At 42.0% G+C, this 127,228-nt stretch overlaps 6 protein-coding genes and 1 long non-coding RNA gene across 13 annotated transcripts in view; 3 read left to right on the top strand and 4 right to left on the bottom strand.

The window, feature by feature from the left end:
- Positions 1–5,106: 5,106 nt before the first annotated feature.
- Positions 5,107–29,354, top strand: PODN (podocan). Of its 2 annotated transcripts, none has more exons than XM_041421624.1 (11): positions 5,107–5,437; positions 8,806–9,050; positions 10,572–10,665; positions 12,327–12,391; positions 16,473–16,582; positions 18,731–18,887; positions 20,340–20,455; positions 22,304–22,961; positions 25,260–25,408; positions 27,024–27,231; positions 28,313–29,354. In XM_041421624.1, the coding sequence occupies exons 2-10, from the start codon at positions 8,811–8,813 to the stop codon at positions 27,196–27,198; spliced, it is 1,764 nt and encodes a 587-aa protein (XP_041277558.1). In that variant the 5' UTR covers positions 5,107–5,437; positions 8,806–8,810; the 3' UTR covers positions 27,199–27,231; positions 28,313–29,354. The 2 variants fall into 2 exon arrangements, with proteins under 2 accessions (XP_041277558.1, XP_041277557.1); XM_041421623.1 differs by lacking the exon at positions 5,107–5,437 and adding an exon at positions 5,463–6,417.
- Positions 29,355–32,057: 2,703 nt separating this feature from the next.
- LOC121345022 lies at positions 32,058–88,379 on the top strand. Its single transcript, XR_005953916.1, has 3 exons — positions 32,058–32,899; positions 34,637–34,697; positions 88,333–88,379. It is a non-coding gene; the product is annotated as an uncharacterized LOC121345022 (long non-coding RNA).
- SLC1A7 (solute carrier family 1 member 7) lies at positions 40,866–89,443 on the bottom strand. Of its 2 annotated transcripts, XM_041421528.1 has the most exons (11): positions 88,357–89,443; positions 87,113–87,192; positions 73,320–73,535; positions 62,275–62,317; positions 61,280–61,499; positions 58,880–58,979; positions 57,352–57,585; positions 50,491–50,685; positions 47,249–47,383; positions 43,185–43,284; positions 40,866–41,102 (listed from the first exon to the last, which is right to left on the bottom strand). In XM_041421528.1, exons 1-11 carry the CDS (start codon positions 88,495–88,497, stop codon positions 40,866–40,868), a joined length of 1,701 nt encoding a protein of 566 aa, XP_041277462.1. In that variant the 5' UTR covers positions 88,498–89,443. The 2 variants fall into 2 exon arrangements, with proteins under 2 accessions (XP_041277462.1, XP_041277463.1); XM_041421529.1 differs by lacking the exon at positions 73,320–73,535.
- A 475-nt stretch (positions 89,444–89,918) lies between these two features.
- CPT2 (carnitine palmitoyltransferase 2) lies at positions 89,919–95,287 on the top strand. The gene is made up of 5 exons (XM_041421323.1): positions 89,919–90,085; positions 90,841–90,921; positions 91,029–91,135; positions 92,723–94,027; positions 94,326–95,287. The coding sequence occupies exons 1-5, from the start codon at positions 89,964–89,966 to the stop codon at positions 94,655–94,657; spliced, it is 1,947 nt and encodes a 648-aa protein (XP_041277257.1). The 5' UTR covers positions 89,919–89,963; the 3' UTR covers positions 94,658–95,287.
- A 1,218-nt stretch (positions 95,288–96,505) lies between these two features.
- CZIB (CXXC motif containing zinc binding protein) lies at positions 96,506–102,931 on the bottom strand. 4 transcript variants are annotated; one of them, XM_041421325.1, is made up of 8 exons: positions 102,697–102,931; positions 102,363–102,436; positions 102,214–102,270; positions 101,430–101,511; positions 100,920–100,951; positions 100,414–100,491; positions 97,570–97,635; positions 96,506–96,817 (listed from the first exon to the last, which is right to left on the bottom strand). In XM_041421325.1, exons 1-8 carry the CDS (start codon positions 102,914–102,916, stop codon positions 96,740–96,742), a joined length of 687 nt encoding a protein of 228 aa, XP_041277259.1. In that variant the 5' UTR covers positions 102,917–102,931; the 3' UTR covers positions 96,506–96,739. The 4 variants fall into 4 exon arrangements, with proteins under 4 accessions (XP_041277259.1, XP_041277258.1, XP_041277261.1 ...); XM_041421324.1 differs by having other exon boundaries at positions 102,353–102,436; positions 102,701–102,931; XM_041421327.1 differs by having other exon boundaries at positions 102,701–102,754.
- A 561-nt stretch (positions 102,932–103,492) lies between these two features.
- MAGOH (mago homolog, exon junction complex subunit) lies at positions 103,493–105,329 on the bottom strand. Its single transcript, XM_041421329.1, has 5 exons — positions 105,183–105,329; positions 105,019–105,077; positions 104,778–104,888; positions 104,393–104,475; positions 103,493–103,779 (listed from the first exon to the last, which is right to left on the bottom strand). The coding sequence occupies exons 1-5, from the start codon at positions 105,268–105,270 to the stop codon at positions 103,680–103,682; spliced, it is 441 nt and encodes a 146-aa protein (XP_041277263.1). The 5' UTR covers positions 105,271–105,329; the 3' UTR covers positions 103,493–103,679.
- Positions 105,330–120,746: 15,417 nt separating this feature from the next.
- The window catches only part of LRP8 (LDL receptor related protein 8), a 169,637-nt gene continuing 163,155 nt past the window's right edge, over positions 120,747–127,228 (bottom strand). For both annotated transcript variants that reach the window (XM_041421447.1, XM_041421448.1), the window contains 6 exons: positions 126,037–126,178; positions 125,436–125,588; positions 124,418–124,648; positions 122,532–122,600; positions 122,116–122,288; positions 120,747–121,232 (listed from right to left, as the gene is read on the bottom strand). In XM_041421447.1, coding sequence (XP_041277381.1) covers positions 121,194–121,232; positions 122,116–122,288; positions 122,532–122,600; positions 124,418–124,648; positions 125,436–125,588; positions 126,037–126,178 — 807 coding nt within the window. In that variant the 3' untranslated portion in view covers positions 120,747–121,193. The remainder of the gene's footprint in view (positions 121,233–122,115; positions 122,289–122,531; positions 122,601–124,417; positions 124,649–125,435; positions 125,589–126,036; positions 126,179–127,228) is intronic.

Here is a 127,228-nt window from a genome sequence, read left to right as displayed (position 1 = left end):
TCACTAATTGAGCCAGAAGTGAATATGTCTGGATTATCTTTCATGAGTTGGTCCAGTCCCTTTTGGAATCCTTGGACAACTTTTTTAGCATGGATCATGAGTTTCTGCACCTGCACATCATATAGAATTAAACTCACTCCTTTTCTGTCCTATACATTGCAGTTTTATACCTCTTAATTTTGGGGGGCTTTTTTGAGGGGCTTTGTGTTTTACTGGAAGAACAGTGAACAGCTTCAGAGCACTTGTGTTTGTATTCTCATCCTGTCACCTTCAGGCTTTGCAGCTTACAGAGAGGTCATTCTGTTTAACTGTGTCACATGGAGAGACCCTGTAGCCTTCTGTCCATCCAGGTATCCTTCCTGTATGCAGCATTCCAATTGTCCTGTTAAAAAGTTTTCAAGATACAAGAGCATTTTCTGCCTATATTTTTCTTTTCCCAGTTGCTTTTCTGACCACTCCTTGTTTTGAGGTGGTGTTTTCTTAGTTCTCTTAAAACTGGGGGTTCATTCCTTTCATACTAACTCAGTGCTTATTTCTGCACTATGAAACTGAAATATTTTAAATTATTGTTCTATATGCATCAGTACATTTGTACTGAATTTCAGCTGTCTTTTACTGCCCAGGAGCTCAGTGTTCAGGCCTGGATTTTAATATCAGGATGAATCAACATTTGTGACCCCACTGTTCATCATCATTTCCAAGGCATTAGTTTTCTTTTAATTAGGACAAATATGGCATTGCTCCACTGTAAACTTTTAAAAGTTCAATCTGGTCATACAAATGGTTTCCTCCTGTGCATTGTTTATTGACTTATCTAAAGGATTGGAACAGATAGGAGTCATATCTCTCAAATGAAAGCAGTGTTTAACTCCCTGTAAAATAACATTTGCTATTGTACTCACTCCTTTTTCCTAAGTTCTTGCCATTTGGCTTGTGGGTTAAAACAAAAGGGACTTACAGGATTGCAGCAGTAATTCTGTCCAGAAAACAATTCGTTCCTCCTCTTGAATTACCGATACTACCAAAGGAACTCTGAGATGTCTGTTATGCAAGCTAAGAACATGTCTATTTCAAGAATTTTGAGCACACACATAACATACTTTTGGCCACTGTTGGCTAAATTAATTTTGAAATGTAAACAAGATAACATAGATAATAGTAGTCTATCCCAATAACAGTTCAAGTAAGATTGCTCAGTTGCAGAATGAAGTTAAGTTCTTTACGGGGGGGAAAGTTGCACAGAAATATGAAGGGGGAAAAAAGGTGACAAAATAACTTTGGAGTTTGTTTGCTACCAAGAAGAATAATGTCCAAGGCTAAAGCCTTGATTTCTCCCTCAGAGAAATATGGGTTTGCACAGGCCTGAGGCTTTCAAGCCTGGAGCTTGAGCATCTGCAGCTGTGATGTCATTTAAACAGAACATTCCCAGATTAAACCTTCCATTCCCATCAGCAGTAGGTAGAGGGAGTAGTGCAAAGGTTAGCACAGCCTGCAGCTGAGAGGACTGGTCAGGCTGGTGTTTCTCCTGCAGGATTTAAGGAGATGGAGTAAAGGACAAAGTCACGTATTCACCCCATTTACCTGCTAATGTCTTATTCTGACATCTATCCTGTATTGCTGACTCACTTTCAGCACCTTCTTTGTGTTGTAACTTGCTGAGTAATTTCTTAATATAATACTTCCTCTGATTTTTCTGAGGGGGAAGGGTGTCTTTTCCTAGAAATCCCAAATCCTCCATGGACATCCTGCAGTCTTAGAATATGACAACTTTGAATAAATAAACATTAAAGTGGATAGAAATAATTTCATTTCATAAGGAAAATCTCTGTGGTACAAAGCAGCTTTTGACATTATGAAGTTCTGTTACTCATTTTTTTGCATAACTCAAAGCATTACCTAAGTCTGTACCATTTTAGAAATCTTGCTACAAAGTTTTTATATCTCACTCCCTAATGTACTCTGTTGACCAAGCAGCATTAAGTTCTTCTCCAGCTAAAATCCCCTGTAGCTTTAGATCAGGCTTTTAAATGAAGTTTGTGTTACTGCAATGGTGTTATGTTAACTGGATTCCTTGGGGGACAGAATTAGAAAGGAAGCTAGAGGTACCAAAAGGTGGCCAGTTACAACATAGCAGTGTTTTAATTTTGGTTTCAAAGGCCTTATGTAAAGGAAAAAAAAATGTAATGTTCTAGGCAGAGGTTTGGTGTTCTCAGAGTCCCAGCTCACATGAGGAGCCATCTCAGCTTTAGACATTAAAATACTTGGGAGGGTTGTTCTTCCTTCATGGACTCTGGTGAGCACCCCTTGCCAGCACTTGGTTTGGTTTTTTTCCCAGCTATAATAAGTGGGACAGCCAAAGGTGTTGTCAAGTTGGCAGGTATATCTTACCTTTATTTCTTTTGCAAAATACATGTAATTCTTGCTTACTGGAATCTTCACTATAATGAGAAAAAGAAGAGAAGCCTGACATGATTTGTCAGAGCTGGAGCCACTGAGCAGAGTTGATACCTGATTCAGCAGATCTGGCTTGCAAAAATTTGGGTGAATGCTTTGGTTTTGGAGCACAGATTTTATTTTTAAACTTTTACTTGAGTTTTGTGTTTCCAGCCCTGCTGCTTTGCCTAATAAGAAATAGGTTCAGTGCAGAAGAATACACTTACTTTTGAAGATGTATGTGTGTGACACAGTCTGGCAGGTGGCATTGTGGAGGCTCTGCCTGTGTGCAGCACACCCTGGTACAATGTGGGACCCCTCTGGAAAGCAGCAGAGTCAGAAGCTGTGAACAGCTGAGCACAGTTTGTGGCAGCTGGGTCAAAGAGCTCGATTTTTGGGTAATAGATCATTTCAGGATGCAGGAGGATGGGATAAAGGGCCTTGACTACATCTTCCCTCTTAGGATAGAAAAAAACTGCAGATAGTCACAAGGTTTTGTCCATTTCCCCTATGTCCAATTCATCTGAGGTCAGATTCAACTCTTACCTCCTTGGAACAGGAAATCCATGGCTTCCTGCTCTGCAGAGCACCGAGAGCACTGCCTGTCAGCTCTCGTTAAGCAGAAAAGGGTAAGAATGCAATTAGCCTGGTGGATAAAAGGCAGGGAAAAGTCTCTTAACTATGAAAAATCAACACTTGAGGAAGCAAACCACATGTGGAGAACAAATGCTGGAAAAAGCCCCAACTGTTTGGAACAAATGCCTTTATTACTTAAATAAACAGCAGCGTAATGTGTTGGAGTGACAGTGTGAGCTGTTCTGTAGCCTGTATCTCTAAGAAGAATTTGTTGCTGACTTGAAAGCAGATGGCTTTGTATGGCCCTGGGTGGGTTTTCTGGGAAATGTTAGTTATATGCTGTGATACAGGAACAGAAACATCCTAATAATGCTGCAGCAGGCTAAAAGGAACGTGGATAATATAAAACAAGTACAAAATATGCTGTGTCTGTATCCCATATTTCAGGTAGATTAAAAGCAGTCATGGATTTTTAAGGTTTTTTTTTTTAACTGTATGTGTCCTCTGGGAGAACAGACATCTCAGAGTTCATTTGGATCAAGACACAGATGCCAATAGGCTCATGGTTAGGCAATGTTGTGAATTCTTAAGTTTGAAAAATACTTCCTGCTTTGGAGACAAAGCTCCCTTTTATTCCTTGTGTTTTGATTATTCATTTTTTGAAGCAAAATGACTGCAAGTCACTTAGAAGAATTTTAATGTTTTTTTTTTTCTCTCCTTTCATATAAAGGCACAATTCCAGCACATAGCAGTGAGCACTTCAGGAATGTCAGTATTTCTGTAGAGTCTTAATCAAATAAATAAAGGTGAGAGTGAAGAACATTTTGTTACCTTTTAAGATACAATACAACCTCCAGAATGACTCGTGGCTCACTCCAGGCAGATCACAAGTTAGCTGATGCCTGGAGAACCACTGTTCTTGGAGCTCCTGTTTCAGTATATCTGCTTATACCTTTTGTTCTTCCATGTTGCTGATTGGAGTGTCTGTTATTTGAGTTTATCCTGTTAGGATTTAAATTTAGTATAGGACAGTGACAGTAGTTGCAGAGCTGAGCAGGTCTCACATGGAATATACTGCACAGTGCAGCTTGGCCCTGGACAATACTAAAGCCTGCAGGAGTTTCTTTGAAATCTGAGCTCAAGGCTGCCAAGCCTGTCCTTGACCAGCACAGGGGCTTTTCACTGCTGGGCAGTGCAGGAGGTTGTGTCCTGCACAGGGTGCTCTGTGCCAGCCCCATGGCAAAGCACTGGTGTGGCACACACTGTCTGTCACAGCTGCTGTTTGCCCAAGGACCTGGTTCTCTGCCATCTGTGTGATCTGAAGAAATAATCACACCAAAGTTTAAACTGCGTCTTCAGCTTCAGTTTTTAAAGCTGGAAATGTTTCTTCACACAGGCTGCGGCCACCACTCAGGTCTGGCAGCGGGGAATGTGCAAGAGCACAAAGACTCAAGTTTGACTGGAAATGTCTCCCTCAACACATTCTGTGCTGTGAATGTTGCAGTGGAAATTCTTTGCTCTGAAAGCTCCAGAAAGCTGCAGTGAACAAAACCAGTGGCTCCTGAGTCCATGTACCATGGCAGGGTAAGCTTTTGGCTTAGTGGTGTATCAGAACAGTTTTAAGACAGATTTGACTCCAGCTCTGGTTTTCCTGAGAATTTGTGTGGATGATGGAAATGCAGCACTGGCCCTTGAGAAGGGAGATTGTGAGTCTGGGGTATGTTGATGTAGGAGAGTAAGATGTGGAAGAAGTGAAAACTTGGAGAAAAAAAAGCCTGTACAAATAATTTGTAGTGCAGTGTGAGGGTGCATTACCTTTGCACATGGCATATCTGGTGTCTGATTCTTGTGTGCCTCTGTTTCCCCACTAAAGGAGGCACAATGCCCCTCTTTTTATAATGCCCTGTACTTCCTCTAGATGCTACCTGACAACAAATTACTATACTTCTATAGCAAAAACACAGATAAAAATGCACTTTTGGGGAAAGTTGAATGCTGGTCACTTCCTCTCCCTTGTGGGCTGCTCTGGCCTCCATAGTGAGTGAGGTAATCCCCCTACTCCTCCTCCCTGAAAAAAAAGTGCACATTTTGTTGTATGGACTCAGGGTATGGTAATACAGAAAGGGTAGCAGGCAAATGTGTCCTGGATCTCTGAGTCACCAGGAAAAAGCAGCCAGCTTTGTTTTGTTTTTATTTTGGTTTCAGTAAAAACACACTTCCCACTCTAACTTTTCAAACTTCCACGTGGCACACAGGGGGATCAGTTCCAGTTGATATAAGCCTGGATGAAGAGAGGGAGGAAGTAACTTAATTGCTTTAGACTTTAGTTCAGCTGGAGTGGAGAGGAAAGAATCAGTGTTCCTTCTTTGGAATTCAGCAAGAAGGTCGTGTTGTTGGTGAGGACAGATCTTCTGCAGGTTTTGTGGAGGTACTGTATGAAGCACTGCAGAGTACTCACAAAACAGGTGGCTTTATATTTAATATAGTATCTGCTGTCAGGGAAAAAAAGCTGTGTTGTTTTCTTGGGAATATTGCTGCACTTGGAGCATACTGTTATCAACTGTGTGTTCCTGCTCTTTCACCAAGAATGGGGAAATAAGAAATGTGAGGCTTCTGGGCTGAGTGTCTGTGTCTGTGTGTGTGTGTAAGTGGTGAAAAGTTCTGATGTAAGTGCTGCAGTGCAGGGCATAGAAGGTAAAGAAGAGATTGAGTGGATGGAGTGTCACAGCAAATTTGGGGACTTTACCTGTAAGACATTTGTAGTTTCAGCCTATTGATCCCTGGTCCCTGAAGATCAGTTAATGTGTTGAAAAGGAGGGAGAGTTAAAGGGGAAGGAGATAAAATGCAGAAAAACTGCTGATCTATCTGTTCCTAGCTAATTTAAACCAGACCCCCAGGGAATGGGAGGACATTCCCACCTGGAATTCAGATTTGGTTGAATGCAGCTAAACTCAAAGATGTAGTAACAGTGCAGCTCCAGTGTCCTGCAGTGAAATGCAGAAGCACACAAACTGTCTCTGCCTCTCTTCTGCCAATTCCTGCATGCTGGCTTTTGGCTTCACTCACAGATCTTGCAAACTGTGTTGACAAAAGTAATGGGAGATTGTTTATTTCCCAAGTCTTTATATTGAGGCCATAGCTGCTTCCTCTTTCCTACTCACATTTTCCTATATGGTGACTTTGGAAAATTCCTCTCCGATTTCGCTGGGAAGTGCAGGAAGCTCTCACTGGTAGAGGGTTGCCTGTTACTCTCTCCAGTTCTGCTGCTCACATCTGGAAAGGATCTGGCTTGGAAAGGAGAGACTCACTCTGAGCTCAGTGCATGTTACTGACATGGCATGAGCTGAGAGAGCCTGTGGGGGCAAGAGAAATGTTCTTCTCCATTCATCTCATTTCTGACAGCAAAGGTGAGTTTTTCTATTTTTTTAAAAGCTGGCTTGTCAGACAACCTGCAGCAGCAGCCTGCCTTTCAGCTGCAGCTTTTAGCAAGGATACTCAGTGTAACAAATTCAGTTAACCTGTTGATTTTGAAGGAGAATCCCCTCCTTCAGTGGATGTTTTTCCATCTGTGTGTGTGTGTCCTGTGAGAATGTGTGTGGGGAATAATAGGTAACAGAGATAAGATATTTTGAAAGTGATTCTTTTGTTTCTTGGGGGCACTGTAATCACTGAGAAGCATTCAGTAACTCCTGAAACTTCAGTTTACCTCTTGAGACTGTGCCTTTTGTAGCACTCTCGTGCTGTGAGGCACTGAAGTGCAGGTATCAGCTGGACAGAAAGATGCAGCCACAGAAACCCCTGAGTTGGTTTCAGTGTCACTTCAGTCTTTGGGTGGCAGGACCTGCTCCAAAGCCCACCTACAGCAAGGGAAGGGGACTGACTCTTTCTAGTGGGTTTTGAGCTACTCCTTTAAAAGCTTTCTTAACAGGGCTTTGAATCAGGCCCATGGGAATGAGTTGAAGTGGAGTGAGTTATTTCAGCCTTTCTTTGAACTAAAAGAAAATCACCATCATGCCTGGTTTTACTGCCTGCACTCCAGATGTGCACAGATGTTCCTCTATCCAAAGTGTCTCCCTGTGCTAGAGCAGCATTCCCTCCAAAGGCATTTCAGCAGACACTTGCGTATCGATAAGGGGGTGAGATTGCCCCAAAATCCTAGTGTGCAATAGATAGAATATTTCATGTTAATTTTCTAGCATCTTTTCAGCAACAGATGTGGGAAAGCTGGCATGTTGCCAACATAGAGAGGCCAAGAAAAACCACAATGTAATTCTGCTATGGGAACAGTGTTGCTACTGTTACAGCAGAGCTGATTGATACCTATACATGCAAGGTTTTCTGTCTATAGTTTCTTTGGCAAGTATCTGTAAGGGTGAGCTGTTATATAGGAAAAATACTTTCTTGGCGATCTGAAATACTTTCTGAGATGATTTTCTCTAAGATTTCTGAAATATTTCCTGAGATTAGGTCACAAATACTAAGGATTTTACTAATCTACTGTTATACTGGCATACTCATATGGCCAGTTTTGGTCTCAGTGTTAATATCTGCCATGCAAGGAAAGTTCTGTAAAAGAGATGAATTTAATTATATTCAGCTATTACAGATATGGAAGCTGTAAAATAGTGGAGTAGGGGAAAGAGAGATCAAGCACACAATGATAAATGCTTAAAATCATCTACCCAGCATGTTTGTAGCAAAGACAGGACTAAAGCAAAACCAGCATCCATGTTTTGGGATGCTCTGCCCTGTAGTCCCACTTGCTCTCATTTCTTCAAGTACAAGTCAGTGTTTAAAAAATTATTTAAGACTTTAATGGCTGTGACTGAGAGCAGGGTGTCTCCAATGCTTCCCAAGCATCCCAGCTCTCTGTGAGAGCTCCTGGTGCAAAGCTGCAAAGACTTGTGAGTGGATGTGAATGGAGACACACAGTTCTGACAGCTGCCAGTCTCGTTCTGTGGGGTTCTTGTTTCTGATGCAAACAAGGAATCTGGGTTAGCAGAGGTGAAGAGAGTATTTATTTGATAAGGTCATTAATGCATTGTGCCTTTTCACCTCAAAAGATCAGCCTAAGTCTTTCTCGTTGCTGTCAAATTCTTCCGTGAAAATAATAGCTGAGAGGGTAAATGACAAGCCATAACCAGCCCTGACTGCAAACCTTTATGTGTGAAATCTGAGAAGGGCAGCAAGTGGGACCGAGGGGGCTGGGTTAGGGCCAGCTGGCTGCTCCTGTAGATACTCAACTTCTGTTCGGATTATTTTAACCTGCTGCCAGAAAGATAAAAGCTGAACATTGGCCAAGTGTCTTAGGTTCAGATCAGCACTGTCCAAAATCCATAGGAAGCCCGTTCTGTTTTCAGCAGCTGAAGGTTTTGTTACTGTTCGATGCACGCGTAGCAGCCCCTCTGAGAGTCACTCCTGACCAGCCTCTATGTTTAAATAACGAGAAGAGTTTCTTCCTGTGCAAAACTGTGAGGAACGGTACGACAGACAACCACATTGAACTAACATTGCACAACCTCTTCCCTACATCTGTGGGATCGTCTGGCGTTTCTCAATATGAAAAAAGCAATAAATAACTCGGGGAGTCGGGGCCGGTGCGGGGGATGCTGCCGGGCCGCCGGCTGCACCCGGGACCCACTGGCTGGGCAGCGCAGTCCCCAGAGGGGCCGCGAAAGCGCCCCGGGAGAGCGGGAAGGCGGCGGTGGGGCTGGCCCCGGCCGGGCCGGGGTTGGGGGCTCGGCCGGGCCGCACCAGCGCTGCCCCGCGGGGCTGACCCGCTGTCCGGCCCGCAGGGGCGATGCCCGCCGGCGGCCGGGCGCTGCTGGCGCTGCTGGGGCTCCCGGCGCTGCTGGCCCTGGGCTGCGCCGCCGACAGCGACTTCGCCGAGGGCGGCCCGGAGCGGCGGCGGCCCGGGCCCGGCCCCGGCTGCCCCCGCGACTGCGGCTGCACCCAGGAGGGCGTCGTGGACTGCGGGGGCATCGACCTCAAGGAGTTCCCGCTGCTGCTGCCCGAGCTGACCAACCACCTCTCCCTGCAGGTAAGGGCGCGATCCATCTCCCCCCCGTGCCCTCATTCCGCCCCTGAACCCCGGCTCCTTCCCTCAGCCCCTCCTCGGCTCCCGGCGGGAGCAGCAGGTGCAGCAGGCCCGGCTCCCGAGCTCGACGAGTGCACCTGGTTATCGGCATGCTCTCCCCTCACATCCAGGGAGGGGAAAAAGAGCTCCACAGTCTCTCACAGCTCCATGAGAAGAATTTTTGTCCAAACTAACAATTTCTTGTTTCTCCTTTGGCCAACCCAAACTTCTGGTGGAGCCCTTCCATTTGAGGTGTCTTTGAAGAAGGTGGGCTAAATGACAGAGAATTCTTTGGGCAGCACGGTGTGTTAGTTCAGACACAGTGAGCCAGTCCAGAGGCAGGGCCAGCCCGTGTCCCCCACTGTCCCACCTCTCCCTGCAGCACATAGACTCAGCAAGGAGCAGGTGTGACATGGCTAGCAATCACCCTGAGTGGCATGCCTACAGCAAGTGGTCCTGCTTCAGACACCTCATGTCTTGTCATGAAAAGGACATATAAGATGTGAGATTCCAGCTTCAGGAAGAAGAATCAGCATGCTAGACTGTCAGCAGGTTTCTATGCTCTGCTCTTGTTGATTGATCCCTGTGACCTGCATTTGGGCAGGTGTCCTTTCCCTGCCAGTGCTCTGACACCTGAAAGGCCAGAGCATGGCAGCCCTGTGGCTGTGCCTCCTCGGAGCAATGGCAGTGGCTGAGGTTTTCAATGCCTGGCCCTTCACCAGCTGCTTTTGGTTTATTGTTCCCATCTGTCAGTTCTGCCCAATGGATGAAATGCAGATTTTTTTTTAGAGCTTTTCAGTTAAAAAAACTGTAATGTAAGCTGACACTGTCCTCAGCAGATCTGTCCCAGGCGTGTGTTAGCCATGACTCCTGCCTCTGCTACCAAAATAAAAGAAGCTTTTTGGAGCTGCAGCTGTCACTTTCTGTGCACTGGCCTGGCTTCCAGGGCAGTGGGTCCTTGACTGGTCCCCTGGATGCTAAAGCTAGAACTTTACTGGCTGGAATGTTAGTCAGCATGTTAATGAAAATCTGATGGCAGTCACCCCTGACAGCACAACCAGTGCAAGTGAGCCTGGTTTGACACTCCCTGCCCGTGACCAGTGGCTTTTAAAACAACCCATGAATAACAGAAGCCATGAGCTTGGAAATCCACCGTGCCAACCTTGTAACTAATGCTTTGCTGCAGCTACAAGGTTTGGCTGTGGCAGATGGACTGTGGGCCTTGCCAGGCATAATCACACTCTTTGTGTGCTACTGCTGCATAAGCTGGATATTCCTGGAGATGAGCAGAAGTTGGGCTTTCAAATGCTCCTGGGTTTGGATGTTTTGGGTTTGAAATCTGAGTTTGGCTCATTATGAGAGAAGTCTTGACAAGGATTTGACATGGTGGGTTCACTTCCAGATTTTATTGAAGTTCACAGTCTGGGTTTACTGGGATCCTTTTTGAATTACTTTGTTGATGATTAATACTCTCCATTTTCTTAGAATAACCAAATAGAAGAAATCTTTCCAGAAGAGCTTGCTCGTCTTTATAGACTGGAAACTCTCAATTTGCAAAACAACAGGCTGACTTCAAAAGGTGAGCCATGGGGTGGACAGAGCCTGTGCCTCCAGAGCACCAGCTTATGCAATGAGGACAGTGACAGCTGATAAGGAAAGCCAGGGTGATGGATTGCTTGGTTGGAGTGGTTTGCTGTGAGCCTCACTCCTCTGGCCATCACACAGAGCATGGAGACACTTTATCATCTGAAACACAATACTCAGTGTGGAGGAATGCAGCCCTGCTGAACCAGTGGAGGAGACCTGGCAGCAGCTCGTGTACTGTGGCGTGAGATCTCCTCATCCAGGAAACTCCCTCTGGTCCCACAGGCACTTCCATGCAATGCACTTGAGAACCAGAAACGTCCACATGCTGAATGATTTCCTCCTGAATGACCTTGTTTAGTTCAGTCTAGTCAGTCAGGGCAGTTTGGTCCAGTTTTGTCCGTGTCAAATTTGGTATGAATTTATAGGTATATTGCAAATAAGGACATTTCTACCCTTCTCAAACCATTTTGATTTTCATAGGCAGGTTTTGCTTGTTCAGTCTCATGCTTATTAGAGAAACTTAACAAGGGGTTTAGTGAGGAAAGTAAAAGAAACAGAGGAATTGGAGTAAACAGTAAGAGAGGAGGATATGGGATACAAAAGATGTAATTGTTATTAATTTATGTGTTATCCACTTGATCTGAATGCTCTTTTTATCTTAACTGAAATGATAGAAAACAAAATTTACTGAGAATGTGGGCATATTATACATAGGCCCTAAGGCACAGCAATCTTACATAGCACAGGGAAAGCTGTGCTTATTATATCCAGCCTTTGACATTATTACCTTTGGGCCTTCATGTTTTCTTTCACAAGCTTCAGTGCAGCCCTGAGTTACCAACGTGTTTGGACATGGAAAATAGCTTTGTCTTTGACAATTGCCAGGTGAAAGTGTTTCTTGCAGGCTTTCCCTTGTGTGCTTGTGTGATCAGCTGGATTCAGCTGGACGTGGAGTGACTCAGCTGAAAATTAATAATTATTGGGGGAGGATAAGCCCTGAGTTGGACCAGCTCTCTGAGCTGGTTACTGTTTGGATACCTGAGTTGTGGAGGAGCAGAGCAAGAGAAGGGTTGTAACATGCAGGTTATTTTAGCAATATAGTCATACATCAGGTTGATCTGATCAAGCAACCTCAGATTATACCCTTGCAAGAAAAAAGACTTGCAGAATCTTATGCAAATTACAGGAGAAGGTTCTCAGATAGTGTGTTTGCTCCAAGCACTGACAGTCAGCCATAGAGCAGATCTGCACAGCCCTGTACCTGACACCTGCCAGTGGGCTTGGCCACAAGCCTTGTGTGATCAGGATTTTAAATGGTTCTCCATTGCTCTTAACAAGTGTGTATTGTTTGATTTGGTTTGTGGATTTGTTTTTTCTTTTTCCAATAAAAAAATACGTATATCAATAGGTCTGAATGAGATTGTTTCATTCCTCTTAACAAGTGTGTATTGTTTGATTTGGTTTGTGGATTTGTTTTTTTTTCCAATTAAAAAATACATATATCAATAGGTCTGAATCAGATTGTTTAAGTGGCTATAAAAAGTGTCTCAATCTCACATGGAAGATACTGAGAGGGAAAGCTGCCCTCTGGTATGTTCACCCAGAAAGACAGTAAGGTGCTGATGTCACTGATTAGTTATTCCTGTTTTTAAGGGTTGCCAGAGGAAGCATTTGAGCATCTGGAGAACCTGAATTACCTGTACCTGGCAAACAATAAGGTAAGAGGCTCTAAAGCCTTTCAGAGCTCTTTTCTAATTGGGTTCTGAAAATTAATTGAGCAAGTTGTCAATTCTTTTAATACATACATACATACATAAGTAAAACTGTCCTAAAGTGATATTCTAATGCAGGTTCATCTAAGGTCAAAACAGTATGTGAAGTTTAGAGGCTACACTTGCAGGTATATTTTGAACACTTGTTTATTTGTGCACCTGGTGAAAAGATTCCCTTGTGTGGGGAGGTACAGAAAGCCCCTGCATGCATAAATTACCATTGTCTTCAGTAGGCTTTGGATCAGCTGCATGCAGATTTGTTTCCTGCCTGTATGTGGGGAAATTATGTGAAATGCTGCCTTATCAGATGAGGCAGGTTGAAAAATTTGTGAACAAACACATCCTACTGCCTGTGTTTGAATCATCAAGATCTGTAAAAAACTATCCAGTTTTCCCTGACTCTCACTCTTTTTAGGTTGAATATGGGGAGGATACCCCACACAGTGAAACTGTGCCAGTCATTAATTTATTCTTTTAGCTGCAGTGGTAGGAGCTGTATTTCTTCTTTTGATGGAGAAGATCCCAGGTGCTTTCCTATTGTGACCCACGTTGGATGTATTGACAGAAGCACATCTTTCCTGCCAAAGCTAGCAAGGAAATTAAATAGCTTCTAATATACCCTTGCATCTGGGTGGTTCCTGTTATGGCTTCCTTTATTCCCAGTGGTTGTCCACAAGTATTTGCTACAGAAGAAATTAGGACCCACAGAATAATATAAGTTAAAACATCAGGCAGAGCTTCTTTGTCTACAAAAATCCTGCACTTCCATCCCACCCTCTCTCTCTCTGCATGTCTGTATATATATTTTATTATCCTCTTAAAATCTGGGACTATTTGATGTTCTGATTAAATACATGTGGGCACATTCAGGTTTCAGTCAGGCCAAGACACATCCAGAATCACTCCATACATTTCTGTATGGAGTGATTGAGAATAGAACCATTCCTAAGTACAGTAACATTGTGTTCTTTTCTCTCTTTCAAGCACCATTTCCATGTAACAATCTTGGCAGTTAATAACTCCATAAAAAGGAACAAGCCAGACTGTGACTAATATTCCAGAACCTAGCACTCTGATTTTCCCTGTGTAACACAACAAAGTGCTTGGTTTTTCTGGCTTTGCTGCAGAGAGAAAAGAATCCCAAAAGAAATTGCAAACATCAGCGAATGCCACAAGTAGTTACAGTGAGAAGTTGTGGACCCGCAAAAATAACACATTTCTTTATAAATCACAAGCCAGGACAAACCAGATTGGCTTCAAACTGCATCTCCTCTGCAGCAGGAAACACTGGGGATCAAGTTACTGTGGTGTCTGGAGGAGAGCAGGGATTTGCTGGTAGTTTGCTTCTTGTTTTATGGATTATCTTAATGCTGCTTTATCTTCCATTGTGATCCCGTCAGATGTAGCTAAGTCATCTTTCATTAAAGTGGCACAATTGGTCAGAGAAAAGAAAAGTAAGAGACTAAAAGCCTTCTGTGGCCTGTGAGTAACAAGTATTTCAAGTAAAGAGTGGCTGCAGTAGTTTCCAATTTTTCTCTCCACTCTCATGTTTTGTATCTCTCAAATAGAGTGCACAGTAAACCTTGTTAATGAGAGAAATTGTTCCACCAAATGATAGACCTGATCCTGAGCTGTCATTTTTGGCTATAAGCAGGTGGTTTTGATGACAGAAGGTTTATATTTCCCCATATCCTCAAAGTGATATGGGATTCACCTCAATCTAGCACTTCTGTTTTTATCAAAGCTTCATCCAAGCAAGAAAAATCCAAACAATTTAAATCTGGTAATGACTTTTTTATTAACCTTTTGAATTAATTAGTTAACAGTGGAGAAACACTCTGTCATATGGAAAGGAAGGTGCAGCAGGAAAGTTGAAAGAAAATTGCAGATTGCTTCTTGTTAGGCAATAAATTAGACAAAGCTATTCAAGTCAACTTTATTTTTGCTAACACTTAAAACAATCCAGCATGAATCCTTCAAGAAGGTAATCAGTGAAAATCAGTCTCATGACCAAGTGCTGAAATGCCAAAGCAAAATTCTGAGCAAGTGAAAACTCTTTTTGGATTAAACTTCTTTTTCTCTTTCCTCTTTCTTGTGGTTCTGATGTGTCTCATTTCACATGTCTGAGCCATGCCCTTTGCTTTGTACAAAAGTTATGACCTAATTGACTGGAGAAAAGCTTTAATGTACCACTGTGTATGAAAATGATTAAGTCTTGTTTCCTGTGTCTGAATTGTCAGTGTTACATCATGGCAGAGACTTATTTCTTTCTGAGGCACTGTCAGACCTTCTCGGTCAGAGATGAGTGCTTTTATCCAGCCCCCTGAAATCATATCTCCCAGATCAGGAGGTGAGAGATTACCACCAAAGCCAAGAGCAACTGCAGAAATATGCAGAATGGCTCACTCCAGTGCTCACAAACCATCTGGAAATGCTGATAGAAGTGTGATTTGTGGGAAAGATCTTTTTGTGTGTTTGTGACACACAAATCTTTAAGACAGGCTAAGGATGGAGGTTTTGGGACAGCTGAAAATGAAAACATAAATAATGTATTCATTAAAAAAAAAAAGACCATTTTATGAGTCCAGTAAATTGGAAGTTCATGGATGGAGTTCATCAATGCACTCTCAACATACCAGCAGAGAGGGGTGTAGGCAGCCTTTAGACATAGTTTAAGGCTTGGGTTAGGCAGTTCTCCAATAAAGTGTCTCTTCTTTCATAAAGTGTTCATATCTTAGATATTTTTGGTTTTACACTATTATTCGTAACCCACTGCAGTTTTATGGTAATAAAAGTTAGAAAAATATGGTTTCTCATTATGTAAGTCTTGCTGTGCTTTGTAGGCTGAAAGAACCAGGTTCTGTTTCACACAACAGAGCTGTGAGGAAGATTACAGATTCCATGAACTTCAGGCTAGAAGGCAGATCCTTTCCATTGCCCCAGTTTCCCCTCCTGATCTCAAAGAATTCAGTATCTCCCTTTGGAGTGGACATAAAACAGAGTGGTCTCATTAGTACTGCAGTGATCACCTGTAACCAGGGTGGCTGCACCTGCTGGCTGCAATTCAGTGTCTTCTCTACTCAAGGGTCATCTGCTACAGCATTGTCTTAATTTTTTTTTTTTTTTTTTCCCCCAAGGGCTTTATCTTAGTGCATAAAGCTTCTGGGAGGACAGAAAACTGTCCTCCATCCAGCCTGGATTGTAACCTGTCTTCGTGGTTTGTGGGTGAATGACTTTGTTATTAACAGCCACTCAGTGAACCTGGCTATTGTATCACCTGGATGCTTTCTAAAACAGAGCTTTTTTTGATCATTGCTTTTCACTCCACCGATTTGTTCAGATGCAGGCGTTTCTAGGGTTAGCTTTTAAAATCACCAATAAAACAGCAACAAGAGCAACACATTCAATCCTACACCTGTTTTCAGCTCTGAAGTTTTGAGGACAGGGCCTTTCTGTTCTTCCTGATGCATCACTGGTTTATTGAACAAGGTATTACTGTACCCTTTGCTTTGAAGTACCATTCAATATTCCATCATTTGGCTCAGAAGTGTCCTTGTTCTTTGGGAGCCTGAATTCCCACTTCAGAGATCATCATAAATGGCTGCAGTGGAGCAGATGTGTGAAGTGACACCTCCCCTCCACAACACACTTTTGTAAGAGAATGAGCAGTAGGTCACAGTGAGGGGGGTTGGAGTTTTTTTGGCACAGCGGGCTGAGGAATTAGGAACAATAATAAGCAAAGTGTTTGCTCTCTGAATAACAATTTCTTGATTTCTTTCACCAAAAAGAGACAGGACCCTTCCAACCAAAACAAACATTTTCATATCTTAGGGCAAAAGTCCGTCTCCTTCCTGGAGAGATTAGTGAGTGAGGACAATTTGTTTTTGTTCATGAAATCTACATTCAGTTTAATTTATCTTTGCCTGTTTAGGGAAGATAAATTTGAAAGTGTTTTGCTGCTGCTCTAATACTTGGTTAAAACATTTGCTACATTTCATTGGACCTCCCATGTATGTTTCTTTTACAGCTAACAGTGGCTCCAAAATTCCTACCAAATACCTTGATCAGTGCAGATTTTGCAGCCAATTATCTCACTAAGATATATGGGCTCACATTTGGACAGAAACCAAACTTGAGGTAAGGAACTGGGAAGTAAAACAATACTGGTGTTCTGCCACTGCTTGCATGCAGTTGGTGGTTGATAAGAAAATATCTGGCTAAACTATATTATTACCTACTCGTGTTTTTGGAAAGAAGCTGTTTGTTATTCTCAGCATGAAAGATCAAACAAACACATTCCAAGGTCTTTTGCTTGCTGCCAGACACTTCTGCAAATGTCAAGTGAAGTTGTCCCCATTTTATTTGTGTATTTGAGTTGAAAAGAGCAATTAAGTTTCTCAAAATGGAGATTAGCTGTCTAGAAATCTCTAGTTTTATTATAGAATGTTCATTTTTAAAAGTAAAATCAGGTGGACAGGACAATACTCAGTGCAGTGTAACTCAGTTCTATTCAAGGTAAGCACTTCAGCACCTTCAGAAGGGGTTCATACTCCAGATCTGCTGACAAAGGTCTCTGCTAGGTTCAGGCTGTGATTTTCTCATCTGGATTGATAGCAGCACATCCATGTCAAACTCAGAGGCACACAGACCCCCTCCTGTGAGGTGTGGGCTTTTCTGAATGGGTCTTGAGTGATCTGCAGCATCCATACACTGCACCATCCACATCCTGCAAAGACATCCCAAACTGTTGGGAGCAATTTGTGCAGCCAGGTTTGGAAGCAGTTAATTACAGCTGACCCAGCTGCAGCCCAGCCTTGTGATGAACTGAAGAACTCTCCATTCCCACTGAATTCACTGAGAGCTGGAGCTGCTCTGCACTTCCTGGGCCTTTAGTCTCTCAGGCTCTTGGAAGCTGAAAGGGCTGAGTCACTCACAGATTTCTGGCAGTATCTCATGATGAAAGAAGATAGATTAATTGTTGTTTTCTTCCTTAATCTCAGGTGGAGATGCTGCTGTGTTTTGATCCCATATTAAAATTATTGACTCTTCTGAAACGATTTTCACACTCTTCTATACAACCACAAATTTTAATCAGAATAAGAGCTAATTGATTTCCAAGGTTACTCATATAAAATCCCAACACAGTTGTTTCAGTTGTTTTTTTTGCCCCCAGCAGAGTTCACGATCTCAGACTGATTATTTGGAGAGTAAATTTTTCAGAAAGGCAAATATTTGTGAGTTAAAAGTACAGCTGACCATGCAGGGTAAACAATACTTCCAGTGTAGCTCTGAACTCCCTGGAGTGTGTGATCACACAATTGTATTTCCATACTCAGCCTTTCCTTCCTTCCAGAAGGATGTTGCCAAGTTCTCTGCTACTGGTAGAGAATCCAAGAACAAGTTAAAAAAGCTCACTTTGACACTTTTGCAGTTTTAACCTCTCTCTACAAATTTATCTGGGGGTAAACATAGAAAAGGAAGAGGTAATCAAAGTCACTAAATGCCTATAATTTATTTTGTTAAAAAGAAGTAAAATGAATTTATTTAGCAGTTAAGCCAGTGAAAAGGAGGAATAACTTCATAGAAGTACATTGCTTTGTACAGAATTGAAACCTGTGTAAGGAAAAGGAAAAGTAAGAAACTCTGTCTCTCAATCCCAATGGCTCATTAAAAACCAAAGCACAGAAAAGAGAAAAGTCTGCCAGACTGAGTAAATCTGTTGTCTTTCTGTCAGTATCCTATTCTGAGTTCTAGGAGTAGGAGAGAAACGGTTTCCTGGGGTGTTTCCAGCCTTCATGGGAGCAGAAAGAATGGAAGGTTAAGAGATGATCCTTTCTTATGAGACCTCCAGGCTGATTTTGTAAGCCTAAGCAGTCCAGACTCAGTTCCAAATAGAAGTTAAAATTGGGGCCATATCTGTTAAAAACAGATGAATTCTAACCCTCTGAGTAGGGCCCCCACACTGACATTCTGTGTTTCTAAGTGCTGCACAGTCCCAGACTTGCACTCAGTTTCTTGTAAAGAAGTTAAGGCCACTTGTGAAATTTGTATTCATGTGCAGGTTTGGATTTTGAATAGTCCTAATTTGAGAGAGTATTGGGCTGACCATTTGGTTTTACATCTGTATCCCTTGCTAAATTAAAAGGCACATTTTAAAAACAATCTAATTATCTCAAGGAAAGAAGAAAAGATTGAAATTACGTTTTAAACTAAGCTTTCTCTCAGTAAACAAAAACTCCAGATCTGCTTATCTGTTGAACTTCATCTTTTGCTTCCTTCCAACAGATCTGTGTATCTTCATAACAACAAACTTTCAGATGCTGGGTTACCTGATAATATGTTCAATGGCTCTAATAATGTGGAGATACTCATCATGTCCAGCAATTTCTTGAAGTATGTTCCAAAGAATCTCCCTCCAGCACTATATAAACTACACTTACAGGTAATGGCAACAACATTTTGTAATCTTTTAGGATTGTGACAAAATACTGTATTTGTGTGGGTTTCACACCACACAGCCAAGACATCCCAGTGCCCCTGGAAACATCCCCAGGCCCACTTTAAGCCTTGCCTGCTGTATTCTTAACAATAGCTGTCCCATCTCCTTCCTTTTTTGTCCATGAGCAATAGTGTGTTTTTGCAAATCACCAGATTGCTCACAGGCAGCAGAAATGCCTTTGTTTGCAGAATCAAACACAATATTGTATTGCAAATCCCTGTGTGGTTGCATTGTTGGTCTCCTCCCTGCACAGAACGATATTAATGCATATTAGAGCAGGAAGTGCATCATTCCATGGACATGCCTCCATGACCTCCCAGTTAAGTTTGCCACTAATGCCACTTGTCCTGACAGCTGCTTACCCACTCTGTACTGGCTTTTCTCACTGACTCATTTCACACAGACCACTGCTTCCCACCATCAGTGGCTGCTGCTTGCTACTGAGCTGGCAATTCAGTTTGGTTCAGGCATTCTCTGTTACTACAACTCTTCCAGCCATAGTGCAATAGCAGAGCTGTGCTGTTAACTACTCTCCAGCATTTTTAATTCCATGTCATCTGATTCTGATAAAAACGCTTCATCATGTCTGAGCTGGAGATCTGAGCCTCAGCAATGGGAGAGCCACAGCGGTGGGGAGTCCTGGGTCTGCTTGCTCTGAGTGTTGACAGCTCCTTGGACGTGCAGAGACCGGAGTCTGTTATCAGCCCTGGACTGAGGCAGCTCTGTGCTGCCTCCCAGCTCTCTTTTCCCTTGAAGGTTTCACCAGAATTCCTGTTAAAGTCTTTTAGAGACCAGGCTTCTCTAGCTTGAATAAAAGTAAATGCAACCAGTCCAGTCCTTTAAATTGCTGGTATTTCTCTCCAAGGTATGAACTTATTTGTCCCCTGCATTTTTTCAACACTTACAGATAATCATTATCTCCCAAAGGGTTCTCTCTCACACTGTGAGGATTACACTTTGAACTTGTCTCCTTCCCTGCTGTTCCCAGCTGTGCTAAGGACAGAGGAGATGAGCAGAGAAATGAGTGTTTTATTTGCAAGTGCACAATCTGTCAGTAGTAACATTTAACTTGATATTTTGACTGGGAAAAACCAGGACAATGAGAAATGAGAGGCAGCTAAAAGTGGACCAAAAATATCTGACAGGTGTACTTTAGATGTGATTTTTTTTCTTTTACTATTTATTGAGACACTCAGCCAAATTTGTCTGTGTTGGTTTCTACTTTATATTGGTTGACAAATGAATTTGGCCAGTCTGTCCATCACAGACATTATAATGCCCCCTAAATATTTTATGTCTAGCCCTTCTGAAGTTTAATTGCCTATGCTAGTTGAACAGAACCCAAATGTGTTGATTCATGCCAAATACTGTGCTTTGTGCTTCTGGTGACTCTAGAGCAACAAGCTGGAGAAGATTCCCAAAGGAGCCTTCAGTGAGCTTGCTGGTCTGCGGGAGCTGTATTTGCAGAATAACTACTTGTCTAATGAGGGAATGGACAATGAAACTTTCTGGTGAGACTGACATGTGCACTGTGTACCTCTGTGTCTGTCTGCCCCCTCTGGGACAGTCCTGCATCTACTGAACAAAGAACACAGTAGAAAGTAAAGTTATTGAAAGCTGGATAGTGTTATGCATTTCACTGCTGAGATGCAGATGCTGCCATTCAAGAGCAAAGGTCTGGGTGAGTGGTTGTAGAATTGTTTTATACAAAAGACAGAACATTGAACATTAGACTGCACCACTCCCTGCCTGTCACAGACCCACTCACACCAGGTACTAAGTCCCTTCTGGGAACAGCCACGTAGAACAACATTGAAAGCTACTCTCTGTTCTCCCAAAACAGTCAAAAGTGAGGTTACCTGGGACTTTCCAGTTTCTAGGGCACTTCACTGGGCATTAAAGCCAGACCTTCATCTTCCCTGGAGCCACTTGTGGGTTTCTGTGGAAGTGGCTTGAAAGCAGCCCCAGGTACACAGCTGTGAATTCCCCATGCCCAGCTGTACCCCAGTGCAGGTGGGTGCTGGAGCAGGCAGGGCTGCAGTGGTGCTGCTCAAGAGCCAGATGGCTGCAAAAGCTTTCCTACCAACTGGTGCAACAGAAATAGCCTTTGGCTGTCCTAGATTTAGCCTGGGACTTAGCACTACAAAAGTTTAACAATTTTTTGCTCTGCTTGCACTGAATGCTGTCTTTGTTCTACATGAAAATCCAGACCACACAATTGGTCCTGCCCATAATTTAGTTCTGTAAACTCTCCTGATCTCTAGACACAAAAATGTACCAAACTGTGCTTTTCTTTTCCATTTCCCATTCCCAGAAACCTCCCTTAGTCAGTTACTATATCTGTGTGAGTCCACCTCCAGGTCATGTTGGACATATAATTTCTGTTAAGATATTCCCATCCTGGGGAAACCTTTCAAATGGCAGCAGTGGAGCATTTTACCTAAAGATTATATTTGTTTATTCAGAGCATGCTTGGATAGCTGGAGCAGCAGTGTAGTAACCAGTAAGTAATGTCTGTAACACATTAGCCTTCCTGTTTCCTGAAAACTCTCTGGTCATCTGCAGTGGGTTATGTCATGTCAAGCAGATTAAAACTCTAATTTGAACAGAGAAACTGCCTTGAAATACAAGGGAATACAGGGTTCCTCAGTCCTGGCTGTGGAACAACCATTGATCCACATCCAGTTGGTTATAAGTGGCTGGTCTGAGGATTTAATTTAGCTTCAACTGAGACCATGGAATCCAGATTCAGTAGCTTACACAAAGCAGCTCTAGCCCTGACTCACTTCCATAATACTGGAGGGTCACGAGAAGTTCACTACCTTAGCCTAGGACACTAAGTTAGCATTTCTGCTTTTCATAAAAGTAACATTTCATCATCTAGAAAGCAGACCTGCCTTTCACTTTCAGCAAATACTTTAAGAGAAACAGAAATTACTCATGCTCAGGCTTTGTTTCTGTGAAACTGAGAGCTAAACTCTGTGTTCTGGTGGTGCTCCCATGGCATCTTCCTTGTGGTATTTGTTCACTGCAATTGCTCATACGTTGCTATCTGGGATTGCACAACTGATCTCAGGCCTCAGCTCAGTGACAGTTTGGGTGTCTGTGGACACTGGCATGTTCTCTTGCTGGTGTGACTGGGGGGCAGTGGCAGTGCCAAGTCCTAATCCCTGATGGCAATATGGGAGCTCCCTGTTCTGGTGTCCACATCACTCATATGACAATTCAGAAAAGGGCAGTCAGTAGTGGGAGCTGTGCTGGGTAAAAAGGCTCTAAAGCAAAGATTGCAAAATCTTTGAGCAAGCTGGTTATTGTTTCACCTTGCAGAATCAAAGTGTTTTCTTTCCTGCTTTCCCAAGGAAATTGTCTAGTCTTGAATATCTGGATTTGTCCAGCAATAACCTCTCACAAATACCAAGTGGTTTACCTCGAAACATCGTCCTCCTCCACCTGGAGAAGAATGCAATTAAGGTGATTGACAGAGATGTCTTGACCCAAATTAAGAACCTGGAGTACCTTCTGCTCCACAATAACAAATTAAAAGCCCGAGGTATTCACCCCTTAGCCTTCCAGGGCTTAAAGAAGCTGCACACTGTCCACCTGTACAACAACATGCTGGAAAGGATCCCCAGCGGGCTGCCCCGGCGAGTGAAGACACTGATGATCCTTCACAACCAGATCTCAGAGATTAACAGGAATGACTTTGCTACCACTTACTTCCTTGAAGAGCTGAACCTGAGCTACAACAAGCTCACAAGTTCCCAGATCCATCGGGAGGCCTTCCGTAAACTGCGGCAACTGAAGTCCCTGGATCTTTCTGGAAACAATCTCCACACGGTGCCTTATGGCTTTCCAAAGAACTTGCAGGTTCTGAAGCTGAAGGAGAATGAGATAAGCATCATCCCAAAAGGGACTTTGTCTGGGATGACAAAACTGAGGGAACTGTATTTGAGCAACAATAAACTGAAAGTAAATTCAATTTATTCAAGAGCATGGAGAGAACTCAGCAGTCTTCAGGTAGAAACACCACCTTCTCTAACTGTTTTAGTGATGTTGATATCCTCATCTGTCTGCCTAAATCAAATTATGTAGCAGCAATACTAAATGTGCTTGGTCCTCATGTTTTGGGGTTGCATTTTAAGTGCTACACACTCTGTTTCTAGAGTAGAAATGATGTGCTGTTGTGCCAGAGGTGGGTACCTTCCACTGCTGGCCAGTCCAGCTTTGTTTCTGAATCCTGACAGTGTCCTATATTTTCAGAAAAACATCAGCAAATGTTGTCATTAAAACTGAAATCAGGCCTTTCAAATAGCTCGTCTCCCAAAAGATTTAAAATCAGCTCTGAATAGAGACAGCAGGAGGAAGGAATGCATAAACAAAAACACTCTTAATTCTCAAAGCCCCCACATCAGCTTATAGTCAGACAAGCCAAGCTGTAGGATTTAGCAGCTCAGCTGGCTAAGGCACCTGGGGAGCAGCTCGGAGTCTGGATTCAATCAGCAGTCTTCTCATTTGCTTAATTGTTGGAGAAAGTTAAACACAAACCATAAGGCAGGCAGGAACAATCACATTTGTGCTGAGCAAAATGACCTTTCAGAATTGTTACGCCGGCTGAAGGATTTGTCTGCATTTCCTTTTAGGCAACGGCCCCTTTCCTGCAGTGAAAGGTATTGCCTGTGTCATTCAGCAGCCATGGAGGGGGCATATGGTCAGGTCACTGCACAGGCAAAGTGTGCACAACTCAGAGCAGATCAGGGATAAGGACACGCAGCATATGTCACACTGGCCCCCAGTGTGTTTTCAGACAATCCTGACATTAATCTATAGGAACGTTTCCCTTTCGTTATGTCTGCAAATAACCAATAGCTTGTTTCTCAGTTCATGTCAGTCAGCAATGCAGCAACAGTGTCTGCAGAGCTGTTTGCATCAGCTGCAGATTTGGTCCCTGGCTTTAATAATACCTTTTGTATTTGTTTGGTGCCTCACTGATATGTGTGTGAGCAAATATATTTAACATGCAGAGCAGTCTGGAAGGAAAATGCTGCTGAAAAATTACAGACGGCTGGGATTGGATTTTTGCAGTACCTTAATAAAATGTAGGTTGTTTTATTTTCAAACAAAAATGGGTCATGATCCCTGCTGGGCAGCTGGAGTTGCTGGTTGGAATGACAAGCTTTCCTTCTCAAAGGTTCTGATTCACAATTATGTGGAGCTTTTGTTCTGCTCTCCCTCCCTTGCAGTCGGTGTAAAGCCAGAGGTGTTGCTGACTCCACCATTGGCCATCCCCAGAGCAAACCCCACTCCCACTAAACAGGGTTCAGATAATAGCACAGATTTAAAGTTCTGCTGGAGTAATGGGGCATTTATGGCTGTTGCTTTTCTTTGGAACAGAGTTACTTCTTGTTGGTTGTTTCCAGCTGAATCTTTTTTATCCTTAAGTGCTTAACTGCACAGTTGGTTTCTGAGTTGTTGCACTGGAGTGAATTTGGCAAATAACCCTCCATAAAGATCCTGATTATGCATATACTTAGTAAATGCTTCAGTCCACACTGTTTCCATGGAAATCACTGGAGACTCTGCAACTGCAAAGCAAGACATTTACATAATGGACTTGGCAGTACTGGGTTAACAGTTGGAGTCAATGATCTTAAAGCTTTTTTCCAACCTAAACAATTCAATGGTTCTAGGATAGTTGTTTTCCAGACTGGCATTATGTGAGGAATAAAAACACTGCAATGAGGACAATTGTTTGCAGAAGTGTGGCTTTGAGTAGTGGATAAATAGTGTCAGGTTGATGCTATGAAAATACTACAATACAGGATTACAAAACATTTCCATTTATCAATATTCTTGCATAAAATTAATCTGAGAAACGACCATGACCTTTAGTCCTGCTGTCTTCATACATTCTCCATGTTAGAATATTTCCAGATGGTTTTATGTATAACTGTACCTATCACCATCCTTAGCCAGCAAAGTGTTTGCAGTAGCAGATGCCAAGGAATTCTCCTGCATATCTGAAACCCAGCCTGTTTTTAATTTACTTAAACAGACATGGGCTAATGCCTGGAGACAGAGATAAAGAAATGGTGGAACTCTGAAACAAACCAGCATGACATATCATGTGAAATCAGGATGCTCCATAGGAGTGTAAGAGACTAGAATTGTCTTGGCCACACTTACCTTGCTGCAAATTAGAGGTAGATTAAAGTAATTTATTCTATAATAAATATAACTTCAAACTTAAATCTCTTTCTGGGGTGTTTCTAATATTTAAATTCAGTTATTTGACCACTTGTTGTTTATTCCTTGCAGTCACTAGACATGGCTGGCAACCAACTGACATCTATTCCATTAGGCCTGCCAGAATCTCTGGAATATCTGTATCTCCAGAACAACAAGATCACAACGGTTTCAGAGAATGCTTTTGAATCCACACCCAAAATAAAGGGGATTTACCTCAGGTAAGGTCAAGCTTCCACTTCAACATTTAAGATTTTTTTCCTTCTTCATCTACTTTATAATTACTTACTTTTTAGAAAGTATTTAAAATCCTTGCTTTCTGAACAAGCATATTTAGTTTACACTAATGTGTGACAAAACTATATTTATCTGCTCAGAAACTACATGGATACACATAATAAGCTCTTTTTAGAGAGCTTGACTTTTCTATGCTTGTTAGAATGGACTGGGCATGCCAGTAATTCTGGGCAATTAATGTTTAACCTGATGTCATATTCCAATATTCAGCTGTGAGCCAAAAGTTTACAGTCCCCTTGTAGAAGTGCAGCTTTGCCTGTGTCTGTTGGCCCTGGATTTTGACAAAATCCCCTTCCAGTGAGGTGTGTGTGACTAATCTTGGAGTTGTGTGCATTCCCTTGACAGCTTTGTCAGAAACAAGTGACAAGTTACAGCTGTGACAGTTATGTAACCCAGTTTAGGGGCTTTGCTGGGTTCTTTCCCACTGTCAGTTGGATGAGGACTTTGTTTTTGTAGATGACAGATATTGACCTTTTTTACATGTAATGTAAACTCACCGTAACAACTGACTGAAGCAGAGGTTTATAGCACAAGAAGGAAATCTGTCCCTGTAATATATTCAGTTTTAATCTGAAGGAATATTATTGAAAGTATTAATTAGAAATAATTTATTAATTCCTTAATATATTATTAATCTGATCAAATGGCTGTGTTCAGAAAGTCTAGATTGCAGAAGACTAAATATGGTCTTATTTTGACTATATGCAGCTAAACTGCCCTGTAGTTCTGAATAGTTCTGGAGCATACCTTTATGGATGAATGATTCCATACCAAGCAAATAAAATTACAAAGTCTGGTGTAAATTAGAGCAGTCTGTCTATTCAGCTGCTCACATTTATGAGATTTTAGTGAATGCTTGGATGTGAACCAGAAACCACATACCACATTCTATATTTCTATATAAAGAAAAAAGGAATTTGCAAAACAGTTTTGCTAACATATTCAGGAGGCAACTCCACCCAAGCTCAGTCGTATTTTTAATGGGAGGTCATTAATCACTGCAGTGCTGTGAAACAATAATATACATATGGAAGTGTACACAGAATACAATTCTAAGCATGTTCAAAAGTAACAGACCAGTATATGTGACAGGTTCATAAACTGCAGATTAGTTTACTTGTATTCCTGGAAATGCAAATAACAGCTGAAAAATGACTGCTTTGTCTTTAAAGGGTTACTTTGTTTTGAGTTTAGTAGGTGAAGAATTAAACTGTCAAGGAATGACACAGAATTTTATGAAAAATCAGTTATACTTTAAAATATGGGCTGTGAAGCAGATGCTTTTCCTCTCTGGGAAGGAAAAAGGAGAATAGCAAGAGAAAGAATTTGTGGGGGAGGAATTCCAATATTCTGATTTTTTTTCTTCCCCCATCCAGAGGAGTCAGCACTTCTAGAGTGCTGTTTTGAGTCAGTGTAAACTTAGAGTAACTTGGGTCAGTGTAGAGTAGCTGCAGAATGGTTTCCTCTTAGTCCCCTAATTTCAGTGTTGTATATAAAAATGGGTTTATTTTAACAGGGGTGCCTTTTTGTTTGTTTAAGGTTTAATAAGATTGCAGTTGGAGCACTGAAAGAAAGTACCTTCCAAAACCTGAAGCATTTACAGGTACTGGATATTGAAGGGAACCTTGAATTCAGCAACAGTTCAAAGAATAAGGATGGCTCAGAAGAGGAAATGGAAGATGAGGAAGAGGAAGAAGAAGAAGAACTGAGATAAAATGTGAACTCACACAATCCCATCATGTGGGAGGTAACAGCTGTAGTTGAGTTAAATCAAGGCCCCAGTTTTCAGACTCTTGTGTAAATAATTCCAATTTACACACGTGATTGAAGCATAACAAATGAGTATCTGAACCCTGAACTTAAAGACTTCCACTAAAGCTTGACGGGGAATCACAAATCAAAAAGGGTTGAAAATACAATATTTTGTAAAATGAAACATGATATATCTGTTTTATCAGACTTCTTGATGGACTGTTCTTATTGGCTTTTTTTTTTATAGCCAGAGCAGACACAGTAGTTAAAGATTCAGCTCCTTGTTCACTAATTCTGACAACAAAAAATGCAAAGGTATTTCATAATACTTTTAAGCAATTACTTCAAAAGGAAAACAAAGAACAAACTGTGAAGCTTGCTGATTCAGAAGATGTGAGATGAAAATAGATTAAAAATTAGACAAATTAAAGTAAGATTAGACCCATTGGTGTCTGTTAAATGTGTCATTAGATTACAAACTCTGTCTCAAGCAGTGTTTAAATCACTGACCACTCGGAGGGGAAAAATAATGCTATACTTCATGTATTTCTTATGGAAAGAATAGCATCTCTACTTGAATCTCTTTTCAACTGCAGAAAAAAAGATACAGGGACAATGATACTTGAAGAATATGCATTCTTTTCATAAGAATAGTGATCTATTTACTACATCTCTTAAGCATCTTATGTTCAAAGATTATGAGGTTCAGGATTGCTCTTTGCTTCTGGAGACCTAAGAGTGGGGAAAAAATAGTTTTGTCCCTAATCAACATATTGTTACTGAGAATGACACAAGGAATTGCTAGGAATAGTGCTAATAAGCTTAAAAGATGATGGGGCTTGAAAAGGGCAGAAGGTAATTGGGAAGTCAAACATTAGCCCTCCTGGCTGGGTTATATGAAAACTGTGTTAAACAAGAAATAATTTATATCTACAGACTTAGGGTACTTTCAAAATCAACGCCTCTCCGGTTTAGTTTTGGGGCACATGTGCCATGTCAACAGGTACTATGTTTGTCTTATTCTGAATTCTGTATTCCATTATGTAACTTATTTTATTTTATTTTCTGTTTTACAGGAAAACATATGGAAAAATACATATGTGTCTATGTGTATACATCTATATAGATATACAGAGAACACTTAGCAAAACGTGCAATGAATTATGCAGAAACTGTCGTGGCACTGGGCCAGGCTCATGGAAGACAGTGTGTTTCAGTGCCTTATTCAGGGAGAGACCCTGAATGCCTTTCCAAAGCTTCCAAATCATCTTATACAAGACCCAGGATCATAAGGGATTGCTCTGGAACTCACAAAAGCTGGCTTTTGTTTCTTCTGTTTCTCTTCCCTCACTGTTTCCATCTGTAATAACAATATGGGACTGTTTTGAACACAGGCCTTCAAATGCCATTTTTGTCACTGCATTTTAAGTGAACCATGTTTATGCCTCTTTTATTTTCCTCCACCCAAAAGAAGCTGTTCTTGGCCAGATGAATATCTGCAGTAGTTTCATGTGCAGAGCAGTGTATGAGGCATTTGGTCATCAAGCAGCAGTAATAATTCTGGATGCAATTATTTCTCTGTTATAACAATGTGTATATTTGGATGAGAAAAACAAAATAAGGCTGGATCCCGTAATATTTTATCTCTACTGCCAAAACCTGCAGTATATTCTGGTTTAGAAAGGTTTTAAGATAAAACAATTGCTCTTGTGAATATATATATATATATATAAATGCATATATAAAATCTCTATGTCTGCCTTCCAGAGCTTTGGTAAAGTTTCTGTCTTGCTGTTTGCCCATGGGGCAGTTAGGTGAATGTCTCCAAAGGTGTGATCAGAGGATGGAGTGACAGGATGAAGTTTAATGGATGTGGTAGAATTTTCTGCAGTTTCTTTTTCCCACCAAGAGGCAGGAGTGAGACTAATGGTGTAGAAGAGATTAGTGAGTGTGGGCTGTCTTAGGAGAAAACCATTAAGTATCAAAAGAAATTTGTTTCGTTCAAGACTGGAGACAGTACCTGCTGTCATACTCCCTTAAAGCTTCCCCTATTTTATGATGCTGAGTGCTCTCAGCTCCTGTTGGAATCACAGAAAATAAGGAAATCAAGGAAAAGAAGACCTACAGAGGTACAAGTTTCTCAGTTGATTATAACGTCCTTCATCTGAGGCAGCTAATCTGCTTGAGGAAATTGTCTTTTCTTTTGAGGATTTCTGATTGAACACATGTTGTTTTGCATACTGCATTCCAGGATTGACTTGGAAACACAGTTGGCTTAATTTTTTACCAGCTGTTTTCCTGCTGGAGATCTAGTTCCACACTCTCCCTTTTGTTTCCCATAGCTCATGACAGTAATTTCAAGCTGTTGTTTCCTACCTTAGACAATTCAACACACTCATTAATCATAGAAGGAAATATTGCTTCCTGAAAAAGTAAAAGCTTGGCCCCAGAAATTGCAAAACCCACACATTTTTGAATATCAGCTATACAGCTGAGCAATAAAATATCCTTCCAACTGACTGCTGGGATAGATTTCTGTGTAAAATGTCTACAGAATGTAGCTCAGGTCAATTAGCCATCTCCAGCAAACTTCCAGTGGAAGTTCTGCCAGTCTTCTGTGAAAAAGACCAATTTATTAAACTCCTGAACAAGCTGAGAATATGCAGAATTGTATACTTTTAAGGAGAACTGTTCTATTGTCTTCAAACTTCTGTCCCTTGGATTAAGATTCTATGAAAAGTCAGGTGCCTCAGACTTCTTTGAATCCCTTGAGAGTCTGACGCAGTGAGTGCAGGAGTGAAGGTTAATTTTAGCACCTGTAGAATCAGGCCCAAAATGTCAGGATGACACATGCACTGTTAAGCTTCTTGAGCAAGCAGCAGCCTTTGCCAAAGGAGACTCACCTACAGTTTAAGGTGCACATAGCATAAAGGTGAAGTTAGAAAACACTTATCCAAGTTTGTTTCAAGTAGTTGCGCTGAATTTGTCCTTTAAATGGGGCATTGTTTTCCAGCAGCAAACTCCCCCTAAAAAACACCACCACTCTTACCCAGTAAAAGCCTCAAATGCTCCAAGATTATTTGATTGTTCTGGAAGAGATTGGTGAGGGAGAACCACAGGCCTTATTCCTCACTTACCTGCTATTGTCAGCCCCTATGACATTGGACATAAATGTTGTCAGGCCAAAATAGCAGTTTATGCCTTTCTCTTAAAAGAAGAAGAGATGCCATGAGGGATGTTGAGGTATCATCAGAAGTCCACAGGACTAAGCCTACATATTTTTGACTGTGGGTGGTACCCATCATCCAAAAGTCCAATCCAGACCTTGTATGGAGCAGGACCCAGGAACAGGCTCTCATTTTATTATTTCCTTTAGTGAAAATGGGAGTTGGGAAGTTGGCCTTTTCTTAGGCCACAAAGAGGCAACACAAATATTGCTTTCATGTAACTTCCTGTAATTTGCCTGGATTTAGGAAAGAGAAGAATAGAAGAGTTTTAAGGCTGAGATAGATGTATAAATAGTGAAAACTTGAAGTCTAAAACATTCAGTTGGCAACTTTATCCCTAAATATGCATTTGTGCATGCTTGGTATTCCTGTGTGGTCTGTATGCAGATGGAGGTCTGGGTTTATTTGCTGTTTTTCTTTTAAAAGCCATGTTTCCTCATTACAGAGAATACTGCAAAAAAATGGGGGAAAATGGGATTTTTCCGAGCTCATTACAGAGAATACTGCAAAAAAAAAAAAAAAGGGAGAAAATGGGATTTTTCCGAGCAATGATTTTTCACAGCGACGGGAGTACAAATGCAGCTTGAGAGCTATAAAGAATTAATCAGGTGCCAAAAATAGCTCGTGGATAATGAGCTTTTATTTCAGGCGGTGGGCACGCAGCCCATCTGTGCCTGCCATGTGGACGGGCCGTTCCGCAGCCGTTCTCCCTCACCCCGTTCCTCCAGGATCCTCGCCCCATGGCCATCCCCTCAGAGGGTACCAGCCCCTGCTCCTGCCCACTGCCCCTCCTGCCCACACCGCCGCCTCCACATAACCCCATGGCTTCTTCCTTGGGCATTCCTGAGGGAAAAAGGCCCTATTGCTGCATCTTCCCCAGGGCTTTTACCTCCCCACATGGAGTTACCCCCTTTGCCTCCCCGACGTGCTGTGAGGGGCCGCATGCGGGGAACCCGTTCCCCTCTGCTCCCCACACTCCCACAGCCGCAGGCTCCTCCTGACCCAAAGGGCACAAAGGCGCTCCCACAGCGGAGCGGGCGCCATCCCGCCGGCTGTGAGGGGAGGAGCGGCCGTGGCCGTGGCGGCCCCTCTGTGGGGAGGGAGGCGGCACAGGGCCGAGGCTCTCCCCATGCAACATGGTACCCTGTGATTCCCTCTGCAAGGAGCACCATGATCCCGATGTCCCCAGCCTCAGCTGGCAGGAGGGGTGAGCTCCAGGGGGCCCTTGTGGGGCGGAGGGAGGGAGGATGAAGGACGGAGCCAGGGCCTCTGTGGGGTGGTGAGGAGCGTCCTGCCCTGCCTCGAGCGCCTCGAGCGCCGTGCTGTGGTGTCCGGGGTCTAAGTGTTCTGTTTAATGAAAAAGAAGTGCTTTATGCAGTATATAGATACTCTTCTCAGGAAAAAATATTTAAAAACTATTTTTTGTAAAAGTAAAGGTGGGACAAGACTATTAACAAGAGCATGCAGTGACAGGACAAGGTGGAATGTGTTCTAATTGAGAGTAGGTTTATATAAGTTATTAGGGAAAAAATTCTTTATTGTGAGGGTGGTGAGGCCCAGGCACAGGTTGCTCAGAGCTGTGGCTGCCCCATCCTTGGAGGTGTTCAAGGTGAATTGGATGGGGCTTGGAGCTGGTGGAACGTGTCCCTGCCCATGGCAGGAGATTGGAACTAGATGGTCTTCAAGGTCCCCTTACAATCCAAAGACTCTGTGATTCTATGAAAAAAAGAAAAATCCCCAAATCAAAACTCTGGATGAAATTTGAAGGGGGATGTGGTGGGGGCAGAGGGAGGCTGCCAATGCCTCCCTTGAGGGAGCAGTGACAGCTCCTTGAGGAACTGACTGAAGATCTGGCAGCAGGACAGTGTCCCCAGCAGTGGGACAGGATACCTGGCAGTGGGACAGTGCCCCCAGCAGTGGGACAGGGTCCTCGTGGCGCTGCTCCCTGGAGCTGGCAGCTGCTCCCCTCACTGGGCAGGCAGCCTGGGCCAGGCAGCCCTGCTGGGGCGAAGAGCTGCTGCATCTGCTCAACAGAAGAATTGCTGCTTTTGGGACTTGGAGATTATTTATCTTAGCTGTCATAAATCCTTCAGGACTACATTGAAAGGGAAACTGGGGAAAGGATCCTCCAGCTCCTGCAGGTGCTGAAGAGCTGGGCTGGCAGGGTTGCTCCCGAGGCGTCTGTGGCCACACGCCCTCCTCCTCTCCTGCTGCTGTGCAAGACAGACACGGGACTTTTCCTGAGCAGCCGTTCGGCGCACGCAGGAGTGAGGCTGGGGACCTGCATGAGCAAAGTGCGTGAGGATGGGAAGGATCCTCCTTCCTGGGACCCCACTGCCATTTCTTCTGCTCCCTAGTGGTCCATGCAGAGCAGGGAGGTGGGAGGGGTGTGATCAAAACTTCTTGATTGTTCTCTCTTGAAAGTGTTTCCTGGTGGTAAATAAGAGTTTAGTTTATGATGCCCCTTCTCACCATATTGACTGAGCCCACTAACATTTTTGCAAATTTTTCTTAAAAAAACCCAAGCAAATTTATTCTTATTTAACAAGAATAAAGACATATTTTACAAATATAATTTTTGATGGGAAGCAGTCTCTTGGGAAGCTTCTATGATACAGTCCAATATCCTGTTAATTGATTTCATTCTACAGTGTAATGTTGATGAGTCTTAATTCCTGGGCTTGGGTGTAGGTATCCTAAAAACTTAAACATATATAGAGTCTTACATAATATAAGCTTAGTTGTTGTTTTTTTTTTTGTTTTTTTTTTTTTTAATATTTCCTTCTTTAATGGATCCATTTATGGAGGTCATTGTAATTGGTTTATCATTCTGATACAAGAACAGTGAGTAAATTCCCTAAGGAACTCCATTGCCTTTAGTGAGGAAAATATTGGTGTGCCCTGTGGCTGTGATTCATGCTGCTATTGTGAAGTCAGCCAGCTGTGAGATATATGTGCAGGCAATGGATGATAAATGTGTTCTAATAATCCAGTATACAAAGTATTTCCATAAAAATTCTTCAGTAGTATCCAAGGACATTAAAAAGTCCATCAAGAAAGTCCTTCATTAAATGGTTTTGAATCAGGCAAAGAGTGTTTTAATGCACAGTTGTACAGGCTACTCAAATTTTCCCCATGATTGTTCCAGAATCTCTTTTTAGCATATGATTATGATACTGCTGAGAATGTTGCTTCTGATAAAAAATTGTATTGATTTTCAGTATTTTCAATTCCAGTTGCATACAAGAAATTAATGAGACTCATTTTGTTGCTTGGGATAGAATTGTGTGTTTGTTGACAGTCATCACAGGAATTAGCTTTAAAAAGATCTTAAGATCATCTTTTATGCAGGATTAAAATTCACTTTGATTACTTACATAACACTCTAGATGTCCCCTTCTTTCTGGTGGAGCTCTGTTTTGGGTCTGTTTATTGCAAATGCAGCAGTGGAATACAACTCAAAGCATTTCCCTGATGTGCTGAAGAGTTGAGGCTGTGTACCCTGAGGCACCCCCACCATCCACAGCTTGAATGATTTGATGCTGGAAGACTCACTTTGGTTGTTCCTGCTCTCTCTGCAAAGCAGCTAGGAGGAACCAAAAGGAATCTCCCAGTGCCAAACCAGGCAGAAACAACCAAAGTGAATCTTTCCAGGTTGTTCCCACCTGTGGAAGATGAACAAAATGGGATGCAGATCACCTCTTAATACCTATTGTGAAATTTACTCTGGAGTGCTTGTGCAGAAAGCGAGGTGTGGAGCTGTACATCAGTCCTGTGCTCAGCACCAGTGTGGAGACCACAGCTGAGAAGGAGTTGGGAGAAAATTCTCCCAATTGCAGAGCTTTTAAACTTCCTTTCAGAACTTCCTGCTAGAGCTAGATCCAACCACTGCTGGACTGACACCTCCTGTCCATCCTGATTCCTCCCTCCCCACATATGAGGTTAGGAAGGATTAATGTCAGAGAAATTATTTATTTTATTGAAAAAAGTGGATGATTTATTCTAAAACAAAGATTATACTGATTAACTATCAATATAGACTACCCAAATCTCCGGACTTTGTTTTCTGGAAAACTCATTAAAGAAATATGAAAGTATTTAAATGGAAAAGAAGAAGAGTTGAAAATGCTCAGTTTGACTTAGTTCTGTATACTTTCCACATGTTTTTAATAGCCTAGTGGTAAAACCCAACACAACCACGAGAAGCCATGAAATCATAATGAAACATCTCAAGGTCAGTCTCATTTTTCTTTGGTTTTGCCATTTAGCCCATGCAGTTTTTGTAGCAGATGTAACATGAGATATCTGTGAACATAAAACACTTCTTGTTTTGCTTCCCCTGGTTTTTCCATCTTATTAAAATTCTTCTTTTTTCGGGGGAGGGGAGGCAGGGGGAAGGCAAGTGGTGGGCTGGAGATATCAGATCCTTTTAGGAAAGTTCAAAAGCAATGATTAACTATGGTGAGTTTCATGTGGTGGGTCAAAGCCTGGCTTTCAGCTGGTGTGGCATGCAGAAACACAGAAGCATACATTTAATTCCTAAATGAAATGCAGATATCTCTTTGTGATGAAAGAGGGCTGATTTTAAAGCAACAGATGTAGAACTCTTCGTACCTTGCAGAACAAAACTTCCAGAGATGGAACCTGAAAAGCACATCTGTGACCTACCTGAGCACATCCCAGTGGAATTCCCAGTGGAAGGGAAATCTAGAGTTTTATAATGATTTAGTTGCAAACTCTTCAGGAACAACATTTGCAGGTTCTTGTGCTGGACTGAGTGCTGTGTGGTGGTTTGGAGGGAAGGAGAGCTGTGAAGGGAGTCACAGATGCCTGTGGGTACCTGCAGACCTCAGTGGCCATGTGGGGACAGGAGCTTTGTGAGGAGGAAGGATGCTTTGCTCCCTCCCTACATCTCCAGCTCTTGGGACCATCTCATTGAGGAGCCAGCTGGGAAAGAAGGTTTGATTCTATTGCAGGAGAAGTGATTGAACATTTTCCCTCTTCACCCACCATACTCCCCATCTTGTCTTTCTGAAGCCTTCTGTACTCGTTCCCCAAAATACCACTCTGTCAGTAACAGGCTGCTACGATTTTACTTTTGACAGCCTGCAAAATTTCTAAAATACCTTGTGACACAAATCTGCCAAAAGTCTCTGCTGTGCCAAATCTATTCCCATATATCATCTTCTAGGCAACAGTGATACAACTGTTGCTGCTTTGTAAATGATGGCATCTGAGGTTCTGTCACTTAAAATGGAAGCCTGGCAATTCTTGTCACTATTGTGAGTAGTGCTTCCAGAGAGACAGAAGTGGCTGATCCAAGGTAATCATGAGTCCCCTGTACTGTGTTATGTAACTGTCTCAGTCTTCAGCTCATTTATCCTTACCATGCATCACCCTGTTGATTTAGAAAGGACCTTTTCTCTGTTTACAGAGGGGAAGCAAACCCTGCATTCTTGTGGTCACTTGGGAAGTCTGAGTGAATAACGAACCTGACCTTAAGTAATGACCACCCTTCCTGTTCTATTGATCTAATCCATTTGGGGTTTTGTGGGACAAACCCTCTTACAAATTCCAGGAATATCAATCAGTATGCTCCAGAGTAGTTAGTAAGGAATGTAATTTTGAGTGTCTCTCATCTCAGTTGTAGGTGAAATCACAGGCTAAATTGAGAATTTTAATGCATGTGTTTAATTTTCAGCTCAGCCCTTAGTGAATGGGTTCATTAAATTTGTCTATTCTGGAGCCTCTTTTCCAAATGCAGCAGAGCCAGAGTTATTACTGCGAAAAGCTGCTGTGCTCTCCCACTGCAAGGTGGGCAATAGAAGCATTCTGGTAGAAAAACCTTCATTACTTTGTCTCCTCCCTGTACTTAGTCCTCAGATGGGGGGCTGTGATCCCAGTCAGCTTTAATGCCTGCAGGGGAAAGCCAGCAATTGCTCATTGACAGAGCTGCTCTTGCTGGAAAAACACACCTGGGTGCTCAGCAGAGGCACAGACGGGGGGGGCTTAGCGCTGGGCAAGATCAAAGGCAGCCTGAGCTTTCCACATTCACTTATCTCCCAGGTTACACATTTTGCTCGCACACATCAACCGCCGTCTGCTAATAGTTACCTCATTTTTATGGAAAGCACAGAAAGGACTGAGGTCATTTCCAAAACTATCCATCTGGCTTGAAGATGAAGCTTTCTGTCTGCTTTGAAAGTATTATAAATCAGTTTGCTGTTGTTAAAAAGGGACTAAAATTGATGTTTGTTGTAGAACTGAAAGCGAGACCTCATCAAATGGGGGTGTTGCAGAGTTCCTGTCTTTTCTAAATGCTATAGAATTGCTAGAATAGCAGGGTGGGCAACTCAATTTAAACTCCAGTTTTGACTATTTAGATAATCTTATTTGTATGTTAGGATTTGTATTCAGCTAGCACAAATAAACTTAGGTGCAATTAAATAATTTAAGTAGAATCAATTAAGACTAGCAGAGCTTATGAGTAACTGTATTAGTTCTATAAACTTCTGTATTAGGGTCGGCAGCCAAAAGCTCTTGGGAATTAGTGGGATGTGTAAGTGTTCTGGTTGTATCTCTTTCTCTCAGTTCTAATTGTTGCACAAGGATATATTACAGCAATTCAACACTGCAGAACTTCCTTGGCATTGGCAAAGTCCTCAAGAACCTGTTTTAATGTGTCTTTAATGGTGTTCTATGCCACAGTAATCTGCAGTGGCTTTCTTCTCAGCAGTATCATCAGAGCAAAGGAGTTGCAAATTAACAAGCATAAAACTGCCTCTGATAAATATGTGCTGATTTGGGTTACTTCCCAAATTCTTTCTTCTATAGCTGTATGCAGTGCACTACCCTTCTTAATTATCTTCTCTCCCTCCTCAAGAGTCTTCCCCAGTGTGCCTTTAGAAGACTTTAATTGGCCACATTCCCTTTCTGTTTAGCAGGGGGAGGCAACTTCAAAATAGGATTGAATGTTGCCAGTTAAGAAATATGTTCTTTCCACATATGCTTGAAATTATACCATGCAAACTGTTGTAATAAATGATTGACTGGTCGATTGATTGGTTTTTTAGTATAAATTTTTTGACACTGTAAAGGTCACATGTTTGTTTTTATCCTCTGAAAGTAGGAGAAACATATTTACCAACACAAAGCTTGCACTCTAACTTGATAATCAACAGCTTTGTTATTTTTGTTGGAAGGAAGTGTGATTATAACTGGAAAATGTGAACAGACCCATGCATACAAATATCTTATGGAACCTACTGCTAGTCTAATTGCACTGTGCATCAAGCTGCTTGACAACACACACCACGAGACACAGAAAATAGCTAAATGGAGGAAAACTTACCATAGAAATGATCAGAAAGTGTCATAACATCAGTGTCACCTCTCCCAGCTAGCAGTGGTGTCTTGTGTTCAGTACAGAACGACTGCAGTAGCAGCCAGGTGCTCCAGTCAAGGACACGATACACTAAGCAACACACGTTCACCAGAACCAAGGCCCAAAGTGCCTGAGGCCTCTAGCTAGAGCATTTCATACCACAAATGGAAAAGGCCAGGTGAGAAACAGGACCATTGCCTTCCTCCCAGCTGAATGGGAGGCAAATTTTAAAAATCCAAACAGTAAAATGTTAAAAACATAATGCATTTCCAATTTGCAGAGCAGAACTGGACACTCTTTGAGTGGGGTTTGAATGCAGAGAGCCGATTTTAAACCAGCCTGTTGATTCCATAAAAATATGCATTCACACATGAGGTTCCCATATTTCCTACATGTGAGAACATCATGGGCAAAATTTTTGAAAACCCATAATGAGTTTTCTTTGTTGTGCAGGACTTGAGCAGCACAACTGACTGCTGATGTTTGGTGCTTCATCTCATTTGGAGTTCTCCTTCTAGGAGCTGCTTAAGCACCAGAGCTGACTTAGACCTCTTGAGCCATGATTGCACCGAAAAGTGTCACACCAAGTAAGCTGTCTCAGGCAAGGGGCAAAAGGATTTGCACTTGTAGTTAGCCAAAGGTTGTAGGTGGCTGGGCTGGAAGGAGGTGGAAGGCTGGGAGCACTTTCTGCTTGGCACAGTGGCATGGTGTGTGGGCAGACTCTCCAAAACCGCTTAGTCCAGAACTACTTGTTCCAAGTCTTGGATCCACTTGGCCTCTTTCTTTGTAATTTTTATCTAGGCAAGGTGCTTGTAAACTGATAGATGACTGGCAGGATCATACTAGCACTTCATGTAGCTGTAATTGACTGGGTGGAGCTGAAACTTTCTGTTGTGTTTTCTTTGTGGGCACGGTTGGCACGCAGAGACCCTGCCCAGAGCATCCCCGGCTGCTTGAGCTTGTCCCTGCATCACCCCTTCACTTGTGTTGATACAACTGTCTGTTAGGACTATGCTAAAAACATATGTGAACTGGTTTGAATTAAAAATACTTCTCATCTGGTTCTTTGTCTGGCCTCATAAATAACTGGGTCTGTACAGCTGGGAGAGGAGGGGAGGCAGTGCAGGCAGGAATGGAAAGCTGGGAGGGATGAGGGGGACCTCCAGGAGCTGCCAGTGCTGCTGAGATGAAAAGTATCAGATGTTGTGTCTGTCAGTCAGTGCTTCTGCCCATTCAGAGGGGCACAGACCAGCCTCAGCTCTCCCCAGTCACTCATTCTTATGACACTCTGCAGAACAGGTTCTTTACTGGCTTGTACTGGAGCAAACTGCTCTGAATAATTTCAGTTCTTTCCTATTCGTTGTGTTCTTTGTTGTTTTCACTCTAGAGTCAAATCGAAAAAACAGTTACCAACTGTATATATTTTCAAAATAATGCATGATTTCTGAGGAAAGGAAGACCTATGTGTGTTCTTTCTGGCTTTACTGCTTGGTAATTAAACTACCTATACTACAGTGCTCTGAGGGAGCTATTCAGTGCATGATGTAAGAAACAGTCTGAACAGGAGCCCTTGAAGAGGTGAACATGTACATCCCAGGAAAACCTCTAATCATGAATGAATGATACACTGAATCTGCAATGAGCTAATGCATTAAACACTTCTGCTACTGGTTAATGCAGAAATTGTCCTTTTGGACTCGGTTATTTTTCCCCTACAGATGAGAAGAGCATATTAGAATACCAGGCACATGGTATCTCAAGCTGCTATGCCACAAGTAGCTAAATATAATATGTCAAGTGTATTGGTATGAGCTGGTGTGTAATCTCTAGATCAAATCCCAACTTTTCAAAAGGTCTCCTCACTTCAACTCTCTATTTTAGCAGACATAAGAAGACACTAATAGTAGAAGTGCACAGACAGCCTGTTTTTAAATGGCAGGTTTATTAAAAATGTTCTCTATCACAAACATTGGAAACATATGTGGCAGACTTTGCTGTAAGTGCAAGATTCAGTAGACAGTGGAAAGGGAGTAACTGTCAACTGAATTATGAGAAATAATGGGGCAGTTTCCACAGCAAACTCCTCATAAAACCCCATTTTAACTCAGCATCCTCGGGTCCCAGTTTGTGTTCAGTCTGCCCTTTGGACGCAGCACATAGTGAGCTTGAGCTTTGAGTTTATACATATTTACAGTAGAACAACCTATATGGTACAGGAGAGGACACATTAGCACCAGTGCTTATGGATTAGAGCTCACATCACCTCTGCCACTGCAAGTGAATGGAACTGACCTTACTGAAGAGTTAGGTTAAAAAAAGGTTAATAAATCTGGCACTTGGAAGGCAAACTGTGCTCTGCAGTGATCTAGGAAATCTTTGTGTTGGGTATCACACTTGACTGCCTGTCTCTGAAGGCTGCCCATCACAATTACCTTAATGTCCTTCCTTGCATAAATGCACACTTCACTTCCCCTGTGCTTGCACTATTTAGGAATAGATGTAACCCCTTGAGATCAGGAAATCAGTGTGATTTTCTTACTGCTGTTCTAAAACTAAGCACAAACTCTATATTTAGCGAATATTAGACAAAATTAGTATCTTTAGCAATTTTGGTGAAACATTTTCACATCGCAAAAGTTCTACAGTGTTGGTAATTACTGAGATTCACAAAAAAAGGCTTTGGTTAGAAAATCAAAAAGGGTCAAATAAAAAAAAGCTTTTTAAAAAAAGGAAGCCAAGGGAGTGTCAAATACTATATTGAAGTCAATGAGTGCAGAATAAAACTGTAGCAGTCCATTAGTTAATTTTCCATAGTAAAATCTTCCACCTAAAGAAGCCCGTGTCTCTTGCAAGCTGTGTGCCTCTCTTGACGTTCACAGCTGGTCTCCTAGCTCCAGTGCAAGCAGGGTGGTCATAAGTCCACGCTTTCCTGTTCAAGGCAAAGAGTCCTTCTTCCAGCTGTGAGGTAGAGATTGGGTATCAGGTCACTGGGGTGTGAGATACCTCGGAGTGTAGCAGTCACACATTTGTTTCTAGTTCATTTATTTCAATAGTGCAGTGGTCTTTACTGTTGGATTTCTTAGTGTGATTCTCCACTGGAGTTTCTTCTTGCTCCACTTGTATGGGTATATGGTGCTGCAACCCTTTCACTGTTTCTGGTCCACGAGATTCATTCATGGTCTTCACACAGCCATTTCTCTGGTAAGCCACAATCTGATGGATGTTAATAGGCTTAGTTTCACAGATCAATGGCACCTATGTGAAAAGCATTAAGATCTGGAATACTGCCACTGATTGCTGTATACAACAGGAAGGGAATTTTTACTTGGAAAGCCTGTGGGCTGCTTTACATTCACCAGGATTATCTAGAGCCCCCATGGACTTCCAGAAGCTGTTTCTCATATACACTAAGGCATCTTTGCACCATCTGCATGAAGCGAACGAGTCTGTGTAAAAATGCAAATTCTGTCACAACTCGAATTGAACTTACAGTCATGGTAACAGGTGCTTGCCATTGGTAAATTGATACAACTAGGGTAAATAGAGACCAGAATTCCAGGGCTCACTTCAAAAAGTACAGACTCTCAATGGCCACTGTGCTGAGCTCTGGGCAGTGCTTGTTCTTGGGTGCAATTAAATAGACCAACAAACCATTTGTTGTTGCCTTATGCCTTTCTTCTAACCCAATAAAATAACACCTGTCTCTTCAGTTGTGTCTGTTTTGAAAGAAATGAAGGGGATTTTATTAACTGATTCATAAGTTAAATATTGAAGTGTTCTTTAAATCAAACCAGATTCTGATGGGGAAAGTAAGACGTAAATACTGGCAAAGAAAGGAGGTGGGCTTGCAGCTGAGAAAATATGGCCTTTGGGTATATATTACTAACTGCACAAATTATGCAGCCAAAACGTATGGCAGACTAGCAGTATATTTTAATACCATTACAGAGCATGATTCAAAGAAAAATCTCATCACAGATGACTAAATAATCCCTCAGGAGGGATTTCATATTACTGCAACGTCTATTCTTAAGTTCTGACTGAGTTCTAAATACAGCAGTGAAATGTCAGGAGGCCTGTGTTATGCAGGAGCTCAGCCTACACTTCTGGCTTTGTAATGGGTGACCTACCTTGCCCATAGGTTGTATTTTAGGGGGTTTGTAGGTAGCTGCATGTGTAGCCCCTGTAGTCAGGCATAATCCTGTCATCAGTAATTACTGCAGGTGCTAATTACCTCAGAGGACACTGCCTGTCTTTCTACATACTACTTGAAAGAGCAGGAATTTTAAATGAATGTTGCAGGAAGGCATGGGAATGGGATTGACCACAAAATTCTAAAATGAGAGAAATAATGATAGAAGCAAAACTTTGCTATTTGTGTGGAAACCTACAGATGATGCACAGAAATGAAACTTGTCTTGTGAAGATTAGTCCCAATGAAGAAGTGTTCCTGCATTACTGTTCTGTCTTAGTTGAAGAAAGGTAATGAGATTCTGCCATGAGCTAAAATGGTTGGAGATTAGCACCTCCAAATCTGATGGGCTCATGGAATTAGGAATCTCCTTTGTCAAGGATTGAAGGAAGGACATGAGGAGTTCCTGTTACAAGGAAAGATTGAATCATGCATGCCAAGGAGGAAGGAGAAAATGCATAGGAGTGGAAGGAGGCAGGGGCAGAATACAGATGTATGTGTGCTGTATGAAAAAAGATACAGAGGAGGAAAAAACAAAGCTGTAAGGAAGGACTTGTATTAAATGTAGAAATCATGAAGATGTCTGAGAATGAAGTCTAGGATGAGTCGTGCTTGTGCTAGTCTGGAAACAAAATTCTTGCAAAGGTGGCTTCAGATTATGCTGACTCAGGGGCTAGCAGTGCCAGGGTAGTTGCTTTTGATGTGAGCTCATTGATTACACACATACACACTCATGCATACCTTTACTTCTCCCTCCACACAGGTGGTCAAGGACATCTGTCACCCTGCCCTGATGCTGGTCACACTTCTAGCAGGACAAATTACTGGCCAGTCAGGACCTGGGTGCTGAGTGTGGGACTCACAGTCCCAGCATCTCATGCATTTGCAGGACAGCGCAGCTGCTTCTGCTGCTCCCATCCCCAGTGTGCCAGACACAGCTGCCTTGCAAGCTCTGACTCCAGTGGCTTTTCACATGACATAATGGGAAAAGATCCCTCCATCCCATGTGCTAAGCTGCCCATTGCCCAATTCTGTCCTTTCTCTGAAGCATCCTTTATAAACTGGAGGAATCAAATGGGGGGGCTCACAGGTTCTTTGCCACAGTACAGCACACCCTGGCACACCATGGCTCACAGTGTGGTTACCTCATTGCCATCCTTGATGAACTCCTTCCGGCAGATGTGGGCCATGATCCCAGCAGCCAGCGCGTCCCCCAGGACATTGATCATTGTTCTAAACCTGTCTCTGGAAAATGAAACAATAATGGTAAGGTGTTGGCTCTTTGGGTAAATTCCTGTGCTTCCATCAGCTGTAATTATGCCTGAAGGCCAGTTTTGCTGGGTTTATGAGCTAAAATGTTTAGAAATGTTAAGAAGTTTGGTATCAGGCATCCTGTATTATTGAACAGGTAATTTGGGTTTTCCAGCCTTTTCTGAGCTTGGTGTGCTGTGCTGCCACACACTTGATTGTGTAACTGAGCTAAGTGGAGTAGCTGTGTCCCCCTAGAGATGCAAGCTGATTCAGCACTAAAAAGGTGGAACTGCACATCACACCTGCATTTCTGTCCCAGTTTATACGTTAAGGTCCAGCAACATGGCCTGATTTGGAGACTGGTGCTGCAAATGTCAGAATTCAATAAAAGCAGAGATCAGCCAACACAACCAGTCCCTTATATTAGTGATCATGGTACCAATCTTAGCAACCAAAGTGCTACTTAATAAGATTATTGTGTTGGTAGAATGGGCAGGATACAATCAAAATAATTCAGAAGATTGCTATGTAGCTACACTCACAAACCAAGCAGCCACTGACCATATTTAAGTAATGTTCATTTCTGTAAAACCTGTGGTGACTTTGACTCTTACACAACCTAGGCAGTAGCTCCTAAAGACTCTTCATTTTCAGTTACCTTTTCCAATTTAAATTTGTATGCTTGACAGTATTTGGTATACATAGTTAAACTATTTTTCATTTATTCACTTACGGGATTTCTTCCCTGTTTACACCTTTTACCCACTGTCTAAAAAAATAAATCTGTTAAAATACAGATTGCAAATAGACAAAAGTAACTGTCTGCCATATAGAAGCATTACACTTGAATCATCCTGGAACCTATTAGTTAAAATTGATGAGATTTCAGATAGATTATATAGCTTCTAGGTCTGAAATACATAATGTCTTTTCCAAGAAAAACATATACATCTGAAAACTCTGTCATGTTAGTAACTTAATTTATAAATGTACGTTATAAAATGGAGGTTCAGAAATCTCCAGATGTTTGGCTTATTAAAGTCAGTGACAGTCCAATATCAACACTGCCCAGATTTCTGATCCTGTATCTTAATATAGAAAAGAATTGAAACTCTGTGCTGATATTTTTTTTCAGATACTTTGGGTTGGTACTCAGTGCATGTAAATGTTTATGCATTTGTTTGCTTAGTTATCATGAAAATTCCTGCATGAAAGCTTATTTGTGTGTGGAGTTACCACATTGTGTGTGCAACTGTGAGTAACTTCAGCAATAATACTCCACAGCCTACACCTAGACACAGTTGTTGACTCCAGGACCCAGTCCTACACTTGTTTGCTCAATCCATTTTTTTAATTCCTGCTGTTCTGATTTTGGATTTTGTCTTTTTGGGTTCGGAAATTTCCACAAGAACATGTTAAACAGGGAAAAAAAGGCAGTTACAGCACACACTGTTAAAAGTTCCTGTTACACACTGACTTCTTTCCTTCTTGATTATCAAATAGTGATTCTTGGAAAGATATTCAGTGTTGTGAATTTTGGATTGTGCAACAAGTCAGCTGTGGTAGAGAAGAAGTTGTATGAACAGAGCTCAAGAGTTTGAGCTCCCTTTTGAGCTCTAATTAACATCCCTTCAAGACAGGGTTTTTCCAAAGAAACAGTGCTCCACACTGAAACTCAAGAAAAGGGACTGCCTGGCACGTTGTTTGACCAGTTTGTTCCACATTCTGAGTGTATGGAGCAGTCTGCACTATGCATGAGGAGAATCACAACACACCACTGGCATTTCTCCACTGAGAGGCCAACCTGCTGCTGGTGGCATTTCTCTCAGTGCAAACGTGTGTCTCATAGGTATTTGAGCTGTAATTGATATTATTAAAGATGCAAAACTTTTACCTTGTGTTTGATAAATGAGCTAGGAAACATTTTGGTTTTCTTCTTTATGTCTCTAAGCACTAGCTAAAGGTATGAAGGTCACATACACGTTATGGCTACCTAAGAGAGGTGTAATACCTGCAGTGCATTGTAATGGGTATTTCAGTCTCCTGAGATCATCTAACCAGCCTTCTTTAAGCATTCTTCATACTCCAGTACTTCCAAAACTAATACTGAAAATATTCATCGTGTCAACCATGTTGACACTTTGCATCTGCAGGCTCTTGAAACCACCAAGTGCCGAAATACATAAATATGCTTTTTGTTTTAAAGGTCATCTGCAAAAGACAGAAAATTTGGTCTATTCCTTACTCACTTTTTAGTACCATCTGGAGCTATAGCCTGAAAAGTCTTTGCTTGGTTGTTTTGAATAGTTGTGTAAGACAAAAAGAAGAATAATTCCCATGTACACTGGAAGGCTTACTGGAAAAACAATGAAATGTTGATGTTGCAAGAGCTGGGCAAAAACTGAGCCATATAGAGGGAAAAGGCTTTTGTAATACAGTCTTAAAATATTCATACAACACAAGATTCATTACTCCTGTTAATGCTTATAATAATAATAATATTCTATTACACTGGACAGAAAATATTTTTTTCTCACAATTCTTCATTAAAAAAAAAGTGGCTAAAAGTTGAATAAAATAGGATATATAACAGAATGGACTTGTAACACAATTTATCCAGAACCCTGATGTAATGAAACGCCCTATACTAAAGGAGATATATTTTAAATAGCTTAAATAAAAATAATTTGGAAATTACCTTGTGTATGCATATGCTAGTTACACAGTTAATTGACATGCTAATGAGCTAGGGACCAGTATTTTATGATCTATCTTCCTAGACTATTCCAAATTGATTGTTCATCAGCATATACATGAAAGTTGAGAGTTCAGATAAACCACTCCATATGAATTTTTAAAGTGACTCTTCTCATGGGTGACACAAATCCCTTTCATCCTGACTGTGTTAAGTTTCAGCCCCTGGTTGTGCTGTTAAATGCCCCCTGATTGGGGATGCAGCAAAGTGCCCTCTCTGCAGAATGGCTGCAGTTGCAAAACTGGGGGCTGCAAGCAGGTGCTGCCTGTTTCGCACTGAAATCAGAGAGCATAGAATTGCATCAGGATCTGTGGTGAAAGGAAGACATTATTGGTGCCAGCACTCAGGCTGACTGTACTGGGGTTGCAGCAGCAGTAGCCATGCACAGCCCACACCATCACCATGCTGTCATGGCTCTTGTGGGCACGGGGGTGCCAGGGGTGCCAGTGGTGGCAGTGGTACTTGCTGGCTTTAGCAGTGGCTCAGGCCTCTTGCAGAGTGCTTCCCTGCTCTGAGATGATGGCCTTGAAATGTCAGTGGGCTGAAGCAGAGTGCAGGCAAACCATGTTTCCTAGGAATGTTGGCCCCTTATCCTTGCCCAAGGAAAGGTGCCAGAGTTGCCCCTTAAGCACATTTGTCTGGCTCAGCCTTCAAACTTGTCTTGAAGCTCATCATCCAACCTGGCTAGGTGCAGCCACTTCCACTGCCTGACTATCCTTCTACATAAAAGTAGTCCTTAAGTTATTTTGGGATCTGAATTGAGGTAGGTGCTTTGCTCTACTTCTTCATCCTCCCTCCCTGTGAAGGTGAAGATTGATCAATATGTCCTCTTCTGGACAATCTTGTCTATGTAATAAACTGCTGTAGTGACCTTTTCAGCTCTGGTTTTAGACTAAATGGACTCCATTTCTTCAGCCTTTCCATGCAAGACGTATTTCCAAGACTCATCTAGACTCCCTCATTTATCAGTCTTTTTCAATATAATGTCCACATCAGCAGAGTTTTTAATCTAAGGCTATATCAATACTATTTCAAATGACATAATCACTGCCTATCTAGACTCCCTCATTTATCTGTCTTTTTCAATATAATGTCCACATCAGAGTTTTTAATCTAAGGCTATATTAATCCTATTTCAAATGACATAATCACTTCCTTTGCCTTTATATCTATATCTATATCTATATCTATAGTGTTACTTACAGTGCCCAGTCGACAGCAATAATCAACGTGATGTCGTCTGTTGGTAACCCCACCGAGGTGAGAACAATGACCATTGTCACCAGGCCAGCCTGTGGGATGCCTGCAGCACCTATGCTGGCAGCTGTTGCTGTGATACTTTAACAAGGAAAGAAAGGAATAATCTTTACTTTCTGGAAGAAACCACACATGTTTCTAAACCATGCTCTTACACAAGCCACTGCATGGAAGTGCCAATGTTTTGTGGACAGAATCCAGGTGAGACAGCAAGGATAGGCCAAACTATCTGCCCAGGGCTAAATTCTCACCCTCAGCCTTTGCAGCCTTGGCACTGGTGGGGCAGTTCTGTTCTCTCCCAGTATCAAAGGTGCAGAGCAGAGGGGCCAGCCAGGCTGTGGGCTGAGTTCTGCCAGCTTGTCCTGGGTGATGACACCACCCAGAGCTGTGTGCCAGGAGTCTGCCAGCCCCCCTCATGGCTGTTGTCCTTGGCAGCCAAGCTCCCAGCAGACACCTCTGGGTCACCATGGGCAAATCCGTGGCTGGCCCTGCCTGGGGCCTTTACTGTCAATCTGTCTCAAGGGTTAGACCAAGGGTGAAGAGGCTGGGCCAGGGTGAAACCCTTGCACAGCGCATGGCTTTGCATACTTGGATCTAAATATGCAGCAAGCCTGAATGTGACTGTACATGTTCAGTTTCTGGAAAGTATTTTTACTTGACCTTCATACCATTTTTTCAGCCAGGCAAGTAGAAATGAGTGGGAGACCAGGGCAAGAGTAGACCTGGCAGGTTTAACATTCTTTTCATAATGTTATTTTTAAGGGAGGGATTTAATTCCTTTTTCCAGGAGCAAAAGTGACTGGATGTATTCATTTCCACCAAACTAGTGACTTCCAAGAGCTAGGCCATCCAGTAGAGAGACAAAGAACAAATGTTGACAGTTGTAAAAGGATGACAGAAAGCATTTACACTGATAATCCTCTGCATTCATCAGTCAAGAATGTCAGAGCTTTTGGCAAGCAGTTAAGTCTCATTAACCTACTATGGAAAATGAGGATAAGTGTATTCTCCCATATGGAAACTGAAACACAGGGATATCCAGTCCCCTGCTTACAGCTGTACAGTGTACCAGTACAGCAGCAGCAGTATTTCTACTTAGAGCCCTTTTTGTTTAAAAAACCCCAAAACATTAGTATGTGGGTGAGATAGGGAAGGGGAAAGACCTAAAATTAAATTTTGCAAAAGTTAACTTGTGTAGCATCCTAATAACATTGTAATGGAGCATAGATAGGGACAGAAGCTCAGTAGCTGAGTAAGAGATAACTATAACTAACATTTAAAGGCTTTCCAGTTAGTGCTATGAAATGGCTGTCTCATCAGGACTGCTTCTGCCTCTTACATCAGGCCACAAAGTCTCAGGACTTAATAGGGAGTAAAACCAGGAATATTTAACTTAAGATTTTACAAACAAGCTCATCTGCTATTCCATTCCATCTTTACCTTAATATAGAATTTTCTTTCTGTAAGATGATCAGTTGATGGAATCTTTACTTTCTTTCTCTGCTATGTCAATGTTTGCATTGATAGAAACTGTTAACCTGGATTTTACAAACTATGAGCAAAGTAGACTGATTATTTGTCTAATTTTTTTCCCCTCTGGCAAAAATATTCTGGCATTCAGAATTATTTGAATTTTAAATCTCTGGGTCCTAAAGTATCAAGATCTAGGGTAGGTTTGGTCTATAGAATACTGTTAGAATTTGGATTACATCGTTGATGGTACTGAGTCCACCATGATTTCCTGTTTAGCTTCCTCATTTGTGCATCTTTTTATTTTTCTTCTCTTCTTGGATTTTCCCCAATCTTTACTTGTATTTTCACTCTACTGTTTTATTTCTGTCTTGTCCTTGTGTACTAGCACTTAATGTGGGGGGTAAAGGAGATAAAAGGAGGTTCTGCTAAGAAAAAAGTTAGAGCTTACATTCTTTCCATTTACTGTCACCCTTCTTCTCCTTCATTTTTAAAATTACTGTTCTTTACTTCAAAGTGTGTGTAATATCTGTTCATGCTCTCCTATATTTTAGCATCACATGCTAAAAAAATATCTCAAAATTCCAAATCACAAAAGACTAAATTTTAGAACAAGCTCATTCCAGCAGTTTTCAAAGAGTGCAAGCCTGAAGCAAGAGCTCATATGGGCACAATTTATTTCTTCTTTTTGTAGTCCGACCAGGTCTTGCCAAAAGCCCATTAGCAAACCTCAGCTGTCATCTGGGGTTGGCTTCAGCACACTCCTCTTCTTGTCATGAAAGTTTTCAGGTCCAGCAGAAGATGGGCAAGGCCCAGCAGTGTACATGGGGCAGTGATGAGGTCAGTGGGTGGTAGTTAAGCAGATCTCAAATATATTGCACAAAGCTCTGACTATGAGGAATGTTTTTATAATCATTTGTTCCCTGCTGGAAACCTGCAGGTTTCAGTCCCTGAGGAATTCTTTGGCAGTCACTGGAGTTATTCTGGCAGTAATTGTTCAGCTGGATCTTCCAATCTTTTGGATCCATTACAGACCTTTCAAGGATGGAGTACGCAGCTATAACACTCTCTACCAACTGAGAGTGTGGTTGTTTAGGAAGCTTTCTGCTTTAACAAGCAGCAGAGAAGACAATTAAAAAGACATCTTAGTGACCTGACATCTTCATGAAAACCTGCCCTGATGGTAGCATCTGTCCTCCTTCCCTCTTCCCCTGATCCTGCCAGGGCTTCCCAGAACACACTATTCCTTGTTACTTGATATAAGACTTCCAGTTTTGCAACTTTTAACCTTTTCCTTTCACTTGAAGACAAAAGTCAGACTTCAAGTTGAAAACAGTTGTGAAGTTTAAAATAGTGTTCTAAACACCAATAATAATAAAATGTTCCAATGCTAGAAGTGATCAATGGGTTGCCTAAAAGCAAAAATTAGACAGTTACCCTCAAACAGAAGCACATTTCCCGGTGTCCTCAAGCATCCATTGAACAGGACCACTACAATTCCTCTTTGAGAGTCCCCAATCTCTGTGTTACTCGGAAACAACCCTTCGATGAGTGATGCATCTTTGATAACAGCAAAGATGAGTTTTGTTCTTGCTACATCCAAGAGTAGTGCCTCAGACTCAACAAAATGATGGGCCTGATGGGTCCCTTCCAACTCAACTGGTTCCATGATCCTATGCAAACCAGCAAACCCCAGGATGTGGAATTTGGGTTTGTACCTTATGGTGATGATCTGCCCAAAGTCCAGCTCGTAGTTGTTGACTTGGGCGATGAAGATGGCGGCCACGGCCTCGTACAGCGCCGTCCCGTCCATGTTGATGGTGGCTCCCACGGGCAGCACGAAGCGCGCGATCCTCCTGTCCACGTGGTTGTTCTCCAGCAAGCACTTGAAAGTGATAGGCAGAGTGGCTGAGCTGCAGGACAGCAAAGAAACACACACTGGGTTATTTTTGTTTCTGGGGAATTGTGGTAAACCTTGTCCTGGCAGGGGAGGTTTCACACAACCATCCGAGCTTCTGGCTCCTTGCTGTGCCTGGGACTCACTTGCCAGGTAACTCACTCCTTTGCTTGATGGAGGATAAGGACAGTTACATGTGTAAATGTTGGAGTTAGTGCTAATTTTGCCTCCTAAATTTAGAAATATTTTTCTCTCTTTCACTGTTTCAGAAGCAAATGGACAGAATTCCCACAGAAGCACTCAAATGTTGTACACTCAAATGCAAAACAAAGGAACAACATTCTGTGCAGCTTATTACTAAAATCTCTGAAAACTGTTTTACACTTACGGTTTCTAAAAACGTTTCCTTCCAAGCCTACCTCATATGTAAACAATTTTTTATTTCTGCAAAGGGTTAGACAAAGATCTTATCAACAGCAGCCTGAAAATAAAAGTTGCAGACAAAACGTCTGTATTTAAAAATATAAAATCCAATTTTCTCCCTGGGACAAATCTGCCCCCATCCCTTGTCTGATCATGTAACAACACATAACTGCAGGTCATAGAATAATGTGTACATATGTAAATGAGATGTGTATGGAATAGAATGGAAGGGTATAAGAACATTTGACAGGTATTCATTTTAAATTGAGCTTGATACCCTAACAAATATTTCTGATTTTTGTTTCCATTAACTGAGACAATTAACAAAACACTATATGGTCATATATTTTCTCTTTATTAATAAGAGGTACACATTTTTAAATACTAATACACTGAAATATATTTATTTGTATATTTTATCAACCTTTTGGTAACATTCTGCATTTTACGATGTGGTGTCTCATTGACTGATGTCATGATAATGAGGCTGCATTCAAGTGAGTGAATATTTTTTCATTTTTTTAATGAAAAAAAATTTTTATGGCATATTAGTTTGTATGGAAAATAAGTAACAGCACTGAAAAAATACACAAATCACAAAATATTTCCAAATCTAATACACTGCTTACTATCTGAGACTATTTAAATAGATGTAATATAGCAAACTTCTTCAAAATTGCTCCAAAGTTGCCTCTTAAAAAAGATGGCAATAAGGGAAATACAGTATGGTGACACTGTGATCTTCAGTGTCCTGTTGTCCTGTGATTTACATGCCAGGAAATCCAGGTGTCTTCCCCCTGGTTTGGCAGTTCACATTGCTCTGTCACTGTGTGTAGTGACCCTCACATCCCAATGTGACTCCAACACCTAAATCTTATAGTGACCATGAACTGTTCTCAATTGAAGATAACACATTGCATCTGCAAATTCTTTCTCAGTTGTTGCAAATGTCCTATAAAAGCACAGAGGGATTCCAGAAACTCTGAAATCACAACCCCAAGTTTGCAGGAATGCCTAAGCAAAATGTTTCCATGAGTAGGAGTTGTCATTTCATATTTGTGCAAGCTGTTGTTCAAGGAAAGTAACCGTGTTTGGAAAGGAAAAGTAACTTCCTGCCATGGAAACACAAAAGAAAAAAGACAAGGCTATGTTTTCAGTATGATAGTTCTGTTTTCTATAACTTCATGAAGTCTGACTGCTGAATTATTTACTACAAACTGGCAGTCACTGCCTGAAAATCCAGACCAAAGTCTTTCTCTAAGTATGTAAATATGCTGGAAAGGCAAGAAAGCAATGGAAATCTGATTACCTCCTGTAATTGGGGTATATTAAATTTTTTAATTCAGGCAGTCCTAGTGTTTAATCAATATTTGCTTTGAAAAACAAACACAGCAAAGCATAACCCCCTAATCCCCAAAGCTGCTCATGAGATGTTTCTCTCTTGAGTAGCGTGCCTGTCATTTTTCACACGGTCATTTGTGAGTGACTGAAATTCTCTGCCTCTTGTTTACCATAAAATGTTCATAAAAAAGGAGGCTGTGGCTCACAAATAGTGTAGAACTGAAAGCCCTGGGAGTAGCTGCAACCAGGAGCAGACTCAGTAGCATTGCAAGATGTTCTGACTAGAGGCTTCGCCAAGAAAAAGTTATTTAACTCATTGTCTCCCTTTCCTGCAGCTACTCAGTTTTGGAGAGTTACTTGTTTCTAAAAACAGCCTTCCCTCAGACATTTGACTTTTCTGTAACAAAACCCTGTCTAATTTCTCTGGGTGGAAATAAGGACAAAAAGGTAATCTTACAAGTCCTTGCCACCTTGCCCACAGTCTGACATACAGAATATTAAACCTGTCTGCCTGTTCTGAGGGCAGAGAGCTGAGCTGTGAAATGTGCAAATTTTAGCTGATTAACATGTTACAGTTTGGTTGAGATGTGAAAAATATTGTGCAATACAATCTCCAATACCAATGGCACAACCAGCAAAATCTGTATCTGTTTCCGTTGTTGTAAACAGATTTTATGACACTGTTTTTGCAAGAATTCAACTTTTAAACTTGTTCACTGTCTCACAGTTAGTTGTGTCTTTCATTTGAATTTTATGCTGCCTGAAGTAAAATTTCTAAGGCCCATAAGAACGTTGGATTTGTTGTTTGTTAAATATTACAATAATAAAGAAAATGGTCAGAATGTAAATGCAGTGATGGTGAAAAACATGCAAGATAATGAAAGAAAACACATTTCCAGATTCTTTTACTTTCTTAGATGGGCAACTACTACATTGTCTCACTCAAATTTATGACCCTGCCTCTTAGAGTTAGTGGGATGTGTGTCCTACATACTCCTGCTGAAAGACTTTCAGAACTCTCTGCTCAGATGAGAAATTTAATTTATGATATAGAGGTAGTCTTCTCAATTTGCACTAAATTTGCTTATATGTGCTTTCTGTATTTCTCCTTGCACAATCAGCTGCTGAAACACAAGATGTTAAAAATCAGCTTTGTCCTCTCTCAGCCTGGATTGTCTTTTTAACCTCTCACTTAGAAGATTGCTACTTTACATCCCTGGTTACCCTTTCAGCACCTGTTTCATAGAAATGAACTTTTCCTGAATACAGCTGACAAAAGTTGTGTGGAACATCCTAGAAGGGGTTGTCCAATGATGTTCCATTTTTACTCATATTGTATCATCTGGCACACACCAGAAAAATATGTCTTATTTAAGGCTTTGGATTTGGTGGCTCTCAGGAGGAAAAGGGACACAATAAAAAGGTCCTACTGTAGTTTTGGAGTAATATTAATGTATAATTTCAATATTATAAAAGACATTATCAAATAATTTGTCTAGTTTGTCTTTCTAGTTAAACTCAGTGATGTTTGCTTTCTTGAAAGCTACTTTTATCCACTGTTAAACAGTGGGGAAGTAACATTAAAGCCTGACATTTAATATTTACTAAGAGAAAAAATAATACTCTGAAGCACTGATCTTAATCTGTTAAGGCTTTTAAAAACTGATCTAAAGCTTTCAGCTGAGAGGAATCTTCTGCCAGCATTAACTCTAACAATTAAAAATACATTTTGAGAGTCTTATCTCAATTTTGGGACAAAATGCTGCAGCTGCAGAGACCGAGCATAAGCTAATGCTGGCCCAGGCCAAGCTCTTCCTAGCGAGAGCCACAAAGACAGCCAGTCACTGTGGAAGAGCAGCTGTTCAGCCTGCTCTGTTTATCTTATCATTCAAATGCATTTTGATATTTGCTCCAAAAAATCAGCAAACTGATCTCATCTCCCCTTTCTAAATCTGCCTTTAATTTACACGGTGCAATAGCCAAGATCTTAGTGTTTCGTAAGCAGAAAAACCCTTGAAAAACTCATGGTTTATAATTTGTCTTCAGAGAAGATGAAAATTGCTTCTTTTGATGGGATGTACCACTGAAAAGATGCTGCTTTAATTCATTAATGATATGGAAAGATGACCTAGAAAAACAAATTCCCTCTTGCCATTGGAATTAGGAAAGCTAAAATCAAGAAGAATTTTGCCTGCTGGCCAAATTGTGCTTTTTCAGCGTAGTAAAAGGTGACAAGATCAGGGGCAGTGTGAGGGGAAGAAAGCAGAGTCAGAAATGCCCACACGTGCAGCCTGGACACCCCAGAGCAGGGTGGGCAGGGGCAGCACGTGCTGTGCAGGAAAGAGGAGCTGTGTGCATTCATTTGTGTCCTAAATGATGCACCAAAGGAAAAAGATCTGCTTTTCTGCCCCTGCCTCTGCACTGGTACTGGTGCAGACCAATTGCTGTGGTTGGGGTTTCTGGAGAAGCATAAGGGGGTGAGAGTGGGGTGCAGAACCTTTCACTGAAGGGAAATAAGCAGAAATAATGTTAAGATGCAGTAAAATCCTTGCCAGCAGATGGCTGCTCAGTGGCTTTCAGGTTCTCCTGTGTTACATTCTTGGGCTTTGTAAATGGTATTGTTTTTGCTTCTTGTAGTTTGATCTTTAGCTTTAAAAACAAGCTTTCCCCAGGTGCAGAGTATCTCCAGTGAGTATCAGCACACTGTCTCGTGGTTTTCTTTCTATCTTTAGATGTAGACCTGAACCAACACAGAAACATCTCCAAGAAACACATCAGTATTCTTAAAATCAACTCTTTGTTCTCCTCTAGGATGATCTGAAAATCCAATACCCACATGACAAGTGTTATATAATGCCCCTGTGGCAAGCCTTATTTAACCAAATACAGATGTGTTGACTGTCAGGAGAGGCAGCTCTCCTGTCCAGCCCCAGTTATTTGTGCATGTTCTTTTGGCAACAGCTCAGTTATGTGCAGTATCCATTCCTTTCAGTGTAATGAAGGTGAAAAGTTCAGCTATCTCTAGAAAAGACACTGTGATTTGAGCAGAAAAAACGTGGAAACCATGTTGGGCCTGTGTTGGATTTGCAAAATACACACACTCTTAAGGAGGGACAAACGGCTAAATCCAAAAATGTCCAAGGCCCAAATCCATATGTTAGAGCCTTCCCTCAGGACTCCCCTTAAATTTGGTGGTACTTTAGCTCCTGCCAGTAAAGATACTAAATCTGGTACGAGTCCTGCTGGTGGTTCTGGTGCAGACTGAGCTGCCAGCTGGTGCCAGAGCTCTGTTCCCAAATACACCCTTTCTGGGCCTGTAAGTAATTATTCCTTGCACAGCTGAAGGGAGCATGTGCTGTCAGAGGGCATTCTCACATCAGCTTGTAATGGGTAAGGAAATGGGGCTGAAAAAAACATCAAGTAAGAATTGGTTTCCCTTACAGAGGCTCAGCAGAGACAGAAACCTCTCTCATCAGTTTTCAGATCAGTAAAGGACTCCTAAATTGGTGATAAAACCAAAATGCAATGCTGATGCATAATATGGAAAATCAAGAAAAGTAATGATTTTGAAATGGTGGAACACATGCTGATCTTGTAAGTCTTTATTAAACCTCCCTTGTTAAAGGCATCTATACTCATAAAAAAACTTGTTTGTTTTTTTTCTAAAAGGAGAAATACTCAGATTTTTAGTAAAAGCTGTTTCCTTCTAGAAAAAAATAGAATGAAAAGAATGGCACAGATTAAAAATCTGAATTGTCAGCAATAGAGTTTTCAGAAAGAGAATTCCTAGAGAAGCAGGGAAGGTAGTCAAGTATGTCAAATGTGAGCCTGATGAGCCTTTTCCAGCATTAACATCTTTGAGTGCAAAATTCTCATCTTACTTGAATCTGGGGATGTGGTGACATCTCAAGCTACAAACTTTGTACATTCTAATAAAAAATCTTTCCTTAATTATTTAAGTGTAGTTAGAGTTTAAGCACCACCCACCATGTAATTTTTTTGACTGTGTGTTTCTCAGTATGCTGCTCTTTATAGGTCATTTTGGAGCAAACTATTATATATTGATGCACCTTGTAAAATGTCACAGTGGAAATTCAGTACCTTCTGTACTGAAATAATAATTCCCTCTTCCCCTGTCTTTTAATCTTCTACATTACTTTAGCCACAGATGCCATGAAACTGTGTTGTCATATTGGCTACACAGAAATGTTATTTTAATTGTCATTTCTGTATCTGCTCCATGCAAGGCAATTCCAGCCCTTTCAAGCACATCTCATGCACCATTTTATCCACGTTGGGAGTCATTTTCATAGCCTGTTCACAAGCTGGTTTCCATTTTCACTGTACCTTTGTTCAGCTATGGTTAAAACTCATTGTACATCTTCTCTGAGAAGGGTGTAAAAGATACTATTCCTCGAGCACAACAGTTAAATACTTTCCCAGTGCTGGACAATAGCTTGCAACCACAGTCTTTTGTATAATGTACCAAGAAACAAAGACTAACATGAGTGGAAAGGATAAAATGTTTCCACATGACTGAAATAGGAGGTTCCCCACTAATACCAAAGATGAAGTCTGAACAAACTGTATGTCCCTCGTATACATTAACTTTGTAGAAGCACAGTATTTTTATATGGAAAAATAACTTATTTCCGTTCTAGTCCTCGATGAAAAAAATGGTTTTATCCAATATTTTTTAAACTAAGGGAAAACAATATTATTGTGCAGTGGTTCCCACATAACTTCCAAATGTTAAGACACACATTTTTTAAATTTATACCAGTGAATTGGGCAGAGACCATTGTTCAGATACAGATATATCTGCTCCACTGTAGCAATAGTGTGCTCTTCCCAAGAGGTAGCTGCAGTAAGGATCTAGCAAGTATTTTATTGGATCTGTCTAAAAACTCTGTAATACCTGGAGGATGTGGCCAGAGCAATGAGCAAGGCTTGAAGGATCCCTCTGATGAAGACAATGGGATTCTTCTTGGTGATGAAGAAGTACATCATTGGCAGGATGAAGAGCCCGTGCACCACCAGGCCACACACCACAGTAATGGCATAGAAACCCAGCTTCTTCCCAATGGCCGAGGGATCATCCATTTCTAAGATTTTGCCAGCTATTAGGAACACAATTCCAAATGGAAAATACCTGAGCAAAAAGAAAGACAGTCATTATTAGGAGACAGCTCCTTTCCATCACACAGTAAGAGCTGCAGCTCCTTCCAGTGGCAGTGCAGCACCTGCCCTGGCTGGGTTTGGCTGTTCTGCCTCCACACCAGAGCAGGATGCCCAGAGCACTGGGCTGGACAGTTTTGTCTGTGGGGTCCCCATCAGCACAGCTGGGATTATGGCACTGGCAAGGAACAACTTTAAAATGTTTTGGTTCCAAAGGCAGCTCTGACTTTTTAGCTTCAAGCAGGTAAATTAATGGGAAGAGGGGGAATGAATCCTGAGCTCCTCTCGTGTGTTTATGTTCCTGTAGCTGTTCATGGATTTTCGTTGGAAGCTCTTAAGTAAACGTTTATATTGCCTTTGGAAGACAGAGGAGAAACACCAACATGTATTAGACATGCTCTTGGACTGCCTGGGGGTTTGATTTGGGGCAGATAAATAGGCAGAAGAATTGTTACTTTCTGAATCCACTCTGGAAAGGTGCTTTATAAAAAATGTTGTGCTTCTGTGTGCAGCTGCATACAAAGTCATGGATGCCAAAAAACTTTTAAATTAAAGAAAAAATCTGGGAGCATCCAGCCATCTTCCACTTGCAGCTGTGTCATCTCCAGAGACTTGACACTACTTCCTCGTTTTCCCAGAAATAAACTACCTTCTTTGTCATATCCACCCAAGCAATCATTCCCTGACCCAGGTCAGTCAGATTGGACCACGTAGCCGGAAAGAGAGGGTGTGGGCTGAGTGTTGGTTCCCTGTCCCACATCAGGCTGACCCACACTGGGGGACATCCTGAGGTGGGGAGAAGGTGCTAAGCTGATAGCTCTTGTTGTTGGCAGCCACCTGCTGTTCCTCTGATCTTTGGGGCAGGCGTGTTGGCAGGTCTGGCTGGGCCTGCAGCAGTGCTGGAAGGGATGGAGGTACCAGCTAGAACATCCCATCATACCTGTCCCTTGTGTGGCCTGGGTGGCTATGACCCTCTTGGCATGCCCAGGGGTTGGCAGTGCCCTCAGGGCATACAGCACACCCCACCCAGCTGTACCATGTTCTGCTATGTGGGAGTAACTCAGAGGGTGTCCTGTCAAAAGGATGGTACAGACCAGGGACAGATATATGTGCATCCTCAAATGCGATGCCCTGCAAAACTAAGGATTATTCATCCTCATTTATTTCCCTGGAAATAAATGTGTGACATTTCTGTGCATTTTCTTCTGTTGAAATATTCTTACTCTTTTTAAAAAATACTGATTTTCTTAGCAAAAACAGTTACTTACCAAACAGCAACTGCCACTATCTTCATGACAGATTCGTTCAAACACTGGCAAAAGCTGACCAAAGGGACACCGCTGTTCCCCATTCTTCCCAACATTATACCTGCAATCAGAGCATTTGGGTTCAGTTTCTCAGGTGTCTTCACACACAACCCCAGTGCTTTCCCTCCCTCCTGAAACTCAAAGCTCCCTGGTCACAAGGCTGTGTCCTGAACCATCAGTCGTAGAGCCCTGCGTGGGATTTACCTGCTCTGAGTGATCCGTGGAACACAAACTGAGAAACATTTTCTAGTGAAGAAATCTGTCTCTGCCTACAACCAGGCAGCACGAACGAGGACTTGGGAGGCAAAGCCAGGTTTTGAGGTTTGCTCTGGTAATGGGGAATTAGTAATGGAGTCTCTGTCATATTTTTAGTAGTTTTCTGTCTACGTGATAATGATTAACCTTTATAGTCAGTCAGGCTTTGCAGTTTTGGGGGAGGTAAGGAAATGAAGATTCATGGAGAGAAAGGCCAAATTGCTGTGAAGACTAACCAGTAAAGAAGAAGGCAAATAAAACCCATGTATGTGCCCCCATTGCTCAGAAAGCAACTGGATACAGCTCTGGGATGTGTCATCTAACCATATAGCTCCAGACAGTGTTATTTCCATTAATGCATATAAATAGACAACATTTTCCTATAGTTAATTATCCTCCTTGAAAGAATTATAAGGAATCGAGTCAATTGCTCAAGGAAACACTTCAAAAACTGGCTGCACCAAGGGAGTTTGCCTTTGAGGGGAGCTGCCTGGGGAGGCAGGGGCTGGCAGTGGGGTTTGTGCTGCCGCTTGCTCTGGGTGTGCAGTGTCCTTGCTTTGAGCAGGAGCCCAGATCTGTCCCTTGGAGCCCAGAGCTCGGAGCCACGTCTCAGGCAGCACTGCTTCCAGGGCCATTCCCTGCTGAGGCAGGCGGGGAGGCTTTCAGCTGCCTTATCCAGGGATTTCACAACAGCAGTGCTCTCAAGATGGGAGTTTGTAAGCCTGTTAGATCATCTAAGCCATAACTTTTAGGTCAGAAGACAACGCTCTTTCATTAAGCTGTTTCAATGCTTCCATTTTGAAGGGTGGGGGGATGATGCGATAGGCTGAAGACAGCCTTGGCCACATCCTTTGTTCAAAACAAAAGCCTGAAGTAGTCCTTGGTGATGGTAATTATTGAGGGTTTGCTGTCTCAGGTTTGTTGGTGGCTGGTACAGCTGGAGTGACCCAACAGCCATGCTGTGGGTGACAGTCCTTTGTGTCCATCAGCCAGGAAGAAGCCAGGTCTCAGCTTCTGCCTGCTGAACCCTGGGCTAGCAGGACTGAGGGGCTCGGTAAAAGTCATACATTCAGTTCAGGGCAGACAATGAATGATCTTCTGTTCTCAGAAGCAGAAAATTGCCCTTGGTCCTAATAAGTAGATGTAATTAATTCATTCATATCCAGTAGGTTTTGACTGGAATAGTGTTTGTGGTGATGTTGTACTTTGGAAATGGACTATAAAATACTACAAACTGGGAGACAGCCAGTTTCCAGCAGGGTTGTACAGGGAATACCACCCACTGGAGAAGCTAAAAAAACAGAGACAAATCCACTAATTCCAGGTTTGAATCTTGACCCCTTGTGCTAGTATGAACCATAATATAAATACAGTCAAAGATGTTTTATGGAACTACCTTTGCTGACCAGATTAACTTCCAAGAATAAATTTACATAAGGAAAATTTGATCAGCATTTTCCTATAAAAGTCATCAGAACTTTATGGTTAACTTGGAAATGTTTGTTTAAACTTCTTCTTTGAAATCCACAAACATAATATAACACACATGGCACCAATTAGTTCCTTCAGTAAGTTAAACTAAATAAATAAGCCAGACAGAAGTTCTTACTCTTACAATCTGGTAGGTGGTATAGAACTATCTTCATTGCAGGATACCAAAAATAAAATCAAGAGGTTTCAATCAAAAAAGAAATATCCACAGATGAAAAACTCATAAAACAATATGGGTTGGCATACTGGTAGAGGGCCCATGGGTCTGATCTGGTGGTAGTTCCTACCTCCTCTGAGCACACTGTACAAGGCTGTCTTACAGTCAGCAAAGGATGGGTCATAAATAAAAGCTCAAAATAGTTGAGAAAAAAATAAAAGATTGTAAGTGAATGCACAGAACACCCAACTCCGTGGAACAAAAGTCATCAAGGATTTTGAAAATTTGCCTTTGAAAGGGTGGGGGTACAGCTCTGTAACAATCTTGCCTTTTCCCCAAAAAAGTTTAGATAGAAACAGTTAAAAGAGCTGAGTCAAGAAACCAAGCAACCCAACTCCAATCCTTTCATCTTGAATGGACACTTGGATTATTCCAAACCAAACACGTCTGAAACCTACCCATTGTGGCAGAGAATATCACAATCCCAAGCACATTCATGCCATCACTAGCTCCTGGCTCTGATTTGTAGATCACTTCAGGAGGGGGGGTGATATCCAAGGCAAAGTTCTGGACGTTGGAGCCATTCTCGTCCTGGACTCCGTAGATGATGATGCGACGAGTGGTGCTCTCGGACGGCGCTTTGTTCGATTTAATGATGGGAATACTCCTGGTGCGATACTGAAAGAAAGCAAAGAGGTTTTTATTACAATACCCCAACAGGAATGAATAGTTTAATGAGACCTCCTAAGTGCTCTGTTTCAACAATGCTGCATGTTGAAGGGACTGGCATGAAAAGGAGAATGAACACTCCTGTCTTAATCTGATAAAATTTGTAAAAACAGTGTGAATTTTTGGAAAAGCATAACAAAACCAGAGTTTCCTATAATCAGACCCTGGTGCAGCAAACACTTCGCTTCCTGACAGAGCAACTTTCCTGTAAGATATAATTAGGAATGACTTTCTGAGTGCCCTTCTCTTTGTGAGGTTCCCATGAAATGTTCCCCCAGGTGAAATAAATACATCCATGCCTCTTGCTCCTTTAGAACTTTTAGACAAGCTTTTCTTGCCCAATTCCAACCTGAGTAATTAGATTCTTCCCCAATACATTATTTTGTTGCTTTAATTGAACATGGTATTCTATTCTTCCTTTGTGTGGTGTTGCAGGGTGCTCTTAAATAAATTCCAGCTCTTCTCAGATGGACACGGAGCTGACACGGGAGTGCATATCTATTCTCTAGTCACACTAGAGAGCACTTTATCCCTGTTTTGCCTTCAGATACCATGGCTGCTGAGGCTAAGGGAATAGAACTCATTAATTCCTAAATGCTGAAGGTACTAACAGTGTCTGCAGTCCTATGCCATGTGTATATCTGGGTTGTGTTTTACAAAGGTACATGTTTCATAACAATGCTGGCTCATGTCTTTCATCAGTAAAAGGAATATAGCCACTTACCTGCTTGAATGTGGCCTCAACAAGATTGGCTGGAAACATGTTCCTAAAAATGAACAAATAGAAGAATAATTTCTATGGAACTGAAACCAACTTCTTTTTACTGTGTGTTGGGTCTGCCATGATAAATCAGTTCTTTACCCTCCTGGAGAGCAAGGGCTGGGCAGGTGCAGAGGATGCCACTCTCTCCCACTGAGCCATACAGCTGTGCCTGGCTGAGCACAGCTCAGCAGAGACAGCTCTTCAGAACTGAAGTTTTGGGACTTGCTTCCAAACACCTGGGGTGAGACCCAGGAGCTCTGGCTACAAATTCTGGCTCTGCCACAGTCTCCGTGTTGTAACTGGGGTGACAGAATTGCTATGATTCCCTTCCCCATCTGCTGAATGGTGGGAAGAATATTCTTTTATTTATATTCTTTATTTTATGTACTATTCTTTTATTTATATTTTGTCTTTCCTACTTAGATAATGAGCTGTTCTGGACAGTCAGGGATGTATTCCTGAGACCCCTGTGTGCTGTAATCTGCTGTGGGACTTCTAAGTACTCCTGTGCTAATTCATAAACTCTAGTACCCCAATATATTTTCATCACTAAAATTGCAAGTGATGTATACTTTGCAGTGGTTTGGTCAAGAACAGTTTGCTTTTCAAAAAGAGGATCTCTTTCCTGAGATTGAGATTGAGCTAAAAGAGATTGAGCTGAAAGAGTTGAGATTAGAGCTGTATACTGCTAAATTTTATTTAGATACAGTTCTGAGGCTTCAGAATAAGAACCTGAATGAGGTCAACAGCTTCATCTTTGCTCACAGCTGAGCTACAGAGGAAGGCAATGACCCAACACTGAGATTGCAGGGAGACCAATAGATTTTTAATTCCAAAAGAGATTATTTTTGTCACCTTTTCTGACTTTCTGTGTATCTCACTCTGTAACATTTCACATAATTATATATGGAGCTAATTTATAATTTCAGTTTGAGCTGGAAAGACAGAAAGACATTCAATCCTTATTTGAAATGGAGAGTACACCCTCTGCAGGCTTCAAAGAGGAATCATAGTATAATTAGGAAAAAACAGCTAAAAAATCATACATTTCCATGCAGCATTTGGGAACCAATATTTGTGTGATGATTCTAATAGGATCATTTTCAGGACTGATTTATTTCCAACCCTAAGCCTCTGAACCTTGGGGCAGAAGAAAGTGAGAGTCTAAGCACTGGCTTAGAAAACATGATTTTTTTTCTAAGTGATCATAACATGATGTTATGGTCACACTTAAAAGTATGAGGTAGATTCTGCATCAGTAGCATCAATCACTGAGAGCAATTGCTACAAAAAGGTAATTGATTATCGTTTTTAGGGAGAACTGTGGGAGAAAATTTTTAATTAAGTGATAGTAGTACTGCCTAATGATTGAAAGAGAAGACTGAACATGAGAGGAAGTTGTTGGCCTGCTGCTCGAGGGCAGATGAGTCTCATAAAGGCATTGGATTGTCTCTGCAGACTGTCCATGAAGCTGCTGATTGTCTGGTTCAAATGTCAAGTGTGCAGCCAAAGCAAGACACAGGCAAGAGGCAGCTGTGCATCCTTTCCCTGTCAGGTGCAGGCACAACCTTGTGCCTGAGCCCTGGGGCTTGGCTGACACAGGGAACCAGCTGAGGAGCAGCTGGATGGAGCTGGGCCTGGCAAAGTGGAGAGGATGTTCATAGGAGGGGGAGCACTGGACAGTACAGGTGGTTACTGCTTTATTATGCCTCATAAGGGAATTCTGCTTGCACATTGTTAAAGGCTTCATTAATATTAACTTGCCTTTATTTTGCTGGGCTGAAAGGTGCTGCAGGAGTGCTCAGTGTGGTGGTTGTGCTCTGACCTGCTGTGTGAATGTGAAATATCCTGAAAGCAGAGATCCACACAGAGATTCCGGCACAGCTCTGAATATGCACCTCACGTACAAGCTGTGGCTTTGCACAGAAACATGAATTTAATTGCTGATGACTTCCACTTTCTCCCTCATAGTCCTAATTAGTAGAATTAAGAACAATTAAGACTGCTTGAGAAGGGAAATATCATATGGTTAGTAGCTAGATTAAATGTTAGACAAATTTGTAGAGGATTAAAGCATTTTGTTTCTTTATCATTCTTTATCCTGCAGGAATTACAACTACCCACTTAATACTAGATGCTGGAATTCTCCCAATATTTTTTAATAAATTATGCACTGTGATCCAGTCTTTGAGACTAGCCTTACCAAAGTTACACAATTTATCTGGTGAAAGGATGACCTAAATATGCTTGCCAGAGCCTCAGCTTATTTTTATTTTAAGCTGGTTTACTTGGATTGAGAAAATCCAGTATTAGCCAAAATTAAGTTTTGTCAGTCGAAAACATTTAAGAGAGCAATTGGTGAATGAGAACTTTAATGGACTAAAAACAAAAAATGAGAAGAAAGAATTGAACTGCCAGCTAGAGATGGAAGGTAATTGGGAGGGTTTCTTGGTTCTGTCAGGCCTCTTCAGAAACACTTGTTGCTTGAGGGGTATGTTTTGCTGCACACTGATATTGCCAGCCATGAGCTGGCTGTTTAGCAAGGATCTCCTGAGAGTGGTTCAGAACAAGGGACTGAAGGGAGAGTGATAAGGAGGATTTGACTTTTTAGTACAGAACTGGGATGGGGAGGCTGGCTGGATCCTCACAAGGTCCTGGGATAGCCCTCCTGTGGGTTCCTGCCCACCAAACCTGAGTCCTGGGGAATGCTGCAGAGTGGGAGCTTCAGTCTGGCTCAGAATCCAGACACGTGCATTTGCCCCAGCATGCAGCAAAATGAATGGCAGAGTGTTGTACCTGTCCATCTCTGCCCACCTCTGTTCCAAGCACCCAGCCTGCCACCAGATTGTCCCCTGCAGACCTCTATGAGCTTTACTGCAGCTCTGGATGAGATCCAGATGTACTCACATGGATCAGGTCCCCAGATCCTAAAGTGAGGCTGTGTCTCTACTCAGGCACTGTGTTTATCACTGATATAAATTAAAGTAAATTTATCACTGATGTAATTAAAGTCACTGCCAGCACCTAGGAAGGAGTGATTCAAACTGAGCTCATCATTACTGTCAGCACCTATAAATACTCTTGTCTTTGTTCAATTAAGAAAGCCAAGCAGATAAAATACTTTTGAAGCTGCAGCATTGCTTGCAGATTGCTTACAAGACACAGGTCACAAAATAACAGTGCAGGAAACTTAACGTGATCTGGGATTTATTTCCCTAGCACAAGCAATATTGTCTAACCTCAGTGGCTCAGTTCAGCATTGCTAGCAGAAATAATTTCACGTAAGAGTAGGGAATTAAACCTACTGCATAACAGTGACTGAGTCTGGTTTAAAACATAGATAAATTTAGGTCTGAGACAAGGATATTGTTGTAAAACAGAAACTGAAGACATAGGCTTTCTGGTTACATAAAAAAATTACAGCTAAATACTGCCTGCCCTGAGGAATAACATTTCCCAGAGCATCTTCTGCCTCAGGAACTCTGCCAGATAGAGCAGGAGTATTCAGCTGGGCCTAAAAGGATGAATGTGCATGAAACTTGAATTCAGCTCAGTGAACCTTCTACAGAGCTGAGCTACTGAGCCCAGCTGGCACGGCAGGCCTGGCCTGCCTTTGCTGTGACAGCAGCACATACGCACAAGTGACCCACTAATCACCATCTTTGACTGCAGCTGCTGTGATGCACAGGCACATTCTACGAGCACATTTTGGAGCCTTTCCCTAATTCTGCATGGGCTAAGAGGATTCAGATGTAGATGTATTGAATTAGTATCGTGTATGTACATATAATACGAGACAACTATGGCAGCGTATGTTCTGCACTTCGGCAGTCGTGGATTTTGAGGAAATCCTAAAGACTTGTATAAAGTGCAGGCAGCACCTGGTCTGAGCAGCAGGTCTGAGGGTGCAGCTTCCCATTAACACAGGATGAATTAGCATCTTGCCAAAAGTGGAAGGTCCTCTTCCCTTCCCCATTGTCTCCCATCAGCTGACCTATGAATTAACAGAGTTGATTGATTTTGCTCCCCTAATTTCAGCAGCTTTAGGAAGCTGAATTGTGTTAGGAAGCCATTCTTCAGCACTGTCCCCAGGATGTGGGAGCCCTCTTGTCTCTTTGGAAGGTGGTTGGCTCAGAACCACAGTAGTGGCACAAAGAGCAGCACAGTTAAACTGTGTCACTGTGACGCTGTTAACCGAACTGTCCAGAGAACATGAGCCTGCAGCCACTGGGACAGCTCCTTCACATCTCCTGGATAACTTCTGTTAGAAATAACAGGCCAGATTCTGCTTTCAGTAATGCTACTGAATGTCTGAAATATTCATTCTGAGTCCTTACCACAGTGCCATTAACTCAAAGCATTCAGCTTTTGCAGATCCTTTCAGTCAGAAATGAGGCCAGCGGCTCTAGCGCGGGGCTGCCGCAGGTACAGCAGATGTTTCCTTGACTCAGAGCACCCCTTCCCTCTGGCACTCTGTGCTCTGCAGCCCCAATCTGGTTTTGCTCTCAGACTTCGATGTTATCAGCACCTAATCCCTGCCACACCAGACAGTCTGGCTGCAGTCTCCCATGTTGTGGAATTAAAGCCACCAGACTGGGGGTTTTGCTGCATATGTGTCCTCATAATATTTATTGGCCTATATTTGCCCTAGGCATAAAGCAGCTTTGGATGCTCTGCTCTCAAATTTGAGCAAGCGTAGCTGAGCTTGCAAGAACATTGTTTTAAGGCTGGGAATTTGACAGTATTCTAATGTTTGCATGTTTGAGACCTTACCCTGTCACTACATACAGCAAGGGTACAGAGAGCAATACTGGATCTTGAATGGCTTGACATGAGAACTGTAAAGTTTCCAAGTTTTTCAAGAATGAACAGCACTGTAGCTTCCATTTACTATAGGCTGAGGTCATTCTCAGTGACATTACCTTAATCTCAAGAATTTGTTTACTTTTTATGTCCTCTGCATGAATTCATCATCAGCTGTGTAGACTCCTCCCTACTGTTACACATGAGCTGCAAATCCTGTCCCTAGTCATACATGTGATACCTTCCTGCTGGTGTCAGGGGCTCCAGCAGGGTTTGCACTGCTGAAAGCAAGGGCAAAATTTAATCCAGAAAGACAAAAAAACCCAACCTATGGCAGGGGCCATGTGAGAAACCATCTTGCACATCAGTAGTCACCTCTGGTACCTCATCTAATTTCTCAGTATCAGTCATACTACCTCCTGCTGAAAGGACCAAAGAAGGCTGTTGCAGAATTAATGAGGCACTAAAATCCTCATTATTGGGATAAAAAGTACTTACAGAAGGCAAAAATCACTAATTGGGTCTAAGTTACTTTGTCTTGCTTTGTTTTTTTTCAAAGATCAGAGCAGAACTCATATTGTGGAATCGTTTTGTCAAATTTGGACTTTTTATCTGTCGTGAGGGCTGCAAGGCATTTCAGTTCCAGGAAAGGATCTGAACTTTCTTATCCTGCTTCCTCTGAAAGAAAAGGTCCTGACAAAGCCCCAGAAGGGCTGTGGCTCTCTGAAAGTGGAAGCACAAGTACATCACAGCTTTAGGCATCTCAAAAAGGCCGAATTATATCAAAGGTAACACGACAGGCCCAACATATTTCCACTGTGGTTCTAACAAGGCAAGTTATTCCATAAAAAGTGTGTGTTGACACTGGGAGAGGTCCAGACCAATTGTCAGGAGGATGGACAACAAATTCCCCTGCAAGGTCAAAGCTTTCCTAGTGCACTTTTAATTCCTGGTCCCTGTGCACCTCCCCCTCTGTGACTAAAGCCTCCTGACCAGAGAGCAGGATTTGCTTCATAGCCCATCTCCTCAGGGTCGTTTTCATCGTGGAATTATCTTTATTCCATGTTGGATTAATTTTGAGCCAAATAAAGACCCCACAGTTAGAGGGTTGAGATTTCTTTGTAAATACTTAAGGTTGGGGTTCCTGTGGAAATCAAACTCTTAAAAATTAACCAGAAGCAAAGACCTGGTCCCAGGGCAGAACATTTCTGGCATAAGGCTGGTTTTGTGAGATGAAAACAACCTGGCAATCTGAAAAGAGTAAAAAATGGTGCTTTGCCATAGGAGACAGATAAATATTTCTATCACAGTACACAGTAGCTTTTGGCAAAAGATACGTTAATGTACAGCATACTTATTTTCAAAACTTCTTTCATAGTTTAAAGCTGGATCATTTAATGCACTCTATATTACTGTGTCTACATACAATTCAGTCTTCACTTGTAAACTTCTAAAGGTGTGATTCCTGATTTTGCACAGCTTGGACTTTTTCCACACTACAATAGATCCTGAGGTTTTTCTGCCCTATTTTCAAGAAACACAATCTCAATAATATAGAATATAGCCCTTAGCTTGAAAAAAGGGAAAGGAAGTGATTTTAAAGAGTGCTCAGGATTCCCCATGAAAATGTAAATCCTCTACAGTGTTTTATCCTCTTCTAACTCTTACTGGTATAAAAATAGAGCCTCTCTTGGTTAAGCCAAATTCATTTTCTGGGTACCTGCTATTAAATTGGATGCAATCATGAATTTTCAGTGGTAAAATGCTCTGATTTCTCCCTCCAATAAACTTCAGAAATGCACAAATGTATTTGTCTTGGGTCGAGGTGTGATTTGATCCTGTCTTCCTTCACTGAATCGGTTTATTTGGGGCTTTTGAGCTGAATAAGTTTACAATGCCACTCTGTCTTGTTAGACTTGAGAAAAACCAATAACGTATGTGAGCCCTGCACCTGCTGGTGCCCAAATCTGCAGTCAGCCTGATCTAAAACAGGAGGGGAAACCCAGTTTGGCTGGGACTTTGCTTGTTTGTTTTATTTCATAAGCCGAATTTTATTTCCCTTGGTGGGAAGTGCAGGTGGCATGGTTTCAGTCACAGCAGAATCTCCCCTTCCAAATCAAAGGTAACAGATGTCGTGGAAATATTAACTGCTAATGTCAACAGTGTCCTCCTGGCTCACAGAAGGAGCTTTGCAAATGTTTGTCCTCAAATTATAGGCCTTTTCTATTTTCTTAGTTAGGTGATTATGCTACAAAAGTAAACCTAATATTTTAAATGGAACACTGTTCCTGTAAGTATGTCCCTTTTTGTCCTTTTGACAACAAAACACTCAAAAGCTGAATTACTTTTAAAGAATTGTGTCTTGCCTTCCTTAGTTTCTTAACTCATAAAAGGCTGTTAAAATGTCACTCTTATTTTTGCAGAGAAAGTATAAAGTTAATTCCAGTAATTTCCACAGGAAGAAGAAGGCAGAGGTGTTTGTTGATTCACTGCTATTGAGATGCCCCAAAGCCACATTCCTACAAGAACCCTACCAGCTCTTGTATGAGCTGGGAATATTTCTTCTGGCCCAACAGAATTTTCTGAACAATCCTCAGTGAAGTAATTTCTTTTCCATGTGTTTTGGTTCTCTGGTTGTAAGAATGGAAAATGGTCCTTGCCTACCTCACAGGGGTATTGCACATCATGAGAATGAATCCATAAAAACATAAAGCACCAGGTGCTTAAAGACAACATGATCCTTAGCCTGAGGATTATATAGAGCTTTAAATGGAAGAAAATGTACTTTCATAGGCCTTGCAGTGCTTACAGCAGAAACCTTGAATAAAATGAGGGCACATTTATACATCTGTCTCAGTGGAGCAATAAAGTGGTGGCTAAAGAGAGAAGCATCTTGAGAACAGCATCTCCTGCACAGCTTCAGAGTCACAGCTGCCTCTGAGCTTGTCCTTATCCAGATCCAATAGAGAGGAGGTTCTGCAAGGGGAGGTTCCTGCACAGGAACCACCTGGTGGAATGGGCATCTTCCACAGGCAGCAGAACGTTCTTGTTCCAAATCCCTGGGGTTCTCTTTAGAAAGGAAATCTTTCAAGTACAGCTGTTCAGAGTGGCAAAAAAAAAAAAATGTTTGAACCATGGATGCAATTTTTGAGGCATGAAATTCAGGATGTTGATGAGATTATGTATCTCCTGGCTGATGTGAGGTTTAGAACCATTTCAGAATTATTCAGAATTATTATCTCCTCACCAAATCATTGTTGTTTTGGGGTTGTGTTTGTTTGTTTGACTTTTTTTTTACATAATGGACAAATATTTTGGGGTTGTTGTTTGTTTGTTTGGCTTTTTTGTTTACATAATGGACAAATACACATGGGAAACACCGTCTACAAAATAATTCAAAATAATAATAATGTAGTTATTGATTAGTGTTGCAAGTGTTTAGGATAACCACGAGGGTCTGCTCTAGTTTTTGGTTTAATTTTTGCTGATTCAGTATATTCTTTAATTTCTAATTAAAACCACTACTAAAAGCAAAAATCTCACACAAAAATTCAAGACATTCAGTTTCTAGCAACATCTTTCCTGCCAAAAGTTCTAGACTTGACAATGTCATCTGTAACATCACAAGAAATAAAAATGTTTTTCATCATTTCAAAGTGGCTTCAAATCTGAAATCAATGAGGTTGAATACATGCATCCCCATGCCAAGATTCATGCTTTTAAAATAAACCCCACAATAATGTCACATATATCATCTCTTCACTTGTACATTTAGCATTCTTCATTTGCAGAATACCAGATGTTTCCTGTGTAAACTTCTGGGCACATATGCAATTGATAAATGGAGAGGAAATTAATGAATTGAGAAGATAAGCCAATCTGGGCTGGAAAAGATGGTTTCCAGCTGTGAATGGAAGTGATTTATCATTGAGCTAAAGGATCAGCTTTTCTAGCTCAAACCAGCAGATACATCATTACATTTAATCCAGACTTCCACACAGATATTTAAGAGTCTTGCAACCGACTGCAGCAGAGCCAGAGTTTCACCCATAGTGTTTGCCTAGGCTGAAAGCCCATTCCCCACAGTTCTGTTGTTATTATTTATTTATTTACTTAGTGTGGTTATTTCTGTAGCAGAGGAATAAAAACCATCCATTTGTGCTCTCAGGATAGAAAGAGTGCAGCTGTGGCTGCTGCTGAGCGCAGCAAAAGGAGACTGAGCTCCATTTAAGCTCCTGGAACTGGATTCTCTCTCTTTAACCTTTGGTAATGTGAGGGGCATGTTGAGCTTGCCACTGTTGACACCTGCCCAAACCAGTGAAGAATTTAAGGTTTTGCAGACTAGAAACACATGGCTGCTTGGAAACTTCAATACCTGAAATGTGCACACATGCTATTATGATTTGCTTGGGTAAATGTTTGTAGAAAAGTGAAATTATAGAAGATACTTGCAAATATCTAGATCAGGACATGTTTTTGACCTGCAGTGAGGCTCAGAGGAATAAAGTGTTCCCAAACCTCACCACAACACCCCTGGTGTACAGGGAGTAGCCAGGCAGAGGTGAAGAGATGAGGTGGTAACTCAGGTCTTGGACTTTTTTTGCAGACACAATAGTACAGAAAATTTTGATTTTGAAAACCCAGATTACTTTCCATCTAACTCATCTCCATGACAAGCCTACTCTGAGCCTCTAAAGGTGACTGGGCTGGTGTGAGAAAGGGAATGAGAACCTGAGGTGAGGGAGACCCTTCCCAGACAGAGCTGTAAGCTCCATTTGGATGTATCTTTGCACTGTGTGTCCCACTGTGCCTTCCAGCGTCTCTGACCGAGGCCTTAGAAACAGCTCAGCAGGAATGGTCCCCTGACACTGCCACTGTGAACACAGTCACTAAGGTCACATTTTTTTCTTAGATTCTCTTTTACTTCTTATGCTACTCTGTCATACTAGGGAATTCAAAGCTCCTGTAACTTGCTCTTGGTGTAGGAATTCCAGTCCTTTGTGCAGCAGAAGCAGAAGAATGTGACTTAACCCCATGTCACAAAGAGACGTGGCAATTCCACTGCACATCCATCCCTCGTGGCAAAGTCACTGGAGAGATACAGATGGGTACCTTCCAGTGCAGATAAAGGTGGTGGTTTTGTGAGAAGCTACAAAAGAGATTGTTCTCTGCTGCTGCTCCATGACTAAAATAATTTGGCCCATTCTCACCAAGACATTGATAAAATACAGGTGGCTTGGGTAAATGCAACTTGGAGGAGAAAAGAAGGATCTTTTGTAAGCTTCTCTTCCCAGATCCTTCTGATTTGAAGTCCAAGTAAGTCTAATTAAAGTACTTTGTGTGCTGACGTGCTGTTAGGGTCAGGAATTTGGGTTTTTGAAAGGCAAACTGTGAACCATTTTTAATTTCAGTAAGTTGAACTCCAAAGAGAATTCTCTGTGGCACGGATACACACTTGGCCTGAAGTCCCTTGACTGATGAGAACAGCAACTTGAGGAACTACCAAGCAAAGGCAAAACTTGGTCTTTCTGCATGAGCAAAATAAATCCAAGGCACAGAATATGTTCAGTCAACAAACTAATCCCACTAGCACCTGAAATATTAGGACAAAAAGGGATTTCAGGCAAGGCCATCAAATTCCAGCAGTGCCCTAATGCTGCTCTAAAAGGACAACTGTGTCTTTTGCCAAACAAAATAAAACAAATAAGAAAAAGCCCCAAAGCAGAATAAAAAATACACAACAGTGGTCTTTCTAAGTGTGTCCTTTATCTGCAAATTGGCATGAACAGCTATAACTGCACTTTTAAGAATTATTTTCTGAAAAATGTGTGTTTCACCCCTCTATTTAAGGTTTTGCCTATTGCAGCTGTCTACTCTTATTTAAATTAACATTCAGTTTTAATACTCCCTTGACCCTAATAATGGATTTGATGGTAAGGTCCACAGGCTGTACATATGGAGCCCTGTGGGGTATAAAAAACCTGCTCCATTGTTGTTGGTTGGTGGCCATTCATTTAAATTTTACAAGAAACAGCCAGTATAAACATCTGATAACTTAAAAACTATCTTCTGAAACTTACTTTTTTCTCAGTCTCAACAAAATATTTATCCTTAGATTCAGAACTGAGGCTCAGGCCACAGTTCCTCCTGCAGTTCTGTACAAAATGCTGCCTTCAGAAAGCACAAAGAATGGATGTCATTACCTGATTAAGTCCAGCAGTGCATCTGCAGAGCTCATGATGGGCTTTCCACCCTCCTCAGTGCTCTCCTTCTGGGCTGCTCCACCAGGGTGGATAATGGACACCATAATTATTCCCACAACCACAGCCACAAAGGTTGTCCACAGGTAGTAAGTGACAGTTATGATTCCCAAGCGACTGGAAGTCTTGGCATCCAGGGCTGCCAGCCCAGACATCAAGCTGTGGGAAGAAAACAGCACAAATTGTATTTAAATGAACATTATTTTCCATTACATTAATGCAGCTGAAAGCCTAATTTCTGAATTATTCCACCCTGCCTGCTTCTCTGACAGCTGATTACGTGTGTCAGTGTTTCAATAAGCTTGCCAGTAACGCTGCAGCTGTAGTCTCTGTGTCTGAAGGGGCATTTTCCAAGTGCCAGGTGAGATCCTGGTTACTGGAAGGAACTTGCAAGCTCAGGCTGCACATGTGGGGACTGAATCCCACTGACTCTTCCCTGAAATTCCAGGGACAGTTTTACACAAGTTACACATGGGATGGCTCAATTCACAGGAGCAGTGGCAATAGTTACTAAAACTCAGTGTGTCATACTTTACACATAATTTTACAGAATAATAGAATAATTCAGGTTTGAATGGACCTCTGAAGAAAATCCAATCAACCCACTCAGCCCTTCCTGTGTGAAGTGGGTACACAAAATTAAAAACATTAACGGGCAATTTTGTCATATAGTCCATTCTTAAGCAAAAATAATAACTTTTTTTTTCTTTTTAAAGAAATTCAATGTATTTTTGCTTTACCAGGGAGCACATTGGGAGCAGACTGTAATTCAGTGTGCCTCCAGTCTAAAAGGGGACAGTGGATGGGATCCAGAGGAAACACCTCCATGGGAAGTGTGGCTACCCAGCTGGGAGCAGAGAACATGCTGTGATCACTTCAGCCTTTCCATGGAATCAGAGAACAACAGAGTCATACAATCATAGAATATGCTGAGTTGGAAGGGACCCATCAGGATCTTTCCTTTTCATTACCTCTTCTCCCTGCCCAGCACTGCCAGAGCATCACCAGTGTTGCACAGTTTGCCTGTGCCAAGCCATGCAATTCTCTACCATGAGATTTAACTCCCCCTGAGCTCCTCTTGTACAAGCAGATTAGACAGGGCTCTCTTTGGCCCTGAGATTTCCTTAGGCTGCTCTGACATAGACCCTCATGCAATTTCCAAGTGACCTGAGTCTGGGATTTGATTTTCCACTGACAGCAGTGTGGTTTGGGGCTTTAAATTGAGATTTCCCTTTGGATAATTCTCTGTGAATTCTCCAAAGCATACATCTCAGGAAAAGTACAGGTGAAATAAAATACCACATTTGTTATTAGGTGTGTCCAGCTTTCTTATCAAAACAGGCTTCTCTGTTCTCAAAAATATTTCTTAAGCTGCACCTCCTTGAATGAAACCTCCTTGACCTCACTCTGCTGAGAGAGGATGTCTAGAGCCAATGCTAAAGTGCAGCTTAACATTTATAGTAGATTTAATGAAATCAAATGGGTGGATTTAGTGTTCAGGTTCCAGCCATCCACTAGATTAATTAAGAAAATGTATTGCTTTTCTGCATTGCCAATCTCTCATCTAGCATGGGTTTTGTTAACACTATAGGAGCAAGGGTGCACTGGAGTTTGGATAATTTAGAAAATTAGCATCTCAGCAACTCTCACTCTTGTAACCATTGTTCTTTGCTTTTATTTATCAGTGGATTTGATAAAAATCCTATCTTTCTGTATGTCTGCAAAGCACTGTGTGCAAACACAGCACTGCATATTGAAAATACAGTAGTAGGAATGCTACTTTGTTCCTTGACATTTCCCTTGGATGAGTTCATGCAGAAGAGTAAATAGTTCTAAAACATTTTTTAAAATAAAACAGTTAAATATATTTATCTCAAGTTAATGTGACAGTTTTCTGTTAAAAAAGCCCTGAGTTGTTATTAGATTTTTAGGACTGAACTCTTCTCTCAGGCTGAGGTTCCACAGGCCATTGAGCCATTTTGACAGCTCATTTCTGCACAGAGTAGATACCTGTATTGTACTGGAGTACAGCACTGTTCCACCCCAACATTCCCAGGGGGAAAAAAAAAGAAAAATGAGAATCAGGTTGATTTTTAACCAGTTGGATGTTCTTCATGGTAACAGTTTCCAGGGTTCTTTATAGATACATTATGCAGGTGACACCAGAGGTGTGAAGGGCTGACTGTTGAGCAGCAGAGCTCTAACTTGCAGGCAGAGCAGTTCCTGGGAGAGGGCACTGCCAAGGAGATGGAGAATACACTCCCCTTCCCTCTCTGGTGCTGCCCTGGAGCCACTGTCACTGTGGGGAAGCCACCACTGTTCCTGTTGTCCTTGATGCTTCTGGGCCGTGTTGGTTCTACAGAACAACAGAGGGATGAACCCTGTCTTGATTGCTCACCTGAGAAGGATTTCCAGAAGTACTTAGGACAAAAATCCTAATTAAATATGTCCAACGGTTCGGGTGAGTTTAGGGTTGTTACCTCAGCCTCAAGATGCAGGGCCTTAGGATTTGGGAGGATGCTTTTCAGGTGGAATCTAATCTTACCTTGCCTCCTAGGTGGCAAATCCTGAGGGGGCTAATAATGAGATTGCTCTGTCTTGGGGATATTCATTAACAAGATCATCATCTGTAATGAGATTATCCTGTCACCAGATAAAGTCATGCTCAGTTCATGCTGTGATGAGAAAGTCATCAAAAGTAATTAACTATGGAGGTGCAGTGGGATAACTGGGATGTGACAGAAGCATGAGCAGAGGCCTGGGCTCAGTCAAAATCCTATGTTCTCCATGGCCTGCAGTGCTGAGGAAGGGACCACTGGAACCAGTTCTCCAAAGGCTGGGGAGTAACAGTGGTCATTTTAGGCAATAGCTCAGAATCATTTCAGAAAAAAGTGCCTGGAACTAGAATGAGACAGTAATCACTCATTCACTGGTTTTTGTTTGACTTCATGTGTTTGATATCAGAAGGAATGGGACAAAAGACACAAAGGTTAAGAGACATAGAGGTTATCACAGTTATTGTACAAAGCAAGTAATACACAGTCACATCACAGGAGATTATTACTGTTGTCTCTAGAGTTCTAACACTCACACCATGTAGCCAAAGGATGACAAGAACAAGTACTCTTCTTACTTCCTAGGGAACAGGGGCCAGGAGGATAAGCTTCCAGCTGGTTTAAACTAAGACCACTGCATCATGCTCAGGTCCTCCCTCAAAGTCTAATTTTCATCAGACACTCTTGGCTACATAAAAACTTCCTGAAGAGTTTCCCAAGATTCTTCTAAACCAGAGCAAAGCTATTCTCGTGGTTTCCACTGCTAGACTCTCATGAAACACACTGGAATGGAAAGCAGTGTACCTTTAATTTTTGTCAAACCTCAGAATTTGGTTTGCCTTGGAAGAACAGGCAGATATTTGATTCATAGATTGAAATAATTTGAGAAGCTGTGTAGTTAAGTAGCTTCCACACATATGATTCACGTGTAGCTATTTCCATAGCGTGTTTTAATGATTGCCAAATGGACAAAACAGGATTAAGACAATAAAAAGCAATCTGCAGCTTTTCTAAAAAATTACTGTACATCTCACTCCTTTATCAGTCTGGGAAAATAATCCACAAAATTATAATTTAATGTTCAGACACCATTTCTTAGCTTGTATAGAAAAAAACCTGTCAATCCTAAAGGGAAGGAGAAGACATCTTCAATTCTAGGAATTATATGTGACTAATTAAAAAGGTCAAGTCAGCTTCTACATTGTTTGAAGCATTTGGCATTGTATTAACCAAAGAACCAAGTACTAAGTTTCATGTCTGCTTTGAGGGAAATCCGTGTAAAACCCCCAAGACTAAAATAGAATTTTTGATGTAAAGAAGAAGGGAATTCTTTCCAGTATCTTGGAAATCTAATTAGTCCCATGCAAACAAGTAGCTAAACCCTTTTGAGCACCTCTAGGCTTGTTCTGGCTGTCACAGATAAGTATCAGGTATTTTATTTACAAATAAAAATAGAACTTTCTATCTTCTCTGCAAGTCTCTAGGTTTTTCTCTTGCTGTCTGATGAAAGCACATTTTTTGTCCTGTCTCAAGATCAAACCCTATATCCCCAGAAAGGGAAAATGCAAGAAGCTGCTGCTAAAACCCCATTCTGCATGTTTATTTTGTCTTCCTCTCCACCAGAAGCCATCTGGATGTTGCTTTGAAATAGATGGATTATGGATAAAGTTATCAGAAGGGATTAGTGTGATTAGAAGGACATTAATCCTGTCAAGAAGTAATGGTCAAGTATTAACCACCAACAGTTGTTCCTAGAATGATGTTTGTTTTCATTCATCCCATTCCCTCCCTCCCATTCTCATTTTGTAATTGCATGCTGTGGAAAAGACCTTCCTGAGCAAGTTCTGCCAGTGAGGCTGGGAAGTGCCTCCACAGCTACATTAGAGATGATTATATTCCAGTTGAGCATCATGCAAGGGAAGTGCTGCCTTCACTAATGCTGCTTGATCATGCAGGCAGGCTGTCGCTCACCTTTTTGTCAAGGTCAGTGCCTTCAAGTCTCAACATGATAATAATGTGCATTTAATCATCTCTAAATGCTTCACCAGTGGAACCCCCTCTAATGCAGGAAGGCAGTATCTCCATTTTAGAGACTTGGGAACAGAGAAATTAAGGCACTTTTAAATGAAGACAAACCGCTTACAGTGAAAAAAAAATCTGCCTGAAGTGATACAGATATTGCAGTGAACCATTACACTTTTCCTTATCTGTGACCAGCTATCTGTGCTTTCAGAAAACTCTTCTTCACTTCCATGGAGACACCATTTTCAGGGTAATGTTTGCAACAGAGAAAATAAAACTCTACAGTGATGAAAGAGATAAGAAACTTTCTCTGGCTCTTTTTATAGTTTAATGCTTGATTTGCTCTTAGTCTCTAGTGTAGCTGAAATTATTTCAGTGAGAAAGAGGGATCAGAATTGCTTTTTATTTTCAGGATATTACTTTGCTTTCTTCTAATATGAAAACCACCTACAGAGGAAGACCCTGCCGTGGCTGCAATAAAGCAAGGGCAGTGGTAGTGGTGGCAATATCACAGCCCAGCCCTGTCTGCTTCACCCTGCCCCATGTTCTGCCCTTCCTGACAGAGTTGTGTCACAGGAGTTTGCACATTACTGGTGTGCTGCAGCCTTCTGCTAATCTGAACACAACTAAGAGACTATCTCAGTCAGTGTGGCCAGTGCAATGATCCCCAATGTCTTGTGTTATTAAAAAAGGCATAGTATTACAGCCTGATTTTCAAAGGAGTTGACAAGTCTGGAACCCTCCTGAAGGTCCAAGGGGCTACTGAGGTTCATCTCCTGTGCAAATACACTAATAGAAAACAGCTTTTTTAAAGTTTAGACATCTTGACATAAATGAAATCATGTCTAAGCTCAGAAAAAAAACAAATGCAGAAAGTGGTAGCAGTTCTACAAACAGGACTGCTGCAGCAGTTTCTGCATGGTTGGATTATCAGCTGTAAATAACACTTGAAATGTGCATTCACTTTTCAGAGCCCCAGTATGTTGCTATTTTAGCAAACACAGTGGAAGCCCAAAGGTGTCAGGCACGATGGAAAATCTGGCTCTCGATCTTCAAGCAACAAAAGCAACAAAAACATGTCAGAAGATCAATACACTGTTAGCAGTGATTATGTTTAATTTTACAGCTAGGCTGATAGGAAAGCAACCAGTCTGCATTTCTAATGCATCATAACATGCATAATTTTGAGAATTGGTTTCTTAAATTGCTTTATAAAATAGTAAGATTTTTATTTTTTACCGAAAATATTAATATCTTCTTTAAAATCTAACACTTGTAACTCTTAATGACAAATTGACATACACAGCAAAAATCCTGCCAGGAATTCACATGATGCATTTTATTTTCTCTTTCTTGTGTAATAGGAAATCTGCTTTTATGGACTAATATAAATAAGGCAGGACTTTATACAGACACAGTGAAGGCTGATGTCCAATGCAGGCTTTCTGTCACCTGCATATGTGAGGTTACTGTGATACATCTGTGAGCCCTGGAAGGGATGAACAGCAAACTTTGGTCACTGACTGACAAAGGGCATTGCAGTGTAGCTCCTACAGAATTCAGGTTGGCTTGTTGATTTCAGCTGTTCTGATTTTAAAAAAGGTGTTTCCTAGATTCAAAGGTCAGGATGCAAACAAACCCAAATGATCTATTAAATATGGATGTGCAGCTTCACATGGTGGAAGGAGCCAAGAATCTTATTAATACTCAATTTTTGGATTCTGTCAGTTCTTTCAAGCATTTTTAGATTAAGCAAAAACCAAAAGGATTTGAAACATAAATTTGGTTTATAAACAAATGTCAGATTTATTCAGCTGTTTTTTGTCTAAGAAAACAGAGGGAATCCAGCCAGCCCCTCAAGCTCCACATGTCATTCTCATTCCTTTGTGAGGCACTAAGTATTTTAGAGCTCTCAGAGGACTCCAGAAAAATTCTGTCAGGTCGCAAACAGTTCATCCCCCATTTGTAATCCTTTCAGTGCTTTCCACACCCATTCACTCTGTGACCACAGATTCCTCTTGCATGTCACTAGATCCCTACTGACACTCCCTAAATAATTTCTACTGGGTCGGTCCAATTTTGTCATTATGATGTGTAATTGCAACATGTCATTTTTCATGGAAACAGTCTGGACATCTGGGTTGCACAAACAAAAGAAAACACTAGAAAACAGTATTGGATCTGATAATTAGACTTAACATTCCTAAACACAGCTAATGGCATTGAAAATATTCCAGATGATAATGTGGAGAAACTTCTGAAGATGTCTCAGGCATGGAGGAGGGATAAAAACTTTCCTCTACAAGCTGAAGCCATCTCAAGTGATGACTTTTGGGGTAATCTGATACCAGTTCTGCAATACAATAGCAATATGGAGAAATGAAAATAGTATAATGGTGTCAAGTGAGATTGCTTTCTGGCTGCTTCTTCTTACCCTTGGGTAATCCTTATCTTTCAGTTTCATCCAAGTAGTTTTGCTTTTCATTCTAAAAATAAATATATTTATTCCCTCTAGTCATCTCCTTAAAACTCACTTCTCTACACTTTTCTCCATAATAAAGGTTTGAGATGATATATCCGAGCTAACAACTTGTTCTCACTGGGGTGAAATGTACTTTTGTTATTATTCACATCACAGTGTTACACGTGACAGGTAGTGCAGAAATGGGACTCTCTGCACTTTATGGTACCATTCAGGTCCCCCACAGATTTCCCCATACACATCCCACCAGGTTTACCCTCCTCTGCTGGGGAAGGCCTGTTCCTCAGTGCCAGTAGAGGTGAAACAGAGGGAAAAGTCCACAGTCCAATAATGTGAAGAAAACAAGCCCTGTGTTCCCAAAGCAATTTCATTCTATGGAAAATACTTCTGCCTTGGTGCTTCACGGAACATTTTTCTGAGCAGGCTCTTTAGAGACCCAGAGGCAGCATTTTGCAGCTGCTCCTGAGCACCTCCCTAGATAATATAGTACATAAATTTGATTGCACTCGATTGTAGAACCATAGGATTTTTTTAGTTTGGAAAAGACCTCTAAGATCTTTAACCCCAACTGTTCCTTCCCCCAGCACTGCCAAGTCCCCACTAAACCATGTCCCCAAGTGCCACAGCTGCTTGTCTTTTAAATACACCCCAGTCTGGCAGTGGCACAAGGATAAGAACAGAGCAGCTGGTATTAAGAGGAATAGTTTAACACATACATAGCAGAAAACACCAAGCTCAAACTGACCAGAACCTTCTGTTATCCACCCTTTCTCATTTGGTCTTCAGGTAAATTATGTGTAATATGTGTAAATACCAGAGATGTATTAGAGGAATTCTCATTCACGTAAAACGCAGTATTAATGAGTAAATTAATTTTGCTTGTCCTCATTATTTAAATATAACCATAAACAGAAAAAAAATTCATAGCCTTTTAGACATCTGTTTTCCTTCTGAATGGATATTATACTGATTTTATCAGACAGTGGTTTATGTTCATAGTAAATTGTCAATTGCCGTGCAGGTCTTGGAGGGTTTGGGTCAAACTTTTCATCTCTAGGAAATGATGATCTTAAGTAGCAAAACAGAGGAACAGTCTGTGTGAGGTTTATTGCCAGTTTCATCTGCAGCTGAGAACAAACAAACAATGCCCAACACAACCTGCCCAGGCCAATGGCCAATTTGGTATGGCCCCATGCAGCCAAACAATGTCGGAATACCAAAACACAATGAGCAATACCTGTCATTGGTGAGATGTGCAAATGCCAGTGTGTTCCCCAGTCAGAGAGCTGGGGAAAAAGTACGGGGAAAAGGGTACTAGTAAAGAGAAGTTTTTAATTAAATACTAGGCTTTAAGAGCATGAGTAAGAATCACCAACTCGGGAATGTGAGCAGAAGGATGAAGGATTACCAGAACTGATGGCATTATGGACAGGAATCCCTTTAAAGAAAGACAGCACTATATTTAGAATATTGTATTTAATTCATCAACAAAACCACAATAGTAACTAATATTTATTACTAGCCCCAAATGAGCCTTCAAGTAAATATGAAATTTTATTAGCATACACTTGTTGTTTGTACCAAGTGCAACATACCCAAAGGAACAAGCTCTATAATTTAAAAAATACAGGTCAAATCAGTTCTTTTATTCTGACTATAAAGGGAATAATATTTCTTTAACAGGATCTGCTCATGGAAAAGGAGCAAATCTCTGCTACTGAATATTTCTTAAACATCTAGAAAATGGTTGGTGGTAAATAAATAAAAAATGCAATTATCTTCCTAAGCTTAAAAAACTAAACTGTGTTTTCCAAAGGGAATATAACCAGGCTGTTACAACAGCTAAACAGTTTGAGTCTGACCTGACAATTCTTTTCCCACTCTCACTGCTGACTGCTAACCACAGTCCTAGAAAACTTGGCCCTGTATCTTTTTCCAGACAAAAGCTTAATCATATAAACAAGGAGAGTGCTGGAATAAAGGATGCAACTTTCTCTGACATACATAATCAGACACACAGGACAAAGGGAACTCTGTATGTTCAGCTGGTGCCAACCTGTGTAACTCTGCCTTTAGCCTGCTTTTCTGAACGACCAAGGCTTGTGCAGTCAAACACTGTGAGAGCCCTTACTAATGACATTAATTCAGAGAGGGTCATGTTCCTGAAAGGGCTGTCAAACTTCACATATACAGGAGAGAAGTAATGTGTGGGCTTCTGGAATGAACTTGAGAAAGAACCAGGGTCTGCACGCCCTGCCTCTCCTCCAGCCTTCCTCCCGGGGGGCAGCACACATTTTGCAGCTCGTTTTAGGACATGAGGTGGCTCTGCCTGCGGCAGCAGTGCAGTGCTGGGAGCCAGATCTGCTCCTTCCCTGCGGGCTCACCTGCACCTCTGCCTTGTGAACAGAGAGGGAGAGCTGCATTTCTGTTCTGTGGAAAATGCCAGTGTGAGTTCTCTGCCTGCTGGGAGGAATCCATGCCAAACACCAGCATTAGAAATGCCTCAGCAGTGGTGAATTATTCAGTATTATTCCAGTACAATCATATTCTTCAAAACTTGCACTTGTGACAGATCAGGTTTCAGTACCAGCCTCCACAAAAAGCTTAAGTCGAAGCAGTCATGCTTACTGAAAATCAAGTTTTTGGCCCACTGGGAACTGATCAGTACAAAGCTGATAACATGAGCTGAAGATGATGGGGCAGGGAATGGGCACAAAAATGCTCTGAAGGAAGGTGATAGTGTGCGAGTTGTGGCACAGTGCCTGCCAGCACTCCGGGGCTGTGCTGGAGCTGGCACAGACAGGAGCAGGTTAGAGGGTTTATATTGCCTTTAGCAAAGGTGAGAAGATATTAAGGAGAAAGTTGAGTCTCTGTTCCTTTCCCAGTATTTTGTGTCATGCAGAGCACAAAACCATTGACATCAGAATTGATTACTTAGAGCATTTAAGAAGTTGAGAAACTCAGGTGATGCACAGGTATCCCTGCTCCGATCAGCTTGTCCTGGGAACAGGTGAAGGAATCCCATTTGTGTGTGTGCCTGAGGAAGTTTATAACTAACCACAGTGAAAGAAAGTGGAAGGTTTATTATTTTCTGGATAGGGAGTGGCAGCGGCAATCCCCGGGATGCGGGAACACGGGCAGTGGTACCGGCAATCCCCGGGATGCGGGAACACGGGCAGTGGTACCGGCAATCCCCGGGATGCGGGAGCCCGGACCGTGGTACCGGCAATCCCCGGGATGCGGGAGCCCGGGCAGTGGTACCGGCAATCCCCGGGATGCGGGAACACGGGCAGTGGTACCGGCAATCCCCGGGATGCGGGAACACGGGCAGTGGTACCGGCAATCCCCGGGATGCGGGAGCCCGGGCAGTGGTACCGGCAATCCCCGGGATGCGGGAACACGGGCGGGGAGCGAGGCGCGGGTGCTCGGTGTCCCGGCAGAGCCGCCCGCTGGCCGCCGGGTGCATTGCAGGGTGTCACCGCCCGAGCCTCCGGCCGCGCCGGGAGTGCCGGAGGGGCGAGGAAAGGGCGTTTAACAAACCTGGGCAGCGGGATCTGCCTGAGGGGTTTGATACACAGAGCTTCGGGGCAGGATGCACGGGCAGCTGTGCGCGTGTCTGCTGGAAAACCTGAGATCTGTTGAAGGCTGAAACGTTTTGCGTATAAGGAGGAAAATACACTGTTTGCATTGTCCCTGTCAAATGAGGATCAAAGCTTCTGTCCCAGAGAGAATCAGGGAACTTCAGAACTTCTGCAGCTGATCTTTCAGGCTTGTTGAGGACATCTCTCTGTCTGGCTGCAGTAAGAGCTTGGACAGTGTCTAAATGTGTAATTAAAAAATCAGATTTGGCTCCTATTCTCTCCGAGGTCTTTTAATATTTCCATTCCCAGGTCTATCAGCAGTATCCTGTGTTTACACATAAAGTAAGCAGCGTGCATCTAGTAACTACAGGCTCTAAAATTTGGCCTTGTAAGGTTCCAGTACTGAGTATCCCTTGGGCAGACATGAACTGTCAAATATTTGTAATTATCTTGCCAACAGAAGTATTGTGTTGTCTCACCTGTTCTTGCAGGTAAGAAGAGCAAACTCTACACACAGCAGATACTGACAGGTATGAGCAGGGCTAAATCCCAGGCAGAGCATGGGTGCAATAAATACATACTTATTTCAGAGTTTTTCTATGATGCTATGAAGCTTGTTTATGTATCTAGATAGCTGAAATAATTTCAACCCCCACCCTTCATGAAGGTCCATGCCTCAACAAAAACAAAAGCTCATGCAGGGCTCAGACTGACAGGCTAATGGGTAATGGTTGCTTTTCCAAGATTTTTCTGTCTGGGAAAAGAAAGAAGTGAGACCATAAATGACAGGAGACATCAGAAATAGGTACAGGAGCTCTGGGATAGAGCAGTTCCAGGAGCAGGATCAAAGTTCAGGAAATCAAGAAACTGTACTTTGAAGAAATGGTCTCCTGTTGTTTGACAGATTTCCTCTGCATCCAAGGAACTTTTAAAATAAACATCATTCAGAGATACCTGACTATCGTAATTTCCTCATTCCTAATGAATACAATCTGCAAAGTTCTGTTTTAACTCTAACAATCAGGTCAAGAGGGGGAATACAAATTTTCAGATATTTCTGTTTAAGGCTGGATTTCTGCTAGTGGTCTGTAAATACAAGATTTTCTAGTCTATTGTCAGTCTTCTGACCTATCCAGTTGCCACTTTTTACTTCTGCTTAAAGCCTTCAAAATAAGTTCTGGACTTGGAAACAGGATAGTTTGCACTAAGTCTCTCTTTAAATCTTCCTTTCTCACCTCTCCTTTTCTTTACAAGCAATTTCTTTGCTTGTGTGTTCAAAGAAAAACTTGCATTAATTTCAACTAGGAGAGCAATATTTAGAATTCTTTTTTATGGTGCTGTGCTCCTGGCTTTTGTAAACAATAATAGAGAGTAATATAAAAGATAATTTAAATGCCAGTGCTCTGGCAGAACAGGCTGAGGATATTCCAAATCCACAAAGAAATGTAGTATAAATGTGCATGCAGATTGGTAAAAATACAGTACTGGTTTACTGATTTTATGAAATATGTGTGGAAAACACAGTGCTTGTTATTAAAAAAAAAAAAAGACAACCAGCCAAAAATGCCCAGACTGTACAAGAATGTTGTTGTATCTGGAGTGTTTTTTTCTTGCAAACCCTGCCATTGCAATTTGTACTAGCAGGCACTGCTGGTTTGTTATACAGGGAGATGGACTCACACTTGCAAGGATAATGGAACCTCTTTGAAGGTTTGTAAAGTTTCTCTCCACCTCAGAGGACACAGTGCAGCTGCTGTGACAGTGAGGCTCAGAGCTGTCACATCTCCAGGCAACATCACAGGTTGTGCCAGAGCAGCTCTTTCCTACTGCTGCTGCTCTTCCTAACATCTCTAAATATACTAGAGGATCTAAAGAACTACACATTTTAGGCAAGGACATGTAAATCTGCTCCAGGTCTTTTCTGTCCTCCTTACTATGTCACTTCCTCATGTAAGACTCTTGTTTTCTTTGGAAGAATCTCCTTTCTCCTCTCAAAAAAATATCTCCTTACATGTTTTGTGTTGGTATTCTCTAGATGCATGGGCCAGGACCCGGTGTGAGTCTGTGGTTGTAAAACCAGTTTCATGCACAAAGCACCATGACTCAGCTTTGTTCTGTGAAAAACCATGAGAAGGCAGATGTCAGGGGAGATGATTTAAAAATAAAATTAGTGCTGTTAATCATGTTCATTTTCAGCAATTGTCAGTGATCTGAAACTTGTTTTTTTCTCAGTGTGGAAGATGAGGTCTTGATGTATGAATTAGGCTCCAGAACTGGAACCAAATACTGCAGTAATTTTTCCTTAGCTCTGGTAAAGTTAGCTTTGTTACTTTCCATCTCTTTAATAAGCTCTCAGCCTCGGCACATGAGAGAGTTTTTGGCCATCCAGCTGGTGTGTTTTTGGGACTGCAGTCAGTGGGAAGGCAGTCAGACTTAGGGGAAAGCCTGCCCTGAGTTACACCCTCCCACTGCAAAGGCAGCTGCCATGCACCAGTCAGAACCAGCACTGAGATCATTAATTCTGCTACTGATACAAAGTGCCACCACTGAAGGTTCTATCTTTAACAAACTAAGAAATCACTTTCACTTCCAGCCAAAGACAGCTATATATTATTGGTTCACTGGAAACACAAGGTTTTTTCAATATTTATCATACTATAAACACATACAGCACACCTCAGAATACTGCAGGACACTACAAATGAACTGTGCTTTTCATCATATTTGTGTAGTGTATTATTTTAATTGTTTAGATTTAAGGCAGGCTTTTTGATAAGGTGGGTTATTTATTCTGTGTATTTAACTTCTAAGTATCTTGAAGGGAAAAGTCCTCCCATTACAGGGGAAAAAGAAAACAAAAAACCCCCAACACATTAATTTTAAAGGAAATAGTACCTACATGAGGCAGAAATGATGTATGGCAGAAATGATTCTATCAACTTAAATGCATGTTTATGGCTCCACTATAAATATGAATGTGCAGCAGCACCGATGCCTCTGGCACTGTCACCTAATTCAGTCACAACTAAACCATTGTGATGACAAATCTCATTTAGGACTTCAAAAGTTACTGGAATAATAATTGTCTTTTCTTACCTTGAGACAACCAGAGGGAGAATCAGCATTTTCAGCATCCTCATCAGTAACTCACCAGGAAACTGGAAGTAACTAATTTCCTGGAAATACATGGAGAGATGCTTATTGTTTTGAGCTAAAGACTGACTGTCCTCACAAGTGCTGCTAGAGCTGTGGATCAGATAACATTGCTAGAATCTGCACCTTTGGTGCAAAGACAAGATAGCAGGCTTTAAAAGGTAATTTTAAAATTAATTAGATTACATAATGTGTTCGTATTCAATAAACACACTGCATTGCTCATTCCTGTCCAAAGGAAGACAAAAATGAAATGTGCCATCTCTTGGAGACTACTCAGTCTCCAAGACTCTCAGAATGGAGAGATTATTTGCATTGCTCATTCCTGTCCAAAGGAAGACAAAAATGAAATGTGCCATCTCTTGGAGACTACTGTTAACCAGTTGCCCTGAATAATCTCTCCATTCTGCATTTTGTCTGTTTTCCTAAATGTATTTGAAGCTACGGCTTGGACACAAACAATGTTCAGACAGAGAGTGGTTTGCAGTAGCAGAGGCCAGAATTGATTTAATTTAGTTGCATTTACTAAATGCCTTATTTTTTAACTGAGATTTCTATTTTGTGCTCAAACAGTGCATTTATTAATGCATGTTGCTGTCTAGTCTGTCTGACTGATACAGTAGAAATGAGCACCTGCAAAGGGCTTAGTTGAAGTATGCTGGGGGAGAATTCCCCAAGTGACTTCAGTAACATGTTCTGCTAATGATGGGAAATCCCATATTTATTAATATGAAACACCATTAGTGTAATATAAACATCTGCACCCCTGTGCATCTGATGCTGAAAAATATTCCCAGTGTTTTCTTTAGCTGTATGTGTTCCAAAATAGTATAAAATGCAGTATATTGCACTACCAGTTTCTGCAGGCCTCTATGAAATGCTACATTTCATCTAGCTTAAATGCCCACTGTTATTATCCATACCTGCAACATTCTGCTGTGCTCCTGCTACGCTTCCCAGGAGTCTGAGAGACCAGAATCCTTTGCTAACCTATTGTTTGAGAATGTGTGGAAAGACCCAAAGGACAGCACAGATTGACAAATAGATGAAATCAAACAATTTTAACGAACACACACAAGTGACTTTTACCTTCCAAAGCCCACCCTGAAGCTCCCCAAGGTGCATATGTCTTTTGTTATGTAAGTCTGGCATTTCCTCTGCAGGGACTTGCTGTGAGCTGCTCTTACCTGCTGGGAGAGGCGCCTGGTCCTCAGGAAGAATCCCAGGAGGCAGCCGATGGTGACGGACAGCACGGAGAGGATGAGCAGCCCGTTCCTTTTACAAACATCTTTGATCCGAGCGAGGATTGCATCCAGGGCCCCGGCCATGCTGTCCTGCCTGCTCTTTGGAGAAGAATCAGCATCCCATGGGGAGAGAATTCACTCGCTCCTCTTGTTCGGGTGCACAGATCTGGCTCTGTATAGATCAGATCAAAGCACTTCCAGTTCTGCTTAGCTGACCCGCAAGGTCACCCCTCTGCCAATAGCCACCAAGCAAGCAGCTGGCATTATTGTTCCAAATTAATACCAACAATCCTATTATCAACTACATCATTAAGAGCCTGGAAGAAGATTAGGGGGCTCTGGAAAATTAGAACAGAATGCAGTAGTATTTCTAAAACAAGACCAGTTCAAAACAAAGTGACGCTCTTTGGGGAAAGGAGATGCATTCCTCAGCCTTCCCAGTTTGGGGTCTGGACACCCAAACCCAGAAAGGCAGCCCTGCAAGCCAGCATTCACACAGAGAATTCACACAGAGTTTTCCCAAAGGGCAGAGCAGGTGACGTTTTGAACAGGACTATCACAGCAGGGCAAGCTAGGTGAAACTGGACTTCATTAATTAAAGCAGGCTTGGGTTTTTTTTGTTTTCATTGCCAAAAAAAGGCTGAATGAGCAGCATGAGAGACACGCATCAAACAGGAAATAGCCACAGACTGGAACATGCAAGGACACCTTCTGTCACTGGGCATTTATTATCTTGGAAGTGAAATGATTTCACTTTTCTTCCAACCACTATGTTGATTAGAGTAGGGCCAATTTACTTTCAGAGGATTATCAGACTAAGCCACAGGGATTGCTTTCCTTTCCTTTGCTGTGTCCGCATTCAATCCCAATGCTGCTTTTTATGCTAGTGAGTGTCTGATAAAAATACACCACCATAACCATTCACATGCCATGCTTTCTTATGAAAGCGTTTCTGTAGTTTTTGGTATACTCTGACATTATTCAAAGTTTTTATGGAAAATATTCCCCACAGTACAAGAAGGTTGTGTGTTTATAATATTACATTTTATACCGTGATCAAGTGTTTGTTGTTGCATGCTCGTGTATGAGTGAAAAAAACCTCAGGAGAGATTAAACTGTTCTTTTTTGGGGCAGGATCTCAATCCTGTGGAGTCGGTAGGACATATGGATACACACACCCAGGAAAAAAAAAAACGTGGGGTGGGGAGAAATAAAAGAAAAAAGACTTGCAGTCTGTATGTGAACATAAAACAAGAAGAAGTGCATTGCAGAAAAAAAAAAAAAGAGGATTGCAGAAAATTTTATTAACGAATCAGAACGTTTTATTAGAGTGTAAGTAAGAGGACTGATGCTGAACGGCCCCAACACCCTGGTAACTTCGCTACCTTAGCAGCACGTATCCAATTGACTTTTGGAATGGAATAACAGAAAAACGCTTGGCTTTTCCCGTTCGTTCCCGGGGCTCCGGGCGCGGCGGGCGGGGCTCCGGGCGCGGCGGGCGGGGCTCCGAGCGCGGCGGGCGGGGCTCCGGGCGCGGGCCTGACGCCATCATGGCGGCGCGGCAGCTGCTGAGGGCGGCTCCGGGGCGGCGCGGCTACAGCGGCGCGGGCGCCGCCGAGTTCCTGCACCGCAGCATCGTGCCCACCATGCACTACCAGAAGAGCCTGCCCAGGTACGGCGGGGCCGCCGCTCCGAGGGGACGCGGGCAGGGGGCGGAGGCGGCTGCCCCGGGTGTCCGCTGTGAGGAGAGGGCAGAGGGAACGTCCGCCCTCCCTGGGCGCCGCGGTGCGCGGCTCGCTGTGTGCAGGGGAGCGGGTTCGGCTTTCCGAGTGTCGCTGTAAGCGGTTACAAGCCTGCTACTGAAACATCCCCTTGGCGCCCAAAGTAACCCCGAGAGTGTAACGGGGTTGTGCTATAGGAAACTTAACTCAGGCTCAGAGAAAGCTGACAAAGATACCGAATAGAAAATTTGTGAGAAAGGGATGTCCAGCACCCAGCTGTGAGGGGAGGGAGGGGCCGAACAGGGCTGGCAACAGAACTGTTCCTTCTACAGAGCTAGCAGCGGTTCCTGTCGCTGTATTTCTTGTAAGGAATTAGCTCCCATCACTGCAGTACCTTTGTAAAAAGACAGTCAATTTGATTTTCTGCCTTATTTCCCAAGAGTATTATGGTGCTGACTGGTGTCCATCTAGTTCCTTGCTTCTCTTATTCCACAAGAAACTTATGAGGCATTTGAATAACATGCATAAGTATTACCCAAATTTATATATAACAGTATATACAGTATAGTGCGTATACATTTTTGTATGTATAGTATATATAATAGTATAAGGAAGGATATGGAAGAAAGGAGGCAAAGGGAGATGACTGTGTAAGAAACACACCCTTGCTCATCAAGTGCATTTCTCTGTGTTCCACTTCCTTCAGACTGCCAGTTCCCAAGCTAGAAGATACAATTACGAGATACCTGAATGCCCAGAAACCACTTTTAAATGATGACCAGTTCAGGTATGGACAAACACACATTGCAGTGTCATGTTCTGTTTCCAAACCAAGTGTTAACATAAGAAATGTGACTTGTGACAGCATTTTGACTCTTTTCTTGATTGTTGTAGGAAAACTGAAGAACTTGCTCATGCCTTTGAAAAGGGGATTGGAAGAGAGCTGCATGAGGAACTGGTTGCTCAAGACAATCAGAACAAGCACACAAGTTACATCACAGGTACGTTGGCCTGCTGGGTGTAGGACAAGTCTGTAGATCATCATACTTCATAATTGCTCATGATGCCATAAGTGTTATAGGCTGAAACTTAGTGTAGCCCAGAAGCTTGGAATAACCTTCTGTGAACACCCTCTGTGGCTGTATTTGAGCAATTTCAGAGGCTGGTAGAAAGAAGAATGCTCATTATCTAATGTCATCTATTCTATCCGAATTCTGGGTAGATAGATAGTAGAATAATGATATTTTTTCATGAGTTTATAGGTTTAGGTTAAAGAGGAGCTTATCTAGCACTTCCCTTAAGGAAACTGAAGCAATCATTTCCAAATAATTCCATGTTATTTAGCAAGAAACTAAACTTTGAGGGAGTGGAGGGGTCACAGAATATAACTAAATGTGGGAGGCAGATGTGGTCAGTAGCTGGGGTTTAAAAGCCCTTAAAACTACAAAACTATATTCTTTTAAGGAGCCAAAGAAAAGGAGTGACAGTAATAGGAAAATGAGAATAAATAGAAACAAATCAGGAGAGGGAGAGCATGTGTATAGATTATTCTTACTTTTGATTATTCTGCTTTAGTATTGCTTCCATGTACAAGTGTCTGCTCATGAAAGTATTAGATAGCAGAGATGGAAATAGTCAAATGCCTATGGAAGTAGGAGTTTCCATGTTGCCCAGTGAATGCACTTCTGTCCCTGCTGTGTGTTCAGACTGCCTGTTAAGGTGTTTGCTGCCACTCAGTCTGCAGAAAATACCACATTATTTCACAAAAACTGCTCTTTGGTTTGTTGTATTTCACTTTCCATTCACTTTGAACAACATCTTGGTGGTGGCTTTATGTTGTTCATCAGTGCTAACCAGTATGCTGCTTTTTGTTTGTGAATGGTGGGGGGTCTGGATTGCTTTTTGCTCAGTTATTTTTCTTCTTTATGCCTTATAAAAGACCTGTTCCACTTGAAATTGGTTTCTGAAAGTACGTAGAGTTGTCTCCACCCTGGACTTTCAAGTCTGGGTTTAAAAGGCTACGTGTTAATGACAGATGTGGTTTTAAAACTGTAGGAGTGTTACTTACTTACCTGTAAGAACCTGTAATTAAAGTTGTAACTTAGCCCCTGGAACTGCCCATTGCCTTTCTGACAGTCCAGGTAGAAGGTTCAGCCTTCTAACCTCAGCAAGATGCACTCAGTGACAGAGAGTTGCAGAAATTAATAGTGTAAGAGTAGGTAAAGGCATGAACCACTCCAAATGTAAGTATGCACCAAAATAGAGCTGGGGAGCTGCACTGCATGTCCTGGGAGTTAAGGTTTATCATCGAGCCATAAAGAAAACAGGGAGCTGGCCCTTGTTACTAATGACATGGGCACCCTTGACATGGATTATTCCAAACCCAGTATTTTTATGATTAGCCAACACTATCCTTCTTCATAATGGGGGTTGGGAGAAGCCTTGGGTGAATTATTTCATATGTTTGTCTTGTTTAAAGGTGCTTCATTGTGTGTGATTCATGATCACTGTTGGACTACATGACCCTCTTTTCTGACTCAGGAAGATGCTTTTATGTTCTGACCTCTTTCTGAACTCTCAATTTTCAGGTCCCTGGTTTGACATGTACCTCAAAGCACGTGAGCCTGTTCTTTTGAATTTTAATCCATTTATGTCTTTTAATCCTGATCCGAAATCGGAATACAACGATCAGCTCATACGGGCTACAAACATGACTGTTTCTGCCATACGTTTTATGAAGACCTTCAGGGCTGGTTACCTTGAGCCAGAGGTTTTTCACCTCAATCCAGAAAAAAGTGACACTGAGATCTTTAAAAAAATTATCCGCTTTGTGCCTTCTTCAATTTCTTGGTTTGGTGCCTACATGGTCAATGCTTACCCCCTAGATATGTCTCAGTACTTCAGGCTTTTCAATTCTACACGGCTTCCTAAGCTCGACAAAGATGAGCTTTATACAGATGAAAAAGCAAAACATTTATTAGTGTTGAGAAATGGAAATTTTTATGTGTTTGATGTTATTGATAGAGATGGAAACATGCTGAAACCCTCAGAAATACACGCGCACTTGAAATACATCCTTAGTGACAACAGTCCGGCCCCGGCCTTCCCTCTTGGCTACCTCACCAGTGAAAACCGAGATACATGGGCATTGCTGAGGAAGAATCTACTGGACAATGGCAATGAAGAAGCTCTTCAAAAAGTAGACTCTGCTATGTTTTGTTTATGTTTAGATGATTTTCCCATTAAAGACTTAGTGCACTTGTCCCACACTATGTTGCATGGAGATGGTGCAAACCGCTGGTATGACAAATCCTTTAGTCTTATCATAACTAAGGATGGCACTGCAGGGATTAATTTTGAACATTCCTGGGGAGATGGTGTGGCTGTGCTCAGGTTCCAGAATGAGGTTTTTAAAGATAGCACCACGACACCAGCCATCAGCCCCCAGTCCCAGCCTGCTTCAGTTGACTCTTCCAGAGCAGTGCAGAAACTTGACTTTAAGCTGAACGATGCCTTAAAAGCAGGGATTACCAAAGCCAAACAGAAGTTTGAAGCCACTATAGAATCACTGTCTCTTAACATGATTCAGTTCCAAGAAGGGGGCAAGGAGCTGCTAAAACAGAAGAAGGTGAGCCCAGATGCTGTGGCACAGCTGGCCTTCCAGATGGCTTTCCTTCGCCAGTACGACCAGACTGTTGCCACGTACGAGTCCTGCAGCACTGCAGCTTTCAAGCACGGCCGCACAGAAACCATACGGCCTGCCTCTGTCCACACAAAGAAATGCTCTGAAGCCTTTGTCAAGGGACTCTCCAAACACAGCACTGAAGAGCTGCAGAACCTGATAGTGGAGTGCTCCAAGTACCACGGCCGTTTGACGAAAGAGGCTGCTATGGGTAAGTAGGAATGCATCAAACGCTCCTCCTTTTGCACTAAAATGTCTGGTAAGGTTGCTGTAAATATTTACAACTCAAAATTTTAATGCTGATTGTACTCTCCTGCTCCTGTTGAGCCTTGCAGTAAAACAAGCAGGCCCTGTTCTCCTAGGACATGGGCATGAAAAACCTGAAAAATATTTCCTATCAGTACAAAAATACACTCCAGTTCTACAGACCTCCTCTTTTGTGGCTGAGGTGAGTTTACTTCCCACAGAAGTCAGGCACCTCTCTCACATCTGTTACTTTCTTTCTCCAGGCCAGGGCTTTGACCGGCACCTCTTCAGCCTGCGCTACCTGGCCTTATCCAAGGGGCTGGCACTGCCGGAATTCTATCAAGACCAAGCCTACGCTCGCCTCAATCACAACATCATTTCCACCAGCACCTTGGTGAGCCCGGCTGTGCAGTTAGGAGGGTTTGGCCCCGTGGTGTCTGATGGCTTTGGAGTAGGGTATCAGGTACAAGATGACTGGATAGGTTGTAATGTTTCCTCTTACCCAGCTAGGAATGGTAAAGAATACCTTCAGTGTATATACAAGTCACTAGAAGATATCTTTAATGTTTTAAAGGGCAAGAAAATTGGGAGTTAGACATTAAGACATTGGAACGCTTTACAGTTGTAGAACAAAATGCAGATTATGTCTGACATACTAATCAGTGTTCAACATGGATGAGATTGCCCAGCCTAACTGGGTTCATATGTCATCACTGAACTTGAATACTGTTAAATTCACTAGGAAATTTCTATCTATTTCAAAGAAATCAATTACAGACCTTGAATGCGTTTCAGGAAATACAGACATTAGCTACATCAAATTAAGTAATAGATCCATGTGTTCTTAAAACACATAATCTAAAATAGGCATTTTTATTGAGTTAATGAACTTGGAACATCTGTGTTCCGTGAATGTTCGGACAGACTACAGTACTGTGATACCACTCTTGAACTGTTTGGTTTTAAAAAAATATATGCAATAATTTTAAACATGGAAGAGTGGTTCCATTTGCACTCTTGCAGTAAGCTTGCTTACTAACTTATCTCTTTAAACTTGAATTTATATCAGAACTGATTGTGCCTCAACTGCTTGAAGCCTTTCCACTATAACAGCTTTTAGAGACACAAAAAATGAAGTGGGAGGCTTTAAGAAACCTGCAGTCACCAACTAGGTTGTTAAACTGACTGGAAACAACTGAATTTTAATAAAGCTGCCTATTAATAACCACGAAGTTCTTTTATTGCCATATCTAAAGCATACAGCACGGGGAGACCCTTCGTCAATAGCACGTTTCTTACAAAGGTTGGAAAGAAAACTGCTGCAAACATTCTGCACCCTGTCTGGTATGTAGATCTTGAATTCCTCCCTTTTACCCTCTTGATTTCCACTCTTTTTCCTCTGGGAGGCCAAGTCTTTCTGTGGAGCTGAATTGCACAGTGGTGCTGGCTTCTGTGATCTGTGTAAGACTAATGCAGCTCGAGCCCCACTGGCATGGACAACAAAATGTATCAGCAGAACAGGAAAGTCTGAGCATATTGGTTGGATGTGAAAGATCAGGTTGAGAGGCTCAGAAACTACTTCCTTTGCTCTTCCTTTGGGTATCTCAGTTTCCAGGTTATCCTAGGGTCTTTTTCATTTAGCACAGTAAGTGTAAGCAATACCCTGTCCTGGAAGTATGAAATACAAGTGCTGGCAGGTGAAAGCCTTTCATATGTAAGCCTGAAGGCTTTGACTTTAAAATTTAGCATGGTTGTTTTTGTTCATTTAAACAAAGAAGGAAGGTGATAATTTGGGAAGATGCAGGAAATAACATATCAGGAAACAATTATCAGACCAAAAGTCTGAATAAAATTCACTAAAGACTGGCTGAGCTTTTTTCTTTTCATTTTTGGGTTTGTTTGGTTGGGTGTTTTTGTTTTGTTTTGAAACATGAGAACAGCTGGCAAGATGGTGAATGCACTCGCCAAGAGGTACTAAGGCTGTCTTCACCCAAAAATGAGCTTTACTTAATGACACATTTGGAAAGATAACTAGCTTTTCAGAGGACTGTAACTGTGTAAAAGTCAGCAGCAGTCAAGCTTAGTAAGTATTCTCAGGAAACTCACCTCAGTCTTTACCTGAAGTGGCAGAAATCTGCTTAAAGGTGTAGCTGTTCCCTTGAAGAGTTAACACAGTGCCTTTACTAGTGCTGGTAGCCATTTCCTCATGATAGGAGTGGGAAGACTTTATTTGCTTGTGTTAGACAATCAAATGTAGGTACTTCCTGGTGACCAACTATGAAAACCTTTAAGGCTGTAAGTTGTGTAAGCAGTTGCTCAGTCCATTAGCTAAGCTACAGTCCACCACAACCATGTAATTCCCAAGCCCCACAGCATCAAGGCCGTGGCACAGCTCAGTCAATGTGTACTATTTACAGTTTGTACTGAGGCCATCTCCAAGTGCTCCATGGGAAATACTTTATTAGGGCATGCTGGGGACAGAAAGTACAACTCAGTGATGTCGGTCAAAGGTTGAACTCCATCTTGGAGATCATTTCCAACCTAAATGATTCTGTGAACTTAGGTTTCCATTTCTGAAGTGTGGCCATGTAAAACAGTAACTCCAAGGAAGCTGCGTATCTGATGTTTAGAGCTCCTCCATCAACAACCATGTCATAACTTGTTAGGGGTATGAACCTCAGCATTTTACAAATTTATGGGTAACTTCATAGATTCCAACAGATTCCTTTGTTTTTTCATCATAGTCATTCCAATCCTGTAGGAAATAAGATTTCACAGTGTTAGTCACAGAGAACAGAATGCACACAGACTGGAATTCAGGCTGGCACTAAATGTTACTCAAAGTCTGGGTCTTAGATATCTGTAGAAAGTTAAAATTTTAACAGGTGAGAGTAGCAAGATCACTAACCTGAAATAAAATGAGCTTCAGTCTCAGTGTTTTTATACATGTATATTGCTGGGGTTTATTTTCTTATGTAGTTCCCAGCCTGTAGTGGACAAACAGCAGCCATGGCAGGTGAAAGGATTATCTGTCATTTACAATACCCTGGTCAGGTGGGTAAGCAGACAAGCAGATCCCTGCCAAGTAGGATACCAGGGAACAGATGTGACCTTGAGATTCCTGCTCACACCCAAGAAGATTTGCAGTGCTGGTGTCATTATCCTGAGCTTTGAAGGACAGTGTCTATATTACTTTTTAACCTCTCTGTGCACAGGACAGTGGGCAGGGATCTTCCTAGACAGCCTTTTAGTATTCCACGTTCTTGGTCTCTGGAATTACTGAGTGACTTAAATCTTTGTCAGCTGCTAAGTTAACAAATCCATACTTCTAAAAGGACACTGTTAGTAATGCTAGTTGTTCATACTTGATTCAGTTTCTCTCTCCATCTGTGGCCTTCCTGTGGCTACAGGAAGAGCAAAACTGGTCTAGGGTGTGTATTTTGGAGCAGTGACATGGGGAAAGCAAGCTAGGTAAGTAGTTTTGCTAGTGAAACTAAGACAACATACCTTTTCTAACAAGTTTATGTCATTGAAAGGTGTGCCAGATTCTGCGCCTTCAGCAGCAAACCCTGCCTGCAAACACATTTGCAGAAAGTTTTTTAAATTACATTGTACTGACAAAATAATAAATATGATCATTGAAACATCCAAAGAAGGTAGCTCAGCACAAAAATGTATTGTATTTCTTTTAAATTAGGCAGAAAGAATGGGCAAACTCTTTCCTAGACAGGGGTCAGTATAAGGTTGGGATCCTGCTTGTACACTGGGAAAATTCAATCCAAGGAACCAAGTAAAATCAGGGAACACTGCTCCTCTATTTTTCCCAGAAAAAAAAAAAAAAAGTATTTCTAACTATTCTAGACAATGTTAAAGCTTAGTTTCTACGTTTATGTAGCACCATCCAATTACTATTAATGGCTTTGTGTTCAGAGTCCACACAGGCATAATAGCTTCATAATACATTGCAAGGAAAGTAATTGAAAATGTGGAAGAAAGCTGATGGTTCTGGCTTGAATGCTGGAGTCCAAGACACTCTAGAGAAGGAGCAGCTTGTGTTGGATTTAGGTACACAAGTGACAAGCAAGCTTTATGTGTAAGGAGGATCAGCTGGCTGAGTGAACAGATTAGTATCCCAAACAAGCACTTCACAGGGGCCAGTTCTTCACTGCCATCACTGTTGCTGTTTCTAAAGAGTGGAGGAAGGACAGCTCTAGGAAGGTGCTGTGGTTTATCTTCCATAGGAACGCCTCTCTCACTTTAGGGTTCACAGTTTCCAAGCTGTACAGTAAGATTTACTAATTTTAAAAGTACATTTAAAAATCCCAGCCACTTCTGTAGCATGCAGGAAGGCTTCTTACACTGTCAATTCTAACTACAGAATTTTATTAACAACTGGCTAAAAATCAAAGGTAGCTTCTTCCTGGTTTTCTGTAAGGGATCTACACTTGCATTTTGGATAAAGAAATCTCTGCTAGTGCTAGTTAGACATTTAGCTGCAAGAATGTGCAAAGTAAGCCACAAGACTTCAAAATATTTGGGGATTTGAATGGAAGGTTAAGCACTTGGGAGTTAAGTAAACCACAGAGTGTGGAAGATCTAACAAATCTAACAACAGGAGAGGGATCTGCAGGGCACAGTGGCCTTTCAGTAAAGCCCATGTCAAGGGAACTGCTGGGGTGGAGAGGATGATCTGTATTGTGGGTCAAAACTGAGCTGAGTATAGAACAAACACCAGAAAAATCAGAGAAGCCCTGCTTTTGCCACCTGGAGCCATTCCCCAGCCCTGTGACTGCAATTGGAACTTCTGCCCTAGGACTAAAATGAGGGTTTATATCAGGGAAACAAAGGATACTTTCTCCTCTCTAACACTCAAATGTTTTGTGGTGGTGGTTGGGTTTGTTGGGGTTTTTTTTTTTATAACTACTATAATTTAAATAAGACATGCAAGCATTAAGCTTGCATGTCTTATTTAAATTATAGTAGTTATAAAATTGACTTTAAAATGACTCCAGGTGTGGTTGTGTTATGTGTACCAAAAAATACAGCAAAAATACAGTGATTATATGGCCACATGCCATGTTCAGTGCTAATCAAAAGTGAGATTTAGGCTTGTGCAGAAGCCAGGCTGGCTGGGATCATGCCAAATATAAAGCAGTTGACAAAATTGTTTGGAACTGCAGAAGTCACTTGAGCATCAGAAAACTCTCATTTACTGATTTAGGCATCCAAAAATTCACTGAACTATCTCTTCAGGGATTCAAGTACTCTCAAGTCAAGTGCACCAAACTCAGAATATTAAATTAAAACTTTTGTTACAGCTGTGAAGTATTTGTTCTGTAAATAAAATTGACAGCTAGGATGCAGAGCTATAAAGATCTCCTACATTTTATAGTCTTCCTCTAGACTTTTCTTGAAGTGCAAGTTCCTAAGTCTGGTTGCAAAGCTTTCAAGCAGGAATAAACTAATAACCATTATGGAATAAAGGAATAACCATTCATCAAAAAGATGGACTTCACTTAAATAAAACCTCCCCCAGCACATTGCAGCAGGGATTCTATTTATATCAAATTCTTTGTAGGATCAGCTTTTTTGGGCTGTTTCTTAGCACAGCATCCCAGTCTGAGAGAAGGATAAGACAGGTTTATATTTGTCAGTCTATTTACACCTAATCCGACTGGAATAATAGGTTAAAAATAGCAGGGAGTTAAGTGGCATAGAGCATGACCATGCACAAGAGATGAGTCACTGCAGACTGGCCCTGAAGAATCCTTTCACTCTGAACCTTCAGGTGTGCTTTGCACCAGCCTGGAACTGCCAGTGATCTTCAGGCTTTGTCTGCTCAAGCTGCAAATGGAAAAATGCCAGTGTTCATCTCCTTTGGCTCTGGTGATGTCAACCCCAAAGAAAATCTCTTTGTTTTTTAGAGGACACTGAGGTGTTCATAACTGAGCTTGATGAGCTCTGTAATGCAGCAAGGGGCAAGTGGTGCTCTGCCTAATGCTGCACTTTCCCTTTGGGAAAGACTGTCTTTGGCAATGACCTGAGCAGTGAAGACCTCTCAGATGAATTCAGATTAACACTGAGTCACCTGGGAAGCAGGTTAAGTACAACTCCAGGGTGTGCTTAGCTCTAGATTTTACTGGCACAGAGAATACCAGTTGTTTGTGTTAGCTCTTGGCAAGTTTTTGGTTTGGTTTGGTTTTTTTCTTGAGTCAAATGAAGTAAAACAGGAATTGAGGAAGGATGGGAATCTGGGAAGGTCTGAGATGTTCCAGAACCATTTCAAATAGTGTTTATCATTCTGGAAGAAGTGCTTTTAAAAACAGAAACAAATCACAAATAAGAACTCACCTGTGGTTGAAAGTCAACTGGTTCCAGACCTCGGCATTCAAACTCCACAATTGTTTTGAATTTCTCGCTGTCTTCAGCCTGTGATTGAGTCAGAAAACCATTAGTTTCCATCTAATAGAGACAGTGACAAGCATTAGTCTAGGAATGGATTGCTCCAAAGGCAGCACTGTCATCTCTGATGCCCCTGGTGACAGCAGAATCCTAGGGCTCATTTCAGGGGTGGTCACTAACTAGAATTTCTTAATCTGCCAGGAAGGCTTCAAAAGGAAACCTGGAGGGGACTTATATAATCAACTCTAATTTGAGTGATACAGTTCTACGTTGGCTTTTGAAATGTATCAAATTAGTCTACACTTGATGCTGTAAAGAAGTCTACAAGACAGTTTCTGTCCAGGGACAAGACCAGCTTTTGGTGTTCTTGAAGGAGGGTGATAAAGCAAAACCTCAGAATACTCTTAATGCTTGTTTATCTTTCACTTGTTACATAGAAGAGGAAACAAACTTACATTGTAAGGCTTGATTGTCTGACTTAAAATATCTAAAACAAAAAAAAAAAGTATACAAGTAAGTGGCACTATGTCTTCAGTTTTATTTAGCACAAACCAAGCACCAGGATCTTCTTTCACAGCAATTTCCTTATACAAAGCAAATGAAATGCAAGAAGTGCAAGGTTTTCCCTACAGCTTTTCTCTCCAAAACGTAGAATTCAATTTTTCTCCCTTCTCCTGAGAAGTTTACACTGCACCATTTTCCCATACCAATGCCAAAAAGATTTGCATGCTTTTGTAAAATAAGGATTCAGATGAGTTTTGTTCATGCAGAAGGCTGGACTCACCAGGAGGCCTTGCTGTCTCCCTGAACGGGATGTCCAGACTGTGCCTGTTGGGAACTCAAGCACCAGTGCACAAGGGCAGAAATCCCTGGTGAAAGCTCTTTACAAAAGGTGTCAAGCAAAAATGGGGACTAAAAGAGAAACTGTGAAATGGATGATGCCCGGTCAGTGTCCAAGCACGTACCGATGGAGTTCTCCCTGGAGCACAGCTTGCACTTCTGCACCATCGTGGCGCTTCCTCGGCCGCCTTTCAGGGGAGCACTGTCCTAGAATCCATGGCAAGAGAGACATTTTTAACCACTTCAGCTCAGCCTCTGGAGACCTCTGCAAAGGTAAGGTAGTTCTTACAACCTTTAGCTTTTGAAAAATACTGCAACAAGGCAGCGTTTTTCTTAACGACAGAGAATAATAATTCAACAAGCTGAGATTATCAAAGAATATTTCTCTTCTAGACTTCAAAGAGGGAATAATAGATACTTGTGTCTTATCCATACAGACACACTCTACTAATTCTTTAAAATACATTCTTACCATTCAGCTGTATGCAGCAAAAAGGGATGATTATTGCTAAGAACAGGCAAGTATCCCTGACAAATTTTATCCTGCTTTTTCAGCTTCCAAATGCTGATTTAGCATGCTTAAATAATCTTGATTTACCTAACCTTCTCCAAAAGGATTCCATCAGCATCAGAGAAATAGGCTACAGAGAAATACGTATTCACAGAAATGTTTTTAAAAGATGTAATACTTTGTTAGCAACAGTCACCATTCAAATGGCATCTGTCAATTAACAGTCTCCAAATATTTATTTTAATATGGAACATGACAATTTTCTAAATGCATATAGCTATTAAAAAACGATCTCATCTAGAGGGTAAGCTGTCACATCCTTGGTGCGGATAGGCGTGTAAGAGGCAGGTTTGCGTTCTCATTTTTGCTCAGAGGTAGGTTACGAGGGGCACACGCACCATCAGCCGCAGGTACTGCCACTTTTCGGAGACTTCACCGCAGTTCCCACATTTCAGCTGGAGAACACAAATCGGGAGTTTGAAAGCTGTCAGTAATGAGGGACACGCGCCGCTCCCGGCCCCGCTCCCGGCCCCGCACCTTGAGGTACCATCGGAAGTCCTCGCCCTCGGCCCGCAGCCGGGTGATGTTCTCCAGCGTGGCGCGGAGCTGCAGCCCGATCCTCTGCAAGGCAAGCGGCGGAGCGCCGTCAGCCCCGGCCGGCCCGGCTCCCGCTACCGCCACGGCCCGCGGAGCTCCGGGCAAGGCTCCCGCTACCGCCACGGCCCGCGGGGCTCCGGCCGAGGCTCCCGCTAGAGGCTCCCGCTACCGCCACGGCCCGCGGGGCTCCGGCCGAGGCTGCCCGCTACCGCCACGGCCCGCGGGGCTCCGGCCGAGGCTCCCGCTACCGCCACGGCCCGCGGGGCTCCGGCCGAGGCTCTCACCTACCCCCATGGCCGCACGGATTCTGTGCCGTTCCCTGCTCCCCGCACCCGTGCCCTCAGCCAAGATGGCGGCTCCACGCTCCCTGCCCGGCTGGGCCGGCGCGAAGCCGCGTCTGCCCTCAGCCAAGATGGCGGCCGCCACTACCCAGCGCGCAGGGAGCGGGAGGTGCCTGTGGGGAGGGGAGGAAAAGCGGGAGGCACTGTTTTCAACATTGCACATCAGTTAATCACTTTTTTTAAATTTTTAAGTCGGCAGTGTCTTCTTACAGACCAGACGTCTTAAGAGGAAGCAAAAGCGTGGTTTGCAGCACTGCCATGGTGTACACCCTCAGGGCCTGTGGGGGACCCCTCAAAAATCTTTTAACGAATGCTGCACAACAGATCTGCTAGCCTAGAACTAAGCTAAATACATTCTAGGTTGTTTTTCAGCTTCTCTGAAGCTGAACGGGACAGTCAGTGAAGATCCTGGATGGCTCCTGGGTGGCCTGTAGTTTGTCTGCTCTGGAGGCAAGCGGGTAACCCCGGGCTGGGAGGAAGGTGACGTGTGTCTGCTATAACCATTTACCTGTGCAGAGTCAAATGTTGTCCTTGGCTGGCCAACAGAACACCCAGCTCAGGACAGTAACAAAAGTTTGCCTTGACAACTGGCAAAAGTTTCGTTTCACAGAGCCAGACTTCATTCCTTTTTCCACTGCTGTGTAGAGAAGTGCAGTGTGTGGTGCTGCAAGTGAAGTGACACACTCTGAATGCTCCGTTATAAAAAAAAAAGTATTAGAAGCCAGTCTCTCACCACAGCTTAAAAATTAAAAACGCAAATCTTACCCTTTTATTGAGTCACTGACAGTTTGTAACAACAACAAAATAACAATCAAAAAAATAATCTAAAGTACAAAAACCTTTCCGAAACAATGAAGAACTGGAACAGGATCCTCCCTTCCCATCTCTACTGCTAACATTGCAACACAAACTTCAGTTTGTCTGATTTAAATTGGCTTAATCTTGAAGTGGAGTCCAATAAGACTGAAGACGAGACATTTAAGGTCTTGGACCAGGTAGTAGAATACTCTCAAGCCTTCTGGATCTCTGCAGTTCACAACAGAAGGAAGAAAGAGGAAAAAAAAAAAATTAAAATATTTAAAAAAATGTTAGACTGATGCTCTTAAAGGACAGGTTACGGAACCAATATATTAAAAAAACCCTAAAGCCTATATGGGGACTTTTTAGATGTCATCTTAGACATTAACAGATTTGTTTCATTCTACACTGACTGATTAAATATTCTGTACTCCAACTGTGAACATTTTAAGTTTTTACAAAATATACATTTTTGTCATGAAAACAAGTATCAACAGCACTCAGGATTTTACCCCCCACCGCCCCTTCCCCACAACAGTCACTCTTTTCAGCTTAGGTGAAATACAGATATCTTGATTCTCCCAAAGAAAGAGGCACAAACAGGCCAATGGCAGCTCAGACTCTGTGTGTGTAACAGGGCTCCTGCAGCAGGGTGTGCTCTCAGAGTTTGGGAACACAGCCTGTAACGCCACAGACTAAAGGCATCTGGCACATTGTGCTGCAACACAGAGCACTGGAGCTGACTCGTACTTTAAATGATATAAAATAACCAAATAACAAGAAAGTTCTAATACAGATTGGTAAATAGAAACAAGGGCAGCATAAAAAGCAGAGTACGTACTTGGACTGATTTACATCAATGAGGGAACCGATTTTTGACGTGGTAAAGGAGATGTGCTCATCACCAATTACTATCTCGAGCTCCTGAAAAATAAAAGGTTATAGGAACTCACTGCTTCATGGTAGCAGTGACAGAAATATTTCAGTATGTGATGGTTCTTATTACAAATTTCTATTACAGAGATATCAAATGCAGCAGGTCTGTGGATTGTATTAGCTTCCACAACTACACTACCACTGAGGCATTACTCAGGTTTTAAAGCAGTATTTTTTTTCCTTTCAGCTGGAAAAAAATACTGCCTTGAAGAAAAAGTTTAGTTATGCTTCCAAGGAGTTAACATAGGAAAATTAGAAGAGACAATTAGAAGAGACACTATGCACCGTACCTGTCGGCCCACTCTGTCAGGAGGAGGCCACAGAGCATCATCTTCTTTTGTGATTTCACTGTCGTCGATTATTCTCTTCAGCTCCTCCATCACACTCTTGTGCACATAAGCCTGGACACAACATTCCGGCAGAGAAATAAATACAGCCCTGCCCACAGCGCCCCGGCAACGCCATCCAACCCCGAGCCCTGCCCACAGTCCCTCTGGCTGGCACAGACGCCCTCGGCCGCGCTGCCCTCACCTCCTTTCGGATCATCACATCGTTCTTGTAGTTGCTGTTGTTGGCGTAGCGCAGCTTCCCTGTGGGGAGAGGCTGCGCATTAAACCCCGCCGGGGGTCCCGCGGCCCGGCAGCCCGCCCCCCGGAGCGCGGCACACCGCCCCCGGGCCCCCGGCCCGCTCTCACCGTCAGGCCGGAATTCGAACTCGAGGAACTCGTGTCCGAATTTCCCCTTGTGCCCCACGTAGTAGCGGAGGTAGAAATCACTCGCCATGGCCCTCCACAGAGGATCTACGTCATCCAAGGGAAGCGGAGCGGCGCCAACGCTCCAAGGCGCTCACTCGGCTCCCTCCCAGGAGCGGCCGCGGCCGCCCCCTGGCGGGCCGGGGGTGAAGGTTCCGTGAGGGGGAGCTCGGGCCCGTTCCCTCAGCGGGGCTGCGCCGGCCCGGGGCCGGTCCCTCAGCGGGACACAGCCGCAACCCAGCCGGACACGGCCTCAGCACAGCTGGGGACAGCCCACGGCGACACGGGACGGTGCCAGGTGAGGCATGGCCGCACCTCTGCTGTTCCCAGGGCAGAGTCCCAGCCCTCGGCGGGCCCCTGGGGGAACAGTTATTCACTTGTTACTCATGAGATAGCCTTCTAGTGATACTTAGTCATGGCAGGGGAAGAGATGATGTGTGGGTAGCCATTTGTGATGAGCACTGATGGTTGCTGCTACAAGACCTTGAGTCAGACTTTGTTATGCTGCACTTCTGAGTTAGAAGGGCCCCACCAAAACCATCAAATTTGTATTTTGATAAAGTGGCTACCCAAGGATGGAACCCTTGAGCTTGGCATTATCAGCCCCATCCGCTGCCCACTGGGCTATTCCCAAAGGAGGTGGCAGATCCCACTACGCTGATCCCAGAGCTGGTGATGAGTTCGCTCCCTCCCAGGAGCGGCCGCGGCCGCCCCCTGGCGGGCCGGGGGTGAAGGTTCCGTGAGGGGGAGCCCGGGCCCGTTCCCTCAGCGGGGCTGCGCCGGCCCGGGGCCAGCCCCTCAGCGGGACTCAGCCGCAACCCAGCGGGACACGGCCTCAGCACAGCTGGGGACAGCCCACGGCGACACGGGACGGTGCCAGGTGAGGCATGGCCGCACCTCTGCTGTTCCCAGGGCAGAGTCCCAGCCCTCGGCGGGCCCCTGGGGGAACAGTTATTCACTTGTTACTCATGAGATAGCCTTCTAGTGATACTTAGTCATGGCAGGGGAAGAGATGATGTGTGGGTAGCCATTTGTGATGAGCACTGATGGTTGCTGCTACAAGACCTTGAGTCAGACTTTGTTATGCTGCACTTCTGAGTTAGAAGGGCCCCACCAAAACCATCAAATTTGTATTTTGATAAAGTGGCTACCCAAGGATGGAACCCTTGAGCTTGGCATTATCATCCCCATAATATCTAAAACTTCCCAAAGGAGGTGGCAGATCCCACTACGCTGATCCCAGAGCTGGTGATGAGTTCATCCCAGAGGCATTTCCTGATCTCTTTTGCACAGAGGGAACAAACACCACACATTTATGATTTTTAAGCAAAATTAACTGCAAGGGGACAAGATTCTGTCTTGTGAAGCAGTGTGGTGCCTCTGGTGTGTTGAGATCCCTCATGACAGGTGGCCTGAGGTTTGAGAGTAAATGCTCGGGGGGTAAATCCTGCCCTTTTCTGCTTTGGGAGCTGCTGAAACGACATAGCCAGAGACACATCTTTTTGTAAAATATTCCCTTCTGCAAGGGAAGTTCAGAAATAGGGTGACTCTTGTGCTCAACACTATATGGGACGTTTTTTCCTGAGGACACAGAATGGGGGACAGTGGTTTGCACTGTGGTGGTGTTGGAAGTGGGTTTGCACTGATGAGCATGATTTCATTGAGATGGTGCTGCCTCACATCCCATTGCAGGGCTAATGGAGTTCTCTCTGCTTTCCTTAGAGTTACAGCAGGGCTAAATCAGGCAATATTTACTCTTATTCGTTGTTTTTCACAGCTTTGTGCTTGAATACTCTCAGTTGCATTCTGCATTCTTTAGGAATGTCCACTGTAGAAAATGTCTAAAAGTTGTCTCTTTAGTAGAAGAGTCATACTGATACAGAAATAGCCAACCTGATGCTTTATAGCATCTGCAGGTACTGAAAGAAATTAAAACATAACCTTAAAAATGTAACATTTGTATTTATACCAGACTGAAAGATTTTGGGCAGAATTATTTTGTGAACTTGGCTGTCCAATCTAAAGGTAATACCATCTACTGTCTGGTTTGTCCCCAAGTCCAGAGGTTTGGTTTTGTTTGTTTTGGGGATTTTTTGTGAAAGAATTACTCCACTGTAATTGTCTAAATTGTTTTTAAACCTTTTCAGGAATATCAGTGCTTAATGTAAATTTATTTAAATTACTGTGTTGGAAGGAAGAGCAAACTGGCATAGGAGTTATCCCAAGAACCTGCATTTTAATTCCTTCTGGAGGTGTCAACTGTCTTTGAGTTCTCTATATTAATTCTAACATTTTATGATAAACACATAGTATATATAGGTGAGATAAAAATGTTTTTTTGCTGTGTGTATATTATGTTTTTTGTCCAAGTAAAATAACAATCACGTTTGATGGCAATACAATGGGTAAAGAATTGCTGCCAGTGTTGTTTGGGTTATCTTGACACATTTACAATCCCAAACATGCTCTGCTTGAATGCATTGGCTTAAGTACTGAAAAGCACAAATGTGTGCATTGTAGCTCTTTTCATTCTGCATGTGTAAACAGTGGTTCTTCTGCCTCTGAAGAAAATATCTCTATAAACACACATTTTTTAGCATTATTTTGCATATGATAGAAGGACTGTAATGTAACAATGTGCATATGCAATATTAATACTGATACTGGTTTATAATAGGTTTGGGTTAGGGTTTTTTTGTTTGTTTGTTTTTGAAGAAGAGCAAAATTTACATTATTGTCTCCTTTGACCTATGGGGAGCAGGTATCTGTGGGACTTGGAAAAGTGGGAGAAATCAGATAAACATGCTCTGAATACTCCTATTTATTTGGGGTTTTTTCTCATGTCAATAAAAGAGCAGATGGCTTGAATGAATCAACCTACTTTGGATCCATAATTTAAGTTGGTTTTAAGATTTCAAGATTTGTGATTGTTTCTTGAAATAGTTGTATTTCTGCTATTTTATTCTCTTCACTAGAAATGTTGAATGCTTTGGAGAACTGGGTGACAGAATTTTTTTTTCACAGACTGCAAATAAATCAGGTTGTTTTCTGATATTTTTCCATGTCTGTAACTTGTGAAACTGTGTTCCAAACATAGAGAATTTTATACAACTCTTTTTCCTTGTATTTGCAGAGGGTTTAATTCTTACTGATTCCCCTATCACAGAAACTACTTTGGCTGAGGAACGTTAAGACAATATAATATCTGAAAGTTAAAAAATCCCTAAAATACTTCTTTAAAACGTGTTCCATAGCACTTAATGCACTCCATGGTGTGGATCTTGGCTTTGCACGTAGATCCTTGTTAAGCCTGTGTTATTTACTTGCTGGGAAGAGAATTTTGATTTGGTTTTGAAGGATGTTAATTCCTTTGCCTGTGCATTGTGTGAGAGATAACGAGTGTGAAAATGCAGCTGAGTCAGCAGTGTGCTGTGGCTGCTGAGACAGACTGGGGGTGCTGTGTTAACCCTGAGCTTGGCACTTTCATGCACTGTTTACCAGAGTTTGTACTTTGAAACTGCAGTGTGGATAAGTTTCATCTGTTAAAAATACACCTCTGTGGGAAGGAACATGTGTTGTTTTGGTGCCGAGTAGAACAATCTTACTGCTGAGAGGTGAGGCTGCCCCAGCCCCGCAGGGCTGTGCTGCTGTGCTGCTCACTGACTGCAGGGCTCTGTGTGCTCACACGGCACTTCTCACTGCTGTGCCTTAGGAAACACAAATGGGCTGTATTCACTTCTGTATTAGAACCAAATCCTAAGCCTAGCGTGGACTCCTGGGTGTAAAGGAGTGCCTGAAAAGGAGAAAGATTTGTGGAAAATAATTGAAAGCAGGACTGGAAAGGTCTGTCGTTGTTGCTGTGTTCATCCCCCTGCCCTCAGACAAGATCAGCTCTCCCTTGGGAATATTTGTGTGAGTTTTAAGGAAGCTTTTTGGTTTTGATTGATTTTGATTTCTTGCTTTCTCTACGGATCATTTTTGTGTGAAATGCAAGTTTACAATGTAATTGAATGTCTCATTTAAAAAGTCAGCCCCCATCTGAGTGTGCTGGGTTTGGCAGGGCTGGAAGTTGGGGTGCAGTGGTGTGTGAGAACTGAGAAGAGTATCTGGGCTCCAGTTCTGGTGAATCCAACTCTTTAGAGTTTATTGCCACAAATAACTCAGGAGAACAAATGTGACTTATTTAAATGGTTCATTTGTTTTTCCTGGTAGAACTGTGTCTTGAACTTACACAAAATAGGATTTGCTTTTATTTAAAAATAGATGTGTGTGAATTCTCACTTCAGAATTTTACAGAGATAGTTATGAGGGCTGATGTGGGGGAGCCTGTCTCCAGTGGCTGCTTCTGAGGAAGAATCTGCACATTTAGACTGAAATTAACCTTTGTGAAATGTTCTCTAAGCAGTTTCCCAAACACTACATAAGAAAGAGGTATTTGATGCCACTGCATGTTTCAGGCTCTTCATTTCAACATGAGCCAAGTGCTGTATTCCAGTCATGTATTTCTGTGTAAACTGATTTTATTTAAACAAATCTGCCAAACTCTTAAAGGTTTCCCTGGTGGCAGGGAGTGAGCACAGGTATTTATTTAGCCTTCAGCCCATGACCTTCTTGTAGAGGTGCGTTGTGTCTCTAGAAATGTGGAAATAAACAAAGGAGTGTTGGACATTTTACCTCCTTGACTGGAAGGACATCCTGGTTATGCTGAGTTGCTACAAAAAACTTTGCTTCCATGTGGCCTTGTTTTACCTTCAGTAAACATTGTTCTATGTTTGTTTTATTTTTCCTTTTATTTGAAATGCTTTACCAAGTTTCTTTGTTTGTTTGTGTGTGTTTTTAAATCTAAGCTCTGACAAACCTTCTGAGACAGCAGAATTTCACAAGCTTTGCAGAGGTGAGAGACCTGTGGCAGTGCTTTTATAATAGAAACTTTTAGATTTTACCTTTAGGCATGCTTATGCTGCTCTAAGTGGGCCTCATGTTCTCTGCTACACTTTGACAAAAAGTTAAATAGAATTTTATTTATTTCTAACATTTTTACCTGTGTATTTTTAAATAGTTTTGCAATTTTTTTTCAGGCTTGTTGTCATCTCTAACACACTAGTTTTTCCAATGTACTTAATTCCAATATTTGAGTTTTTTCTTTTTTTATTCTATAAAGAAAGAAACTTGTGTAGTAAGTGAGGAAATCCAAGCACAAGGCTCCATTAGTGAAAAAGGGAAACACCTGAGGCACATCTGCCTTCTCACACAAGACTTCTAGCCTTGCTTGCATCAGACTCTCCAATCTTGTCATTTGAGAACTTTGTCAAGAAAAATACATTGCTTTCCTTTTCCATAGATAATTGTGCCTTCCAGCAGGCTTTGATCTTGTGGATGCAGGAGTCCCATCCATTTCCTGTGCAATCCTTATTTTTTGAAGCCTTGTACAATTTTGAGGGATCCCAAGTGAGAAGCAAACCCTCAGCTTTCAAGAGAGCCCTTGCAGGTAGACTTCATGCACAGGTGATGTGCTGAATTCATTCAGGGTTGCTATGGCAACCTTTTTTTTTTTTTTTTTTAAATTTCTTTTTCCAGAGAAAGATTGTTTTATCAGTAAATGTACCTTTCCACAGTACCCCATGGCTTTTGTTCAGGGGTCTCACAGCTCTTAAAAGCAAGAGCTGGGCAGGGTCTGAAATTAGCAGTGTCACAGATCCTCACTGCTCACTAATGCTCTTTGTTCTTCAGCTCTGAGTATACCAGCACTTAGTCTCTCCACTTCTTCTCTGAGGTTTTTAGCAGAAAACTGTCCCTTCCATACTGCATGAGGCCATATCATCTCAGATTCTGGGTTTTCAGCATTATTCTTTCACAGCCAGGAGATACAATTGTCAGTCTTGATGTTCTCCTGTCCTTTTCCCCTGATCTCAGAGAGTTCTTGGTCATCTTTTTCAAGATTCTGTTTTGCTGTGCACGATGGCTCTCCTGCCTCTAGGAGCCAGATTGGTTCTGTTCCATGTTCATATCACTGGCAGTTTTTAGTGATTTAAAAGTAAGAAAATAAGGGAATAGAACCAACCAAGATGAAAAGGATGATACTGGCTGTAATACACTAATCTCCTTCCAGAAGCCAGGGAGTTATTTCTCAAAATAAAGTGATTTGTCTCTCTCAAGGAATTATTCCTGATTTTCAGTCAGTCAGGATTACTCTGAGTCCCTCCTGTCAAACCACAGGGATGGTGCACAAGCAGTTCCTTATTGACAGCACTTTAACATAGAGTGGTGGATGCCAGCTTCAGGAATTAATGTATATATTTTTATATATTTCCACCCAGGAAATGCACTTGCATATGGTTTTTTCCTGTATCAAATAAAAGGCTTTGCCCACAGATGGCTCTTGGTATTAAAAGGATTGGAAATAATAACACATTTCTATTTTCAATTAATAAAGGTATTTTGCCATTATCCAGCAGGCAGCAGCATCCATCTGTTGAACATTACTTGGGCATTGCTTCCACAAGAGAAATATTACAGGTAAAATTATGTTTAGGCTGTCACTACATTAATTATGTAATTATCATTCATTTACGTTATGTTTTTATTTTATGGTGTTTCTAAAACAGTTTGGGTAGAGAATCCAGTAAATTATCAAGAACTCATCACAGAAAAGGTTAATTTCAGATAATGTACTTTGTGCTTCTGATTTTTTGAGACTAGCATACAAAATTATGTGAGTGTTCTGTATATAACCTTGGTGTTGATATACTGGATAAAATGTTCCATTGACATATGTCACTTTTACTAGTCTCCACTGTGCAGGTCCTGAGCTGATACTTGTGTGCTGCAGGATGCTGTGGAGGCACAGGGCTGGCTTGGATGGGCACTCAAACTCCAGCCCCAATATCCACTCCTATATTCCAGCCCCTGCCTGGGGGGTCTTTGCCCCTTGTTTTAGGGCCATGTCACAGATTTCTGATGGTACCTACAGATGCTCCTGTCTTGGGGTTGGAGAAGATGTGCACAGTTTCCTCTCTGTGGTGGCACAAACCTCTGACTTTGGAAGAAAAAAAGAGCTTAAATCACTTAAATCACCCAGTCACTTTGCATCCTGCAGTGGAATAAGAAAGGTCAGGCAATAACTTCTGTTCAAAAAGAAGACTTCAGTAGATGGATTTGGTTTATTTAATAGTAAAGAAAAGGTCATGGATTTTGTTCTTTTATTCTCACATAAATTGATTTTGTAAAGTCAAAGTTGGTTTATCAGCATTTGTGTTCTATTGCTTTGTTATTTCAGTACTGAAGAAAAGGTCATCTTCTTGCTGGGTGTCTGATATTCCATGGTCCATTAAAACTGCATTATTTCTGCTGAAGCTGAATTTCTTTTCTTGCATTTTTTTCTCTCTTTATTTCACCCACAACTTCACTTGTCCCAGGTGAACTCAGCTGCAGCTGGGTAGTTTGCCCTGCAGTCTGGTATATCAAAGGGGCCTGCACAGGATTGCCTGTGTCTTATTGGGGTTACAGAAACATGAATGGCTGTGCTAGCCTGATAAGCCATTTAGGTTCATATAGATTTTTTTTTTGGGTTTTGTCCTATTCAAGAGTTTGAAGAGATACCCACTCCAGCATTTTTTGCAGGGGAGTGAATTGCATTCTGGCTCAAAATGAAGTGTCAGTATAAGACAGTGACTGAGTTTTTTGCATAGAGGAAGAAAGAAAAATGAAAATATTTTAAAATATGGAGGTCTGATGAGAAATTTATTATGTGACTCTTCTGCTAAGGAAATCGTATTTTCTGTACAGCCAGCTCCTCACTGGCTTGTTTGCCTGACTTCAGTTCTACTCCAGCAGTCTTTGAGATGGCCAGAGAAGAGCTGAAAAAAAAAATTACTTCAATGTTCTCATCACATCAGAGGTGTTAAGCCAAATGAGTGTCAGTGGGGAAAGGCTTAATTTTAGGGTAGTGGTAGAAAAGAACACCTTTGTCTTCCTGTGTTGTCACAGTAGTGTAAAGAAGGGGCTGGTGGAGTTGCCTTTTATCAGAAATTACCATGCAGTTCTTTGCTCCTCTTGCTGAATGTGTGAATGCCAGCACAGTAATTACATGTGAACACAATTTTCAAACTGCCAAATATTTTTGCTTTATACTAAGTGCTGGTACTAATGATCAGGTGCCAAAGGCTGACATGAATTCACATCTAAAAAGTTATTTTTTCTTTATAGTTGTTCTGTTTCTTGTCAGCAGCACCTGTGTGCATGCACTTGGAGGTTAAAATTGCTCCTCAGAGGATTATCAAATCTTCTGAATGAGTCTCAGCTGGGGCTGTTGCCCTCCCACAGTTCCATCCCAGCTGCCCTTTGTTTCTTTCTCATCGCTGTTGCTCTCAGATCATTCCCATTTCACGTTCCTTCCTTATCAGTTCATCTCACCCTCTCTGGAAGCAAACTTCATACTTTGATCAGCATGTACTTTTTAAAAATGTTGGTAGAGAAGAGGAGATACTGGAGGCCTGCTGCTGCAGAGGTGGGGGTAAGTAGGCAAAACTGATATTGCATAAGCCCAGTGTCACCCAGCAAAGTTACTTGTTGATTTGGAAAATATGGATTCACTGTAGCCCCAGAAAACAAGAAGTACTCTCTAGAGTCGCAAAAATGCAGTAGTTAATACATCATGAATATAATTTCACATCTTGTTGGAGATTCATTGGGTCTGATGACATAAATATTCTGATAGCACTGTGTTGATTTTTCACAAATGAGGGAATGGTAATCAAAATAATGTATGGCTGTGGACTCCTGATCTGCAGGAGCACCTGAAGGTTATTCCTCTTTGGCCTTGTTCTTGTTCTGAAGGTGGAGTGTGCTCTAAAAGGGAGACATTGAATCAAAGCTCGCTGTGTTCTGGAGCCCTCATAGCACTAATAGCTATTGACACTACAAATTATGTTGTCTCCATTAGGATTTTTGCCTTTAAGTGACTCATTGAAGTTAAAAGGCTTCTGTGTACCTGCTCATTAGAAGGTGCTGCTCCAGTACTTAGGATTAAATTGAACCCTTTGTAGCCTGCTTGTTAGGTCACACAGGTCCCTGAGGGAAGAGGGACATAATTCTGCAGCACATTAATATGTAAATACAAATGCTGATGTGTTTCTGTTTTGGCCAAGGTGTGAGCAGGTGTTTGAAGTCGTGCTGTGTGTGCTCTCTCCAGAAAGCTCCACTTTGGAGCCCATCCCTGCCCTGTGCAGTTCTGGGGGTGCATTTGCCAAGTGCCCAGCTGCTCTGGAAGGTGAGGACTCCCAAGAGGAGCTGTTTGTGCTGTGACACTGGGTTATTGTGTCAGGCGTGGAGCCCTGCACGCTGTCATTGGTGTTGCCTGCGTGCTTTGCTGGGCAGTCACAGCTGAAGCACGGTCAGTGCAGAGCTGCTCTGTGTGGTCACTGCAGGGACAGCAGCTGAGTGACAGGGACAGTAAGCACAGTCCTGTGCCCAAGGCTTACTAAATTAATGACAGCTAGGGGCAAGTTCAGTGGGTTTGTCCATTGTTCTTTGGGCAGACCAGGCTCGTCTGCAGGGTCTGAAGCAGCATGGGGGTGGTAAAATGCCAGCTGCTTTGAAAGGGGTACATTTTGACTAAATTTGAGAATTATTTCAGGTGCACATGGAGGAGCTGGGTTTCACTTTCCTGGAAAGCAAGGCAACACCTGGCTTGGCTCAGCAGGGAAGGTACAGCTCCTGTTCAGCTGGGTTTTCCTGAGCAGTTTGTCCCATATATCCTGTTGCTATGGGAAACCATAACTGTAGCTAATTCCTGGCATAGTGTAGCTGAAGGTCCAGAGTAATGTGTTACAAACAACACATCACCATCATATGGTCCTGTCACAGCTTCTCAATTAATTTATCTAGGTCTGCAGATGGCCCATGTCTTTGGTTGTGTATAAATCAGGCTTGGGGTGCATCCCTCTCTGTGTATATTTGTATTGCTTAGAGTCTATTCTAGGCCAGTGATCATCCTTTGAATATTATACATTCTCTAGTTTAATCATTTTGCTGCCATATTCATGGAAGCATAGAATGGTTTGGGTTGGAAAGGACCTTTAAGATCATCCAGTTCCAACCTCCTGCCATGGGCAGGGATGCCTTCCACTAGAGCAGGATATTCCAGCTTGGCCTTGAACACTTGCAGGGATGGAGAAGCTGCAGCCTCTCTATGCAGCAAATATTGTAGCTCTGTGATCTTCTGTAAACTGATAACGTGGCTGAAGAAAACACCAAAATGTTCTGTATTTGGTGGCTGTGCATGCCAGTTGTAATGATTAAAGCATCACTGCTTATTTATGTCCTGAGCAGAGCCATAGCCAAGGCAAAGGAAAAACTAACTGTAATCCTTGGGGATTGTGAGCCAAGCCCTTGTTTTTGTCTCTTAGTCTGCAGGAGACAAAGTAGGTTTTTATGATTAGTCTGTATGGATATTTCTTAAATCACCTTAAAAAAAAAAAAAAAAAAAAAGAAGACAGGAGAGATGTAATTTGAAGAGTTCGTGCCTCACCACAGTGGGATAGAGCTCGTGTCAACTGAACTCCAAAAGGGAAAAAAAGGTTTTAATTTGGCTTTTCCTGCAAGATCTCTATAGCAAGAGATTCCGTGAACCTCACCTGCTCCTCTACAGGCTGTCAGCCACTGATGTGATTGAGAAAGTTTTTATTATTAACTTCTTCGTGACTTCTATTGCCACTGATGCCTTTAGTATCAAAGAAATATGAAGTCAGTTCATGAGGAAAGGCTTTTGAATGTGACACCCATTTCAGATATTGCTAAAAATAATGTCAATTTCCAGTAATTCTGAGTCAGCTTTTGATTACAGGAAGTCTAGAAGTCAACTGTAGCATTTGTAAGAAAATTTCTGTTAGTGAAGCTTAGACCTAAATATTACCTTCCAAGTATTGTTTATTTTGTAAGCATAAAAGGTGCTCTCTTTGCTTAGAACTTATTTAGGTCTGTGCCATTTTAGTAAAATATGTAGATTCAGGGATTTTTCTTGAATGTTTGTTTGTAAGGCTTCCCATAATCTTTCATGTATAATAGCTTGAATTAAAGCAATGTATGTGCTTTTAGCTGAGCTCCAGTGGGGAAATACATGCATGAAAATAAATTACTGTAGGTGGAACTAATTAATTCCTTGATTGGCAGGCTCAGCAGATAAAGTCCTGAATAGGATAATGTGGAATGTCTTTGCTATTTGGCTCAGTTGTAGCTGGCCAAGAACTTTAGGTAAAACCTCTCCTCTTCTACCTGACTTTGTAGCCTCGAGGCAAGGGCTGAAGAACTGAACTGATGTGAAGTCAAAATTATCAGTCCAGCCTTCTGTAATCCTGTGTACATCGTCCTTGGAGCCAGGCAGGGGCCTATCAAACTATCAGGGAGATGTGCTTGTCTCACTGACAGAACTTCAGCTCCCTGCTAAGGCACTGCCTTATCACAGCTGACAAGATTACAGTGGTTTGCTTGATAGTGTGGGGAGCTTTGCAGGCAGCTGTGGCTAATCCGTAAGGAAATGTTCTCCCACTGAGGTGCGTGGAGAGATTTGAATGCTGCAAATACATTTGAAAAAAGAGTATCATTTTTTAAAGCATGTTAATTCTCATTCTGCTTGCTGATGCATAGGTGCAGATACAGGTTAGCATTACTGCCCTCCTGTAAGAGCTAAGAACTCAGCCTGGACTGATGCTCACTGGCTTCTCCTGGAAGTTGGGATGAGAAATCCACGTGCAGCACCCTGAGGCACACAGGCCATCTTCTGGGGACACTCTGGGAGGTGATCTGTTGTGAAGCTGGTGGTTTGTGTCACGCTCTCTGCTGCTGTGAGAGCTAAAGCCACAAGTTCACCTTTATCTGTGTAAAACTGGACTCTGAGATCTGGGTCTTGGCTGGGGAGTCGGTGCTCAAAGCCATAAAGTAAAACAAGGGAGCTCAGTTAATTTTCTGGGGTGTAACAAGCCTGGCAAACTTGGCCAGGCTCATTTCATCTGTGTGAGAAGAGCCAATTTGTTCTCTGTAGAAAGTGAGCCTCCCCATTTTTCTCTTCTGGGGTTGGTGGGTTTACCCTGCCTGGATGCCATTTGCCCACCAAAGCCCTTCTGTCACTCCCATTCTCAGGAGGGGACAGGAGAGGAAACGTGTGCATTTAGGAGACAAGTGGAACTGGCACCACTCTGTAAATGCCTGCACTGGAGCAGTGAAAGAGCTCACAACAGCCTGTGGCTGTCGGCCCCTGCTTCAAGGCAAAGATGTAAATTAGGAAGGCAGACTTAAAAGTGTTTCCCAAAGTTAAAGGGCTGCTTTGATGGAGAACAGTGTAAGGAAACGAGCACACATATTCCTGAGAAGGCAGAAAGGTGACTGAGTTACATGTGTTACATAAACCCTGAGGGACAGAGATGAGTCCCTGTAGTCCACAGAGCATCTTAATGGGAGTGGGCAGAACAGTGTTGGTGTGGATTAGCTCAGACTGTACAGTTACTATGTGTAAGATGTGAAACAATCTTTAATTGCTTTAATTAATACAGTAGAAATAATTTAAAAAAGGAGTTGTTTTGGGAGGTATACCTTAATGCTCAGGTAGGTTTGGGACTCTCTTATGAGGCTCCTTCAATTTTCTTTTGTGCTGTCCTTGCTGTTTAGACCTGCAGATAATTTTGTTGTTTCAGTTTTTCTAATTGTTCCCATATTACTTTGCTAAAATACTTAACTGAAAGGGAAGAATGTTTTGAAGTAAGAAAACCCTATTTTCAGTTAGGGTTTCAGTTTATTTCAGAAAAACTAAACCACTGATATTTACCAGTACATCAGTCCATATTAGTTTGGTAATAACTCTTTGTGCTTGAAAAGTTTCACCTGCTTGGCTGCTTCCTTTGGGACTAAGAATTGACAGAAAGAGAATTTCAATAAATGCACTGCTTCCAAGGGCTTTGAACAACGTGCAATGGGAAAAGGTTGTGTAGTGTTGGATTGTATTGTATTGTATTATCCAGGATTTCATGTTTTGAAGAGATGGGGTAGAGAGAGCAAGCTAACAGTGTGTTTAGTTCTGAGTCACTTATGTGTCCAGCCAAAACTGTTGGCATACTTCCAGTACATGAATCTTTTTCCACCTTTATGGGAGGCACTGTTTGTATGTTTAAAAGAAAAGAAGGTGAGCCTGCCTCTTGAGATTCCAAGAACAGCAGTATTTCTGCCTTTTTTCCAAGATGGCATAAGTGTGGCTCTAAGGAGTTTTGCAGCTTGTGTAGGTGTTTCACCAAAAGCTCAGAGAAGAAACTGAGTCACTTGCAGTTAGTTGTTGAATAGTCCAGCATGTAACAGTTCAGGTGAAAAACTGCACCAGTTGTGTTGAGGGCACTGTTCAGCCCTGGGACAAGGAAATGAAGCTGGTGCTGTTTGCCATGTGATTTGCAGATGACCAAAACCAATGTGGCAGAAGGAGACACTTCAGAACAAAGTGCTCTGTTGTGGAATATGAACTGTCCCCAGTGCTGCTGCTGTGACACTGCAGCTGGCCAGCTGCATTACACAGCACTGCTCCCAAATCCCACTCTGCATTTGGGCAGTTAAGAGTTAGGGAAAACTCAGTCCAAAATACGACACAGTCCCATTTCAGACACTATGAAGTAATTAGTTCAGTAATCCCAGATAAAAAAATTTAATCTTTCTATAGAAACAGTGCACTGTTTTACAAACGTGTTCATTTGGTTTCCAGTACAGCAAGTGTTACACAGAGCCCCCTGCCCCTCCCTGGGCCTTTTGTCTGGAAGGTAAGAACTGAAACACAAAAGGCACCAAGCAAGAACTTACTCTAACAGAACTTCAGTATGACAAGACAGAGCAGAAATGAGTACAATGTTAAATATCACCCTACCAATCTGAACCGTTATTTAAAATAATTAACTTCTTAAAAAACAAATTTGGTGTTTGACTTCTCAGTAGTTATAAATCTGTAAAGGTTGAAATCAGCACTGCACATTGAGTTAATTTACAATGGTTTGAAAAAACCTGCAGCCTTTTATACGTGGTTTGTACAGGTTTGTTTGTGTGTTCTTAAAAAAGTATCAAAACTGTAGAACTTTCTTATATATTTACATTCGTCTGTTAGTTACAGTGTTATCACATAAAGCCTTTCTCAGCTTTTTTCTTCATGCACACAGTGCATGAATTTATAGAAAGAGAGCTTCATACCTTAAAACAGTAATGGGATATCTCACTCATGTTGTCACTGCCTTAAAATCTAAAATTTGGAATAGAAGGATGCTTGATTACTTCTGTATTGTCTATGCAGGCCATGAGGCATTTGAGAGTATGTATTATGTATGTAATGCATACCAGGGCTTTAAACACTTTCTTTCTTCTCTTAGTCAAGAATCAGCTTCCAGCTCACATTACTCTGTAAATTTATTCTAAAAGAAAGGAGAAAAAGGAAAAAAAACCCCTAAACCTATTCAGCCTGAGTTTCTTCTACTCACTCAAATACAAAAGCTTGGACTGACATAAAAACATGAGGAAGATTTCTCTAGGATTTGGTACAGTTCAGGAAGGTACTAGTCCATTATGCAGTGGGAGGTAAGTGTATTCACTTCCCACAGAATTCCCAGGAAATCCTATAGAATAAGATGAGAAAAACCAAGTGTTTTTCTTGCCAGGTGCAGGATGACCCAGCCAAAGACCCTGGAAAGGCTGGTTTTTTTAACCTGCCCTGGCCTCCTTGCCCAGTGCTCTGGGAGACCTGCCAAGGGGCAGCTTGTTCCATGGGCAGGACTTGGGATGAGTTCTGTGTGTGCCACAGCAGCTCCTAAAATTGGGGTTTTTTATCAATATGAGCAGAGGACAAGGGCAAGGAGGGAAGGAAGTGACTTTTGTTATTGTGCTGTTTTCCTGCTGAATCAGGGAGAGTGCTCACTTGGGAGTGTGGAAATATATGGCTAAATCTTTGTTTCTGTTAATTCTGAGCTCATTTAAGAGATTCAAGATCCCCAGTGTGGAAAAGCATTTAAATTTACATTTAGAAACAAATGAACAAAAACCAAATCAGATCTGTACCAAACTGTAAAAATGCAACAATGCAGCACAAAAACCCTGGGTGCTGTAGGAGTTTCTCCTGACTGAAATGCTGTAGACAGTAGCTCTCCAGTTTAATGCTCTGCATGGATTCTTCATGGATAGACTGGAAAATGTAAAAGCAGCCCTTAAGGGCCAGGATGGAAATCAGGAGCTGTTTGTTATGGAGTGCTTCACTGGTCAGCTATCTTACACCACAGCTCTTTCTTACATTGTGTCTTTAGATTTCAAAGCAAACTTCTCAAACATCCTGTAAAAATTCAATTATTCCTAATTTTCATAAATGTAGGCTAGTAGTTTTAAAATATATGTATATATATTTATATATATGTATATATTTATATGCCTATATATCTATCTCATCCAGATAGATATATACACAGATAATCTATGCACAGCAAGCCAAACATACAAAAAATAAATACTCTCACCCCTCTACTGTATTTACAGAACAGATCTCATAATCCAGATTTTGTTAATAAATATTTCTAAACTGCCTGTACAGAATTTATTTTACTTATGTTGATGGATAGCCACAAAGCATATTCAACATATTTACAAAATATCTATAAATATAGTCTTAAAATAAAGCAATAGCTACTGAACCTTCAGCCTGGCTGGTTATGTACATTGAGTTAGTAGCTCAGCTGTTGCTTATTCACTATCACAAATGGGTAGTGCAACAAGTTAAAATGTGTATAAAAGATTATACATACAAAACTCTCACATCCTTTGGATGTTTGCAGTTCATTATAACTTTGTGGTTACCCTTCTGCAACATAAATAATGACCAAAAAGAAGAAGAAGGTTCTGTGATCCAAAGCAGATTTGTTCAGTGTTCAGATGACTGGAGCAGCATCTTCATCCTCATGGCAACCCATCATCTTCTAAGCTTAATGCTACACGCTGGGGAGGGAAAAACACACTTTTGTGAACTGTGACACTGGTGCTAACTTGTGTTTCTTGTTAGAACTCTCATGGCTGTCCCGACTGTATTGGTCACAAGTCTGTTCTAGATAGTGATTTTTTTTCCTCCCCAAATGAGGTCACTTGCTCAAGTGTTACTAAAGAGGTGCTGGCAAGTTTTCTGCCCATGTACATTGGCTAAAATTCCTTGTAAGGGATGGCACTTTCTCCAGTGTGATCTTGTGTGGGACCTTTAGATCCTAGAGGACATTATCCACCCACTTGCCTGCCTACAGGAGCTGTACTGCCTTCACTCACTACTCTGGATCTTCCTGCTCTGTCCTGAAAATACAGTGCACTTACACCTGCCAGTGCTGCTCTCCCCAGGGATGCTGCTGTGAGGGAGGATCCTTTTCCTTCACTTCTTACAGAACCTCATTCACTTCTCCTTGTGAGGAATGTGACTTTTCTTTATACTGTTACTATAGAAAAAATATTCTCCCTGGTTTGTAGAAAAACTCAATTTATCTTTAGGATGGTTTGGGCATTTGGTAGCAGCTTAAGCACAGATAAAACAGAATCAGGGGGATGAGTAATCACCTGTCCCTTCCTGAGGGAGCTTTACAGGGAGCTTTACCTTTGTCAGATTGGTACCTTGGTTAGGACAATTATTCTTCATTTGGACTGAGCATCTGATCCAGAGCACTTCATTCTAAGACAACTGCATGGGCTGCCAGAAGTTTAGGCCTCTGCCTAATCAGTGCTACTAAAGCAGTTCTGGTTTTTGTCATTATGTGGCAAATAAGCAACACTAATCCACATTCTGTCTTGGAACTCTCAACAGAATTAATCTTCATCAGCAGCCATCTCCTCAGGTACTTACTGCAGGGTACACGTGTCCAATTTGGGCAGTTCGCCCAATGTGGATTTCATCTTCATCTTCCTCTTCTGTTGTCTTCCTATAAACTGGATTATCAAAATTCATGCTTTTAGTATTCTTCCGCTTCCAGTTTCTCCAGATGAGGTATCCTCCCATGCACAGCAAGCCAATGACCACTGAGGAGAGGAGAGGACAGGGGAGAGAAAGGGCTGTTAGGTGGGCATGGATCTGCTGGGATGTTCCCATGTTGGCAGCCATCCTCACATTTTCTCAAAGCTGGGCTACTGTTCCCCAGTTCAGCAGGTACTCTTTCCCACCCCACCCCTGAAAACTGGAAAAGTGTATTTAGTGTGGTGAATACAATATTTTGGTATTGCATTTTGGTGAACTCCTTCAAAGGTTAAATCCAGTCTACTTACCCACAGGAATGACAATCCCAATCACAGCTGCTGTCACAGTTGAACCGAAGCCTTCATCATCATTTGCATCTGTAATTACAGAAATGTTCTGATCATTTAACTCGTTTGCTGCTTTAAAAGAATGTTTTCTGTTAGTACCTGAGCTGTTCTGCCCATCAGAAAGCTTCTGCAATTAAAGAATTTACAGAAAGTTTCATAATAAAATTATTCTGGTGACAGTGAGCAGCGCACGGGGATCTGGGCTGAGCTCCTTCTCCTGAGGAACGAGGTCCCTGCCGCCCGGGGGACAGGGACAGCCCAGAGCCTGAGGCCAGGGAAGGGACACGCTCCAGGCTCCGGGCTGTCAGAGCAGCTCTGAGCAGAAATGGGTGACTCTGCTCGGGCCTCCAATTTTCACACACAAAAAAGGAGGCCAGTTTTAAAAACCTGACATTTAAAAACCTGACATTTAATGGAAATGCCGTGCAGGCATCAGGGGATGGTGAATAGCATTCCTAAAAATCCACAACAGAACACTTTCTAGAACTGACACAATGAATGACTTATTGAGCTGTCAGAAAAAGAGTGTAGTTCAAAGCCATCTACACAGCTTCTCTGTTTAATTTTTTCCTTTTTTATTACTTATAGCTAAGGAGTTAGTGAACACATCTATCCCTCATTGCTGCAGCCTGCCCCAGCATGCAAGAGTGGTCCCAAAACTCAATACTGTACTTAGAAAAAAGCAATTACAGGAAAATATAACTTAAAAAAATTCAATCTAACCTTTCAAGTTCTATACTTTAAAATGTTTGCTCTCAGGTCTCATATCAGTAGAGAAAATCTACTTTTGCTAAAATATCAGGAGATGCAAGAGTAGGAACTAACTGTACTTTTTCTTTTGATACACCAATTCACACAACTTTTAAATACTTCCCTGTGGCAGGCTGTTCCATTGCATAGTTATTTACTTAATAAAAAGCCACACTATTTCCAAAGTGGACAATAAAAGCACTTTGCTTCCATGGTTTGTTAAAAAGGCAGTTGCAGCATTTGAAAGAAACTTGCACAAAGAGAACTGAATGCATTTTAGCCATTGGACTGCGCTTTCCCCACGCAGCACAATTCCACAGACAGGGGTGGTGTATTGCTGCTTTCCAGATGTAGTGGAAACAGTGAAACATTTGGGGGAAAACATAATTTCACTGTTTTGAAATATGCATGTCTGTTTGAGGTCTTGCAGAGCAAAATCTCTCTGGACTAGAATTTTTTTTTAATAGCAGTTCAGCCTTTCTGCTTTGTCTTGGCAGCAGGACCTGGAGGGATTGCCTGTTAGCTCTGAGATTGAGGCTGGTATTCCATTGAGGAGAGCCTATTAGTGCTCTCCACTGGGATGCTCTTCTGATAAATAATGCAAAACTTCAAACCTGTGTCAGGATGAGGCCACATTAACATGCCAAGCACGGCCACACAAACCAGAGGCAGCTTGTCTTGGGCTGTAGTGATTCCACATGTCCAGCAGCACTAAAGATGCACAGGGGGAATTTTTCACCCACAACTTGTGAGGGATCACATTAATAAACAATTAAAATAGGTGAAACACCTGCAGAATCAGCCATTCTACTGTCTGCAGCACTGAAGCTGGGATGAGCCAGTACTGGGCACAAGGCAGGGGCTGATGTGAACTCTCAGGGTTGTTCGTGTGCCTTGAACAAAAGCTGATACAAGTTCCTTGACATGCCAAGTGACTGGAATTACAGCAGCCATCATAACCCAGGTGCCTGCAGAGAGAGGAGCTGATGTCTCCTGCCTGCACCTGACCCCTCTGGAATTCAGACATTCGGTCAGGTCTCCCACCAGTGCATGAGGAGTTGTGATACAGGAGAAGAAAAGGAATCTCATTCTCTTACAGTGCTGTGATAAATTGCTGTTTCCAGTGGTCATCTCAGAGTCTATCAGGATGGATGTGGTGGAAGGTAAATGAAGACTTGGGGTGGTGATTGTAGCTTCTGGTACAGCTTTGGGGACGACTTCAGTGGTGTCATTGGCACTGCCAGGTACAGCAGCGATGGTCGTGGTGCCGTCAGCACGGGACGCTGTGCTTGTGGGAACCACTACAGGGGTTGCAGTGGTTGGAAGATCTGAAAACCAAGAGCAACAATGAAATTTGGTTAAAGCAAGTACACCAAACAAATCACAATTGGTGAGATAAATCTAGAAAGGATTTTATGTTTAATGAAGAGAAGCAGAAACTAAATTCCAATTCTATTTCCCAGGTAGACAAACTATTGACAGTGCTCTGCCTAAAGCTACAGAAATTATTTCCTGAAGTCAAGCTTGATTAACTGATACTAATAAAAAAAGCAGTCTGCATTGAAGGTAGCTAAGAAGTTCACAAACTCGAGCGTTTTTGAGAACCTCCTAAGATTCTCAATTTGTACCAGGAACTTGTTGCATGTTAGGAAAAACTACAGTGAAGCCACTTGTCTCTTCAGGATATTATCAGCAACAACTGTGTCCTCTTCAGACCTGGTATCTACCTATAAATAGATATATAGATACCTAAATAGATATAAATACACATAGTGTGCATATCTATATATATAGATAGATAGATAGATATAGATAGATAGATATAAAATAAGCAATATATCAATATATGAGTAATCAATTCTTATGGTTTATTGACAATACACACTTCTAGTGCTGGTCCCTAGTCCTTTTTTTTCCTTCCTGCTGTATCTTTTTCTGGGTAAGTTTTCCAAAATAAGCAAGCTTTCAACAAAGGACACCACGGTGCTGCTGTGCTCAGAGGGCAGCAGGGAGTGGAATGCAGAAGTTGGTGTTTGTGTTTTCACCATCAGGAAATATATTCACTGTAAGTATGATTTTGTTGGGATAGTGAAATGGAGATGTGATTGTGTTTACCTTTGTAGCATTTTTTCATGTCAGGACCCAGCCACATATTGTCAGGACAGGCACACGTGTACTTGGGGGAATGGGGCGAGATCTGAGGTGCAGGAAGACACAAGTAGTCACAGCCTCCGTTTGGCTGGGGGCTGAGCTCACAGAAATCTGGAGCTGTTCAAGGATGGAAGGAAAGACAAGTTATTTTTCTAATAATTTATTTCCTGCCCTTGGCAAAGAAATATCAGATCCCCTGAAAAGACCTTCTCCCGCTCCCTACCTCAATTTATCAGGCTGCTTAAGCGTCTTCACAGTTTGTACGGTAGAGTGGAGCCTCACAAAGTACTATAAAAACTTCCCAATGCATAATGAATGGGAAGCATCACAGTGACAAGAGTAACTCACTGTTATCAAAGATGCTAATTAAACAGCTATTAGCAAATTGCAGATTCTTCAATAAATGCTGCTTCTCAATTAATTATGCAGGAAGTTCAAACATTAGGCATTGATTTCCCATTATTACCTGTGCATTCTCTCTCATCAAGAACCATCAGGGAGCATTTCATTTGCCAGCTCAAACAAACCTGATTCAGGGCCATGACATCCTGAGGACACCTCTCACCTTTGGGCTGCTTTAATTCATGGAACACCACGATGTCATGAGGGTTATTGAGATTCTCTGCCAGAATGGAGATGTCCAAGCCATTGAGCCTGTTTGCACTGAAGATCGCCTCGTTCTCCAGGTCAGTCCAGAACACTCTGTCCTGCAGGGAATGCACAGATTCCTGACCTGGCCTGCTCAAATCCTACTCGAGTTGGATTAAACTCCAGCAGCCACAAAGTCAGTGCACCATGCTCCTACCTTGGGGCACCATCCTGTTCACGCTACTTCTGTCTGCAGCTTTTTTCTATTTTGGACAACGTGCAAAAGCCCAGCACTACTACAAGTTTACAACGTGCTGTATAATTTTGAGTAGCCCTGAGACTGAGGTGAGGGAAATTTGTTAAGGTACAGACAAGTGTCATCCATGTTGTTTCTGAACTGCTTTTTCTTTGTATGTTGAGGTAGAGCATGAGCAAGGGGCCACACTGTCTACTAAAAACATTTGTTACTTTGCTGATTTTTTCCTCCTTTCCCAAGATAAGACCTGCATTAAACAGGTATCTGTGAAGAGGCCAGTGCCAAGAGCACACCTGGAAGCTGAGCACCCACTACTCTTTTATATGACTATCTTTTGCATGGCATACTATGCCTGAAGATACAGAACTACTGGTGGAAGAGGTACCCAGAAATCACATTATCACCAAACAGTTTAATTGCTTGGTCATCTGTGTGTGCTTCTGCCTCCTAAACCCATGCGTACTTCTGTAAGGAAAGCCACACTGCTGAACAACAGGGGCAGATCAGCAAAAGCAAAAGGGTTGTCTGTTATTCTACCCAGCCATTCCTACCAGGAAGGATGAAGAGAGGTGAAATAACCCAAGAGATCCTTCCAAAGGCTGCTGATGGGGATAGCACTGAAGAGCAACAATGACCTGGAGAAACCTATGCCCAAAGTTAGATGCACAGATATCACACACTTCACATAGGAGGAATAAGGGATTTAAGGATGAGGGTTTTCCTGAGCCAGAAGCCAAGTGGACCTTTCTCTGCTATAACTTACCTACAGTGAGTGCCAAAGCTGAAGACTTTGTTCCCCATATCATTTAATGCACTGGTGCTGCATTAGGTAAAAGCATGAGATAACACTTTGCTCTTGATTAAGGCTTTAAAAACCAATTTCCCTGCTGAACCCACACGAGGTTAATCGGTT

Source organism: Onychostruthus taczanowskii, unplaced genomic scaffold (assembly GCF_017590055.1).
Source record: "Onychostruthus taczanowskii isolate IOZ18803 unplaced genomic scaffold, ASM1759005v1 scaffold7, whole genome shotgun sequence".
Lineage (NCBI taxonomy): Eukaryota > Metazoa > Chordata > Aves > Passeriformes > Passeridae > Onychostruthus > Onychostruthus taczanowskii.
The sequence above is the reverse complement of the archived record's forward strand: the minus strand, read 5'-3'. Positions and strand labels throughout refer to the sequence as shown.

Bases quoted from the DNA above. Each gene is read 5' to 3' on its own strand.
- PODN (XM_041421623.1), top strand. From the start codon at position 6,333: ATGTTACTGACATGGCATGAGCTGAGAGAGCCTGTGGGGGCAAGAGAA. The intron at 9,051-10,571 runs GTAAGGGCGCGA...CCATTTTCTTAG, and splicing joins CCAACCACCTCTCCCTGCAG to AATAACCAAATAGAAGAAAT. The intron at 18,888-20,339 runs GTAATGGCAACA...TGGTGACTCTAG, and splicing joins TATATAAACTACACTTACAG to AGCAACAAGCTGGAGAAGAT.
- SLC1A7 (XM_041421528.1), bottom strand. From the start codon at position 88,497: ATGGCCGGGGCCCTGGATGCAATCCTCGCTCGGATCAAAGATGTTTGT. The intron at 87,193-88,356 runs GTAAGAGCAGCT...ATGTATTTCCAG, and splicing joins CCAGGCGCCTCTCCCAGCAG to GAAATTAGTTACTTCCAGTT. The intron at 50,686-57,351 runs GTATTACAGAGT...GCTGTCCTGCAG, and splicing joins GCTCTGGCCACATCCTCCAG to CTCAGCCACTCTGCCTATCA.
- CPT2 (XM_041421323.1), top strand. From the start codon at position 89,964: ATGGCGGCGCGGCAGCTGCTGAGGGCGGCTCCGGGGCGGCGCGGCTAC. The intron at 90,922-91,028 runs GTATGGACAAAC...TGATTGTTGTAG, and splicing joins TTAAATGATGACCAGTTCAG to GAAAACTGAAGAACTTGCTC. The intron at 94,028-94,325 runs GTAAGTAGGAAT...TTCTTTCTCCAG, and splicing joins GACGAAAGAGGCTGCTATGG to GCCAGGGCTTTGACCGGCAC.
- CZIB (XM_041421324.1), bottom strand. From the start codon at position 102,916: ATGTGCAATGTTGAAAACAGTGCCTCCCGCTTTTCCTCCCCTCCCCAC. The intron at 100,952-101,429 runs GTACGTGCTTGG...TTTTTGTTTTAG, and splicing joins CTCCAGGGAGAACTCCATCG to ATATTTTAAGTCAGACAATC. The intron at 100,492-100,919 runs GTAAGTTTGTTT...ACTCAATCACAG, and splicing joins AGACAATCAAGCCTTACAAT to GCTGAAGACAGCGAGAAATT.
- MAGOH (XM_041421329.1), bottom strand. From the start codon at position 105,270: ATGGCGAGTGATTTCTACCTCCGCTACTACGTGGGGCACAAGGGGAAA. The intron at 105,078-105,182 runs GTGAGAGCGGGC...CTCTCCCCACAG, and splicing joins GTTCGAATTCCGGCCTGACG to GGAAGCTGCGCTACGCCAAC. The intron at 103,780-104,392 runs GTACGTACTCTG...TGTGAACTGCAG, and splicing joins ATTGATGTAAATCAGTCCAA to AGATCCAGAAGGCTTGAGAG.